General features: G+C 40.8%; 8 protein-coding genes across 10 annotated transcripts; 4 read left to right on the top strand and 4 right to left on the bottom strand.

Annotated features, from left to right (window-relative positions):
- Window positions 1–4,394: 4,394 nt before the first annotated feature.
- On the bottom strand, window positions 4,395–7,193 carry LOC146652393 (cysteine-rich venom protein kaouthin-1-like). The gene is made up of 7 exons (XM_085382719.1): window positions 7,159–7,193; window positions 6,849–6,941; window positions 6,594–6,684; window positions 5,887–6,029; window positions 5,699–5,793; window positions 5,237–5,319; window positions 4,395–4,570 (listed from the first exon to the last, which is right to left on the bottom strand). The coding sequence occupies exons 2-7, from the start codon at window positions 6,858–6,860 to the stop codon at window positions 4,443–4,445; spliced, it is 552 nt and encodes a 183-aa protein (XP_085238845.1). The 5' UTR covers window positions 6,861–6,941; window positions 7,159–7,193; the 3' UTR covers window positions 4,395–4,442.
- Window positions 7,194–17,992: 10,799 nt separating this feature from the next.
- LOC146652392 (macoilin-1) lies at window positions 17,993–31,819 on the top strand. The gene is made up of 11 exons (XM_085382749.1): window positions 17,993–18,199; window positions 19,780–19,921; window positions 20,110–20,236; window positions 20,362–20,485; window positions 20,690–20,868; window positions 22,332–22,815; window positions 22,887–23,045; window positions 23,899–24,069; window positions 25,584–25,710; window positions 26,421–26,595; window positions 29,016–31,819. The coding sequence occupies exons 1-11, from the start codon at window positions 18,123–18,125 to the stop codon at window positions 29,204–29,206; spliced, it is 1,956 nt and encodes a 651-aa protein (XP_085238875.1). The 5' UTR covers window positions 17,993–18,122; the 3' UTR covers window positions 29,207–31,819.
- A 2,067-nt stretch (window positions 31,820–33,886) lies between these two features.
- On the bottom strand, window positions 33,887–42,360 carry nrbp1 (nuclear receptor binding protein 1). Its single transcript, XM_085382269.1, has 19 exons — window positions 42,085–42,360; window positions 41,794–41,980; window positions 41,289–41,547; window positions 41,069–41,191; window positions 39,449–39,550; window positions 39,249–39,338; window positions 39,103–39,143; window positions 38,856–38,950; window positions 38,690–38,773; window positions 38,544–38,602; window positions 38,228–38,326; window positions 38,018–38,150; window positions 37,423–37,513; window positions 37,203–37,253; window positions 36,851–36,986; window positions 36,622–36,675; window positions 36,449–36,512; window positions 35,693–35,748; window positions 33,887–35,605 (listed from the first exon to the last, which is right to left on the bottom strand). The coding sequence occupies exons 3-19, from the start codon at window positions 41,517–41,519 to the stop codon at window positions 35,510–35,512; spliced, it is 1,605 nt and encodes a 534-aa protein (XP_085238395.1). The 5' UTR covers window positions 41,520–41,547; window positions 41,794–41,980; window positions 42,085–42,360; the 3' UTR covers window positions 33,887–35,509.
- A 2,770-nt stretch (window positions 42,361–45,130) lies between these two features.
- capn3b (calpain 3b) lies at window positions 45,131–61,551 on the top strand. Its single transcript, XM_085382598.1, has 23 exons — window positions 45,131–45,652; window positions 49,339–49,408; window positions 49,966–50,084; window positions 51,694–51,827; window positions 52,249–52,417; window positions 52,786–52,869; window positions 52,955–53,046; window positions 53,197–53,274; window positions 53,851–54,011; window positions 54,135–54,304; window positions 54,400–54,411; window positions 54,564–54,772; window positions 54,874–54,910; window positions 56,850–56,873; window positions 57,066–57,152; window positions 59,140–59,214; window positions 59,296–59,353; window positions 59,432–59,496; window positions 59,682–59,750; window positions 59,830–59,908; window positions 60,070–60,186; window positions 60,398–60,456; window positions 60,769–61,551. Exons 1-23 carry the CDS (start codon window positions 45,335–45,337, stop codon window positions 60,793–60,795), a joined length of 2,313 nt encoding a protein of 770 aa, XP_085238724.1. The 5' UTR covers window positions 45,131–45,334; the 3' UTR covers window positions 60,796–61,551.
- Window positions 61,552–61,631: 80 nt separating this feature from the next.
- On the bottom strand, window positions 61,632–71,476 carry znf106b (zinc finger protein 106b). The gene is made up of 21 exons (XM_085382596.1): window positions 71,386–71,476; window positions 70,962–71,166; window positions 70,792–70,853; window positions 70,335–70,538; window positions 69,125–70,234; window positions 68,663–69,020; window positions 68,516–68,576; window positions 67,962–68,116; window positions 67,822–67,882; window positions 66,986–67,727; window positions 66,854–66,903; window positions 66,573–66,706; window positions 65,412–65,546; window positions 65,101–65,217; window positions 64,797–64,988; window positions 64,479–64,541; window positions 63,617–63,736; window positions 63,145–63,216; window positions 62,930–63,001; window positions 62,686–62,832; window positions 61,632–62,579 (listed from the first exon to the last, which is right to left on the bottom strand). Exons 2-21 carry the CDS (start codon window positions 71,085–71,087, stop codon window positions 62,523–62,525), a joined length of 4,038 nt encoding a protein of 1,345 aa, XP_085238722.1. The 5' UTR covers window positions 71,088–71,166; window positions 71,386–71,476; the 3' UTR covers window positions 61,632–62,522.
- A 115-nt stretch (window positions 71,477–71,591) lies between these two features.
- On the top strand, window positions 71,592–73,721 carry churc1 (churchill domain containing 1). The gene is made up of 4 exons (XM_085382599.1): window positions 71,592–71,777; window positions 71,968–72,103; window positions 73,204–73,274; window positions 73,359–73,721. The coding sequence occupies exons 1-4, from the start codon at window positions 71,739–71,741 to the stop codon at window positions 73,449–73,451; spliced, it is 339 nt and encodes a 112-aa protein (XP_085238725.1). The 5' UTR covers window positions 71,592–71,738; the 3' UTR covers window positions 73,452–73,721.
- A 1,041-nt stretch (window positions 73,722–74,762) lies between these two features.
- ttbk2b (tau tubulin kinase 2b) lies at window positions 74,763–88,586 on the bottom strand. The gene is made up of 15 exons (XM_085382597.1): window positions 88,003–88,586; window positions 87,476–87,598; window positions 87,234–87,381; window positions 83,195–83,268; window positions 82,973–83,113; window positions 82,781–82,885; window positions 82,173–82,238; window positions 81,501–81,593; window positions 81,290–81,415; window positions 81,029–81,186; window positions 80,645–80,834; window positions 80,053–80,267; window positions 79,502–79,964; window positions 76,846–77,519; window positions 74,763–75,932 (listed from the first exon to the last, which is right to left on the bottom strand). Exons 2-15 carry the CDS (start codon window positions 87,542–87,544, stop codon window positions 75,590–75,592), a joined length of 2,865 nt encoding a protein of 954 aa, XP_085238723.1. The 5' UTR covers window positions 87,545–87,598; window positions 88,003–88,586; the 3' UTR covers window positions 74,763–75,589.
- A 2,870-nt stretch (window positions 88,587–91,456) lies between these two features.
- mideasa (mitotic deacetylase associated SANT domain protein a) lies at window positions 91,457–104,532 on the top strand. 3 transcript variants are annotated; one of them, XM_085382041.1, is made up of 13 exons: window positions 91,457–92,039; window positions 92,466–94,192; window positions 96,873–97,088; window positions 98,913–99,255; window positions 99,357–99,423; window positions 99,508–99,650; window positions 99,748–99,851; window positions 99,962–100,037; window positions 100,169–100,257; window positions 100,741–100,884; window positions 102,797–102,925; window positions 103,085–103,251; window positions 103,521–104,532. In XM_085382041.1, the coding sequence occupies exons 2-13, from the start codon at window positions 92,690–92,692 to the stop codon at window positions 103,795–103,797; spliced, it is 3,258 nt and encodes a 1,085-aa protein (XP_085238167.1). In that variant the 5' UTR covers window positions 91,457–92,039; window positions 92,466–92,689; the 3' UTR covers window positions 103,798–104,532. The 3 variants fall into 3 exon arrangements, with proteins under 3 accessions (XP_085238167.1, XP_085238166.1, XP_085238165.1); XM_085382040.1 differs by having other exon boundaries at window positions 91,457–92,050; XM_085382039.1 differs by having other exon boundaries at window positions 91,457–92,054.
- Window positions 104,533–125,975: the final 21,443 nt, after the last annotated feature.

Below are 125,975 nucleotides of genomic sequence, written 5' to 3'. Positions count from 1 at the left end.
GCACTGAGTTCCTTCAGCCAAGCACCTGACATCACAGCTCAGACAAAGATGCCTGTCCCAGAAGTTCAGTTAATGCATTAACTGCATTTTTAATGCTACTAATACTGCTACAAGTGATGCATAATACTAAAGTACACTTTAAATGTCCAATTCTTGAAATGAAAACTTTTCATTTACTGGAGATGTTTAATTTTCAGCCCAATTTGAGATAAACTCAAGGAACATACTGGGGAAAAAACCTTTTATTTCATATATTTTTGTCTTTTTAAACAACATGAATAACGAACATGAACAATAACCACTTCATGGTTTCGACAGTAATGACAGACACGCAGTAAAGCGTTTAACTTTTGGATGTTACTTTCTCTCTGCATGCACTCAAAGAATATGATCATATTGTGTAAATTTTCCAAGTCACTTTGCTACACAAGTACAGAGAAAAATGTTAAATTTGGTCAAACGTTCAGTTTATAGCAAGCATATTTTCCTCACTGATTAAGTATTGAAATGAATAAACCTTTAATTTGAAATATTTCATTTTCATTTTAATAATATTATTGCTTCATGTCTGTGAGGGAAAAGTATTAATTTTTTGTGTGTGTATTGTTTAATCTTAGTTTTCAAGTAAGTTGGAGGAATGCAATACTAATTTGTTGCACTGAATCTCGAGATCTTTTGTCAGGTTCAGATGCACTCGGTTCTTTTTTAGGCATCCTGTTTCTAATCCAAAGGGACTGTATTTGATGTGGCGAGATAAGGGCTGGACAGTCTCTGGACAGACTGATGTATGTGTCTTCCTGCCTATTAAAATGTCTCTTCTGTGCTTCCGTCAACTTATTCCCCTCCCATCACTGGTTTATTAAAAGAAATAACAAGGGAAATGTAACCTTTCTTGTTTGCTACACATGCAGCAAAGCTGTCTGTTGGAGCAGATGTAGCAAGCTATTTTAGCTGTGTTAACATAAGCTGTCTGATTTTAACTCAGCCCATGCAAGTTTAGATAAAATGACTATAGAGAATGAATTTATCTTATGCAGCAAAATCCACCATGGCTAATTATAGATATGAATAAACTCAACAACAAACATGCTTTAACAAACATGTAATTATTTCTGTTTTACACAATCTACATTTCAGGAAGACAAACCGACGCCAAAGCTGTAAACATTTTCTGGCTGTGGGACTAACTGTTGAGACTCGCTGCTGCAGCTGATAAGCCCCACAGGATGGCAAGACAGGGCTTATCGAGTCCGACCAAACCAGAAGACCTCTGCTATCGTTGCACCCGCTGGCAGAGGAAAAACTCATCCCCTTATCACCCCTCTGCTGGGGGAATAGAAACTCCTTGCAGCTCCCCCGTTTGCTCACTTCAGGTAGTTCACTCATCTGTCTTACAGCTTTTGGTTTGAATCCCATATGCTGTGATGTGAGCAGAGAGGACTTTTTGGCTTACGCTCAGTGTTATAAAAGTGCAGTCCAATTGTTTATTTTCAATGAAAGAAGTTTGTTATTGCATGGAAAGGGAACTAATTTCCAAACAATGGCAGTCCGTGCGACAAGGCAGCAATAGGAAATCTAATGTGTAAGTTGGATTGGACTATTTTATGAGCTGGAATAAACACACCCGCCACTTAGTGAAAAGTGGAAACTCAAGGCAAGAAAAAAAGGATCCAGTTGGGATGAATTCCAACCAGACGAGCCTGTAGATCTATCTGTGCTCCTCATTGGTAGACTGCATGAGCCTGCCTCACACAGACACAACCTTATGTGAACCAGGAACCTGCTGTGTAGCTGGGACATGTGGAGTTGACCCCTGAGGAGAAGCACTCTCTCTCAGCCTTGCATGTGGGAAAGTAAGAGCATTTCTTTTTCAAATGAGCAGTTAAAGTAAAAGCATGCAATCTGAAAGAAAATGATGGTATCCAACTGGTCATGGAGGGATAAGTCTGTATTGACAATTTAATCCCGCCTTCTCTGGATGTGATGCTATTTTCAGGGCCAATACAGCGGGGAAGTTGTCATTTAAAACTAAGCTATACCTATATCTTGCTAATGATGAACATGTGTATGCTTTCATAATTCAGAGCCAGATAGACTTCTGTTGCTTTAGACTAGATCAGCCACAACAAACACAGAGACGCATCAGAGCCAAAGTAGCACTTTTTTCAAAATACATTTTAGCTCATTTGCCTGAAGGATGTCATCTGTTGTCCATCCATCCACAATTCACAGGAATCCCCACTTCTCCCAGAGTAGTGGTCAACTTTTATTAAAACTTGCACACAATGATCACCCAAATGGTCTTTAAATAAACTATGCTTGAGGTCAAGGTCATATCTGTTGTTTTGCGCTACTCCTGAATATGCCAGTTTGGATTATTATGTTTAGAAAATGAGTGTTTGTGTGCTCCTTTCTGCCATCTATACGTAAGTTGGATTACAGCATAATTATGTCTTAAGCTAGGTTAGGTCTGGTCAAAAGCTAGTACCATGGCACTGGGTCTTGATTGGCAATGACAGGCCAGAAATCCGGTTCACCAACATGATCAGCATAACATTCTGTATTTATGAGTGAAAAACCTGAAGGATGCTTTTCAACATTCACAATCCTATATCTGCTATTCCCACCCTGTTGATATATTTTTGACGAGTCTCTTCTTTTCAATGATAATTCTAGATGGAAGCTACAAGCCAATAAAATAATGCTCGGTGTCAATCGGATAACATCAAGAAATGCTTTGGTGGCATATCATGAAGGTTTTGGTTCTAAAGATGCTTAGTGGCCGACAGCATCTTTTGTTATGTGCTAAAATGGAAACTTAGAATTGAAAGAAACCCGGCCCGCTCTCACATCATTCTCTCTCTTTAATTCTTACAAAGACTCCAGCCCTACCACCTGCTAGATGGTGATGATTATTATTTTGCTGGTCTTGATCATGGACAAAGTGGTACTTTTGGGATGATATGGATGAGGTCTTCCTTTTGCCATTATGCTAATACCAGTAAGATAATTGACATGGCTGTGGTTAGTACTCAGTCTTTATCCATGCTCCTGAATTTAAACACTTTAATTTGGTGGTGAATGAGACCTTTTTCTGTACTCCTCAAAGAAAAATGTGTGATAGATTGTAAGCTGTATGAGCTATTACATCATTAGCGTACTATTTTATTGATTATATCAGTTGGGCGACCTTTAAAACTTTTAAAGTCATATGTAAATGCACAATACTGTCACAGTCTGTCAGTAATGGAGTTTTAGACCCAAAATGCGAAAAAGGGGAAAAAGGCGAGCTGTAACAAAAAGTGACGAGTTTATTTTGGCTGTTAAAAAAATGTCCAGAGAAAATAACATAAAGGGCAAGGGAGAAATGTGAAACAAAGTTTGAAAGGAAAAAGTAAACTACGTACAAAGTTAAAGGACCACACGAAATCAGGAAACACTGAGTGCATGCAAACAAAAGCTCTGACAAACGACTAATGGGAGGACAGCACTATTTATCTGTACCCACACAGAAGAGCAAGCAGGGAGGTGGAGACAAAAGGGGAAAGCAAGACACAGCTGAACTAAATCATGGCGGATGAGAAAAGGGAAGTAAGACCAAGAGCAAGACTCAAGGGACGACTAACTATCACAATAAAGTGGGACGTGAGAAGAGATAACTAAACAGGGAAACACAGACACATGGATGACCCTAATACAGAAGTACTGGGACAAGAGGAAGGAACAATAACCTCTAATGCAACCAGGAACTCAGAAGAACACTCAAGAATCAAAAAGAATAATTAAAACCACAAAAACAAAACTTGAAAGTCAAAAATACTTGAAAGATCCTGCGACAAATGGCCCATTATTTTGTATTTGATAAATACAAAATAATCTAATTATAATCTAACCACTTAAATCAAGGCACTTAAATATAAAAGAAAAAAATCTAAAATTCTACTTGTGGTGTATATCATAATTAATCACTGCTATCAGATGCGGTCTCAAACTGTGGATGTTTCTTGGCTCAAGTTTGTGTTGGTTTTTTTTTGTATTTCCTCCTAACCTCTGCCAAATCCACCCTGCTCCTCTTCCTCTCTGTGAGTTTACACCTCACGTAAAGTCAAAGGGCATCTGCTCCTGCCGGCAGTGTTTTTCCTCAGAAATAGTGTGCCAAAGTAAATTTCCTTTTTAATCTTTGCTAATTACTGACCCAGTCAAACAGACCATTTATTCACTAACAGCATATGGTGGTTAGATAGGTAAGAAGAACTGGAATTTATGACAGTATGTTTGCACTGAAGCACCGCAGCAATTTCCTAATGTTGTAAACCTGCTCAACATTTGGCAATAAAACCCTTTCTGATTTCTGATTCTGAATGCACATCACAAACGCAGGTTTTTGTTATGCATATCTTTATTGAAGCTGACCAATCAGTACACATTTGGACATGGGGCATTTAGATAATCTGATTGGTGCATTTACAGGAGGCGGGGCACCAAGAGGCAACAGTTGGGTTGTTGCAGCCCCACTGCTGCTTCAGCTGGGGACAGTTACTGTACTTATCAGAGAAGGGACAGGGGTTGGCTGCGAGAGAGAGAAAAGCATAAAGAACATAATAAGCATTAAGTTGGTGAGGAGACAACAGTTTTAGGTTAGCTTTGTTTATCAGCTAAAATAAATTTAGCTATAAGATGATCCATTAAATTTGGTGCTTAGTTCAGATAAAATAATTGTTGTGGATGATTTTAACATCCATTTAGATACCCGAAAATGACAGCTCCAACACTACATTCACTCCAATATTAGACTCAATTTGCTTTTCTCAGAATGTAAAAGATTACTTTAATCACACTCTGGATCTTGTTCTCACATAAAAAGCATAAGAGCTGAACATTTAACACTAATCCCTGAAAACCCTCTTCTGTCTGATCATTTATTGATAACATTGGTTAATACATTTAATTAAAGTGGATGCCATTCTGAAAGTGCTGTAACAAAATTTATGCATATAATCCCCACTGTATTATTGTAGTGTCTTTAACCTACAATATAAAGTGCCTTAAGCTGACTGTTGTTGCGTGCAACTTTATTGTATGTGGTGCACACAGAACCAATGTAACTTCATCTTTACACAATATATTACTTTATCAAAGGCTTACATTGAAATGTCCCTAAAGGTCTGCAAAACAGAAACATGTATATCTCACCTTGTTTACAACTATTATATTCCTATAGGATATTTCTACTTACTGCACAGGTTGTTTTCACAGGCGTTGGGACAGTCACCGCAGGAGGGTCCTTTCTTGTAGGGTTGGGTTAACTGGTAGTTTCCACTGTAATTGTAGGTCAGACCATCAAATATTAAAAATCACAGCAAACACTAACGCTGGATGTCATCCCAAACATGTCACAGTTATCCTATGAGAACTCAAAGCAACTCTGAAATACAATTTAATGACAAATTATATGCAAATTTCTGTGCATTAAATGAATGACAAAATCCACATATTCTTCTTGAAGGAATTGCAATTCAATCACTGCTCCTAGTGATCATTTCATCATTGTATATTAGAATCACTAATGACTTAGCTTATGAGGGTCTAAAATGTACAAATAATACTGATACAGGTTGCAGACAAAAGAGGACGTTCAAAAGATTAAAATATGCCATTTTATACAACACATCATTATGGTAAGATGCTATATACGTACGGTGGGCAGTAATGGCAGACGTAGAAGTACTTGTAAGCAGAGTTGGGACAGTAGGCCATAGCACAGCCGATCTGATTAGACCTGTACCAAACAACCTGCACAGAGAGACAAAATACAAATGTTTTTAAAGCCAGGGTTTGGGCTTAAGAATCACTTTTAGTTAAGTGCATGTATATGTATCACTGTACCTGTGTGTAGTGTCCCACCACTCCTCCATTGATAGATCCCACGCCATAGCTGAAGTCCTTCACCTCGTCATACCAGGACTGGATTGCGTTGCTCCAGGTGTTCTGAAAGCTGGACATGTACAGATTTTCCCCACAGCCGCTGGCTAAGAGGAGGAGTGAGATAGTTTAATCAGGTTGGTGAGACTTTTTAAATCCCAAAACAAATGAATGCTCAGTTCGAGATCACTCATCAAAGAAAATTCATCATCATCATCATCTTGTGAAATCAAAGGACTTGAGAAAAGCATCTTTGCAAAATATTGCCCAATAAATGAAAGATGATGATGGCAGTTCAGAAAAATAACACTTTCTAAAACTTAGAGAAACAAACAGAAAAGAATTACAAAATGTTAACAAACCAAACTGTTAAGATAGTGATTCATAATGTGCTGTTATATGCATCTTTCCCTGTTTTTCCGTATTGCACTGCCGTGCCACTCTCAATCTGACATTTCTTACCTTCGGGACAAAAGCAAACACAAATACAACTGAGTTAATTAAACCGCGCTGCCATAAATATATCTAAAATGTACTTCCACATCACTTTATAAACTTAAAAGTAAAAAAACAAAACAGTTAAACATGTAAAAAACAAACACAAAAGTGCTTTTTTTTCTGTGCTTTTGTGGTGTTTTTTTGTAAGGCGCGAGGAGTAATGAGGAACTTACTGCTGATCACTCTGTCGCTGGCAGGACTATGCTTCATGGAGCAGGTGTTAGCCCATCTCTGAGCAGTGGCTTCAGCCTCATTGTTCCAGTTCTGCAGGGAGCAGAGGACAAGACGGCCCGTTAAATCAGAACATGTAGATAAAAACAAATGTGTACACAAAAAAGTGCTGTGTGCTTTCATTATTAAGCTGAACATGACACAACAGTATAATGTTAGTTGTGCAAAGCATTAACATTATAACTTCTGAGTTTTACCATCTTCAACATGTTGCTCGCAGTAGGCTGAACATTCCCCCTCAGAGTATTGTGCTTGTTCACAATCTCATTCTTCTCAGTCGTAGTGGTCACTAAATGAAAGCATTAAAAGCAAATTAACACCTTGAATGAGAGATTAAATATAGTTCATATCAGTCAAGATTTATGTATGAATAACTGCCACACTCACCCTGCTTCAGATGTGATTTTCAGAGATGAGAGAAAAAATAATGGTAAAAAAATTATTGCTCAAAAACGAAGAAATAACCAAATGAAAACAACTTTAAAGAGGATATATGACTTTACTTACCCCCAAGGTGCCAGGCACCTGAAGGACTGCAGTGAGGCCCAGAGCGCACAGCAGAAGAAAAGTGTAAAACGTCATTGTTTAATCTAAGACTGTCAATGACTGCAAGAGCCCGCAGGTCTCATTTATAGAGCCAGTACCACTCAGACATGTGTGAACCAGTAACACGTCACAACAATGACATTAAGCAATAATAAGGCATTAGTAAATGCTTAATCCATCATTGGTAAAGCATTACTCATCCTTAGTACATAATATGTGGCGAGGGAAATACATGTTTCTTTTTCATTAATGAGCTCATAAATAATGTGTTCATGTTCATTATTTATAAAGAAAGTGATTAGCAAAGTGTTTAAATGCACATTTATTTATATATTTAATCATTAACTCATTGTGAGTGTGTTAGCGGAGGTTTTATAAAAACTTATTTGATATCGTAATTTATGGTTTATTCAGCCAGTTATTATTTTAAACAAGTTTTTTTTTTTTAAATATAGAAGGCTAATTAGAAATACTAGTACTGGTCAAACTATGAATTTTTCTTATTGAATTCTTTTTGTGATCACTCTTAAGAAATGCACCCTATTGGGTCTGCTCCTCTTACTCTCTGCAAGTTTAACCCTGCTATAAAGTTAAATGCTAACGGCCCTTGGGCTAACAGCAGTGCTTGTCCTCAGAGTTGACCACCAAAGTAAGTTTCTTCTTTAATCTCTGCTAATTACACATCAAGCAAACAATTTACTCTCCTAGAGCATAAAAATTTTACATTTTTCATATGGCGGTTTAAGGGAACAAAGCTGGGAAGACACAACACGAATGCATGTTTTTAATAAGCATATGTTTGTTGAAGCTGGCCAGTCAGCACGTTTGTGGGATTTAGATAATCTGATTGGCGCACTTGCAAGAAGTGGGAAACCACAAAGTCACAGTTGGGTAGTTGGAGCTCCACTGTTGCTTCAGTTTGGGACAGTTACTGTGATAAAGAAGCATAAAACAAAAGCATAAAAATATTTTTTTATCCAAAAAAACAAGGGGTTTAGAGATAAAGTTGGACATGTGCAGGGGAAGGATACAAGGTATACTGGACAAAGGGTTTTGAAGATGGAGCTGCCTGACAGGAGGAAAAGAGGAAGACCTCAGAGAAAGTTCATGGGTGTAGTGAAGAAGGAAGAAGGGTTGGTGTGACAGAAGAGGATGGAATTGATAGGACGAGATGGAGGCAGATGATCTACTGTGGCGACTCCTAAAGGGAGCAGCCCAGAGAAGAAGGTGGAGAAGAACCTGTGTTTAGTGTCCCACCACTCCTCCATTGATAGATCCCACTCCATAGCTGAAGTCCTTCACCTCGTCGTTCTAAGTCTGGATTACGTTGCTCCAGGTGTTCTGAAAGCTGGACCTGTACGATAGTTTAATCAGTGTGGTGACACTTTTTAAATCCCAAAACAAATGAATGCTCAGTTCGAGATCACTCATCAAAGAAAATTCATCTTCATCGTCTTCGTGAAGTCAAGTGTGAGTGCTCACATTAAGAACTCGAAGGAAATTTGCTGTCTTGCCTCGTGAAATCTAGGAAAGTGATGACGACGAAGGGCCCCTTCATAAAACAATAAAGGAAACATGATTACATCGGTACAGAAAAAAGACAAACATAAAATACCAGTTAAACCTAGACCAAGAAAACGAGAAATAAGGATTTTTTTTTTCTGTCCAACATGTAAGGATTCATTATGTGCTGCTATTTGCATGCTTCTGTGTTTTTTCCATGCATGGTTGTACTACTGATTCAAAATGACTCATTCCTTGTGGTTACTGGATTAAAGCAGTCAAAGAAACAGGAACTTACTGCTGATCGTTCCGTTACTGGCAGGACTGTGACTCATGGAGCAGGTATTGGCCCATTTCTCAGCATTTGCCTGTTTTACCATCTTCTACATGTTGCAGGAGCTTCCATGTGGTACTGAGGCAGGTTATTGGCCAGTCGTTAGATGGTGAGGGTCTCTTCTGGGGATCCTTAGGGATCTGGACAGTCCAACCTTCAGTTAGCCATTCTGCCATACACTCAAGGAGTGCAGTCAGCTTCTTCAACCAGTAGGCATGAATCATGGCGGGACCTGGTGCTGTCCAACTCTTCATACCGGAGACCTTTCCTGGGATGTTTGTCAATGTGATGGTTACTGGACCCTGTTAGGGAGATTCCTGTGTTCTGCTCTTACATCCACTAGCCACTGAGCATCGCGATTATGGATTGTGTCCTTCTCCTATATGCTATTTCAGTTTTGCTCCATCTCCAACATTGGTGAGGCTGTTCTCATATTGTTCTCCTGCTACTGGGAGTACACCTTAGATGGTTCTGTGGGGTAGAGCTGGTTTGTTCTTCTGGGCTCTATCTCTCTGGTATACCTCTTCAAGCGCCTGGGTGTGAGTCTTTGTTTGGCAGTTTCCAAGGCCTCGGGTACCAAGGCACCTTCTTCATTGCACCTTTCTGCAACTGTGATAGTTGGTTAACTTCCCTCTGTGCTACCTTGATCTTGGCCTCTAGTCTCCTTCTCCATGGAGGGTACTGCTCCTTGTGGCTGTTCATCTTGTAGCCAAGCATCTCACGGATCACTGTTACTGTGGTGTAGATCAGCTGACTAGTTTCTGTGCAGTAGGGTTTGTCCTTAGTGCTGTATTCACATCTTCTAGTAGACCTTCAGAGGGTACTTCACGTAATATTGGTAGCCGGTTGCGGAGGGTCCAGATTGAAACCTTCGCCATGATCCTATCTTTTAGGTTAGTTACTCTCCCACTTAATGTTGTTTCTTCCATCGTACTTGGGCCGTGTTACCCAATGTTGGGTGGGGGTGATCATATCTGCCCATGACCTGTCGTCCTGACTCCCCCTTGCGGTAACATTTGTGTGGTACCTCATTGATCTCAAGCTATGAAAACAGTTACTTCTACCAAATGTTGGAACACTGAGCTACTAGTTGTTTTGCCATCCATCTGGATGATGGGTATCGAAGATCATATTAAACTCCTCATTAAGTGCATACTTACTGCTTCCACTAGAAGTAAGAGGATAATTAGCTAGGTGCTGCTAATCAAATACAGTCTAAGTCAACTTTAACAAACGTGACCAACCATATAAAAGCAGAGGTTTTGTCAGTTTATATTTTTTCTCTATTGTTTTTCTCCAATCAGGAACTGTCACGGCTGGGCAACCGCTGAGTTTAAGGTACGGACCCAAAAAGCAGACACGGGAGAACTGAACTGAAGTTAAACAAGAAGCGAACCTTTATTTGGGCTGTGACAAGAATCAAAACCAAAATCAAGAGGAGGACTACACAAACATGAACCTCATGAATAAAGAAAAACTAAACCCGACAAGTAAGACAAGACTATAACTTTGACTATGACTTTGACTATGACTAACATGGGGAAATATAGGCAGACAACCTGACAATGAACAGTAAGAGACAAAAGACTTAAATACACACATGAGGTGATCAGGGGAAGTGGAGACATATGAGGAAACAGCTGACTAGAATGAACATTATGACGCCACAGGGGAAGTGAGCCAAAACACAATGAACATGGAAGCAAGACTTTCAAAATAAACAGTAAACATGACGAGATGCAGACATGACAACATAAAGGGCAAGGGAGACCAAAACACAAGGGTGAAGACACAAGGGGAATCTACCAAACAACGAACAATAACAGCAACCTAGGCATAATAAATATTAACTAAATAAGCTAAAATGAAACTAGAACATGAATGAATAATAAAATACAGTGAAACTCAAAACACTGTGTCCCATGACCCAGGACCATGACAAGGAACATCATTCTCACCACTCTCAATGCAGTTCTCGAAACAGTAAAGGCTGTTCTCATAACGCAAACTCACCTGTGCAAAAGATGCTCAGATCACCGTTTTCAAAATATGCCAAATCAGTCAATCACTTCAGCTCTGTGATTCACAAATGGAAACTCTTTCACCTACTTTTTAAGACTTAGACATCAAATTGATTTCTATCAAAACCTTAGTGACTTTGAAAAGAGCTCTGCAAAAATGTTGGTCTAATGTAGAGTAACAGTGGAGAGGCAGGGCAAGCAGGTGAGTAACTGGTGTTTTTTCAGTAGCAGTAGGGCGGCTGGAGGATACAAGTGGAGATGTTAAACCATAGTTCAAATCGTTCCCAAAAGGTTGATTTTGTTCATCTGGACGTGACATTTTCAGTGGGAGAAGTGTTTCGTCACTCATCCAAGTGACTTCTTCAGTCTTAGCTGACTGCAGGTTTCCCCAGCCCTGCAGTTCATTGATCATTATTAATGATCAATGAACTGACCTTCAGGCCCATTATTCATTCAGTGGTGCTAGTTTCAATCATTGTGCAATGTACTGTTTATAAGGTTGGGGATGAGCATAGAGGCTTTTTTTGGCATGCGCTCAAGGTTACAGAAATGTGGTCCAAGTGTTTATTTTCAATAAAACAAGTTTGTTATCGTATGGAAAGGGAACTAATTTTCACACAATGGCAGTCCGTGCGACAATGCGGGCAATAGGAAATCTAATGTTTAAGTTGGAATGGAAAGTTTGATGGGCTGAAACGAAAACACCCGCCACTTAGTGAAAAGTGGAAACTCAAGGCAAGAAAAAAAGGATCCAGTTGGGATGAATTCCAACCATATGAGTCTGTAGCTCTATCTGTGCTCCTCATTGGTAGACTGCATGAGCCTGCCTCACACAGACACAACCTTATGTGAACCAGGAACCCGCTGTGTAGCTGGGACATGTGGGGTTGACCCCTGAGGAGAAGCACTCTCAGCCTCAGATGCAGAAAAGTAGGAGCATAGACCAAAGTAAATTTCCTCTTCAATCTCTGCTAATTACTGAACACATCAAATAGACAATTTACTCTATAAAAGCATAACAAGTTGACTTTTTTGTATGTAGCAATTTTAGGTGACCAAGCTAAGAGACACAACACAAATGCAAGTTTTTAATAAGCATATCTTTATTGAAGCTGACCAATCAGCAGATATTTGGCATTTAGATGATCTGATTGGTGCACTCGCAAGAAGCGGGAAACCACAAAGTCACAGTTGGGTGATTGTAGCGCCACTGTTGCTTCACTTCGCAACAGTCAATGTACTCATCAGACTGATACAGAAGCATTAAACAGTAGCATAAACCATATAATATATTTTGTAACCTTCCTCACCATTTAAGAATATTTATTTTGTCATTGTTTAGCAACTGCTCAAAGTAGAGCTAATCTGTGATCATGAATAAATTGTACAAATTATATTCTGATTGGATGCTACTTACTGCATAGTTTGTTTTTACAGCCGTTGGGGCAGTCACCGCAGGAAGGTCCCTTCTTCTAGGGACCTTGTAGGTCAGACCATCAAATACTAAACATTACAGCAAACACTTGATATCAGCCCAAAGTTGTCACTATTTTCCTCAAGCCGTGTTTGAAGTAGATGCAAGTTGCTCGCATTTCACCCATCACCTTTGCTTCTAATGATAATTTCATTATTGTGTGTATAAGAGAGCACTCAGTAGAGTAGCTGAACAGGTTTCACAATACAAAGATAATAACGAAAGAGAAAATGAATGCATTCAGGGTAAAATAAAGGAAATTATATTTTACTTTTGCTTCCAAATTCATTTTGTATTGCATGATGCTCCAAAGCATTTGGATCCATTTACTGCAAATTACTCTTCAACAATCATTTGAAGTGAATAAAATTTTAAGAAACATCATCACTACAGGAAGCTTTATACTCATGGTGGGCAGCATTGGCAGACATAGAAGTACTTGTATTTGGAGTTGGGACAGCAGGCCATAGCACAGCTGATCTGATTGGACTTGTGCCAAACCACCTGTGGAAGGACACATATATCCAGTGGCATTACCTCAAGTAAGGGTGCCTGAGTTATACTATATATACTATATGTCTCTATATTTATATAAAACAGTACCTGTGGAGGATAGTAGCAAGACTAAAAAAGAAATTTTACAAGTTGGTAGTGAGACCTGATACGATGTATGGTTTAGTGATGGTGGCTTGGACAAAAAGACAGGAGGTGTTAAGATTTTCATTTGGAGTGACCAGGATGGACATGATTAGAAATCAATGCATCAGGGGGATATGTCTGTTTCAGGGTTTTAGAGATAAAGTTAGAGAGGTGAGACTGAGATGACTTGGACATGTGCAGGGGAAGGATGCAGGATATACTTGACAAAGGGTTTTGAAGATGGAGCTGCCTGACAGGAAGAAAAGAGGAAGACCTCAGAGAAAGTTCATGGGTGTAGTGAAGAAGGAAGAAGGGTTGGTGTGACAGAAGAGGATGGAATTGATAGGACGAGATGGAGGCAGATGATCTACTGTGGCGATTCCTAAAGGGAGCAGCCCAAAGAAGAAGGTGGAGAAGAACCTGTGTTTAGTGTCCCATCACTCCTCCATTGATAGATCCCACTCCATAGCTGAAGTCCTTCACCTCGTCGTTCTAAGTCTGGATTACGTTGCTCCAGGTGTTCTGAAAGCTGGACATGTACAGATTTTCCCCACAGCCGCTGGCTAAGAGGAGGAGTGAGATAGTTTAATCAGTGTGGTGACACTTTTTAAATCCCAAAATGAATGAGTGCTCACATTAAGAACCCAAAGGAAATTTGCTGTCTTGCCTTGTGAAATCTAAGAAATTGATGACGACGACACGCCCCTTCAGAAAACGGTCAAATAAATGAAACATGATTACAGTACAGAAAAAAAGACTAAATGAAATAACACTAAAACTTAGGCCAACAAAATGTCACAAGAAACAAGGTTAATTTTTTTTTTTTATTTGTCCAACTATAAGGATTTTATAATGTGCTGCTATTTGCATGCTTCTGTGATTTTCTGTATGTGCCCTTCGACTACTTAAAAAAATGACTGATTCCTAGTTACTACATTAAAACAGTCAAAGAAACAGGAACTTACTGGCTGGCCTGTGACTAATGGATCAAGTATCGTCCTATTTCTCAGCACTGGCCCCAGCCTTGTTCCATCTCTTTGGAGAGCAGAGCAGAAGAATGGCCATTTAATCTTTAATGTTTAAATAACACATTGTTGTCTGCAAAACTCTTTTGTTTATGCTTATTGCAAGCTCTGTTAAAGCTGTAATAAGCAGGTTTTTCAGAGGAAACGTTATTAACTCATGTCAATCGCATATTTGAAATTATTACACGAATACTCCAGAGCGCACAGCAGGGTAGAGCTGTACATCATCGCGGTTACCTGTCACCCTCCAAGACCCCCACATGTGTGATTTATACAGGCAGGACCACTTAGACATGAGTGAAACAAACAGACAAATTCAAGGACTAATGAGAGAATAACCACACCTGCTTCGATTCGCACATGGGACAAGTCCTTGGTCATGTGGGGCGATCGTGGCGCAAGAGTTGGCAGTTTGTCTTGTAATCAGAAAGTTGCTGGTTCAAGCCCCGGCTCCGACAGTCTCGGTTGTTGTGTCCTTGGGCAAGACACTTCACCTGGTTGCCTACTGGTGGTGGTCAGAGGGCCCGGTAGCGCCAGTGTCCGGCAGCCTCGCCTCTGTCAGGGTGGCTGTGGCTACAATGTGGCTGCCATCACCAGTGTGTGAATGGGTGGATGACTGAATGTAGTGTAAAGCTCTTTGGGGTCCTTAGGGACTAAGTAAAGCGCTATACAAATACAGGCCATTTACCATGTCTGTGGATCGCATGTGTGTGTTTTCACTGCACCCCTGTGTTTATTTTCTTTTTCTATGCATAGTTTCCTTTTGCTGTAATTTTGAATATCAAACAGAAGATTGCATTAAAGTCCTCTTTAAGTGCATCCTTACTGCTTCCACGGGAAATAAAAGGATAATTAGCCAGGTGCTGCTAATCAAATGAATTCTAACTGAACTTTAACAAATGTGACCATCCATGTAAAAGCAGAGGTTTTGGCAGTTTGTCTAGTCTGAAACATGCAGCTCTGTGTTAGAATTTTTCTCCATATGTTTCGATGCTTTGAAAAAGACTTTTTTCATAGCGCAATCTCATCCGCGCAAAAGACACTCATATCACCTTTTTCAAAACAGTCAATCACTTCACATCTGTGAGTCACAAATAAAAACCCTTTCACCATAATTTTAAACCTTAGACGCCAAATTGTTTGACTTTTATCGAAACCTTACTGACTTTGGAAAGAGCTCTGAAAAAATTGGGGACATGTGACAGGACAGTGATCTCAATCACAGCAGCAAATCTACAACAGAACAGCTGGACAAGAAAACAATCAATGTGATGTGATGGTTTAGTCAAAGTCCAAATGCTGTGGTGGGACCTAAAGAGAGCTATGCATAAATCAATGTCTCCAAATGTCAATGAAGCAAATCATAATTATCAACATTATCAAAGGCCAAAATTCCTCTGCAATGATGTAACTGATAAAGTCATACAGGAAACTATTGCTCCAATTTACTGCTGTAAAATACTGAATCATGGTATCTATTTAGTTTTCCACAGAACTGCATGAAATCCCGTGAAGACCTTTTTAACATGACTATAAATGGTATTACAAAATTCAAATGCGATTAAGAGCATTGATAATATTTCTCCTCTCTATATCCTTGTCAGCTTATGGAGAACTGGTCAGATCCGCAAACTTCTCCTTTGAAGCAAAAACACACAATTCATACAATAAAATATGAAGAAATTGTAATAACAATACTGCAAGCTAATGATATATCAAACACAGGGTGTTGGTCAAAGTATGGCAAATTACATCTGTGGTATATCCAGTCATCATGATTCAATTCACAACCATTTAGGGGGAGTCTTTCTCTTTTATTTCCTCTACTTTCTGCATTTCTTTCCACAAAAGTAATCTTATCTTACTTGAAAAAACAGGTTTATTTCTGTTGAGGAAAAATAAATCTACTCCCTTGCAGTGTAAACACTTGTTTCATAACATTTCAGTGGAGCACAAAATGTGTTCCTGTATTCAGACTTATGAATAAAAACTAGCTGTAAAGACCATTCACTACAAAACATGCTCTACATGGTCAGATTTTCTACTGTTTAAATGGTTTCTGTGTCATTTATTTGCATCTCCCTGTTTTGTTTGTGTATTGTATTTTTTTTTAATTACAAAATCTCCAAACATTACATTTAAATGAAGTTAAAGTATTTCTTTCTCACAGAGGCAACAAGAAAGAAAACTTCCCAAAGCAGAAATGGTTTAGCAGTCACTTTACTCCATTTCCCTGCTGACAGATTGCTGACCATTCCTAGCACCAGGTCAACCGGATAGCATGGCAAAGTGTGTAATAAACATGCAGGTCCACTGTGTCCATTTCACAGTTTGCCTCTACAGTGCACTTGTTGTCACTTTCATTCACATCCACGCAGGTGAAACAAATTCACATTGTTTTATATTTCCTTACTAGACTGAGTGATTTCCTGAAGTTTAACTGACTTGATGTTCACGTTTTCAGATCAGTCGAGGAGTGTATTTAAGTTACTTAGTCTAAGGAGTTTTGAAAGAAAAGCGTCTGGACTTCTTTAAGTTGCTTGAAGATGTTTCACCTCTCATCCGAGAAGCTTCTTCAGTTTTAAAGGTCAAATGGTGGAGAGTCCCAGATTTAAACCCAGTGGGAGTATCCCCCCAAAGAGGGACAAAGGACCCCTTGATGATCCTCTACCTAATCACATTAGGTAGAGGATCAGACAGGCAGACAGATACAAACACACCCTATCGTGTGATAGGGTGTGTTTGTATCTGTCTGCCATCTATAATCCAGTTTTGAGATCCCTTCCCAGACGCCTTAACGCCCACTCACACCCTGGGCCATCTGACCTCAGGAAATCACACGATAGGGTGGGTCCAGGTTTCACAATGAGCTCTGTGAGAACCTTCACAGACATTTAAGTTACTTGCGTTTAACTTAATGTTGCTATAACAAATTAACGTCTCACCTGTCAACTCATTTAACATCAGTTTTATATTAAGTAGACCAGACCAGTGAAAACAGCAAAAATCAGTGTAGACTCCACATTTAATCCTTCAGATATTTTAATATAAAAAGGTAATGCAGTCTCAACCGTATTTTCTACATGACAAAGACATGCTGCTGTAGTAAATGAAAATCATCTTCCAGCACAACTTTTGGAGCTTTCATTGTAAGATACTGTATACAATTACAAAAAAAGTTGTAATAGCTTATTGCCCAGCCTGTCCTGTAGCTAATTAAAAAACGGAAGTTTTTGTTAATTGGCAGAAAATCTCGTGCTTTTATTTCAATAAGGTCCCGTTCCCCCCCCCCCCCCCCCCCACCCAAAATAAAAAAAACAACAAAAACAAAACAAAACAAACTAAACAAAAAAGCAATTTCTATAGTAGACGGTGTTTATCTCTCACTTAATTACTGCAGGGGGAGTTCCTGAAAGCTATAATACAGTTAGAAGTCCCTCCATCACATTTTCCCAAACTGTCCAGTGGGCTGCACAGGAGTCTTTGCCGGGTCCCCGGACCTGATGTTTGACACGCTTTGGATTGAAACAGTAAAGTTATGCAGTTTAAAGCCAAATCAAGGAACTGAAAGAGACTAAAAAACTGAGAGTTGAATGATAATCACCTTTATTATCGAACTTATAATGAGCCCGGTTAGTATTTTTGTGCAGTGTGTGTCATAATTAACAGAACACATGTGTACAGTGTGTTGATTTGCTCCCCTTCTGCGATAAACGCTTGTAGGTACAACCTCCACTGAGCATGCGCAGAAGTGTCGGTCCTCTACATTTGCTCGCAGACATCATCACAGGTTGAAGTGAGCATCCTCATCCACAAAGAGGGAGCCGGGCTGTTTTGTCTTTCCTCTCGGCTCTGTCGTTTATCCCCCGTCGCTGTCGCCTCTGCTGCAGTGTGTCCAACGTCAGCACGCGGGGAGCAGAAGCCATAAGATGAAGAAACGTTATGTGGACGCGAACAGGCTACGGAAGATGAAAAAGCTGAAAATCACGGAGAAGCTGTCTGAAAGGTAGCGAGCCGCGGCGCCCGGCGGCTGCTTTTGTTGTGGTGGCCGTCTTTGTGTAGATTTCAGCCGTCGTCATCCCGCTCACCTGTCTGACTCGCATCCCATCACCTCCATCCGCCCCTCACATCCTAAATGAGCCAGCGTGGCGCTTTGATTAGCCTCAGTGCGGCGGAATTAAGGCGCAAATGTTGCACCGGGTTACTTCAGCCCGCCTTGTTTACAGAATAAAAACAGAAGCTGTGCAAGTTGACGTCGGCCTACTTTCGTCTCATCTGCGTTCTCACTGCCTGCTCTATCCCCCACTCTTAATCGCGCGTGAAATTAACACGGCCACATTGCGTTTTGTTTATTTATTTCCATTCGTCCTTTGGAAAAATAGAAACAAACGCGCATTCCTCTTTGGCTTATTTGGCACACAAAATCTGGAAGCGTCTAGACTGAGTCCAGACAAGAAAAGACACGCAAATAAGAACGGAACACCACTTTTTCTGTTCATTGTGCACCTTTCTTTCTTTCTTTCTTTCTTTCTTTCTTTCTTTCTTTCTTTCTTTCTTTCTTTCTTTCTTTCTTTCTTTCTTTCTTTCTTTCCACAAAAAACAACACATGCAAGAGATTGTGTTTATTTTTGAGATTTAGACGTCCTATTTTATTTTGTGTGCCAGTCACATATTAAATTTCTTGCTCTTTGTGTGCAGTGATTTCACACAAACACATATAATTGAATTACACTACTGGAAATACTACAAAGCAGATAAGAACTTGATTGGAGAATTAAAGACGCTGTGGTGATTCCTTTACACTTCACTAGCTTGTTTGGTAATTATATTTAGTGATAGTGCTAAATACAATAAAGGGCGCTATTTCAATAACATCATATAGAGAACTAAAGTTACATCAGCTCTGCTTGGGAGTTTTATTAGGCCAATTAAGCATGCTACTCAAGGAGAATAAGATAATAAAAAAGACTATATTGGGCTTCTAGGATGGATTTAATATGCTGTTTAAAAGCCCTCTCCCAGCTGATTCTAATTTATTTTTTAATTTTTTGTAGAACAACCTGCACAGTTAGCAGTTAGTTATAATATAAATACAAGTGAGATTAATTGAAATGCATTCTTTATAAGTAAAATTAAAAGGCTGTTGTCGACTTGCAGAAGGATGCTGTGGTGCTCCCTCTCTCCTCCAGATGAAATATTGCCATGGTTACCAAACAAAGAAGGGGTGATGTGATAGCAGCCTATGGATGAGCAGAACAAAGGAGGAAAACCACAGCTTCTGTTTGGCTTGCGGCTGCCTAATAAAATGAGGGAACAGTCATTGTTCTTGTTATAGTGGCCCTGCTTAAAAGGAAGGACTGTATTTTTAAGACACAGCTGGCTCAATTAGAGGTTAATGCCGTTTTTGCAGTTTGGTCTCATACTGGGCTGTGTGTGAGTATCTGGTGCTTTATCTGACAGCCTTTATTTACTGGATTCAGAGGAAGAGGCACGTTTGTTTGCCATGAGCTCAAAGTGAAATAATAATAATGAAGGAGGATTGATTTTTTCCTTCTTCTTTTTAATAATGTCTGCATGTCTTTATAGCGCGTACACCTTCCTGAAGTTTATGGTGATGTGGACACTGGTGCTGCTGGCAGACTTCATCCTTGAATTCAGACTGGAGTACCTGTGGCCGTGCTGGCTCTTCTTTGGGAGCGTGTACACCACTTTCCACTGCCATGGGCTGGTGAGGACTCCTGCTGTGTGTGATTTCATATTCTGTGCACTGGCCCTGATGATGATAAGCCAGCCAGTGATGCGTAGTAGGCTTCACGCAGTGAACAAGAACATGGCTTTTCTTCTATTTTCAGTGAATTACTCACATTTTACTTTCCTGTTGTTGTTGTTTTTCTTTCTTTCCCTTTTTGTTTGCAGGTTATTTGTGTTGTTTTTGTTTGCGCTGCCTTCACTCTGGACATCTTTTGTTTAATTTTTGTTCCTTTGCACTGGCTGTTCTTTGTGGCGAGCACCTATGTGTTATTCAATTACATATGGCACACAGGTGAGTATGACAATTATCATCCACTTGGCAAAATCTGCCCAACTTTCTTCATCTCATAAAATAAAAAATATTCTCTTATTTAAATTTATTAGTAATTTTCTTCTCATCTGATTATTTTTCCTCAGAGAAGGGCATCTGTATATCAACTGTGTCTCTGTGGATCCTGCTCGTGTACACAGAGGCTTCACTTCGACTCAAAGACCTTAAAACCTCACATGCCAACCTGTCCCATCTTTTTGCCGCTCACTGGTATGTTTATTTGATACAAAATGTATAAAGTTTAGATTTAGTATTTAATATTTCATCACTGAAATATTATATACTGACTACTTTCTAATATTTATAATTTATTCCGGCACAGTTAATGTGGAGCACCCACAATTTCCTTGTACATGTACAATGACAATAAAGGGCTGTTCTATTCTATTCTAACTGCCTTGTATTCACTTTCAGTATTGGATATCCTGTAGTTTATCTGGGGTTTGATGCCACCTGCTACTTCACCAACATCTTTAAGCTGCGCATACAGAAAGCAGTGCAGAGTGAGAATGACTTCCACATGCACCTCCTTCAGCACTCGCTCCCCCCAGGCCTGCAGGTTTATCCCAAGACAGGCACAGATGGCAGCAGCAGTGAGTCTGTGCACCTGCACCATCTACCTACCATTCTTACTATCTGGAGGGTTTTTCACTCTTCTTTTGGTTTCGGTCGTTCTTGTTTTCAAGCTGACAGTTTATTACAATCTCCACTTATGGAGCCACTCAGTCAGGTGATTACAACATACATTTGTGAGTCAGTTCGCTGAGAAGACGGAGACAGTAAAAGTCCCAAGCTGAAACTGTATTTAATAACCTCCTAGAACATGATGTGTTGCTGCTGGCACAACAAAGTAAGCAATCTTCTTGTTACTGCAACTGTTTGACGCTTTGTGCTATCAAAATATTTCAGAGTGCTTCTGAAAATAGATAAGTGCTGCATACCGATGTATAAATGTATCGTTTAATATGGTAATTACATGATAGGGGGAGAAACTAACATGGACAGAGATGAAGGGAAAGGAATAAGAAGCAAAGGTGCAAAAATTGACATTTTTAAAACAATTTTGACAAAAAAATTTTTCAATACGTGCATTATAAAAAAATACATTTGACATTTTAAGTTGTAGATTTTGTTTGCTTTTTTTTTTTTTTTTAAACAGTCATGTCTCCCCATGTTTTCATTTTCTGGCTATTTTACTAATTACAAACTCGGCACACATTACTAGTCAGTACTGGTGAGATTTGGACTGTATATAAAAGATGCAAGTCGAAACCACTGTGGTTCAAAATCCTGTGGTGGCCAAAGTAAGTCTAAATAAGAATCTTAATTTATAACCCCACACTTTACAGAGCAAATTATTTCTTTCGTGTCTTACTGAAAACAACATAATGCTAATATGAAAAAATGTGGTCCCCGTCATAAATCCACCCATTTTCTCAACCAGCTTATGCTGGACTTTTAAAAAGTTTTACAGCTTTTCCTATGGATAAAGACCTCCCCCACTGGCATTCATTAGAATGATTTCTGTAATTTCACACATGTTTTTCTTACAATTTAAGCTCAAAGAGTTGTCAAGTGACTTTTTTTCACTATAGCAACATTTCTTTATCATATAGAAGAACTGAGATTTTCTTAATATAAGAAAAACACAGTTTTTCTTATATTAAGGTATCTGAGGGATTAAATGTGTATTTAAACTTCTTTACACTGACAGAAAGGGGTGTTTCGGGTGCACTTAAGATCAAAGTGGGCTGTGTGTGCCCCATGATGTAAAATGGATTTGACACATCCCTGGTGTAAACTGTGCAAAGCAGTGGAGAACCTATTTATCACTCCATAGGATCAGTGAAAGGACTGCAGGCAAATATTTTGGTTGGGTTAAGTCAGTGAGAATTCATTGTGATTAATAAGTAATTCTAGTGACTGATGCTGGCCCTGTTTAAAGTTTTAAATGTTAGTTCATACCAAAGTGAGGATAGCCATAAATGTTTACTCATCCTAGATGTTTCTGAGCTCCATAGTAGACTCCTAAAACTGACCTGTTTTGATTTTACAGCCTCCAAATGGAAAGTCAAGCCTGAGTCGAGTCAGTATCAGTGTCAGAACGGTGCTGTGCTGGCCCAAGATGAGGCACACACCGTGGACTGCCTCCAGATCCGCAGTGAGGAGAGAGCAACAGAGAAAGGGTCACAGGAGGTGAGGTCAGCCGAACCAAACCGCCGGCCACCATCGTCATCGTCGTCATCATCCAAACCCAGTGTGGGTGAGTCCAAAGATCTGCTGCACAGCAGCACAGGAGGACCGGAATCATCAACAACTCCAGAAAATCTACCTCAAGAGGAGCATGGCAGCAAAGCAACGCGAGCAGCTAAGAACTCCTCACCAAAAGTCAGAAGAAGCAGCTCAAATACTCCTTCACCTCCTGCGGGAAGGACTGAGAAGAAACACAGGTCTAGCTCCAAAACAGTCAGCCCCAACAGGGATGCAGCAGAAAAGAGTGCCACAGCAGCTCAGAGTTACCACACTGAACAGACAAGCAAGTAAGTATTTAGCTAAGCTTGACTCGGGTGATGCTTACAGCAGTGCTAAAATGTTGTTTTTTATCTTGAAGGCTGGAGCAGGAGCTGAGGAGGCTGAAGAGTGAGCTGCAGTCGAGCAGGCAGACCGAACAGGAGCTTCGAAGTCACATCTGCAACCTGACCAACAGCGAGAGGAGCCTTAGACCAGAGGTTTCCCTGCTCAGACAGTCCAACATGCTTCTCCAGAGCAAGTGAGTGTCCAGTTGTTATCACACAAAACCGGATTTTATAGTACTTAAAATACTGTAGCTACTGTCAGTAAATATGAAAAAATGTTTATCCCATCTTATCCAAACCTAAAGTGACAATGAAATTGTTTCTTCTGTCCATGAAACAAAGCAAAAGATTTGAACTTAACTGTCACTATAGAATTAAAAACCTGCACAAGAAAAAGAAAAGGTTTGTGTGTAAAGCTACAATATCAGATCAGGTGAATGTGCTGTATGAATGAAGTATAGTATATCACTATATAAAAGAGAATATGATGAGATCACTGACTTTGCTGATCAGCTGCACTGCTGCAGACCTGCTTTGTCACACAAACCATTTTTATTACCTGTACGTTGCCACAGTATCTACTTTTTTATGTTTTTTTATGCAAATTATGTTTCCACTCCTCCTTTTCCTCCAATATGTGACTCAGATTATCACTCTAAGCACATTTAGAGCTAAAAAAAAATGGGGGGAGGGAGGCTCAGTTAGTTATTTTATCCCACTACAGAGGTACTCCTAACACATTTACCACATCAAAGCCACGTCCAGCAGCCAAAGGCTATAAAATCGCATTTGAGAAGAGCATGTTATGCAGTTTTGATCAGCACCACCAGCTTTGATAAGCCATGCTCCAGTTTTTTTAAAGGAAGGTGCTCTCCAGTGACTACAACAACTACAAGGATGATAAGAAACCTGTTTAACATTTATGTCTGTTTTTGAAGTATGCTTGACGCTGATCTCAAACGAGTCCATTTGCATGTGGCAGTAACCCACATATTGCTGCTCTTTTTCTGCAACTTATTTAAAACCACTTTAATGTCATCCCTTCAGGATTCTGTGCCTAACTAAAAACAAGCAGAGGGACAAGCAGACTTGTGTGATGCTGGAGAAGAAGACCAGAGCAGAGGCAGAGGCCAGACTCTCTGCTGAGAAGCAGTTGGCTGAGCTTCAGGCTCAAAAACTGGAGGAGGCGGCGAGCACAGCACGGAGTCTAACAAACAGGTAACCCACACTTTTAAATTCCCTCTTATATTTCCTGAAACATGCTCTGAGTTAAATGTTGCTGTAAGCATGCGGCCAAACATTTGGTTTAAATGATGTTTACTTGCTTTCTTGTTGAGAGTTAGATGAGGAGATTAACATTATTTTGAGTAGCCTTCCTTAGCCAGTTAGCCTTGCGTTGTTCAGAGGTTAAGAAGGCTGCCAGTCATCACTTAGACCTTAAGCCTCAGTCACGCAGGCCCAGAGACCAGCCGGTGGCCCTCTGGCAACCAGCACTTGCTAAGTAAAAATGTGTATTCCTTAACTGCTCAGCATGAAGTTGCTGGGAGTCGGTCAGTGAAATCGGTTGCAAAGAGAGTGCTACAAAGAAAACTACCTTGCAGCTGCTTTGGTTGCTCACAGATTGCCACGGTCATCCTTACAGCAAGAATTATGATTCAGCAGGACGTCTGTGCCATAGGTATGTCGTAACTGCAACCTCCACTGAAATCTTATACTGCAGCCTATGGTGTAACCTCCCTAGAAACATAAATACATGTTGGGTCAACACATGTTGTTACAACATTTTCTTAGAAAGTCACTGAACTCCATTTCTGGGTTATGTCGCAGTTTTTGAAGTTCCACTACAGCACAGTAAATAGTTATCCAGCATTTGCAGGCAAGTCAGCGACTTCCATGTAAACTAGGGGCGACCATGGCAACCTGCTAGTAATCAAAGCAATTGAAAGAGGTTTTCAGTGCAGCATCCTTTGTGAACAGCTTTACAACCACTCACCAACTGGTTGGGAATACATTTACCAGTCTTGAAACCTGTGGGACCAAAACCATGCTAACCGACACTTTACCGTTTAATTTGGCATTCTTTCGCTAAAGGTTAGCCAAGAAATAGTCCAATACAGGGTTGACACGTTTTATAAAACAAGTGCCACTGACTGGATATTTTCTCTTCTTGATATTCTCTGTAAACCCTAGAGATGGTTGTGTGGGAAAATTCCAGTAGATCATCACTTTCTGAAATACAGGCACCATTCGCTGTGCTATAAACAAAGTGACTTTGATTGCTTTTATTCTTCATTCTGATCTCTTTGAATGTATCTGCCAGCTTGAATGAACTGAGTTGCTTCCATGTGATTGGCTGATGAGATATTTGCGCTAATGAGCTGTTGAACAGGCGTACTTGAGTGGCCAAAGAGCGTATGCTATCTTCGAACAAAGCCGAGCTAGCTGCTTTTCCCGCGTTCCTGTCTTAGCTCTAAGCTAACCAAGAGTGACATTGATCTTTTCCTCTAATTCTCTGCAAGAAAACAGATGATTCTTTAATCGACCATAAGCAGTTACTTCTTTTAAAGAAATCTCTCGTGTGTGTGTGTTCAAAATAATTGAAAGAGAAAACAGCAGTGTTTATAATGCAAATCAAATGTTCTGTTTCTTTCTGTGGAAACTGGTCTTCAGTTCCCGCCAAAGCCTCTCTGTCACTGCTCAAACGCTCTCATTTTCTCCGTTTCCCACACCAGGCAGGAACACTGTGAAACCCAAATGTTAAGGAAAAAGGTTAAAGAGCTAGAGACAGAGTACAAACAACTACAACTGGAGTATCAAGTGAAAGACAGTCGTGTGGTAGATCTAGAGAGTGATGTTGAGGTATCTTTTTACTCTATTTGGGAATGAACTTGTGCATTTAAGTGTCTGTGAGTCTCAAGTGATCCAGTGCTCGGTTGTCCTCAGTTTGGTCATGAAGTCCTTCTTTTGCCGTTTGATTTGCTGTTTCTGATTTTTGTGTGTTTAACTCCCTAAGAAAACAGAATGGTTTTCATTGAGGAACTTGAGCATTTTTTTTGTAATCCATTTTATTTTGGCCTGCAGTCACCATAATGCACTCTGTCATCACATCAGTATGCAGCATTACTGTATGGGTGTTTTTGTGTGACATTAGGTGTGTAAATTGTGGTTCTGTGTGGTATTTGATGTCATTTTAGTGGCATACTTTCCATGGAGCATGCTGTACTAGAAGCCAGGTCTTTCATAAAAACATTACACTTTTTTATCACCTTTCACAAAAGGCAAATTGTTAACCTAGAAAGAGTCATCTTTCAAAATATCTTAATGATAATGTGCTGCAGATTTTATGTTTTTTGAATGGCTGGCTGGCCGTCATCACTGTTTGGAAGTAATTATGTGTGCGGTGCATTGGTTTTCTGAGCGTAAACTGTGCCTGTCTGAAATACAAAAAAAAGAAAAAGATACTCAGGAAACCAAAGCACCAACTCCCACAGGTGGTCGCTGCAGGAATTACTACTGGCATTTTGATGTTTTGCACTTATTCTTACCGCTAATGTGTTCTCTGGACTCAGGCTTTGGGAAAGTACCGCTGTGTGGAAAAAGAGACAGATATGCTGCTGTCCACTTTGTCAGCCATGCAGGAAAAGGCTCAACATCTGGAGTACAACCTGAGCGCTGAGACTCGCATCAAACTGGACCTCTTCTCTGCGCTGGGAGATGCCCGCAGACAGCTAGAAATCGCCCAAGGTTGATATACTTATTTCTGATATTAATTTAGATCAGGGGTGTCAAACCCACCTGACAGCTTTGGAAAATGTGAAGGATACTATGACATAAATTTGGGACTTTTATTGTATTTTCAGAGGTTTTACAGGTTTTTCATATAGATAAAGACCTCCCCCACTGGCATTCATACGACACCAAAGTACTTAAGTGATAGATAAACTATTAAATGACAGAAAGGGGTCCACATTAATGTAAAACCAAAAGAAAATATATTTTCTGTGACTTAGCAAAACCTATTTTATAATTACAGGACAGTCTGGACAGTGACTAACCAGAATTTCTTCTGTAATTTTATACATTTATTTCTTACAGTTTATGCTCAAAGAGTCGTCAGATGACTTTCAGCAATTTCTTTATCATGTAGAAGATCTACCGTTTTTCTTATATTAAGATCTCTGAGGGATTCGGTGTCTAGTTAAAATTATTCACACTTAATCCGTTAAATCCTGAACCATGACATAAATGCCAGAAAATTCAATTTGTTTGAAAATGAAGTGTTTAGTCAACCCTCTGGGGAAAAATGTTATATATTAATTAGTTAAAAATCATACTGATGATGTAAAAGTCTCAAAAACGCATGTATCAAATATGATATGCTTTAAACGGACTGTAAAATCAGTTTGACATCCCTGATTTACATCACTGTGTTTTTTCCCCTTCTTCAGTTTGATCTGCAAACTGCCATTAGATTAGAAATTACTGTCAAGGAAAAGTAAACTATGATATGTGGGGCAAATTGTGAGTCGGATTGAACAGCACCACCGTGTGACTGCTGGGATTTTTAAAAATTGTTTATTTAATGTTTTTCTTTTAGCATTGTCGTGGTTCCCTCAAAAAAAAAAAAAAAAGAAGCCAAATTGATTACTTTTGGGTTATCACTAAATACAGAAAAACATATTTGGAAACAAATTCTTCACAAATTGATGCCAGTTATGATAAATTACATAGACAATAGTATTGGGCCACACCTCATAATCTTTGAGTTCAGTTTTTGTTCAGTGACATTGCCTTTACAAGCAATTGTAAAAGAAAGAATGAGCTGTTCTAAAGAGCTTAGTGATAGTGGGAGCTTCATGGCATGGGTTTCCATTGCTGAGCAGTTCCTGTAGGTGTAGTGTGTAGTTGCTCCAGTACTTTTGTTTATATGTTGTATTTTGGAAGCTTGAATCCAATTGGCAGTAGTAAAAAGCTAATGTTAAGTAATATACAAACTACTAGACCATGCTTACATGGCTTCATCAGTGCCACTGCGTATGATTAGGATAATACGATGAGGCGTATTATCCCCAAGAACTTCTGTAATCTTCCTTTAAGCCACTTGTCAGTAGCATAGAAAGTATAAAAGATGGATGCAGCCATGATGTTACCGATTGGTTAATGAAGTCCCGATTTGAAGCAGTTTTGGCATTTCAGCTTTTTACCCATCAGTCGTAAAAGGCTGATGGGGTATTGTTGTCAGCATAGACGTCCAAGATACAGTAGGTGTTCAAATCCCTGTTACCTTAACCTCAAGGTTGATCTGCCTGAAAAACTGAGGGTACCAGATGGTCAAGCCTCTGAGCGTACCATGGATGATGCTGCTGTCTGACTCTAACATGGACCTTTATTTACAAAGTGAACTTCTTGTTTCATCAGTACGACCTGAAACTATCAGTTGAGACTGCATATACATCAGAAAGTGTGTGCTGAGGTGACAGAGCGAGGCTGCTGAGAGCTGTTCACCGTGCATTCCCCTCCTGGCCATTAGAAAGAAAAAGTTTTGCACTAGCTTAATTTTTTCCTTTGTATTGTCTTTGGCAAATGCTTTTAATGGTTAGTGAGAGACTATGAAAGTGGCTCTGTGGTGTAGTGGTTAACACATTCACTTAACATGTGAAATGTTCCCAGTTTGAGAGCAGGTGGAGACATAACCCTAGCCTCTAGAGGTGACAGGCTACTGTAATCCTACTGCCAGTCTCAGGGCTGGAGAAATGTCAGAGCTGTGCTAAACTGCAGATCTGATTTCAGGCATTCGACCAAAAATCCATTAAATTAAACCCAGTGATTTTGTGGTTTAATAGAGGGTGTTTTAACATTTCAGTTGTCAGACCTCACACGACCACTTCTCCTCCTTGTGGGGAATTTCAGCCAAATGTAGATAACACCCTTGATACCACAAATCTTAGCGATGAGTTTAGACTACTTCTGCTCAGATAAAGTCTTCTTTGAATAATCCATCTAGCTTATTACCTCGATTTGAGTTTAAGGTTAAGATTAAGGGGATTTTGCACGGACAGAGAAAATCTTGCTCAGCTTACATTCGAGTGCAGAAATAACAGAAATCCTATGCGTTGCAGCTCATTCAGTATCTATCTCCTTACATCTACACCTTCCTCTGACAGATAAGGTGATGAAGCAGGACAGGGAGATAAGTGAGATGAAGAAGAAGATTGCCGAGGTGATGGCGGTGAGCCCCGGCATGTCCTACATGGCGCCCCGGCCCCACGTGCCACAGAATCTCACCAAGTTGCTCAACTCCGAGCGCTACGTGTTGAATCCACGAGCATTGATGTACCAGTGTTTGAAGAAATAGGGGACGTCCCAGAGCTTTCACACCTCATCAGAACTCGTCAGATCCGGACGAGTTTATCACAGAGCTAAACAACACCGCGAAGTCCTCTACTTCCAGCCATGAGTGGAACCAGGCCAAGCCTCCACGAGTCGAATGCCTTTTGCTGCACTGGTGGTGCTAACTTGATATTATTCTGTATATTTCCTGTTTTCTGCCACATCACAGGTCGAAGAGTTTCACTCCAAAATGAGGTATCTAATATGCAGAGCTGGTCATTTTTTTGAAGGAAAACAAAAAAGGTTTACTTATCCCGATTAAATACAAATACAGGTGTCAGCAGAGATACAAACCAAGTAGATTTATCTGAATGAAGACCTGGTGCCCGATGTGGACATGCCCAGAGGAAGATGGCACTGACAGGTTCTCTGCTGCAGCTGTAAAATATTTAATTAAACCGCTCTTTACAGTTTAACTCCTGGCATGAAAGTAAAACTAACCGAACAACATTATTTAAGTCCGTTCATGTGTTAAACTTACAGATGTGTAAGAATTCAGAGTTTTCTTGATCTGCTGCAATACTGACAAGAAGATTCAAAGTAATATCTTTTTTAAGCCCTATTTGTCAGTATTTATTAGAACAAAATGATCACTGAGGTCCAGCAGTACAGGTACTGATCATAAAATTAAGAAAACAGTGGCTGACTTCTGTTCCGGTGTCTCAGTCAGTCGTGACAGTCAAACCACGTGACTCTGAAACTGGAAATCAGCCATCACGCTTTTTTCATCGTCTCGGCTTTTCTTTGAAAAAGAGGCCATATTTTAGACTTAAATCTTTAACGGATTTTGGGCAAATATTGGAGTTGTGAACATTATTTACATTCATGTCTAAACATGATTATAGAAAGATGAGAAATTCGTATACAGACTTTTGTCAAAGCCTCAGTGGTTATGATAATGAACTTGTTTCTCTAAATGTCTCTATTGGAGAAAAAAATTTTGAATAATAAATTTGGTATATATGCACACATTTATATAACCTGGTCAGCTACATCATTAAAACCACCAGCTGAATAATGTGCACGACCCTCTTGAGCCATGAAAACCTTCACGGATCTGCCCTGCTGCAGGTCCTCGGATTGCTGCATGTTTTCTGTAGGTTTTGAGTTGGGCTCGATTTGGATTGAGAGTTCGGATTGAGACCCTTTAAGAGGAGGGACTACTCTTCTATGGTCTCTTCAGGTGTCTGTTGTCCCAAACTGAGTACCGTTGGTTGTTTTCTGCGCTTCTTCATATGCTTATGAGCACTTTTTGTGGGAGAACGCGGCCATCGGGAAACGCCATTACCATGTAGCGGGTCAGAGCTTCCTGGAATTGCTAGAAGCTCTGACCCGGACCCGAAAACAGATGAGTGGGTGGGTTTCAAAGTAAATTTAAAATCTTCCTGCTGAAAATTATAACAAGATGATCAATGTTGTTCACTTCACCTGTCTGGTTTTAATGTTGTGGCCGATCCTCGTACCATTCTATCAAAGTGTAAATGTGACTATTTAATATACCCCAAATGTTTAAAACAAGTATGCACCAAGATGTTCTTGTGTGTGCCTGTAAATAGAGATTTAGGAGTATCTTAATTGTGCTGAAATTCAGACAAAATATGTGCGTTCAACACAGAGCTTTGGAATGAAACCCTTCAGAGTTGGAATATTCCTGCATAACAGGCGGCATCTTTGTATGAATATTCCTGGTTGCCATCCGGGAGACTCTTGAGAATAGTTAAGTGATGTTTTATTGTCTTACTGACCTGATAATTTTTTTAAAAGAAAGCTCACTTCAGCTGCGACTGAGAGCCCGCTATTTTTTTGATGTTTGGCAGCTCGTGGCTCCACAGTGGCATCTGGAAAAGAGAGACCGCGACCTTGTCCGAGAAGTAAAGCAGAGCCGGGAAGGACAAGGGGGACGGTGTTGACGAAACATGGCTCACGGATGAAATTACTGTGCCTATATACTTTCAAACTCGGAAGTAAAACACAAATTTTAATGTGAAAGAGTAATGTGTTTAAATTGAAGTGCTATGTACTGTTTTTGTAGTTTTTGCTTCATTTCTTTCTTAATTTTTTTTTTTTACTCAGTGTACAGAATTGAAAAATTACCCACGCAGCTGAAAAACACTCATGAACTGGATGTCGCCATTTTGGTAGCTTTTTATTTAGAGCGTGTTTCTAGGGTGTTTTATATCAAAAAATTTTTTTAGTCTTGCTGTTCTTCTTATACTGCTGTCATTTTGTACGGCACTGTGTTTGTCAGCATGAAATGTGTTTTATTCAACCGTTATTTGAGCACACATTGTGACTTTATGTACCTGGATGTACTTGTACAAGGGCTACAGTTTCTTAACGTTTTTGGACGAACAATTGTTAATTCAAACGATGATGCTCTGAGGCTGGAGATCACACTCCTGATACACCAGGACCCCGTTTTGTATAAATTATTTGAGTTATCAAATGAGTCTAATTTGTGCAGACATGTGCATGTTCCTTCACTCAGGAGCCATTTATGGTGTCATTTTCTGACTTTGAAGGTAAAACGAGCAAAATTGACTTCTTCTGCAAATGGAAGTGCTTTCTGAAAACTTTAGTGTAATGGCTAATAAAGATCATCTTCATAAACATTTTGGCCTCACAACAGATCAACAAGAGACACTGAGATTATTTAAGATGATCTCCTTTTCTGATCTGTAGATTCATGCTGAACTAAGTTACAGAGTGCCTTTGGGGCATGGGTTTGAAGACATTTTGAACTCGGTTACTTACTCGTTACTTTCAGAGTAACTAGTTACTAGGGAAAGTAACTTTGGTTTTACTCAGAATTCTCTTATTAATGTGTTGCTCGACTAACTGAATACCCAGCAAGGATGCCAGCTTGCTTACATGTTAGCACTATCCTGCCACAAGTGCACTGTGCCACCCAATGGCCTGAACCTAAAATGGCAGTGTAGTAGTGTGAGTGCAAGTTAATGATGAAAGGAATGAAACTAAATTAGAAATGAACAATGTTTGTTTTATGTGTCACTTTTTATCGTTCTCTTTTAATCTATTTCTATTGTTTCAAACGTCTATAAATGCAAACACATCATTTTGGGGTTGATGCAGCAGTACTATCATCGTACGTAGTATCACTAGGAAGCAGCAGTGGATCGCAAAACACGACATACAGTGTGTTGAAACTTTTGAAAGGTATATTTATTTTTGCCATTGAAATGGGTAGAAAGTATACTTTTAGCAGTGCCAACATTAAACTATGCCTCAGACCATTTACGAGCTGTAAGTATCAAAATAGTGCAAAAATGGTTCAACATAAACACAGTTAGTCACACAGTTTGTCCATTCTTTGTAAACTTAACTGAAAACAGCTGAACTGCATCAACTGTGCAAGTTTGCCCGTCAGTTCAGTACTGACGGGCAAACTTAAAAGGATTTTCAGCCTCACAAAGAGAAATAAAATAAATAACAAGTATTTTCAGCCTCACAAATAGTCAATATTTAACCAAAATAATATTTCCTCCAGTCGGGCCATGTAGATAAGTAAAATATGATGGTAGATTAAGTGCTTCAGTGGTCTAAGATTCTAGCCTACGTCATAGCGTCACGTGCGCTTTTTACGTCCAACACGGAAACTGCAGTCGTGGTGCTTTCGATTGTGCTCTGAACTCGGAAATTCTGCCTTCCGACTAGGAAGATGTAGGTAAATCCAGACTGCAGATGAGCTGAATATGTGTTTAGTAGTAATTTGTTTTTGTAGAGGGCTAGAAAAACAACCGTTTTCGAAGGCGTCGCCATATTGAAATCCCGGCTTCTCTGACGAGACTAACCAGAACGCCGTTTACTCGAGTGTGACATCATTCCCAGGTTCGTATTCCGATTTCCGAGGTAAAACGAACGCAACACACGAATAACGACCCTATATCCCAGTAACGATAAACGCGTTATTGATTTTGGCATAATAACTAGTTATCGTGCTCGTTACCACAATAATAACGTAGTTACTGTAGTTACTTAATAACGCGTCTCTACACTGCTGGAGACAAACCTGACAAGCAGAGACGCACAAACAAGCAGCAACCGAAGGTGGCTGCAGTAAAGGCCTGGGAAGGACGGGGAAACAGCTTTCGGTGAGGGTTTTTTTTTTTTTTAATTATTATTATTATCATTTAAATCATCTCTGTTGTGTACATGCTTAAAGTTGATCACAGAATAAAAATCTTTTTAAAAAGACAAGCAAAAAAAAACCCTACTGGACTGGAGATTGTGACCCTTGGAGTGGTTGTAAAATTGATTCAGTGGGAGTTTTTAAACAGAGCTGATTTTTAGTTCTCTGGGAATGTAGAAGTAATGAGAGTTCAAAAATGCAGAAAAAAACCAAGGCGATTTATAAAGTATTACATTCCATCCATCTATCATATACTTCAAGGGCCTGTAACTTGGAATAGTGTGATAGGACTTCATGAGATATGCCAAAATTATGCAAATAAACCAGATTTTAAGGAGGTTGGGTAGGAAGCACTGTTGAGTCCCCATGGAAAGACCAAGGCAGATAACTTTAACTCTGGTCTGAGCACAAATAAGAATGATGATTTTTCTATTATTTGCTTATTAGTTGATCTGTTTGTTATTGATAAAAAGAAGATGCCACACAACAATATCATTAAGTGCTGACAGTGTAATTTTTTTTATTTCAGGAAGTGAAAAAAGAGGGTAATGCAGAGACAGAGCAGTGTCCAGCATACAGTGCACAAGATGTTTACAAGCATGCCAGGCAGCGCCACACTCGTCTCTCACAGTAACAGGCCCTGTCACAGCATGGAGACACCGAGACTGGATCACCGACTGAATTTCAATCTCTAAATCTTAACTTCCGGTTGGTGTACACGAGAAACAAGCCACAGGACATCTCCCAACAGGATACAGAAATGTGCAAACTAGCAGAGAGATCCCCAGACACTTAACAGATAAAGAGCGGTCTGAGCCAATTAGCTGAACTTCTCAAAAGATTTTAGCTCCGGTATCCATGAAGGAAACCTATGTCAGAGCTACTCGAGCTAAAGGTTGATAGGCCTAAGCTGACACAAGTCTCTACATGGTACATTATCAGAGTAAATCTTAAAAAAAAACCAAAAAAAAAACCTAAACAAACTCCAGAAGCAAGTCTACCGCATGCATCGGTTTCCATTTAGGCATGGAAAAGCATACATGCATTCACCAACCTCAATGATGATCATCCATCACATGCTTAAAACACTAGAGGAAGCCCACATGGAGCGAACAAACACCCTGTTTGTAAAATGTCACCTATAGACTTTTCATTAACCTAACCCCGACTCATAAGTGCTGCAATTCCCTACTTATAGTAGCTGGACCGCAGTGAAGCGGTGCCACCTTTTTGTTGTGATAAATAAGTGTGTGATTTTAAAGAAAAAGGGCAAGTAAAAGCATACATTCAAACACCCACCGGCCTTAGTGCTGGAATTGAAGTACAATACACACTGAGAAAAAGATGTAACACAAATAAATAGTTTGATCTTTTGAATATTTTTTTATCTGTAGCTCTTTCGATTGTTTTTCAGCTGCATTTCATGAATATGTTGCACAATTTCAGATCTGTAAAGTAAAACTGATACTCGCTTGATGCGATTCAGCCTTCCAGAAGTGATACAAGATACGATGATTCCTCACTCACTGCTCAGGACACAGTTTAAAGGACCAGACAACCAGATTTAACCCTACATTACCATCTCTCTCTCACACACACACACACACACACACACACACACACACACACACACACACACACACACACACACACACACACACACACACACGACAAAGTTTTTCCATACAGACAACTATTAAACAGTGTAAAGTGAAAAAATGTTTAAAATACAATTTTAACACTGACTTAAGGAAAATACTTTTACCACCCCCTTTTTTATTTTCTTGCTTACCTCTAACATTTCTTCACTACTTCAGAACTGAAAGAAATAGGCCAAACTGTGAAAACATTTGTATTTTCCATTGCAACTAGGATTTCCTCTTAATAGAGAAGCAGATGGCTGTATTTGGTGGGAAAACAAAGTGATCTAAAGCAACAACCACTTAGTGGCAGCTTTTCCCACTAGAAGATACAAGAACAGGCTGTGGGATCTGCAGTCAGACCAAGGCTTCCTCCTCTGTCCTCGCAAAGGCTTTCCTGCAACTCGGAGGTGAAGCAAAAGCTAGTCCCGCTGTAAATGGATGAGGAAGGCTGAAAGAAGGCCTGGCGACTCCTCGGCTATGAGGAAACAGTCACCGGATTGAGCGAACCATTCCGGCTGTAAAACTTAGAGAAGGCCTCTTCGAGAACAGATGCGAGTCGAGGCTGATCGCCCTGAAATGAAAAGGCAGTGAAGTCAAAGTAATCTTTCTAATTGTTCTCTGATAGCAGTATGTGGTAACTTCACGGATAAAACCTCACCTCACTGATAAACCCCAGCTGAACGAGCTCCACAGCTAGCTCCTGCACGTTCTCATCTGAACAAAAACACAATATTTAAATAGTGATAGGGTTACAAAGCATTTAGATGCCTACTTTGTCCTGTCCTATCGTTTGTAACAGTTGCATCACCTGAGAAATGATCAGTGCCAAAGTCACAGGTTACAGCACTCAAATTAGATATTTAGTTACTTTTTCAAATAAGCATTTCATCGCTTAAGAGGTACCTATGTGCAGCTTAAAATAGTCCACCTGCACTACCTACAAAGCCCACAAGGGGGCCACGGCCCACACTAAGAAGTGAATGCAGAGCAGGCCGAACAGACTGGACAACATAACCAACTTGCGCAAGCTAACTGAAAAGGGGTGTTTATTTTTAGTGGGCAACACTGTAACATATCGGATGACTTTTAATAGTGTGACGTATAAAGTTACTTTTAAAAGCAACATTACCCAGCACTGCTTATGAGTGCAATGTAAGGGTAGCAATGCAACAAATATCAGCAGCAGATCGTAGCAATATTCTTTGAGATAGTGTGTATTTAAGTATTTTTTTGGGGGGAGGGGGTTTCTAAATCGTAGTATCATTAGTATATCTTTAAGTTCTCTGCTTTGAGTTAAACCTCTACAGCAAACCTGTGCTCCCTTGAAAAAGCATTTAAAACCATTTTCTCACTTGTGAAAGGCATGCAAAAATGAAAGCATGGTGAAATATTATTCTCAAAACAAGACACTCACTTGGTAACAAATCACAGCTCAAGTGCCTGTTCAGTTTGTCCTCAAGTTTCAACAGCAAGGTCAGCTGAAAGTAGAATGAAAGCAGTCCATTCAGAGTTCTAACAAAGCACGTTCACATGTAGTACAGATGTCGTTACTTCATCACTCAGCAGGTTGGCAGAGCTGTGACTTACGTGATGTTTCGTGCCCTCGTCAACAGGCTCAATATTACACTGCATCTGAAGAACCTTCAAGGACCAAAAGGAAAACTGTTTAATGCATTGACAGGTTGGGATTAAAATGATTTCAAGTTTTTATTATTATTATTTATAAAGGAAAATGCTGATAAAGACAACAGCCGTGCATTATCATTTTATTTTTATGGTATTAAAATCTATGTAGAGTAGTGCTTTCTGCTCTTACCTTCCTTGTCTCAAGCTCTGCGGGTTCAGGGGTCGGGGTTTTGACCGATGGGGGAACTATGGGTGACTTCACAGCCTCCTGCTGGGGTTGCTGAGGACAGGGGACCCCAAATGCAGTCAGAGGGTAGATTCCATTCCTGTTAAATCAACGTCAAATGTAAGCCACCACAGCTTTAGTTAAAATGTGGCAGTTGCACATTGCTCAATGCATTGATTTCAGTGCAGCGGAAACAACTCTCATTTCACTTTCCTTAGCCGATTTTGCCAACTGATCCAAGCTTTAAAGTGAGAAAATTTATAACCAACTGCAAATGTGTTAAAAACTGCATTTGCATTTCCAGCTGTTCTCTTACCTTACATCTTCCAGAAATTTGTCCAGCTCAAGAGCAGGAAACTGGGAAAGCCTGGAGCAAAAGAAAGACTATTATTTCCACTCCAGTAATTAAACAGTCAGAAAACTTTAGACATAGTAGGACTTAATGAAAGGCAATGATGATAAACTAAAGATGATCAAATCACAGAAATCATCAAATCTCCACAATTTACATTTCCTACATTTACACTCAGACTTACTTCATCTGAATCCCCTCTTTGCCCTCAACGATAACCAGGTTAGGGTCCATGTTCTTTGTCATCTCTTCTAAAGCATTTTCAGGAATCATGTCTGAGGTAAACAGAGAAGATCACTATTAAAGAAAAACACCGATCAATGATAGTTAGTTTTCCAAAATAAGAACAACATTACAGGCAATTTGTGTGACTGTGCTTAAGTCTTCAAGTCTTTGTGCCTGCAGATTGCATAACAAAGTATTTTGGCATACGATGGAAGAGTCATAATGACTGTAACTGCTAACCTGTTCCATCTCACTTATTTATGGTTTTAAAAAATATTGACTATTTGTCCTTTAAAAGCTGCGGACATTATTTCAAACTGCTTATGTTACTGCAATAAAGTCTAAGTATAGATATTTGGTAGGTGTGTTAGTGTTTTATTGGGGCTCTGCTGAGCAGAATGCCCAGTCGATGCTGCCAAAACAGCAAGCTTGAAGAACAGGGAATCAAGTGCATTATTAAAGTGAAAGTATGTGTTTATAAAGGATCAGATTTTCCGTCCGTCCGTCCGTCCGTCCGTGCGTGCGTGCGTGTGTGTGCGCGTGCTTTGACTCACGCTGGTGGCTGACAATGCAGTGTGCAGCCAGCAGCTTCAGTAAGGGCACCTCAAACAAGGCCTGGTGAAACAGCAGCTCCTTGGCTGTGGGTCGCTTACTGGGGTCGACCTCCAGACACTTCTGGATAAACTCCTGAAACACACGCAGGTTATAAATCTCTCTTCCAAACAGCCACGAGAACTTTAGATGCTTGCTTGCTCCTCGCTCACCCGTTGCAGCGGGTCCTCTAAGGACTGAATGGCACTGTTTATGGCTTCTTGGGACACATAGGACGAATCTCCGTTACTTTGGATTTCCAACACAGCCATCTGAGCAAGTGAATGGACAAAGGAGAGATTCATGAAATAAACAGGAGCCTTCAGTCAACAACAGTCGCTGTTATGGTACAAAAGAAGGATTTTTAAGACAGAAATAACAGGTTGAGCATTCACTGCTTTTGGTCTTCAGGCAAACTGCGCTCATATTACCACAGTAACAACAGAGCAGGTGACTAACAGCTAGGAGCAGAAAAAGGCATCGCCTCACCTCTAAGGCGCACATTCCAAAGGAATAGATATCCACAGCTGTGGTAACATTGGCAACAGCTGAAAGCAGACAGAAGCCTAATCAGTATCACAGAAACACAACTGCACACCTCAGCAGCATAAAACGATACACCCGGAGGACCTCACCTCCATATTCTGGAGCAAAAAAGTGAAGGCTCTTCTGCTCTTCTCGGCAGGTTTTCACATGGTTATTGATAGTGTCAGGAGCAACTGAAGAAAAAAAGAAAATAACAGTGAACATCTTCAACACAGAAACCAAACCAAACTGCTTTAAACGATCCGTGGAACCCACCTGAGCCAATTTTGATGAGGCCATTGTGCTGGATGAAGATGGTGTCACAGGTGAGGTTGCCATGAATGATGGGAGGTTCACATGAGTGCAGGTAACTGGAGAATAGCAAACAGTGGTCAAAAATAAAAACCAGGACCTTTGTACCATAGCTAACCTAATAAAGCTGTAATAAATGTATCTCATATTAGTGTAGCAGTGAATCATGTCAGTGCCACACCACACAAATACTGTGACAGAGAACACCAACCTGAGAGCAGAGAGGATCTGTGTGCACCAGCGCTTCCAGGCCTGTCAGATAAGAACAACAAACAGAGAAGTTAATATCTTTAAACATGATTTTTAATTAACTGTGTTTGATCTCTCAAATGTATCAACATTTCAAAATCCACCCACCTTTTCATTCATTGTCTTGTGGTTCTTTTTTGTCTTCTTCAAAAACTGTTTGAGGCTTCCTGAGGACATGTATTCAGTGATGAAAATAACCTGCAGACAAAAGACAATGTTGAATTCAAATAAGAATCCAGGCCATTGTGCCTGTGTTTATATCATTTGATGAAATGATCAAAGAATAAAACGATGAAACAAACTCCTACCCTCGCTCTGTTTTCTTTGACATCTGCCCAGTACTTATGGAACTTCACAATGTTCAAATGCTCCAGCTGGATCAAATTGTCAAACACGGCTTTGACTTTTTCCTTTGGTAAAAACAAGAAAAAAAATGAAACACTTTACTCATAAATGAAAAATCCCATATGTTCTTGTTTTACTGCAGACAAGTTAAAGAGTCAAACAGAGTCTAAACAATATTAAGATCCAAATCTTCTTAGCATGTTTGGACAGTATGCCTATTAACCAAAAGGTTAATATGCAAATTCCACAGTGTTAATTATCTTGGACTAAATCCACCCCTGGAGACAAAATTAGAATGAGAGAATCTAAAAATCTTGTTCCTCAAGGTATTTTAAAAAAACATAAACAAACGCTTTGAATCAGATGGATCATTGCGACAAATATTGCAGAGGCGAGATTGTCTGCTAAAATGTGATTTCAAATATGTTGAACTGCATTTTATGAAGGAGTTAGATATAAAATAAAGAAATGACATGTTTGGTGAGTATCCTAACGTGCTGTACCTACATTATAATCAATCTACTCCTTTTTTGGCCCTTAAAATATCTTTATAGAACTTTGATGTTATATTTGTTACAATTTCCACTGCCCTCTCGGCCAAATGTCTCTTGAAAAAGACATTTATATAACAGTCACTTTGCCAAAAAAACCCAAAAACGATTGCAGCATCTACCTTGTAATAGCAATGCTCTTTGTGGCTCAAAATGACTTAATATCACTCATGAGAGGTATGTTTGAGATAGTTTTGCCACAATCCTTTTTTGGGAATTACCATAAATCACTTTTTGGCACAACAGGAAGGAGAATCCAAAGTAGGCTGGAAGAAGACGGCCTGCACTTCTTCACTTTTCCAGAAAGGTAACCAAATCAATCAATCATAGCTCCTCATATCACGATGGACAAAGTCCGAATTCTTTCTGACTTTTTTAGTTAAACAAGAATTTGATTTGCTGCCCATAATTTTGTGACCTGTAGCATAAAACTGTCATTGCTGTTTCCACCACTGACTCCAGGTGTCGCCAAATCAACCAGCACTGAAATCTTTTTAGACAGCAAGTTTGAATCAGATTGTACTGTTCTGTTCTTGTAGTCCACACACTCCCTCCCTTCCAAATTTCTGATTTGTTTCTGCAACTACACGGGTACAGCGTGAACTCTGCTATGGGTTCTGGTCACAATGAGTCCAACAACTTGCCTAAGGAGCTTAAAACCAAAGAGGAAAAAAGCAGCAGTATTACAGAAAAGAGAGCAACAAATCCCATTAAAAAAAAGCCTTAAAACCATTGTTAGGCTGTTTTGTTGCTTCCAAGTATGCTGTTAGTTCCAACAATCATATAACTGACCAAAACTGTGGTTTTTCCTGCATATACAAAAGAGGTTTTGGCCATCAATCAAGTTTAAATATCAGTTTTGTTTATGAGATTGCCAAAAAGCAGTACAGAAAGCAGAAAAATGCACAGGCTTCTGTCGAGTAAGGTGACAGAGACCTGCACCATCACTACATATAGGTCAATCGTGGTTACATGCACAGTCACCCTGTGCTTTAGCTGTATTTTACCACACCGGCCTCGCTCTGCACCCACCTCTTGCAGTTTGAAATTCTTTCTTTCCGAGAACATGACCTCATTCCACACCACCTCGACTCCTTCTTCTGTGTCCATGGCCAAGTAAGCATTATCAATCCCAGGCACATTGCGCTGATTCACCTTTAGGGGAGTAAAAATAAATACATAAATAATGCACCAGGTGTTTATCCAAGTTAAGTTTGTGGAGAAAAAAAAAAAAACTGCCCCCCCTCCCTACCTCTTCTCTGCGTTTCTGCCAGCGTCCACAGGGGCTCTCCTCCAAAATCTCTGACTCATCCTCACTCTCCTCTTCCTCATCCTCCGTGGCAGCAGTAGCAGGAGGCTGGGTCACCATGGACACCGGCGGAGACACGGATGACACACCTTGACCTGTGGGTGCAGCGGCCGCGGACTCCGGCTTCACTTCCTGGACAGTGTCCGGGGCCTGCTTGCTCTCCCCCTCAGACATCTTCCCGGTTGTGAGGCCCAGCAGCCCGCTGCAGGACACACAAAATGACCCACCGGAATATAAACGCCACACTACATGTCATTTCTCATCTGCTGGGGCTGTACGACTGTTATTAGAAAGCTAGCAAGGCAACAACATGTAACTACGTGGTGGCTGTAGCCGGCTAATCTAGCTGCAGGTGAAGAGTCACCGTGGAGACTTTGCAAAAGGAAGTTAGCTCCAACGGGAAAGGCCACAATAAGTCACAATTATGAGCACAAACACATGGACATACATGTTATAGATGGGAGATGAGACGATGCCAGCTCCAGTTTAACAGACTCCCGTCGCCGAAGAGCAATCCGGGCCGGAGGTTTAGCTCTGTCAGCTGCGAATCTTCAATGTTTCTCGGCGGAGTTGCAGCTAGCTTTGCGGAGCTACGTTGCGAACTTCAACGACAGCAGACACAGCTAACGAAGAGTCTACGAGACACCCAGAACCTTTACTTTACTAACTCTGACATTAAACGTCTGTCGCTGTTTGTACTTGCTAGACCTCGTCAGTCGGAGCAGTCCTCCGCCCTTACCTCTTCTCAAGACTCTTGCTAATGTGAGCTCTGACAACAGCCGCTGGTAGTGCGAGTAAACGTCACAGCACCACAGTCCTAAGTGTTGATTAAAGCATCACGACCATCACAGGAGCTCAGCACAGGAAGCACGGGCAGGCTAACCGTACCATTATCGTTATATCCTCGAACACAGTGGCTAACTGACTTGAGAGCTAGGTTAACATTTAGCCAGATATGATGGCGACAACTTCCAGATGCACACTGCACTACGAGCTCGGGCACGTCAAAGCCGTTGTGGGTTGCCAGATACAATGCTTTGAATCCCCCTTCTCGGGAGTTCAGATCGTTCCCACGTAACTTACACGGTGTTGCCTTCTTCTTGTACATTTATCCCACTTCACTGTTAAAAAATCAAGCTGATTTTAATAGCAGACAAAATTACACAAAAAAGGGGAAAACATAGTCTTTTAAGTGATGATTTACTAAAGGAAAAACAAAAACGGGACGTGTGAAAAATGAATTTCCCCCTAAACATATTTTTTTTGTGTCACACTTGGTACAGTACAGCTTTTGGGCTGATTAGCAATAAGTCTTTATCATTATCATCAAGTTAAAATTGAGCATCAGAATGGGGAGAAGGGGATTTAAGAGACTGTTTAAGTGAGTGTTTTCAGGATCTGCTGGGATTTTCCAAATCAGCTACCTCTGGGGTTTACAGAGAATGGTCAGAAAATATCCAGCAAGAAGTTAAGTATTTGTATCCAAAAGTCAAAATGATAAATAAGTCAAATTTGCAATATTTGATTTGGTAGGCCATCATTTTACCTGATAATTTTAAGACAGTTAAACATAATCAGTTTGATTTATTCATGTAAAGGGAGCCACAAATGAAGAAGAAGATTTAGAAGGCATGAATGTCATAATGCTTCGTTATCTTGTGCAATACTTTTTGTAAATAGTTACCTTGTGCAATACTTTTTGTAAATAGTCAACAGTGCAATAGACTCAATACTTGAAATGTGCAATTCACTTGTATTTTTTATTTTTATTCCTATTTATTCTATTTATCCCCTTTGTATATTTTATTTATATTTGTCTCTGTATTTATATGTGTGTGTGTGTGTGTGTGTGTGTGTGTGTGTGTGTGTGTGTGTGTGTGTGTGTGTGTGTGTGTGTGTGTGTGTGTATATATATAACAGTTCTGTAACTGTAACTTTGGTCGTTGCTGTGCTTTTTTTGGAAGTCGAATTTCCCAGAGGAACCCACCCGAGGGATTAATAAAGTTCTATCTTATCTCTTATCTTATCTTATTAAAGGACTGGGGGGGAAAGCGTGTTTCTCTCAGACCTGGCAACCAGTGTTTAACGGCCTTCCTTTTTGTATTTGTTATGGGCATTGACTGACAGACATGTAGGCCAACTGAATAGTGAATGCCGGTGAATGGTTGTCTTTGTCAGCCAAATAAAACCATTCACAAGGAAGTCAGTGTTATTGCGTTTGTTTTACCGCTAGGTGTCTTTTCAGTCTACACGACTAATGTTGAATTAAACTGGGTTTAAATTGAGTCCAAATTCAAGCAGAACACACCACTTAATTTGTTTTTTAATTGAAAATGTTTACCTCCTGACTTTTGACTTTGTGTTGTACATAATTAGGTTTGTGTAAAGGTATTAAATCCAAAATATTGTAGAGTCTGCATTAAATATTTATTTATAGATAGTATAACAGCCTTTTCTGTCGATATGTAGATATTTGTGTAGTATTATGCTGCATTTTTAATATTTTGTGGTTTCAAGGTAAGATAAAGTTACAAAAAATGTGAACTCTAAATTCACAGAAATATTCCAGAATAATTCTTCCTCACTGCCCATTGGCTGGATGTATGTAAATTTAATTACACTCACTGGCCACTTTGTTAGGTACACCTGTGTAACTAACTGATTTACCATGCTGACAATGACCTGCTGAAGTTCAAACTCAGCATCAGAATGGGAAATGATTTAAGTGACTCTGATTGTGGCCTGGTTGTTGGTGTCATCGCTGTCGTTTACAAAGAATGGTCTGGAAAAGAGAAAATATCCAGTGAGCAACGTTTTTTGGGTAAAAATGCCTCATTGATGTCAGAGGTCAGAAAGAGTATTCCCAGAGCGCTTTGAGGTGTCAGATAACCACAAATAACCAGTCACTGCATCCAAGATATAGAGAAGAACATCATTGAAGAACACAAAACATACAACGTTGAAGCAGATCAGATTTGTTCACGTTCACCAAAATTGGACAATAGAAGACTGGAAAAACAATGTAGCACCCACTGAGCATCATTTCAACACCACAGCCTACCTTAGTATTGTTACTGACCACGTCCCCCCCTTTATGATGACAGTGTTCCCATCTACCTGGCTACTTCCGGGAGGATAACTCATCATGTCACAAAGCTCAAATGATCTCAAACTGTTTTCTTGAACATGACAATAAGTTCACTGCACTATAATAGCCTCCACAGTCACCAGATTTCAATGCAATATAGCACCTTTGGGATGTGGTGGAAGAGGAGATTCACATCTCTCCTCACATTGCAACTGTGTGATGTTATCATGTAAATATGGACTAAAGTCTCTGAGGAATGTTTCCAGCACCATGTCTCATCTATGCCATGAAGAATTAATGCAGCTCTGATGGCAAAAGAGGGTCCAACCAGGTACTTGCAAGGCGTACCTAACAAATTGGCCAGTGAGTGTATCTTTGACTGTTGTATGAAAGTAGTAATTATCAAGCTGTACATTATAAAAAGGACTAACCAACAATTCAATTAATATTTTTTAGGAAGTGGCATGAGGACTATAGTAGCAGCTTATTTTCTAGTCTCATCTTGACCCACATTGCAGATTTTCTTGTCAAAAGTTTAAAAAAAATTGATTAAGCTCTTTTAGAATATGGACCACCCTTTTTAACCTCTCACTGTGACTTGGAAATGTTAGGACAGGGTCAGAGTTTCCCTCTGAGAAGCCCCCGCCCCTCTTTTAAAAGGTCTATAATTAGGTTCAATGAGCTCCAGGGACACAACAGTGAGTGCTGGTGTGAGAGCAAGACTGGTGGCTGCCCATGACCCATGACAGCACTTTTTATTAAATAAAGGAACTAAAAGTGAGCACTGGAATCAGGGAGGTTACAAGAACGTTTTTGGGGCTATTTCGAAGCTTCTTGTGCAACAGAGTTCCCGTTTTGCACTTGAGAGAGCCGAGGAAAGGCCAAGGAGTTCACTAACAAGATGGGAGATGAGAAACAAGACGGCAAAGTGCTTCTCGTTGAAGAAACAAAGGTGAAAGTGCTTTATGAAACTGAGACATCTCTCCAGCTGGATACCAAAGCTGAGTACCCAAATGCAGGGTCAAACTCCATCTACTCAGCAATTCTCAGCAGGAATGAAGCTGTCAAAGATGCCAAGCGTCTTAAGACCTTTCTGGAGCTGCGAGACAAATATGTGGAGAAGAATGTTATGTTTGAAGACCCTCTGTTCCCTGCAGATGACTCCTCACTTTTCTACAGTAGGAAACCTTCAATGAAGATTGAATGGAAACGTCCGTCGGTGAGTGCCAGTCTTCAGGGATCGTGTCGTTTGGGCCAAGTTGCACATAATGCGAATGAGTCTCTTACATGTTTACATAGGTGCTTCTCTTAAATCTGTGTACCTTATCACTTCCTCCACACCACATGGCTGGAGTGTCAGGTTCAGACGGTTGCATGGTGGCTCACGCATTGCGCTCGGTTATCACCTTCTACAATCACAGACAGCTGTGACTCTCACGCAGAGGGTCGCACTCAGCTGGTGCTGGGATTCAAACTAGCAACTCAGCATTGACCTCGGGGGTTCATATTTTTATGATGCACACTCCCAAAAGGGTTTGATACTTTTCCAGGGCGTTTGCCTTTGGCGATAAATGAGTCAGATTGGCAGTCGTTAAAGTGGCATTTGGCAAAAGGTATTCAGACATGTTCGCGTTACATGCAAACACACTGAGAAAGACATTAACACCAAGAGGCAGAAGCAGCGATGAGAAAAGTCCTGCCTGTTACACAAAACTTATGAATCAATGCCAGAATGTAAAATGCTCTTTTTGAATTATTCCAAATATTAGCTCACAAATGTAAGCTGACCACCTGGATCTTTACATAGTAAATAAATCAGTGGATTCAACTGGACGCCTTGCTAATCAGCTGTTTTTGCTTTAGCATATTTAATGTTTCCGTCATAATATAAATGCTTTATGAGCTACAGTGTCCATATTTCTTACCCTGCATAGCATGTACAGGCTGGAAATATGCACAAAAAACCACATTGTGGTATGTGTCATGGATTTAAGAGCTTTAAACTGTTACACTTCGTGACACACCTAGTTCTTGTCAATTGTGGGCGGACAGATTTGTGGACAGTTGATGCCTCGCCATGACATCAGCTCATCGATCCTTTGGCTGGATGAGCGAACAAAAAGAAGAAAAAAATTGAAATCTGTAGTGTAATATAGGATATCAGATAAAGGAAGTGGAGTTAAAACCACAACAAAGTGGAAGTATTACATTTTTTTTCCTATTCAACGCTTTTTAGTGTTGTACAAAGGCATTCGATTCCATTACACAAAATTGACGGAAGTATGATAAAAATGAAAAGAAAATCAAAAGTTAGGATAAAAAGTTGTTTAAAAACCCGGGTGCAAGATTATAAAAGGTGTTAAATAGAAATAAATAAATACATATATGTATTGCATCATCACTGACCTGTATGAACAGCATACATATGGCTCTGTCTATTCCTTTCAGCATGATGGTATGATATATTTTTTACATTTTCATTAAATCATAAGAAAATAATTTTCAACCCAACATTATTCGCTAATCTCATTCTTAAATGCCTGCTTTGTAAATTCAGTATAACACTAACACGAAGGCTGATTGCTGCTTCAAGTTTCACCAATGAAGCGTGAGACACTCAGCTGAGATCAGTGATACTTGAATGCCACACAGGGGTCAGCTGTGGAGGGTGCTTTAAATCAGGAACATGAAACTGCATTTTTATATTTTATGATGTAAAATGGGGAAAAATAGTTTGTTTTTCTTCAAAATTACTATGAAATTGCACACTACTAAAAATTGCTTACATTATATTCTGTGTACCAAATCTAAATATTTTGTAATTTCAAATAAAATACATTTTCCATTTTAATTCAGGGGAATTACGGCCTTAGTCACAGGCTGTATTATACAATGGAGATGTATGACCCACAGCATAATTCATACTTAAGTCAAATGCTGAAATCATGTATGTATATGTGTGTGAATATTCATTATAGTAGACAGTCTGGACAACAACGCCTTGTTTTACAAATACATTTGTAATCAGGAGTTATGAGGTGAGGTCTTTTATACCAGAGGGCCTCTAACAGGAGCTTTCATGTAAATATGAAGTGAATGCAGAGGGCGTCTCATGGTTCCAAAACCTGACCTGGCAGAAGGCATTACATCACTTGCTTTCAGTTGTAAATCCAGATTTTAGTTTTCCATCAACAGAAATATAAGCTTTTATATTTTATATATTTTATATTGCAAATAAATTGAGTGTTGGGGAAGCGGTAATCTGAAATCTAACCATGAGAAGTTTGGTAAAAACAGAAAGCAAACCAGGGCAGCATGTCAGGATGGACAAATCCCCTTTATCATTTCACAAGCTTCAAATCTTTGAAACTCCTCAACTAAAGACCTTAATCCGTCCCAAAAGAGGTGAGGAAATGACACGAGGAGAGAAGAGTTGAGGAGACGGATATTTACAAACCCAATTCTGAAAAGGTTCAGCACAGGGACTTTTCTTTTACGAAGCTGTGCTTTTTAATAGACACAATATGTGGTTTACCATTGTGTTTCTGGAATAAGTAAGGCTCTCTCTGAATAGACGTTAGGAGCACATGTCACTCTAAAACCCGTATATACCTTTCAGCACTGATAGTGCCTTTTCAGATGCACAGGCTGAGTTCAGAGACGATCGTAGATTCAGAGATGAACAGTTTTTCAGTTTGTTTCAGTCGTTTTTAAATGAGATTTCTAGATGTGATCATGTTCATACATGGCTTCTTCTTTGCATCACAAAGCATTTGCGGATTGCAGAATGAACTGTGTCCACATTCAAAGATTTTTGGAAGTGATTCCCATGCCAGAATCGTGCAGTGCTGCCTCAGTTCCCAAAGATTATGACCATCCAATACTGATTTTCAGCCTTTCTGATACACAGAGTTCTCCAGAGTTTCTGAACCTTGTGATGATATTATTCACTTTAAATGATGAAATATTCCAAGTTGTCACAATTTTACATTTTGGAGTATTATTCTAAAATTGTGCCACAATTCGTGAATTCAGTTTTCTTTGCAGATTGGTGAAGCTTTGCCCTTTACTCTGGAGAAACTTTGCCTCTAAGAAGTTATTTTTAAACCAGTCATATTACTAACCTGTTGCCAAATAAACTATTTAATTGCAAAATGTTTCCCCAGCTGTTTCTTTTTAGTACCACTTATTTTTCCAAGCTTTTGCCACCCTCTCCCTAAGCTTTTAAATAACAGGTTTGAAAATCATTACAGATTTATACATGTATAAAATATATCGTATATTTAAACATACATAACAAAACTCTGGGATCAAAATAATTTGATGTCAAAAAATAATTTTGTGATACAAATTACTGAATAAACATAAATCTGATGTTTGAAAGCAGATATTAAAGTTGTATGAACACAAACAGCCGTACAGAACCTTTGTCTGGTATCCGTTACATTATAATCAGGAGCTTAATCTGTACAAATAACTTGGAACCAAAGTTTCTGGTTTTATATACAAAGCCAACTTTTTCCATGCAGTTTGATACCAAAGGAAAAGTGGCGCAAAGAAAGAAAGTCCTGGGTTTTCTCTTGGTGCTCAGGTTTCTCACGGGGTAACTGTCTGTCAGGACGCAGGAAGTGTTGCAAAAGAGATTTTTAATCTCAAGAGTTTCACTTCCTGGATGAAGAAAATATAACAATTGAGATTCTATACCGATTCTCCACGGAAAGAACAATTATTCTGCCTTTTAGTCATTTTCGTCATCTGCTGACACATAACAAATGCATTATGTCATGGAGAACATCCTTTGGTTAAATGAAAAAGTACATCATTACTTTCATAATGTGAAACGACTGAGATTTCATAACATATTTTTTTTTAAAAATTCCCTTCCTGACGTTTTTTGTCTTCCAGGAAATTTGTGAAAACCCCCAGTTCATCATAGATGGAGCCAACAGAACAGACATCTGTCAGGGAGAATTAGGTAACATCTGAACTGTCTGCGCTTTCAAAAAAGTGATTTTACCCACATTTCACTCTTTTGAAAAGACATTACAGTGGTTTTTTTAAGCCTGTATGTTAAGTTAGCACTGTCGCCTCATAGCAAGAAGCTCCAGCTGGGGCCTTTCTGTGTGGAGTTTGCATGTTTTCCTCATGTTTGTGCGGATTCTTTCCGGGTACTCAGTCCAAAAACATGCATGGTTTTAATTAATAGGTTAATTAGTGATTCTAAATTGGCAGTGCAAATAGTTTACTATCAATAGCCCTGCCTCTAACTAATTTTTATAAAAGGGATGACATCAAACAAAACAGCTACCAGAGCCTGAAAGCATTAAGTCGAGCAGTGTAAGTGTCAGTTTCATCTGCATCTGATTTTATATTGGTTATGGGGCAAGTGAGCATGCTGAACAATTACTGACCTCGAGCCTGAGTTCGAGTTCGAATTCTGACACTTGCAGCAATTTGGTGTGTGACAACTCTGTTACCCTGTGAGGTAATTTGTTTGGATGAAATCACAGCTCATCAATCTGTTGTCGACAGGTGACTGCTGGCTGCTGGCTGCCATCGCCTGTCTCACGCTGAACGAGAAGCTGCTGTACAGAGTTATTCCCCCGGACCAGAGCTTCACCGAAAACTACGCCGGCATCTTCCACTTCCAGGTTGAAATGTGACATTTTGGGCATCGTGCTGTTAACAGAAAACCATTTTATGTGTGTCAAATTTATAGTAAAAGGAAAACCAAGTAAAACATATGTCAAAGAGTATTTCAGATTTCGATATATTAGTTTTTTACTATGATCGTTTGGTCAGTGGGAGAGTAATTTTTTATAAATACATTTTTATGTTCTTGGATAAAGTGTAAAAATGCGCCTTGGTTTGGTTTTGTTGAGTGTATTTAGTGTTAATAACCTGATTGTGAATATGTTCACTCATAGCTCAGTCTTTAAAATGAATACAATGGGGTAAAACGTTTAATGTTTGCCTCAAAAACATATTTGAATAAACACAGTGTTATAAAGTGTTATAAAATTTTAAAGACGTAACTCAAAATCACATTTGAGTAGATGACAATAAAACCTTTTTTAAAAAGTCCAAATATCTCAACATGGAATTATACTATAGTATCTATTAATGTGAAACATGATATGATGAAGGATATACAGATATTTCTGTCAAATGAAAAATGTTGATGCCTTTTTTCAGACAGAATTTTTGCTTCATGTTTATTCAGTTCAATTCAATTTTATCACAACAACAGTCGCCTCAAGGCGCTTTATATCGTAAGGTAGACCCTATAATAACACATACAGAGAAAAACCCAACAATCATATGACGCCCTATGAGCAAGCACTTTGGCGACAGTGGGAAGGAAAAACTCCCTTTTAACAGGAAGAAACCTCGGTCAGAAACAGGCTCAGGGAGGGGCGGGGCCATCTACCGTGACCAGTTAGGGTGAGAGAAGGAAAACAGGATAAAAGACAAGCTGTGGAAGAGAGACAGAGATTAATCACAAGTATGATTTAATGCAGAGAGGTCTGTTAACACATAGTGAGTGAGAAAGGTGACTGAAAAGAAAAAACTTAATGCATCATGGGAGTCCCCCAGCAGCCTACACCAATTGCAGCATAACTAAGAGAGGATTCAGGGTCACCTGATCCAGCCCTAACTATATGCAATTGTTGGAAAGTCTTAAGCTTAATCTTAAAATAGAGATAGTGTCTGTCTCCCGAATACAAACTGGAAGCTGACTCCATAGAAGAGGGGCCTGAAAACTCTATGAACAACAAGTGCAAAGTGCTCTAATGGGGTGATATGGTGCTAAAAGGTCATTAAGATAAGCTGGGGCCTGTTAATTTAAGACCTTGTATGTGAGGAGCAGGATTTTGAATTCAATTCTGGATTTAAAAGGGAGCCAATGAAGGGAAGCCAATACAGGAGAAATATGCTCTCTTTATAGTCCCTATATGTCAGTTATATGTCAGTACTCAGTCTGGAGCATTTTGGGTTAACTGAAAGCTTTTCAGGGAGATTTTTGGACCTCCTGAAAACAATGAATTGCAGTAGTCCAGGGCATAGAACACATTTTGAGCTGATGATAAAAGTTTAAAAGATGTTTTTCACATGTCACATGAAAAGTTATCAGTTGTTTCGCCTTACTTAAAATTGATAAATAAATCAATCATGTTGTGGATGGCGAGCTATTTTCCTTGTATGGTAAAAATACTTTGCCATGTCATCAATGATTTTCTCTGTCGTTTCCACACTCAGTTCTGGCGTTATGGCGAGTGGATTGATGTCGTCGTGGACGACCGCATTCCCACCTGCAACAACCAGCTGGTTTTCACAAAGTCTTTCAGAAAGAACGAGTTCTGGAGCGCTCTTTTGGAAAAAGCTTATGCCAAGTAAGCAGAGCCTATTAATGTCCCATGCAGTCAAGCAGTCATGCACACCGTCATCTGACATGCGTTGCTGTTCAGCGTGGTTCAGATTTCCAGTCCATACACCGAACGACAGTTCTTGTTTCTTCTTATTGAAAAAAAGTCTGGCATTGAACTGTTTCAGGTGTTTTTAACGCAAATTGAGGTTTTTCAATAAAAGTTTTAGTCTGAACAACAAATCTCAGTCTTAAACTGCGATTTAGCAACCAATTATGAACTGTGTTACTGAGCCGTATGTACTTTTGCAGTGTACTCTCACACTGATTTGTGACACACCTCGAGCGTCCTCATATTTCCCGAATTGACAGCCAGCTGTGTGAAAAGTATCAGCCCCGGAGAATACACATGTCAGCACACTGACCAGAATGATCGACCTCTCTCTCAGGTTGCACGGGTCTTATGAGGCACTGAAAGGAGGGAACACTTTGGAAGCCATGGAGGATTTCACAGGTGGAGTTACCGAGTACTTTGAATTGTCTGATGATCCCACAGAGCTCTACAAGATCATGAAGAATGCACTGGAGAGAGGCTCACTGATGGGCTGCTCCATAGATGTATGTGTTTGAGGTTAAAGCATCACTCTTTGTCATGTTTCTTTCATTTCATTTTAAGTGTTAGCAAGTAAAATGCACAGATTTCACACAAAGTTTTCTACATTTTTTTCCCTCCCCTCAGCTCTGTCAAAGAGAGCAGATATCTGTCATATGTAACTCTCAGGCACGCAGCCCCACCCACCTGCTGTTTTGCTGTTATTGGCTTAAAATGGCTTAGAGTTAAAATGACTTATTTCGGACAGGGAATAAACTGAGTGTCCACAACAATACCAAGTATAGGATAAACAAGGATTATTTTGAACTGTGAATCAGTCAAAGCTACTATGGAGTCTAATAATAAAACATATGATGTATGCTTTGTCTGTCAGGTTTCTTCAGAGAGTGAATTGGAGAGTCGGACTGAGCAGGGGCTGGTCAGGGGTCATGCCTATTCCATCATAAGCCTGGAGGAGGTAGAGTGAGACATCCATGTAAATGCACATCGTCTGGTGGACAAGGCATTTTTTTGGTTATTTTTTTTTCCTGCTTCTTTGCAAGTGTGATGAGGTTTCAAAGGACACAAGAATTCGCCTGATTCGTTTGCGCAATCCCTGGGGTTTTGTGCTCTGGAAAGGACCCTGGAGTGCAAAGTTTGTATATTTTTACTCTTAAATAACGCAGCATATCACCCTTAAGTAAGACATGGTGGTAGTGGAGGTCTCACCACTTGCCAGCATAATTAAAAAAATAGTGTCTCCTATTTGCTTAGTTTGTATTTAGGAAATTTGATCTTTCCACAGTTCAAAGGAGTGGTCGACAATTTCCGCTGCAGACAGAGAAAACCTGAAAAAACAGACCATAGAGGCAAGTGAGTTCTGGTGAGTGAAACACCTTCCCACACACCTTTTTGTCTATAATGACTTAACTTTTTTTTTTTTGAAATCTTTCATCCACAGTTTTGTGAGAAGTTCCTACTACAGTATAATATAGCTACCATCACTGTTAGTGTTCAGCTCAAATCACAGCTTAGCGTCAAACACCTTATGGTGACTTTGAGATATCAGTGTACATAGAATGACTTTTCAACTGCCACCGTGCATGGCCTCTTTGTTGCCCCACTACTGATAAAAACCTATAAATAGCAAAACCCATCCACCAAGCAGTTTTGTTCACTACAAAATGAACCTGCAAAGAGATACAAATTCTAACTTTTTACAGTATAATACTACAGTCAAATTTCAAAAGCCAATAAAACCTAGGTGAATGCTAAATGTATTTAACTGTACTCAAATATCTGTAAAACTCTTTGGAGTTGTTCTGCCACTGTTTACTTAACATTTTCCTACTTGAGAACCATTTGTTTGCATTGCATTGTGAGGGAATGATGAACCTAGTGACTGTATTTACTCAGCAAGCACCTTTTTTATTTTTACTTCTTTTGTGTTTCACTTCAGGATGTCCTTTGCTGATTTCAAGAAGAATTTCAGCAAGCTGGAGATGTGCAACCTGACCCCCGACACGCTGCAGGGGGATGAAAGAAACACCTGGACAGTGTCGGTCCACGAGGGTCGCTGGGTGAGAGGAAGCTCTGCTGGTGGCTGTAGGAACTTCCCAGGTAGGCTTTGTTCTTTTTGGATCAGCTTTCATACTTTTAAAAGACAATATTGTAAAAACTCTCACTTACATAATTCGTGTTTATATGAATCTGTGCTGCATATTTACTTTGTGTATTTTACAGACACGTTTTGGACAAACCCTCAGTATCGTCTGCAGCTGTATGAGGAGGACGATGACCCGGATGACGAGCAGGTGGCCTGCACTGTTGTCGTGGCACTGATGCAGAAAGGTCGAAGGATGCAGCGCCATCAAGGGGCCAAATTTCTCACCATAGGCTTTTCCATCTACGAGGTAGTGATCACACCTCATTTTTTCTTCAGAAAGTACACACGTGTCCAGGATTTGAGAAGTTAACCTGATATTTAACTTCTTTTGTGTCTCTGCAGGTGCCGAAGGAGGTATAATGATCTTGCATCTTTCACTTTATTTGCTTGTATCCCCAAGAGAGGTTTCACTTGTATAAAAAGGGGGGAAAGAAAAGTTACAATACATTATAATATTTCTTATTGCTATCATTAACAAGTCACCATTTCTACAACCCTGTTCACAGATGTGTGGGCAGAATCAACATCTGCAGAAGGACTTCTTCCTCTACACAGCCTCCAAGGCAAAATGCAAGAGTTACATTAACCTGCGGGAGGTAACGGAGCGTTTCTGTCTGCCTCCCGGTGAGTACGTCATCATCCCCACAATCTTTAAACCCCACGAAGAAGGAGAGTTCATCCTCAGGGTCTTCTCTGAGAAGCAGAGCACATCAGAGTAAGGGTTACTATCGTGTTTTTCTTGAGAGCCAAATTGCTTTTAAAATTACAAGATGTAGAAAGGCAGCATTGCTGAGGTATGTTTGCTTTTCTCCACAGGGAGGCAGAGACTACGATTGGATCAGATCAAACGCAGGTTTGCAGCGTAATGTTAGAAGCAGTGGGGTTAAAATATGTTCTTGCTTTTATTGCAGTGGACTGTAAACTGAAAGGCTGGTTTATCTTTCCTGTTTAGAAACCTGTGTTTTAATCACACACACTCACCGGTCATTTCATTAGGTATACCTTCATAGTACTAGGTTGTACCCTTTTTGCTCTGCAGATTTGTCAGCTGCACACGTGATAGGACTCTCCCGTTCCACCACATCCCAAAGGTACTCTATTGGATTGAGATCATGGGACCGTGGAGGCTATTTGAGTGCAGTGAACTTATTGTCATGTTCAAGAAACGAGTTTGAGATTATCTGAGTTTAATAATGTAATAAGGCAGCGCCTGGGGAGCAGTGTGTAGGGACGGTACCTTGCTCAGGGGTACCTCGGGGTAACCGTTCAGTGGAGTCGAACCCCCGACCTTCCGATCATGGGGCCACCACTCTACCTACTGAGCTATAACTGCCCCTGTTTTGTGACATGGCATGTTACTGTGCTGGAAACAGCCATCAGAAGATGGATACACTGTGGTCAGAAAGTAATAGACATGGTCACCAACAATACTCAGGTAGGCTCTGGCAGTTAAATGTTTTTGGTACTAAGGAGACCAAAAGGTGCCCGCACCATTATTCCACCACCAGCAGGCTGAATTGTTGATACAAGGCATGATGGATCTGTGCCTACATGTTGGTTACACCAAATTCTGACCCAACCATCCATAATTGAGACTCAGACCACCCAAAATTTTTTCCAATCTCCTGTTGTCCAATTTTGGTGAGCTTATGCAAACTGTAGCCTCGGTTTCCTGTTCTTCTGCTGCTGTTGAAGAAATGTACACGATGACTGGCTGATTTGTGTTAACAAACAGTTGAATGGGTGTACCTAATAAAGTGGCTGGTGAGTGTATTTCAGAAACATCTATTCAATTTTGTTTATTTATTTATACAGTGCCAAATTTGCTAGTTGGGGTTGCATCACATCCTTACTGTAGCACTCAACTCCCTCATCATACTTGCACTCAGTTAATGAAGATACTGGACTTTCTCAGCTGTGACAGTGTATTGACTGTTTGGGGAAGTGTAAACCATACTATATCTTCTTTAATTGTTTCTTTTGTACAAAATGGAAATGGAGATCACCTCTTTTCCTTTTTATGGGAGTTTTAATATAACTGAAGGACTCTGATGAAGGACACAAAGACGGGGTTGTTAATCCATACATACAAATATGCAGGTTCAGTTCCTTACACCAAAGCACTAGAGATGAAAAGTAGAAAAGATAAAGAATATTGGGGGGAAAATCCCGCTTCAAGAAGGATGAAAATACTAAATTCATCTTTCCATGGAGTGCAGCAGACAGTCATTAGATGCCACATTTAACTTTAACACTATGCTCACATACAACTCTGTATTCTTGGACTCAACTTAAGTAGCTTTGCATATATTTGGTTCAAAATAACCCTCATGTATCCTAGGTGCACCCCCTTCAGTTAATCCACTGTATGAAACAAGCTCCCTTCCACTTAACCTCACTCGCTCCTAATTGGCTGCTCCAACAAAAAGTGGCAGGGCCCCGCCCACCCTCTTATTCATACATACATATATCTGGCTGAATATGACACTAATATGACCTGTTTAAAGTCTGCATTAAAAAAAATAAATAAATTAAAAAAAATAAAGTCTGCATTAAAATGCCTTTCAGATCAGCATGTCCTACAGATCACTGCAATGTCGGTTAGAATTTGATTTCAAAGCCCAGCTTTGTGTCTTACATATTCATTAACTTTACTCTTGAACTTTCCCTAGCTTGTTCTGATGCATATGTTCTGTACTCAGACCAACTAATAGACTTGAACTTCCAAGTGTTTCCTCCTCCATTTCATCTCATTTCATCTTTTTGTCTCTCCTTGTCTTATTGGTCACCAGCAAGAAAAGAAACAGAAAGAAAAGGTAATGAATGTCTGTAGCAGTTGGATTGTTAGGCTGCTTTTTTGCTGAGCTCTTTCTTCACTGCTCCTTTCCAACACGTGTCAGCTATTAGAAGCGTTTGCCGACACAATATTAAATGTAGAGTTTATGACCAGTGGGATTACTGCAAACTGACTCTTTTTTTAAATTCTTTTTGTCTTTTCTACATGTCAGCCTATTGTATTTGTGTCAGATAGAGCACTGGCCAGCAAAGAAATCGAGCACGACACGATTCGGGGGGAGAAGAAGAAGAAACCAAAGGTAAATGTCCTTGGTGTGGCGAGTCTTCTGTCACATGGCAAACAGCTCATGTCTGTCATATTTTCCTGGTGACTGATGACTCCAAAATGCAATCTTTACTGGATCAGATAACATGACTGGGAATAAAACAACTGAGTCTGAAGCCAGTAGAGCTCAAGTAACTCAGCTGCACCTGTTTTCCTGTAGAGACACTCTAATGTTAGCTGTCCGCAGTCTTGTTTTTCCCATATGCTGCTCTCCTCTGGTATCATAGAGAAACACATCCAATCATTTAATGATTAAATAGACTGATAAAAGCCATGAAAACCCCTTTCTAATGTTACACCTTATATATATATACACCTGCTTTCCCTTTATAATGCCTATAAAGACCAGTTAGTATGGTAATTAAATAACTTTGTGACTTGCTCACAAGAACAACAATAACAAAGCAAAACACTCTGTCGATATATTTTAGTGTAACACTACCTTTAAATATGACTTTATTAATTTATATGAAATTTGATTTACACTTTTACAACAATGTCAGCAGCAACTGATTATTATGAGTGCTATACATGCATCCTATGATAGAGAAGATGTATTGGACTACATGATACTGCACAGTAGTACCAAATAGAGACTGACTGAGTGTACAGCGTTCTGTATGAAATTAAAGTGAAATCTTCAAGTGAAAACCTTTTGAAAATGACCCAACTTTGTTGCTTCGAACATCAGGAAAAATCGTTGTCTGGCAGGAAGAAGATTATCCACAATTATTTCCCCACAAAGCCAAACACAGACTCAGTAGTGGAGTCCGGTCTGGGCTCTGGCTGGGCCGTTCCAGTACTTTAATCTTCTGGTGAAACCAGTCTTTGTTGATTTGGACGCATGCATTGGGTCATGAATTGATGAAAGGGGGAATTCCTCAAAGGTGCCACTTTGATCGCTTATATGTCTATATAAACTTAAGTTTTAAAACTTATATCCATAACTCGTGTAAAAAAGTTTTCTTTGCAGTCCTCTCAGAAACGACGTATACTGTTAGTGCTTTTAGGTGCTTGTAATCAAATGCACTTGATTAATTGATCATCAGAAAGTGGGAGCACCTCTTTAAATCAGAGGTTTTGACTGTTTACTGATGAGAAAAATTCTGTTGTGTGTCAATACGATGCAACAATCTTCCCAGGAGTGGATGTATCACCAAGTTCACCCCAAGGTAATGCTCAGAGAAACTGAACTGGAAGAGTTGTCAGGAAGAAGCCTCTATTCTCTAAAACAAACATGGCAGCAGAGCTTTGGCTCAGAAAGTTGAATCTGAATAAACCACAAGACTTCTGGAAGAGTGTCCTTTAGACAGACGAGACCAAAGTGAAGGTGCACGACATCACGTTTAGTGAAAACCAAACACAACATATCAACACAAAAACCTCATACCAACTGCCAAGCATGCTGAGGGAGGGGTGATGATGTGGGCTTGTTTGGCAGCCACAGGACCTGGACACCTTGCTGTCATTGAGTCAACCATAAACTCCTGTGTATACCAAAGTATTCTAGATCCAAATGTGAGGCCATCCGTCAACAGCTGCCGAAAGCTGAAACTGGGTCGTGCAACAACAAATCTACAACAGAATGACTGAAAAAGAAAAGAATCGAGGTCCTGTGCACAAATGTCCCCAATGAACTGACCCAACATTGTAAAGACTCATAAAGTCATACAGAAAATGATTACTTCAGGTTATTGTGCAGTTCTACAAGTGACTGAATCAGCCATGCTTTAGTTTTTCATGGGACTGCACAGATTCCTGTGAAAACTTTCTTCTTCCACAACTACAGGTGTTGGACTCTTTGAGTTAGAAGCATTCGAACTTTGAAACCTTATTTCTAATCTTTAGTTACTGCTGCACAGCAAAGTTCATCAGTGTTTCTTTCCTTCACGTTTCTAAGTCTTCGCAGTTTCTTTTTGTGAACCTGTCTTTGTAAATAATTTCTTTCCTCTCTCCTTCAGCGGAAACTTCTCCAACCTGAGGAAACCGACGAGGAAAAGCAGTTCAGGGCTATTTACCAACAGATTGCTGGTGATGTGAGTATTGCACAGTTAGTTTGAGGACAACACTATAAAGACTCTCATCGGCTAATATGAAACAAATCATCGCTCCCTCAGGACATGCAGATCTGTGCCAATGAACTCAAAACGATCTTAAAAAACGTGCTTTCCAAACGTGAGTACGCAGAAAAGATTGCGATTACAGCTGCCGCCAGCGTGCTCGGCATTCACACTGAGCTGTGCTTTTCCACAGATAATAACATAAAGTCAGAAGGTTTCAGCCTCGAGACGTGTCGGAGTATGATCGCCTTAATGGACGTATCCTTTCAACTGATTTCAATTAGAGGATTGCGTGCACATAACTCTACTGTTTGCCCAGTTTCCCAGTAACAGAACAGAACATTGCACCTTATGTAAATACTTTATTCTGGAAAGTCAAAGTAAAACAGTTGGGTTGAACAGTACGTAGCAGGTGTTTCCATGACTGATGCTTTTGTGCTCAGACTGATGGGACAGGAAAGCTGAATCTGCAGGAGTTCAAACACTTGTGGAAAAAGATCAAGGACTGGCAGGTAGGATAGCTTTAACCACAGCTGATGTCTGCTCATGCTTGATATGTTTTTATCTGATTGTCCGACTTTGGGTCTGCAGCTCATCTTCAAACGTTACGACAAAGATAAAACCTGGTCTATCAGTAGTTTCGAGATGAGGAATGCTGTTAATGATGCAGGTGAGCAGAAAAAACAGATTTTTCATTTGTAGCACAATAATTATTATTTCTTTTTAGAATTAACATATTTTGCCAATGCACTCCTTGCCTGTGCGTTCCAGTTTAATGTGAGAATGATGTAATTTACATATTTAAATATATATTTTTTATCTCCATATCAGGGTTTCAACTCAACAAACAACTGTATGACATCATAGCCATGCGCTATGCAGATGAACGCCTGAACATTGATTTTGATAGTTACATCTGCTGCTTTGTGAGGCTAGAAGGCATGTTCAGTAAGTACAGACCACACACATCTGGTGCCAAAAACACTTGCATAGGACTGATTATTAGCCTATTTGACAGATTTAAGACATTGTTATGATGATATAGTGATATTAAATTTACTTTACTGAATCTAATTATCTTACAGAATGAATTAATGTATTTTTAAAGCTCTGAGTGGTTGAAAAGTTACCCAGCTCCATAATCTGTTGTCTCTTATAGGAGCATTCAGTGCCTTTGACAAAGATGGAGATGGAATAATCAAGCTCAACGTGCTGGAGGTAAGACACTCTTATTTTTGCCGTTCTGTGCCTCGTTCCATAACTTAATCTGGTCCTATTTAGGTCATTTGTGACCTTGTAAAGAATAAAACTTAAAGTAGGAATAAAATGAGGGGGGAAAAGCCTGGAACTACAGAAATCGAGAAGTGTACTATGTACAGAGTAAAAACTACATTTCCCTGAAGGGTGTTTCTAATATCTTTTTTGCTGACTTGAGTCACACAGTAAAAACCAAAACACAGAAATGGTATCATCAATGTGGCTTTTGCTGTGCTACAGTAAATGACAATAATTCTTTTATTCTCTTTACAGTGGCTTCAGCTGACGATGTACTCATAGATCATGTCCATGTCAGTTGGCGACTCATCACGTGAGATTGGAATAAACTTCACCACGACGTAGCTCGTCATTGCTCCAATTTCCTCTAGATTCAGATTTAATGGTCAGGTTTATTCCTGTAATCTTTTAAATATTAAAACAGATAAGAAGTAGGTTTTCTGAGCTCTGATAACCAGGTTACACCAGATGTTAATGTGAAATGTAAACAGACACGCACAGATGCAGAATTTCCCTTTGTTGTTAAGTCGTAAAGAATATGTGGCTATCAATGCTTTTATTTTAAAGTGGAAGCAAACACTGTGATTATTTGTTGTAATTTTATTGATGTACACATACAGTAGGTATTAAACAAAATAAAATACATACTGTACTAAAATTAAGGCGTGACTTTTATTATACAAGATTGCTGGAGAGTCTTTGGACAGCCTGGTTTCAAATATGTGATGTAGAACAAAGTTAAACAGGGAAACAGAACATTTCCAAGAGTTACAGTCAGAAATGTGAAAATGACCAAAAGTCAGCTAACAAAATAAAGGAATAATAAGCAGGAGAATTGAGGCTTTACATGAATAAAATCATGGCGGTTCAGCTATGTGTCAAAGAAATACAGTATCTCTGCTTCTGCTGCATCATCTTTGATCTCTCCCGTCTGTCTGGGGAGTCGAGGAGTCTCCTAGAAAACTCATGGGTATCATACGGAATCTCAATTCTGCCACTGGAAAAATATAAATAAATAAGTTTTTAAAAATCGCCAGACAAAGTTGAAACTTTGAGTTGCGCATCTCAAAATTTTGGCTTACTAAATACCCCAAAATTTTAAGGTGCTTCTGAGTAAGTTGAAATTTCAAGATATACAACTTGAAATGTTGATTTATGGAGAGCAAACTTTTTTTTTTCACGAGCTTCCATAACATCATCAGCTGGTGGAGTTCACCGTATAGTCTACTTCACAGTTATTCTGACACGTTTCTCAATTTGCTGCATGTTTATTAGCTTCACATACAAATGAATGATATTCATGACAGCTCGACGTCTTCACAGGAAGAAAAAAAAAAAAAAAAAAAAAAAAAAAAAAGCAGGAAACAATTTTCATTAACAAATAAATCCAAATTACAAAGTATGAAATGATCTAATGGATTAGTGGCACTTCAAGAAAATACCAGTTATAAACGTCCAAGGAAAAGAAGTTCAATTTTGTGGGATTAAAGTGGTAAATATAGGAGAAAAATGCAGAATATTTTAAGAGGAAAAAAGCCGAATATTATTATTAACTCACAAAGCGGTGAGAAAATACAAATCGCCTGAGATTAATTGACACATTTATGAGAGGAAGAAACAAAGCAAGTGGCTTAACTCTGCATAGATATGCTGATCAGGTTCATGCATGAGTTATCGCATTATGCTTTATTTTATAACCATCAGTAGCACACTAGTGATTTTTAGCACTGTGTGTTTACAGGAGAAAGCAACAGAGTGATTTAGATGATTTAGAAGCTCATGTTTTCCAGCTCAAGCTATCACCCGCTGCTCATTCTCACTGAAACACAATCTGTGTCGTGTATTTCTCTCAATTTTCTAACTTTAATCTCAGAGAATTTCTGAATTTTACTTGCAGTTTGATGACTTTGAAATCTCAGAATACCACCAAAATGACAAGCTGGAAACAAAAACGTGAGAGCGTGTGAGACTCCACCCTGGCTTGCTGCATCACTTTACCACCATTCCCATCAGGGCTGCACGTTACTGTCGTTCTCCACGTGAGTCTGCATGTGTTCAGAAAGCTCCTGCGGCAAAATGCAAACAAAGCTGACAAACTGGTCTCTCTGAATGAACCACAAGAAGAAAACACATAGCCTAGCTAATGAGGTACGCTAACAAACTGTTCACTACCTGTCTGACTGAATGCTGCGTGGCAAAAAAAGTGTCGCAGCCTCTCCAGCGACACTTGACCGTCTGCAGATTTTGGTTGCTGTGATCTTTAGTAAGGTGCTGTAGCAAGTGATCCTGCATGCCAAAGATCAGAGAGCAATTCTGCCACTGGAAAGAGAGCAAATACAACAAAAAATCTTCAAGAAAAAGGCACTGTGTGAACGTGGAGGAGTCACTGTTCCAGTTTATAACATCAGGTTCTTACCCAGCAGCGGTAGTTTTTCATCAAGTTGAGCTTTACAGCTTGAACGCTGCCATCGTAACAGCCTGTGTAGATCTGCGTGTGGAGCAATCGACCACAGAGAAACAAGTCAGCAGTGTTTATTCATCCCTTTCCTGTATGAACCGCTGCCAAGCAAGTTTATATTTAAAAAGCAAAAAAAAAAAAAATACAGCTGGACCAGCTTTAATTGCACTTACCACACTTTTATGTACAGCCATGCACATCACCATGTCACTGTGACCGCCATATACCTGCAGCCGGTCATGAGACTAAACACAAAGTAAAACACACACACACACACACACACACACACACACACACACACACACACACACACACACACACACACACACACACACACACACACACACACACACACACACACACACACACGACAACAGATAACTGTAACTAAAAACAGATTACAAAGGTTTTTATAAAAAAAATTTTTTTTTTAAATACCCAAAAAGGTGAAAAAAGAAAAATCAAAGTTCCTCAAATTGTGTAGTTACATGCACAGGGACAAATATGTAGCATCAACCAAAGCCGCACAGCATTTAAAGTCTAAATGGATTTGCAACAGTCATTTACAAAAGAAAAAAAATTGTAACCTAATCATTTGTTGCGTTCTTTTCTGTTCTACTTTGGAAGAAAATAGAGTCATAATACCTGTAGCTCATAAACTCGAACCAGTTTATCCAAACAGGCTGTTACCATCACTTTCCCCAAGATGACAATTGATGTGACAGCATGACCGTGACCCTTGTAGATGCGAACCAACTCGCCCGTCTGCAGACAGGAAAACATGGCAACAAAACTAAACGATAAAAAACACACATCACTTACCAAAAGCACAAGGCTCGCACACATTACTAAAGTTACACTAAAAATACCGGCAGCCAACAGTAATAGCCCTCAGCTTCTTAGTAGAAGCACCTATGTTATAAATCCAAAAATCCTCAGTGATTTTCACAAAAGTTGGCCTCTGACCTTGAGATCAAGGTTATCAGGATTAGAAGTTGTCAGACACTTTTAGTAGTGCCTCTACGGTAGCAGTTCAAAAATCTTCAGTGACATCTTTCTCGATTTATTCTGTTCACGTTTAAAAAAAATATACCTCTGACCTTGATCTTGAGGTCGAGCTCCCTGAGATTCAAATTCTTTTGAGATGTTTAGTAGATGCACCAATTGTGTTAATTTCAAAATCCTTCACCAGCTTGTTCTTGAGTTATTGCATTTTCAAACTTGAGTTTTTACGCGGCTGCCGGACAAAAATGAGCCGTTTATGGTTGACTGCTAACCAGGCTTAAAAAAAAAACAAAAAAAACAACTCATGCTAGCAGAAATGATTTGGTGTCTGCATCTTTCATGTGATAAAACATCAATATTTTATGACTAAAAACACCCAAACTAAAAAACTAAAACAAAACATTAAAACAGAATTCAACTTTTTTTAAATAACACTAATAACTCTGAAAATTCTCGCTAGCATAATTTCATTGATCTTTTTTAAGTAAGTCAAGTCACTTACATGGATGTTGTGGGCATGTACAGATGTGTCACTGGAACCACTGAAAACCAGGTCATTCACTACCTGAAAACAACAACAACCAAAGTCAACAAGATGCAAGAAGTGTTGCCTGCAGGTCATAAACCAAACACCAGCCAACCATTTCCTCCCACACATACAGAAAACAAAACATTTTCACTGCTGTCATTTTATGACTATCAAGTTTTACCACATGCTGAATGTTGACTCTGATGTCAACACAGACTTGATGTTGATTATGAAAACTTTAATAACCGTTTTCAGCAAAACAGACTGTTAAAGGATGTAGAATTTCCCCACCTTCATACAAAGTACAGTCTTGGTGTGACCTTCCAGTGACCGCAGCAGCAAGCCGCTCTTGGCATCGCGCACGCTGATAGTGCTGTCATACGATCCGACCAGAAGCAGCCGGCGAGCGCCCTCCTGAGCTGTGCCCAGGCAGCTCACGCCTCGTGGGCCGTGGCACTCGAACACATCCAGCTGTTTCAGAGTCTAAAAAGATCAAAGTTGTTGGAAAGAAGAGAAGGGATATATATATATATATTTATTTATTTTTTTTAAATGAACACTATGGCATGTACAGTAATTATCCAATTTCACTGACCTTTACATCATAGCTAGCAACTGATCCGCTGGCAGTCCCAGCATACAGAATATTCCAGGCTATGTGCAAATACAGCACTCTGTCAGGAAGGGCAAGCTGCTCCAGACACTTCTTAGACTGCAGAAAACAGTTGATTATAAGACAAAATCAATAAATGCTCAACAAAACACACGTTTACTTCAACAAACACATTCTGACTGAGTTTCACACTAAAATCCAGCCAGTGGGCAACTTTGTGACAGCAGCACTTTATTACTTCCAAAAACACGTCCAACACCAACCACATTAAGTCCTATCAAGACATTATATACCTTTATGCTGTAACAGCGGATAGTTTGATCGCTGGATCCTGTGTAGAGGCGTGTCGGCATATTTGGGATGGATGACACCAGTAGACAGTTGATTTTATTTGTGTGACCGTCAAATATTGTTAAGCACTCCTTGGTCTGGATACATAAGACAAAATATAGATGTTAATAATAGAGGAAAGAGACATACATTTCTTTAAAGACAAAACAGTGACATTCAGTCGCTTTTGTCTGATTAAAATCCCTCTCAAAGAGGGTGCTGTACCAAAAACCTCATTGTGATCGATTTGGTCGCTAGCACATGGCCCTCAGTTTCCATCCATTTGCATGAAAAATGCTTGTCTGCAAACACTGGCTAACTAACCACAGAGTGGCAGTAAAACTTGTAAAAGTGCAATGCAGATCAGAAACAGAGCACATTTACCTTCCAAAGAAAGGTGTGGCTTGGACCTGAAACCACCACATTAAATGGCACAACTGCAAGTTTACGACCAATTTCTCCAATCAACTGCCAGCAACCTCTTATTCCCATTTACAATCTGCTATGCTGTCCATAGTCAGGGCTAAAGTGGACCAGAAAGGTTTGGAAAGACGGCATTCAGCTAATGAGCAACTAAATCTGGCAGTCAGGCTAGTGCATATTGATATGAGTTCACACGCTGCAGCCCGGCGTTGCTTCTGGTGATGGCCTGGAGATACTTCAGTGATAAGAAAATAACGTCCCACGGCTCATTTACACCTTGAACACACCCTGTCTCACCCCTGTGATGCATTCATGGTGCACACGTAAAGCTGAGGTTGCTGTAGTTAAGCTTATAGCTGCCTACTAAAGAGGAGCATGTCTGCAAGGTTTCTGCACAGTTTCACAGGTGGGAACTGCAAGTGAAATTTTAGCAAATAGGAACTGGAAATTAGACAAATATCTTACATAATATCTGCTTACATCTTACTGAATTCAGCTGGTACCGTTAGTAATTCTACACCCAGCGTGTATCAATGCCAAATCCCACTTTAACCCCTGCTCGTGGTTAACTGTCAGCTCATTTCATTAAAAACTGCACCAATGCCACAAAGATACTTGAGAAGTCCAGTTCAGAGACTCAAATTGAAAAAAAATGCACTAGAGATAAAACTGGACAAAATTTTGAAGTGCCAAGAACATACCACTAGACTGTAGGCCCGAGCCGTGTTGTCCCCCGAGCACGTGTACAGGACGCCATTGTGGACTTGAAGGCTGTTCACGGGGCCGCTGTGATTTAGAAACTCTCCCAAGGATGGCTCCTCATCATCAACGGATGCTGAAATAACAGCGACTAGGTTTATTTCTTTCTTTTTTTTAAGAATCTAAAAAAATAATAATACATATTTGAAATTTTCATGGTACATTTTAGCTCAAAAAAGGCAGTATGTTTTATCATTGCTGACAAACAGCAGAGATTACTCACCTGCAGGCGTGTTGGCATCTTTCCCTTCCAAAGCTGATGGCTTAATTTCACTGAAGGGATGAGAGAAATGGATCAGTTTTCCTGTAAAGTTCAGGATTGGAACCCTGAAACGATCCAAAGCGTGAACCTCACCTGTTGTCCTGACTTTGTTGAGACGTTTGTGTGCTTGCAGAGCTGAACTCAGCATTCACAGAGTGAAGCGGCTCCTGTGGCTGCGCCGGAACCTTTAAATCTTTTCCAAATGAGTCCTCACAGTCCGATTCATCGACGGCTATGACCTCCATGTTGGAGCGATCGATCATTTCAACAGAATCGTCGCTCTCGTTCCCCTTGTCATCTGCCACAGGTTGCCGTTTTTCTCTTTCGGGATTACCACTGGCTGGCTCTGGTTCTTTGGCCACCATCTTTGTCATTGCACAGTCCTGTAATCCCACTCTTGTTTCTTGCTGCTGCTGCTGCTGCCTGGCAGATGATTCAAGAGAAAGAAGTATATTTGCAGATGTGGAGCACTCTGCGTTGGACTGATTGGCAGAGATGGCAGCAGCAGCAGTTAAGGGAGCTGCTAAGTGTGTTTGTGGGAGCAGCAGGGAGGGAAACAAAGATACGGGTTGGTTCAGAGGGACCTGAGCAGCATCGGTTTTACTGGGCACTGCTGTGGACAAGTGGCTGGCTTGTCCAACTGTGGACCGATGGCACATTTCTTGCTTCACTGTTAAAACGAGCGGAGCTGGAAGAGGTGGGGTGATGGATAATGCTGGAGCTGTGGAAGCCGATTGCTGAGTTGTTGAGGAGCCAGGTAACAGGCTCGAAGGAGGAATGGAGGGAGATCGAACACTGGCAGCTCCCGCCGATGACGATGTTCCTGAGTACCCTTCTGGAAGAGATTAAGAAAGACGAGAGAAAGGCATTTGTTGCCCACGGAACCATTCTGAGTTCAAGTTTTCACTGCCAGTGTACATCTACCGTACCTTGCATTCCCTGCAGGATCTCAATGCGCTTGGCTCTTAGGCTGTTGACCTCAGAAGTGAACTAAAACAGCAGAAAGACCCAAACTTATGAATGGCTCCTTTGAGGTCAAACATTTATTTATTGGACATTTCTTCATTACCTGCTGTCTCAGTAGCAAAAGTCTCTGGACTTCTGCATACGCAGTTTGCAGGGCATTACGGGCCTGGACCAGAGACTTGTCCAAATTCTGCAATGAGTGGCTCAACTCTTCCTCACGCAGTGACACCGCCAACAGCTGGTCCATTTGTTCCTGATCTGCAAGTGGAGGGAAAAAAAAGTGGGAATGACTGACGAATGTTTGACCCCCCCCCCTCAAAAAACTGCTACATTATCTTAAGCTGCCTCAGAATTTAAGCATAGTTTTAAGGATAAAAGACAGTTTATGAACGTTTGAAAGCAGATTGAGGTAGAAGGTTAACGTGATATTTAGAATCCCCATATATCATTCCCAATATAATGTCAATACAAACCATGGCAGCAAGAAACATCGTTTTAAATATAGCATGATTGTCACTTTGACCTTAAGCTTAATCAATTGGCCTTGACGGAGAGGTCAGAGGTCAAATGTGACAATGTTTGTTCCAGTTTCTTATATTTCATTGCATATAAAAAGGTTTGTTACCTAAAAAAAATCTTACTAATCATCAGAATCACCTTTGTTTGACTTTGTTTTCTTCTTTTTCCCACTTGGCTCCTTGTCAGAATGACCGTCAACCTGCAAAAACATATCAATTCCACCACTGAAATGCATCTGCAAACTGGATGTTTCGGAAATGCGTCACAGCATGCAGTACTAATCACCGTCACCGTGGTGTGTTTCCTCTTGCTGGCACTAGTGCTGCCCCTTAAATCTGAATTAAAATCCTCAAAGTTTGGCTCCACTTTCATCTGTATTTGTGCAGCTGTCTGGCTGCTGCCAGGATCCTGAGCTGCAGCCGGCTGCCCTGAAGCTTCCTGAACCTGAGAGTCTGACTGTGTCCCTGTGTCACGCTCAGTATCAGCAGTGTCTCGGAATGGAGGGGGTGCAGTCGAGTGTGGCACCGAAACAGAGTCTGGAAACGACTCCCAGTGGAAGCCTTCGGACAGCGGCATGTCAAAGTCCTGCGGACGCACTGAGCTGCCTTGGTGAGTCGGACGATTCGACAACTCAATTCCAAACCTGAAAGTTTAAACAGTGACAACAAATAGCATAAAGAAATATCAACTCCAAACTGGGAAAGCACAAATACAACGAAACACCTTATTGGATGGCGATTTCCTCACCTCTGCGTGCCTTTTGCCTTCCTTTTCACCTCCTCATGCCCCGCTGTCCAGTTCTGATTACTCCTGGCCCCCGAAAAGCTAAGCAACGTGTTTGTAGTTGATTTACATCCAGCCTCCTTCTCCCCATGAGCTTGGCCTGCTTTGTGAGCAATTCGAACCTTAGGTTTGTTTGAGTCCGGCTCAGATGAAGCGGTCTTTTCAGTACATCTTTTAGGTGAAGTCAGGCCGTTGGTGGCCACCTGAGATGCATTATTCCTGTTGTTTGGCAGTCTGTCTGCACCTCCTGAGCTCTTTTCATGGTCCTGAGCTTTTTCAGTCAGAGCGGAGGTGCCTGCTGGCTGCTCTGCCTCAGTTCTGCTTTGTTGTGAGGTCACGGGATCAGCCACCTGGACGCCGGCCTCACTCTTCTGTCTCCGGGCTTCTCGGTCTGCTCTGCATGGCTCCCTCACACCCAGCGCTCTTCTGATTTGCTTCAGCATGGCAGTGACATCAACTTCTCGTATAGGAGCTGCGCTGTTGGCCGGTGCAGGTTGAGCTGAGCGGCGTACACTTTCCTGCCCTGTAGTCGCAGCTTGGCTCCGATCAAAGATGATGGCTCCATTATCAGGGAGCTGGTCGCTGGTGAAGACTGTGTTTGTTGCACCATTATACTTCCTGCTGCGATAGTTGTACTGGCTCACAGAAGGTCCTGCCATCTGGTGCCAGAGGTCGGTGGCACCCCCTTGAGTCTCGACAAATCTTTCCATTTGGGAGGTCACAAGTTTGACTCGGCAGGGCTGATTGTTGACAGAAGCGTTATGCCAGCTTCGACCTTCGGGCTCTCCAGACATAGGAGCCAGTCTCCTGCTTTGACAATGAAGGCTTGATTCTGCATTGTGAGGAGGTCTTTGCTTACTGGATACTTTGTTCTCCTTGTTCTGGACGACACCATTGCTCCTGCCTTTGTGCTCATCATTCTGCCTTTGCTCCAGCTGCACCTGTTTTGACTGTCTATGCTTTTCCACTTTGGATGCACCAGTCTTTGTTTTGGTGGTTCCCTTTGACAAATGAGCACGCCTCTGACCAGCCACCTGCTTCAGTTTCTTTTTCTTTTTTTTTGTTACTTTCTTCCTACGGCGGGAGAAAAAAAAAAGGCAGTCGTTTCCATCAACAACATATTATAACATGGAGAGATTCCAATCGTTTTATTAAAAACAGGTGAAAAACTTACTTCTCTCTTTTCAGTGCCTTGTTTCTCTCCTTGATCTGGGTTATAGACTCTGTGCTGAGAGTCTTAAACAGAGACAGGGGCTTCACATTTTTGGACATCAAGCTCTTCAACTTGGCTTTGTGCTGAACGGTCGAGATGTGCTGGGCATACTCATTTAAACCCATGGAGGAAGCTTTGCATGCCTGACAGTCATGAAAGGAATCTCTGTTCAAGAAAGGGTACAACATATACTGTCAGAATTAAAAATACGGTTATATGTCAGTGAAACTTTGTCATTTTCAATATTGTTCAAGGCTACTTGAAAAACTGCAAAAGGTTTTGGCTTCTCCGAGGCAGCGTATAAAGAAAAGAGAGGTGGTTCAAGACTCTTGCACTGCACTGTATGTCTGACTGAATGAAAAGTGTTTGTCATCAGCAGTGATAAACACACATTTCTCAAATTAGACACAGTACTCACTTGCCCAACACTGACTCCAGCTCTCTGTGATGCAGCATGCTGTGCATATGCTCGTGTGCTTCCTGTAGTTAGAGACATATTATCAAGATTACAAATTATCTATAAAGAAACTGCAGGTTATTCATCTCTACTGAGAATCCAGATGCTTCGGTGAATTAAGAGCCACTTACATGCCTCAAATACCAGCTGCGACACAAAATGCAGTAGCTGCTTTTAGACGTCTGGGAGGTTTGTGGAGGATTCTGCTCCACATGGGATTTGACCACCTTCTCGTGTGGCGTTTGGACGTTTGCCATTTCTGATGACGTGAGACTAGAACCCCAAACTGTTCAGTGTCTCAACATGTCATTGCTGATGGCAGCATTTATATTGAACCTGAGCAGTAGAAAAGAAGCACAGCCATTGAAACACATTGAAAATTAGCTCAACGTGGTCTTCAACTCAGAACTAGCCACTCGTTTGAAACGGTTTTAACACTTTTTTGAGCATTAACGACATTACGATTCGCCAAAGCCGCTGGGAAAAGTTAATCGCATCAAAGTGACGCCTATTTGGGTTCCACGCAACAAAATCTTAGCTGCAGATAATATTTACCTCGTAAATTTCACAAGGCAACAAGCATTCACTGCTCTAATGCCGCCATGTTTGCCTGCGTAAATCACGTCACGTCAAAGTCCACCAATCGCGTTCCGGAGACCGGAAGCTTGTGAGAGGAAAGGAGATGTCGTAGATCTACAAAAGGTATGATGGGGCAAGTAGAAGGATTTCGAGCAATGTCCGCCGTTCAGGATGTTTTACAGCTCTGGTTGGGCTACAGAGACCGCCGTCCCGTGCGGAAGAGGCGGTTTTTCTACATATTTGTTAGCTGGGTGTTACTGTATGTGTGGCGTTTTTTCTTCTTTAATAATTATAATTATTTTAATTAGTTAAATTTTTATTTGGTTAAAATGTGCAACGGCTGTGTGCAGAAAGAGTATCCGGACCGGGTAAGTTGATGATACCGAGTGACTAAACTTAAAGTACCCCGTCCAGCTAACGCTACACTTAGCTATGAGTGACGTTTGTCTCACTTCCGTTTGGTAAACAATCCAAAACAAACAGTGATGCTCTGATAAAATACTTAAGAATCACGTTAAGGAGCCAAAATATGTTTGCAATGCTTTATTCCCCGCACAGGGTAACACTTGTCTGGAGAACGGCTCCTACTTGATGAACTACCTGGGCTGTGCCAACTGCCATCACAGGGACTTCGTGATGATCAGCAACAAGGCCACCGAGGACGATGATGGAGAAGAGATCGTCACATATGACCGTTAGTCTCTCCCAACAGTGCTCCAACTAGAAGAGAAAACCTGAAGATAATAGCAGTGCCACCAGATAAAAATGCACTTCAATGGGGCGGTAGTATGTGGCCCACACCCCACCTACTGTTATGTATTCCCAGGCAGTCTGTTAGGTTTGGAGAAGGACCTGTATGGCTGCACTGACATCTTATAGAAAACTGTCCTTGCAATTTTTTATTTCCCTTTCCACGTAGTGGGTTCCATGGAAAATCCCATAACCTCTGGACGATACATAAGTGCTCTTGTAGATGGATAAGAGCCAAATTCCAAAAGCTTGTGGAAAGTCTTTAAAGACGACTCCTTACTCTCATGTACAGCTCTGTAACTGTATGCAATCTACTAGAGTAGCTTTGATTTCATTCACATTCATCTTAAGCTGGGCCTGGGTGCGCCCTCATCTACTGCATGAAATGAGTGGATGACACAAAACAGACTCTCCCTTTTTAGGCCAAGCTTCTTCTGATTGGGGATGTCTGAGGTGACCATATTATGGATATCCACTCTCACTGGCAACATACAGATCCAAGATTAGGGAAAGAAAATGCCTGAAATGGAGGGTTTTCAGGCAGTCTGAAGCCTGAATTTTGGGCTAAAAGAGATTACTTGCATTTTTTTCTAAAGAAACGTGCAGTCAGGTGAGACTAAAGAAGTCACTTGGATGAGTGATGAAACGTTTCTCCCACCGAAAACATGACGTCCTTAATTTAGTTTTAATCTTAATTTAGAATTCAAAAGTATGTTAAGTATTTTAATTTAGATGTGTAAAATCAATCACGTAGCCTCGCAGTCTGCCTTTACAAACATTTGTGAGCGAATGGGTCGTTCTAAAGAGCTCACCGAATCAGAGCGTGGCACTGTAATAGGATGCAACAAGTTTCTTTCCTCCTTTCTTTTCCTCCTAGATATAGTGTTGTTATTATTATTAAATCAAAATGGTCATACACAGTAGTTTATAGTGAATCTGTCTTTCTTTTTTTTTTTGCTGTCGTTTTATTTTCCTTCCAGACTGTGGGAAAACCCATCCAGAAGCAAGTTTAAAAATAATGCCGTCATCTGTTTGTCTTTCCAGATGTTTGTAAAAACTGTGACCACGTCATCGCCAGGCACGAATACACATTCTCTGTTGTCGATGAATATCAGGCAAGTAGCGCTGTCGTCACCAAACCGGTCGAGATTCACACTGTGGATTCTGTTACTTTACGGGTCTTTTTCTGTGTTGTCCAGGAGTACACTATGCTCTGCATGCTGTGTGGAAAGGCGGAGGACTCCATCAGCGTTTTACCAGACGACCCCAGACAGTCTGCGCCGCTCTTCTAGACCTCAAAAGAAACCTGTGGTTTTTAGGTTTCGTGTGGTGCTGGCTTCTCATTTAGGGTTCCAACCATTTTTGTCATCCGCTCAAAGTTTTGTCCTTCTATAATTAAGCATGTCATACATTTGGTGCAGTTCCTGGCTGTTTATGAACTACTGTATGCTAATTGGAGGAGAGCAGAATATATGTATGCATAACTTTTAAAGACCTTTCATTATGACATAAAAACTGTCAGCTTACCTTATATTGTAAATAAACATATTTTATACTATAAAGCTTTTTCGTACACTTTCCTGCATGTTGGATGATGCTATGAATCCAGAACACTTATTTTACTTTAAATCTAAAAAATAAAATAAAATAAAAAATTAGCATTTAAATGTTAAGACATTTTCACTAATGGAACTGTTGAAGTTGTACACTGGTGCCAGCAAATTTCCATTTTGGTTCACTTGAATTTATATTGCCACCTTTCATTTACCAAACAAACATGCAATCCACTAAAATATGGAGCCAACAAATACCCTACAATATTTGAGAGAAAATCCCAATAATCACACAATCCCCTAAGAGGAAACACTTGGCAACAGTGGAAAAGAAGAACTCTCTTTTAACAGGAAGAGACCAGAACCAAACTTAGGGAGGGGTGGTTTTCTGCTATAAACAACTGGGGGAGATGAGGGAAAAGGAAAGAAAAGAACATAGAAAGATGACAATAAAACACAAACTGGGGTTGAGTAGACAAACATCACATCATGGCACATCAATGGAATTGTAGTGTTCAGTGCATCACCGGAAGTCCTGTTGCAGCACAACTAAGTAGAGGACTGTGATAGCTGAAGTCTGTCTTCCATTCTACTTTTAGGACAACAAGTAAGCCTCCACTCAAAGAGAAAAGTACTGTATTAAGCTGATAACGTGATCATCACAGTATCATGAACTACTGTATGCAGGTAATCAGGTCTCATCATATCTTAAAGACCACACAGTGTGATGTATAGTTAATCTACCTTTATCTAAATATTAGATGTTGTCTGACCTCACTTTTTCACTTGAGCGTGCTCAGTCGAGGTTCATCTGTGCATTCTTTCCCCCTTATCTGATAACTGGCTGATTCTAACAGAAACTGCATAAATTCTGTTAATTATCAAGAAGCAGAGACGTAAAGGGGTGGAAAACCTTTTGTGGGGGAGCTGTCATTTGTTTACTTACTTATAGTGTAAACTATATTAAAACTGTCTTTAAGATAAGCATGAAGCACAACAACAAGATACAATTTAAAACTCATGAGAAGGAATAGTCCAAGTCATTGCTGGTCTATGTCATGGATGTATTTTGATCAGAAGCAGCTCAATAAAAATGCAGATGCTTCAGCCAATTGTACAAATAAAAAAAACAAAAAAACAACCCAGAAATCATTTGCAATGACACTCATGCACGATTACAATACTAAAGTATGAGTGCACTTAAACATGTACATTCTAATATGCTGATGCCTTCTGCATGTTAAATACTTTATAGCAAAGTAAGAGCACACTATTACACTCTGATATGCCAAAATGAGCAATTCATTGTTACATACTATAATTAATCTAGCAGTTTTACAGGAGTGAGGTCAATATGGGACTGCATGCCCTGCTTCTATACATGAATGCTGATGTCTGTGTGCTGCTTGTGGTGTTGTTTACTACTGTAGTGTTCTAAATGTGAGTACATGGTCTCTATTAGTGTATACCATTTTCCTAATGGTACATATCTACAATTAGCATTACTTTATTTTAGATTTCTTTACATCCCTCAAGTATTAAACATAACCTTTTTGGTCTCATAGTAGGCCTATATGGAGTGTTAAGAGAGTGTAGTGATATGAGAGGTAAAAGTTGGCAATCTCAAGATTTTCTCACTATTTGTGTTTCTGCTGCAGGTATCAAGCCACCAAAGTCAAGTATTCTGAGAGACACATCCAAGGAATGAATGAATAAATAAATAAATACAATTTATCATACACTTTACATTACATACAGTACATTCCCTTGAGTAAATACCATATTTACACATGCTATCTGGGTGACTGGATGTGAGGCAGCCTCTCGCTACAAGTTGCACGATACGGATCAGTCATTTGTGTGGAAACACGGCCACATCAAGTCACTTTGCCGGAGCCTTTACCCTCGTAGATCGAACCCCTTCCTCTGGAGCCGTGGCTCCACTGACCCAGCCCGCCAGACCTGTCCGGAGGGTGAGCGTGCCGAGGAGGGGAGCCAGATAAGCTAGACGGAGAGCGGCTACGGCCCTGCAGTGCCCCGCCGTCGCGGAGCTCCCGGGACGGGGAGGAGCTGAGCGAACGCTGTAGGGAGGAAGATGAGCTGCGAGGGCAAGGAGGCGGGCTGAAGAGCATCCCGCTGCGGTCCTGCATCAGCTGGGTCAGGCTCGCCAGGAAGTCTGCGTCGCTGGTGCTGCTGGCACGCACCCTTAACCGCCGCCGTCTGCAAAAAAAACAAAAAAACAAAACTAATTCTCAGCAGCTATTTGAATTACTGTGTATTAGTATTAGCTGCTATCATTAGGATTATTACATATTTATTTATCGTTCTAATTTATTATAGCAAAGAACCTACTTTTTATTATTCTGTTATTTTAATAGTATGATTGTTTATGTTTGTCTGTATACACAAAGTTCAGCAGTGCTTCCAGTTTCATTGTATGCTTATCCTATTGGCAGTGTCCATCCTTTTGTTGTTGTTTGTTTTCAAACAGACTTAATATGACGGATGGATGCTTTGATTTTTGTGCAGTCAAAGAAAAAAAAGATTATTATTTGCCCTATTTTCACTTTTTTTAAAACTCATTGTACCCAAACAGAATCATATAGTTGATTTTTTTAATGTAAGGCTGTAGTTTAATTTCTTTTGTCACTTTTGTTGACAACATAAATTTGTTTTGTCTCTGCTGTGTTAGATATACAGTTATGTATTGCCCAGATGTCCCAGTTTTACACTGGGAGTTGACTACTGCGTACATTCATGGATCTGTCCGAAGCCAGCAGCATGAAATTAGTCTCAAATCTCCACGTGCGCATGCATCGTAAAATCGTATGCATTTGTAAATTAATTTTATGTTTGGTCAAATTGCTTCGTACTTGTGTGTGGATTAGAGCGGGCATTCATGAGTCCTCAAAAGTTACACACAAATCACATCAGACATTTGCACATTTTACTGCTTACTGGTTCAGAGTTTAGAGTTAACTGGTTAGCAGAAGCTGAACATTCAGAACAGGAATGAGTGGATTATTATTAGTAGTACATCAATTATAGATCATTTCACTTTCTTGGGCAGGTGAGAAAAAAAACTACTGGGAAACAATGATTGTATCACATTTCCCCAGTTTGGACCACATACCTGTTGTCTACACATGGGCGGATGGGCGGTTTCCCAGGAGGTGGCCGGGGCAGAAACCTGCTAGTGAGTTGCTCCGGCACAAACGTGGCACTCACAGGACGTGGGATTTTACTTTTACTGCATGATGACAAGGACAGCGAGAGAGGGTCTTCTCCTGCACAGTCGGATCTGGAGCCTCGGTCTGAGGAGAGCCTGTCTCTGGGCAGGGCGGAGGGGAGGTTGTCACAGGACAGAGATGGAGAGGGTGAGTGGGTGGGGGAGCCAGGGATGGGACTGCTCCAGCGGTTACGCTTCTCTATGTTCAAGTCCCTGCTCGGAGAGTCCAGGGGGTTGCTGGGATCTCGGACAGGGATTCGACTCAACCTTGGCGATGAGGGAGAGTCCCTTCGTTTGAGCAGAGCAGGAGGCGGCGAGGAGGACACGGTGACTGTGCTCTCCACAGCACCGCCCACGGTATCGGCTTGAGGCTGCTGATTCGGCTCCGATGAGCGATCGGGCAGACCAGAATCGCTCTCTGGGTCTCTGTCGTTGGCCAGATGAGCTGTGGGGCCTTTGGCAAGGCTTGGGACAGGAGCCAAGTCCAACTTCCCTTCCTCAGATTTAGCACATGGTGCCTCTAGAGGTATTGCATCACTCCTCTCCTGTACAGGTGATTGTGGCGCACAGCTGGAGGACTGAAGGGAATTAGATGATTATTAGATGGGAATAACATTTAAGATTAAAGACAATAGCTAACTGATATAATATTAACCTTGCATGTAATAACCAGAGGTGTGGACTCGAGTCACATGACTTGGACTCGAGTCAGACTCGAGTCATTAATTTTATGACTTTAGACTTGACTTGAAAAAATGTTCTAAGACTTGTGACTTGACTTGGACTTTTACACCAATGACTTGGGACTTGAATTGGACTTGAACCGGTTTACTTGAAAAGACTTGATATTTTACCCCAAATATAAAATTTAACATGCATATTATATAGAGATTGAAAATGTGACGTCATTCACGGGTAGAACCGCAAAGGATTCTGGGAACTCGTGGCAAGCGGTACTAGCGCACGCAGGCTTTCAATTGAAATCAGTTACACAGCGATAAAAAGAAACACAAAAATGTCAAGAAGCTGTTGTATTATTAACTGCAATAGCCGGTCGCATGACAGCCACGGGAAGCCGACGGGTAAAGAGATTGGTTGTTATCGGATTACGTCGTTGAAGAGAAATTGTTCGAGCCATGTTTCCGAAGTAACAAAGACGCGACGGATGGTCTGGATTGCAGCCATTCAAAGATCAAATATAACGTCCCAGAACACTCCAGCTCACAGGTTAGTCTGCTCCAAGCATTTACACGAAGGTCAGTCTGCTGTTGTAGTTAATGCGTCATTTTCATAACATAATTGGTGATATAGGTTACAAGCAAGTCTGGCGCTGAACAGAAATTGTCGCGCTATGCTCCTTTGTTTATTGTGCATAAATAGTGAATTGTCCTGACACAATATTGCGTTTCGCTTCTGTTATTATGGTACATTGACAAAAACATATACTTTTATTCACAGGATAAAACAGGTTTTTTGTATCACTAATTGTCCAGTACGATTACAGCATACAATATTGTTGTCACTGCTACATTTCTGTGATGCTACCAGAAATTATTTCCACTACTAATTAATTACCGTTGAGCTCAAAGGTCCTATTAATAAACGGTTAAGGAATGTGTATTTATGACGACGATTTGTGAGAGTGGTAAACTTATGATACGTACGATGGTCTTTCGTTCTACACGGTGCATTTCAAGGTCCTGTACCCATCCGTCGGTAAACTGTACCTGGGCTTGTTGCAGTGACCTGAAGTTACTAAACTTCATGAGTGTATGCACTCACTCCAAGAGCCGTATGATTATAAATATGCATATAAATATGCTACGATGAGATAGCTGACTTCATCTAACTAGCAAATGTTGGCCAGGCTACGTTGGTGATGCAGTTTTTTTTAATATGTATGATATTTTTGTCATGCGATTTTAAAGCTGGTCCTACAACCGCATCCAAGAATGACATGCAGCTTATCTCAGAACTGTCGGTGAAAATTATTCTTGGAGCTAGGTTTAATTGAGCTGCATTTTAAAGAGGTACAATTTCACAATTTGTGTATATTTTCTAAGTTCACTATTTTGTCATGTGTTGAGAAAAACACAGATTTAAAAATTACATGGTCTAATATTTACATTTAGCATAACTGCAACATTATTTTTTCGTTTTTTTTTTTTTTTTAAAGACTCGAAAGGACTTGAAATTCAAAGTTTCAGACTTGTGACTTGACTCGGACTTTTACACCAGTGACTTGAGACTCGACTCTGACTTGCCTGACATTACTTGAGACTTGACTTGAGACTTGAGGATAAAGACTTGAGACTTACTTGAGACTTGCAAAACAATGACTTGGTCCCACCTCTGGTAATAACTGGATATTTCTTTTCTGTTGTACGCTGTTAAATTTTATTCTTAAAATTATCCATCCAACATTCAAATTGCATCTACATTTGCATAGCAACTGTGGAAACTCTTTGTGAAGTCAGCCTTAAGTTGAACCTGTTTAGTCGAATTCATCTCCCCTGTGTTGATCTCAGTTAATGTACAACAAGATTATTGTTATTCCTACCTGCTCCATCTGGGACCTTCCCATAATGACTGAAGGCATTTGTCCCAGCATGCCCGGCAGCCTTCTGTGTCCCAGTAACCACGTGCCAGGCATGGCCATCTGTGACAGCACAGGGCTGCTGGGCACACCGGTGGACTGGCCATCCTGCCGCTCGGACGAGTGGTTCTCCGTGTCAGCAGCAATGTGAGACCCAGGCTTGCCCTCGTGTGATGCTTCTGCTGCTGGCTTGCTTCCTCCAGATCCTTGCTCTAGCTCCAGCATCACCCACTCCTGAGAGTCTCCCTCTTGAGGCACAGGACTAAAGTTTACAGCAACAAAGCCGCTGCTTGCTGCGGCTTCCTCTGGGTCGGGGGTTGCTGTGCCAGAGCGCTCTTCATTGCAGGAAGACATCTGCTGCTCAGGGCCTTTTTCAGGAATTGACTTTTCTCCAACGTGAGAAAGGACAGGCCGCTGTTTGCCCAGGCTGAAATGACACATTGTAAGCATTAAGGTAAGAATGTGTCTGCTTAAAGGCTGAAGCTTTTGTTTAATTGCAATTTTTAATTACTGACTAGGCCTCAAGGAATCGCTCAATGGTGGGCTTGGGTTCTGGTCCGAGCCTCTTTTCAAAAGCCAAGCTCTGGCTGTGTCTCATCCTCCGGAGCAACGGTGCAGCCCGTTCCAAAAACATTGTCTCTGAACGCACCCGTCTAGGTGAGCTCTGCATGGAGCCGGTGTTTGGACTTTGGTTTCCCTGGTTCTGACTGTGTTCATCCTCACTCACAACCTGGGGAAAAAAAGAAAGAGGAAGAAGGAGTTTCAGAAACTGTAGCAAGACACTTTAAAAAGAGGGGAAGGCAGCCCAAGTTGTTTCTTCTTTACCAATTCGTCAAGAAGACAGTGAGCAATTTCAACCAAAGTTTAGCAGAGGAAGATGTAGGAGCAGAGGTCAGAGAGAGCTTTTCTCATTGAAAAATAAATGTATTCTTAAATCATATTTATGGGAAACACTCTGTGATGATGTGTGATGACTGGGGGGCATGAGCAGCCAGCGTAGTGTTGCAAAATGATCCACCCGACAGCACAAAAGAGCAGCATTACTGTATGAGTATTACATCCCGAGCTAAGAGCATCATACTTTACATTAAAGTACATTCCACTGACCTTCCTGATCATTGGCTGAGCGTGTTTATGGTTTTTGTTACGGTCCATCTCTTCCCATACGTCTGCACCAGGGGTGGTCGGCGTGGGTATCGGGGGGCAGTTGTCAGCGTCACTGAGGCGCTCCCCTTGCAGGACATCCTCAGTGTTCTCCCTCTGCAGCTCGCCTGGCAGCACTGAAGCATTGGCCATGCTGTGGAAGAGACCGGAAGGTCACCTTGCAACTCGTTCCCATAACATAATTTAGAGCAGTGATTTCTCAGGGATATCTGACTGTGCAGATTTCGAGTCTAAAAAAAGCTGCAGCTATATAACTGAGCGCATACCCAACCGAGTGTGAAGGAAGTGTGAGTTAAACGATGGACCTACGGCATTTCAAACACGTACCCTAAGTATGCTGGCGTGAGGCGGGTGAGCTGCTGAGCAGTGGTTGCTGCGGCAGTGATGGTCAGCATATCCTCTGAATCACATTTCTCCCAGTCATAGGGGTCATTCTCCAGCACGTTGTGGCTCTTCATGGCATTCTCGAACACAGACATCAGGAGCTGTCACGGAGAATAAAAAGAAAACACATGCATCAGCATTTTACAGTTGCAGAAGAAAAAACAGCACATGCAAAATAAGCCAAACAAGGGAGTGAATGCCAACCTGATAGTCAGGCTTAGTGTAATAGTCCAAGGTCATGATGTGCTCCAAGAAGGTACTAAACTCTGAGGGAAGGTGCTTCAGCATGAGTCGATGATCGTATGTCTCTTTTAGATTTCCTACTTGCTCCTGGGAAGACAGGAGGGAAAAGAGTGAGAGGATGACCTTACAGTGTATTGCTAAAATGTAGTAATGAACTCACTGAGGCACATACTTTGTCCTTAATTTTTCTCCAGGGAAGCTGACCAACCATAAATTCTACCAGCATGTAGAAGAGCGACCACAGGTCATCGTGACGACCCATTTCCTGCAAATTTGGACACAAGAAAAGGGGCACGGGGGTTAAAGGGTAAAATTGGACCTAATGCCAGCAGGGATTTTGACTTTCCTGCCATGTCTATGACAAACACATATGCTCCCAAAACTAGACGTATATACTCAGGAATAGTGTTTCCTCACTGCCACTGTGATATCACCATATGATTAGTGAAGTTCTGTTATGAAGCCCCAATTTGAGCAATTTTCACCATATTCACCTACTGGATTCTTAAAACTGGATCTGAGACATGATTTGAGCATATTCCAGACAACCCTCTTTTCTGACTCTTAGACTGACAAACTTCATGTTTTATTCATTATGATCTGAAACCAGCCACTGGGTCATTAACTCGTTAGGGAAGATAAGACGAGGTCACAGAGCGAAGGAGGCAAGGTCTGTTTTCCCATAGACTTCTATACAACCCAAACTATTTTGTAACAACAGGAGTCGCCCCCTGCTGGCCATTAAAGAGAAGCTAAGTTTAAGGCACTTCACTTTTCAGACTCAGGGGCTACATCCAACTTCCATATAATCGATGTGCTCAATACATCTACAGTGCAAGCTCACCTTATTCTTGTGAGCATTGATTGAAGCGTATCGCACAGTTCCTCTGAAGCCTGCCACGGGACGAGGCTGAAAGAAAAGAGAGATTTGGCAGAGTGATAGTGATAAACGGGTGTAAATGTAAAGCAAGCACAAAGCTAAAACCACATTTAAAACTCATAAGTAACACACTTTAGCTCTGAGTGTGGAGTCCCAGGCTCACGTCACATGATGACATGCTGAGTTAAAGCAGCAGTTGTGTGTGAACTCTAATGTATACCTCTGACTCTGTAATCCCTGGATTACACCTGGATCACGCTCTGGCGCTCTAGAGCAATATTTTTTTGTTTAACATCAAGTTAGGATTTTAAACTGCACAACATTACACAGGGAGTCTACGTGTGTACATACATACTGGCACTTTTATATACAGAACATGGGTGATGCATTTCTAACTTCTTTTTGATTTATTTTGGGCACTATTTAAAATCAATTTCCAAAAAAAAAAAGAAATTTAACAGCTGGCAGACTATGCTATAAAACCATTTCTCAGCATATTATTTTATGTATATAAGTACCTTTATGATTAAAAGCCCAACTATGCTCTAGTATAATCGGCACAGAGTACTTACTGGACGGACTTCCTGGCTGGAGTTGGTGAACTGACGGGCCAAACCAAAATCGAGCATGTAGCAGCACCTGCAGGTGCTGGCTAGTCTTCCCATCGCAAAGTTTGACTACAATTTTAACAGAAACAAACAAGTTTAAAAGTTTCTTTTTGTGATATTCAAATAAAACAAGATCTAACCCAACGGTCGACTTACTGGTTTAATGTCACGGTGCAAGAAGCCGACAGAATGGATGCTTTCAATGGCCTCTAAAATCTGCTTGCCAAGTCTTAAAGTTGTGGAGACGGAAAAGGTGCCGCGGGTCATCGTTCTGCGCAAATCTGCAAGGTTCCTTCCCTTCAGAGAGAAAGTCAACACCGTCAAATTCAAGAAGTAGAACAGATTAAATAAACTACTGCTGATTTGCAAGGCTCTTACCTGGAGTTCCATCACCACATAGTTGAAGCGATCATTCCTACCACAGCCCACAAAGCGACACACGTGGTCCTTGCCTGTGAAAGAAAGATTTATACAGTTTGAGCTTTGCCCATCTTCATGTTCAAACCCCTATTTGGTGTTGAAAAACTACCATCAGGATTTACTAATAAGGTTCAGAGTCAGTGCTACTTTTGCTCCAGAAAATTTGGGGGGCAGAGAACAGAGATGGGCAGTAACGCCTTACTGTAATCCGATTACTTTTTTCAAGTAACGAGTAAAGTAAGGGATTACTATTGCAAACACGGTAATTAGATTACCATTACTTTCCTGTAAGCACGCTGCGTTACTAAAACCGTGATTTTTTTGCGAGAATGTCTCATGACAGTGACGTAGGCGAGTGCGACGTTCGTGACAACAGCTGTGTGCAGATCAACAATGGATAATATATCGAGTGCGGGAGAGAGTATGAGCATGCAGCATTTAAAGCGTGGAAGTATTGACCTTACTTTGAGTTTGATTCCATAAAAAGTGACAAAAACATTAGCGTCCGTTGTGCGTGGGAAGAAAACTTCTTTTTACAGCAAAAAAAACCCCCCTAAACTTCCGAGCAAGCACCAAGTGCGCTACCACGTAATGGGAAACTGACCGCTGCGGCACACCTGCACCAGGGCAAACATCTGCCTACCCCACTCCTGCTTTACAGGTGAAAATAGAGCAACAGGACCGCTAGTGTTTGATTTTATTTATTTTCTGCTGTGTTTTACTTGCATCTATTTGAAAGACTGAGTGTAAGTGTGAGTTTATGTGCTGGAATGTGCAGAAAAAAGGTTTAAATGTTAAACAAATTTCTTCCAGTCAGAGAATGTTGCATATAATTACATTTTTGCTTGATGCATAAAGATTAAAACTAATAAAACAAGTTTTAAAAAGAGATTTGATTACATTTTGTATGATGGATTATGCAGAAAAAGTAGAATTGGGCTGTAAGATCTATTGCTTTATCACCTATTCAGGTTGTAAATCGTGTTTTTTAAAAAGTAACTAAGTAACTAATTACTTTTGAAAATAATTAATCAGTAAAGTAACAGGATTACTTTTGGGGGGAAGTAATCAGTAATTAGTTACTGATTACTTTTTTTAAGTAACTTGACCAACACTGGCAGAGAGTAATTTAAGCTATTAATGCGATTTATGGCTGGAAAGTTACTGCAAATTGTGCTAAATTTAACACAGAAAAAAGCGTGTTTTATACCATGTCTGTGATTGTGATTGTTGCTTCTGCGAATCTGAATTTATTCGAATGACAGGGAATGTGTTACGAGAACAAGCGCACACCTAGCAAGGGTGGATGACTCAAATCTGTGTGTGCCTTGCAGCTCTTTACCTAGTCTCACGCTGAACATGTTTAGAGCCAAGCCCATCAAAGGATTAGATCCCTATACAAGATATACAGTGCTGTGCAAAAGTCTTGAGCCACCACTCATTTCTTTATTTTTTGCTTCAAATGAGTCAGGCTTTCTTGTATTTTTTAGAGCAATAGTTCTCCAGGATTTTTGAAGTTCTTTCAAAATTCATCTTTGGACATTGGTTGCTTTTCCACTCATTTTCCATCTAGACTTTTTACCAGCCCATTATCAAAGGAATGATTTTTATTTTTGTTTGCATATAAAAAAAGCACCTAACTCGATGAACCAGAGCTGTCTCCACATAACAGAAAAGTCAGCAAAGAACCAGTTCTTAAAATGCATCTTTAGGCATTTTGATACTAGCAGCCTTTTGCAAAAAACATGACTCATTCCAATGTTTTTAGCTGACTCAAGGAAAAACATCAAAGATAACATAGTTTGATAAACATCAACACGGTGATTCCCAAAGAACTGTTAGCTGATAATTTGGCACATTTGCACGGTGTTAAGCGTGTCCTTAGAAAAATCTAAGGAAACTGGACAAGTGGAGAACAAAAGAAGGCAGGCTAAAAAGAAATACCAGCCCAAATCAACACGTCTGGTAACTGGTCTTATGGAGTGATTAATCCAATTATCATCAATATGTATAGAGAAGAGCAGGAAAGAGGTTTTGATCCATCATCTGGGAAGTATTTGATTGGCAATGACTTTATTTGTTACCACGACAATGATGTCAAACACACTGCTATTGCAGTGAAAGCATACCCATTTCCCTACCAAAATATAAAGGAATTAGAGGTGGCTCATCACTGTACAAGGTTGTGTCGTGTATTGGGTATAACAGACAGCCAACTTACTTTATACAGTCAGCAATGTGTTTACAGTGTTTCGGGTTTTTAATTCATATTTCAACACACAGATGAGTGTGTCTGCATACAGCGCTCTGCTCCATTACAAATCGACTCCAATGTAGTTTTTTATTTTGCTCCCCAGTAACAGATCTACGACACGCAATATTAAAATGTCAGAGAAAATGAAGCAATTAACAGGACGCATCTGAAATGTGTTGGATTCCCGTCTGACTCCTACGCCATGCAATACTGACTGTAGCCTCACGTGGCAGGCAGAAAAAAAAACGCAGAGAGCACATTAACAGTAAGAATCAACAGTAAGTTCAATATGTGTATGGGTCAGGATGTGACAGCAAATAAAGTTTTCTGCTCCTCTACATGTCGTACAGGTCAGCTGTTACTGACAGATTTCAGCTTCACACAGAGATCGAGAAAAAGTTCTGCACCACTTGAGCTGTCAGACGTATCCAGAGCACAGCTGTCTCAACCTCTATGATAGATGAGAAGAGTTAGCCATTATATCAGAAACAAGATGATTCTCCTTCAGCTGCCTATCATTGGTCTAAATTTCTATGATATAAAGAAAATGTGTAAAACTGTGTTACACTGTATCATTTTTGTTAGTAGAGTACTCGCTCCCTCATGTATGAGCTGCTAATTTGCAGTGCTGTTGGAAGATTGCTGGTCATTACTTAAATGAGCTGAAAATGAATTTACTGCATTGTTAGTAGACCACCCGAAGAATTTTACACCCTTCCATCATCTGCGCATTTTAATGCCTGCAGCCTGTCTTAGTAAATCTGAACGAAGATATCAATTTTTTATTATTATTTATTAGAATTATACTGTATACGGTATATATTTTTATAAAAGCAAATAAATATATATAGTATATAAAATATATATACACATTTCTTTCAGTAATACATATTTTCCAGCACCGATTATTTGTAATAATAATTGTAATGTACAAAAGCCAATGTACAAAACAAGAATTTGCTCTTCTTCTTTTTGTATAGTTTGCATTTCTGTTACATATTCTATTTTGCACAAGGGGAAAAGAAGAATTATCTCAGCTTTGTATCACACCCTTTATAAAGACTGCAAAAACGACAGGAGACCACAGAAAAAAAGCCAGTGCCATTTCTGAATGTCATGTCATTTACCAATGAACCAACTGCAGTCAACCAGGCAAATATCGATGAAGTGGTACAATCCTAGACATTTCCTTAGAGATAATACACAAGTCATCCATTACTTTCCTGTTTGAACAAGCTACAAAGCATGATTCTGATACACCACATTTTTTGCAGTGTTGTGTGCTCTAGATGACCCACATTTACATGAAATAACAACTTTAATTGAATTAAAGAAATTCTATTTTTAAGAAGAAATGGTAGAAAAGGCATTTTACATACTATTTTTCCCCCAAACAGGGTTTTTCAAACTGAGCCTGTGGGGAGTGACTTTGCACTTAATCTTGAATGGTCTACATTTAGTTAAGACAAAGAGTCTGCGTTACCTGACAACACAAGACTGCATCTCCCTGTCGTTTTTTTGTCATTTCATGAACACAAATGTAGTCTAACCTGGAATAAATTCACCTCCACAAACAAATATGCCTCAAAAATTGCAGTCCTAGTGAATTTCCTTTGTTTCTTTATGTTTTGGTGGAAGCCCAAAAACTCTCTGATGGGTGCCAAATGCATTTAAGCGCAGAAAACACCCTGCCCAAGAATTACTTCAGCTACTCTGCCAGTGATTTGGCACAGTATAACTCACCTTGAAGCTTCTTCAGCACAGCCACTTCCATCTTCAGCACTTGCTTGGGCTGCTGAGCAGACTCAACCTTCAATGCCACTGTGGCCTGGCTCAGCTGATCCAGAACCTCATAGATTTCCCCAAACCCACCTCCACCTATCTTCCTGGCCTGAAAAGGAAGGCAAGTCTCATTGTCGGAACAAGTGTATTATAGTGAAGAAATGAACCAGCGTGATTTTTCTTCCTTCTAAAGTGGGACTTACCACTTTCCATCTGTCTCTGACCACGTCTCCCACCGACAGGATGTCTGTGTGCTCTCCAGCCCCACTCATCCTGAGTGCTCTCAGCTACAGCCTACAGCTAGCATCAGTGTCGCAAGCACTTCACTGCAAAGAGGGGACAGCTTTTAGAGACCAGGTCAGTTTCCTCTTTCAAAACACTGCAAACTTCGTGATGCTGAATCCACAGAACATACAGGTCATCTTACTGTGCTCTGACGGGAGCATGTGGCTCATATGTGAATGGTAGCTCACGTCTCTCAAAGGAGCATTTAAAACCCAAACCTTCTCTAGCTGATTTTTTTTAAAGACAGAACCTACTATAGTGTAGTTAGTTGGAATCACAGCTAAAGCATAACACAGATAGCACAGAATATTCAGTTGACGTTAGATAAGATAAGCCATTTAGAGGGTACCCTCGCCAGCACACAGTGTTCACTGCAGTGGTCCTGTAAACAAGCTAACTAGCACATTTACCAATGGATAACGGTTAGGTAGCAAGCCTCTCTCACCTCGCTCCTGTGCGCTATCGCGATTTCGGCTAGAGTGTAAATTCCAAGCGGTCCCCATGCTCCCGGCGTACTCCGAGCTATGCGAGCGGTTCCAATGAGTTGTTTATTTTAGAAACGAGACAATGGTGGTGGACCATAGCTGACGTTAGCCGCAGTTAGCCAGCTAGCCTGCTGCTGATGCCCCGAACGCTCTCTCTCAGCAGCGGTGACGTCAGAGAACTCGAGTCCACTGATTGCTCCACAAAGTCCCGCATCCGCGAGACGCTGACGGAGACCGCTCCAGAGGAAAGGAGTCTTAGTGCTGAATACAGCGGCTGAGAAACGAAGTGGGAGCCGCAGCTTTGTGCCCTTGAAAAAAAACATACAGATAAGCCTTCACTTCGCGACACACACTGTCTCCAGGGACGATTACGTTTCTTTCTTTACAAAATAAAAATTAAAAGAAATATGGCAACATGAGGGCCCAAAAGCCAATCGGGCCGCGAAAAATGCCAAAGTATTACTTTAAGTGGAATTCAGATATACTTTATCCCAAAGTCCTGACATTCATTTGTTATGAGCAAGATAGTGGTGAGGTATGCGCAGGAGTGGCAGAAGGAAGAGATGGGCGGGCCGATCGAAATATCGATAGCATCGATACCAATGCTGATATCACTATCAGATCGATACTAGGTTGATAGGATCGATACTTTGTTTCTAGCCTCAGTTCAGTGTATGTTGCCATGGAAAGTAAAACATCACAGTGTTTTAGTGGTCATTTCATAAGTGATGACACACTGCTCTCCCCTATATTGTCTGCCTTTGGTATATTAAAAGTGTCAGTATCAGTATTGGTATAACCCTGTATTTACTTATTATTGGCTCTATACCAACATTTGCTGTATTGCACAGCACCAGAGGGGTTCAACCTGGGCATGGGATTACATCAGGGATGGTCCTGAGCCTTTCTTCTTTGCTATTGTGATGAAGAGGTTAAAGGACAATGTCAGGCTGGAGTTTCCATGGATTGTGATGATTGCAGACCACATTGTCAACTATGGTGAGATTAGGAAGCAGATGGAGGAGAGTGTAAGGAGGCGGCGGTAGTCTCAACATGCACAGAGCAGGGATGGTGGAATGTTGAAGATGAAGCTAACAGGCAGGAGGAAAAGCGGAAGGCCACTAAGGCGGTTCATGGAAGCAATGAAGGAAGACATGCAGAGATTGCAGCTTAAATCTACTGTTCTGTGCAAATGTTGTGATAATGCATCATTTATTAGCTTATTTATTCTAAGCATTTATGATCTAAATCAACAAAACAATGTCAACCTGAAGTGGAGAACAAAGTCCAGCATTTGTCTCCAAAATACTCCAAAAGGGGTAAAAACACAGACTGTGAGGGACTCAGCTGGTTAGGCATGAGGGTAAAGTAACTACAACACAAAACCAGACTGAAAATATAACTGAGCTATCAGACACAAAAGAAAAGGGAACTTAAATACTGGCTGATCACACCAAAGACGCCCAACGGGGGAACTACAACAAAGAAGTTATCTTATAAGAAGTAAATAAAACAGCAACTAGTTTGTCAGTTAGTTTAACTTATCAATAATCTAATGCAAAAAACAAAAACAACTGAATACCAAACTCAAATGTCACGTAAAATAAACAACCTATTTAAAGTAAACATTTCTTGGCCTCCCCTGCGATGACGTGACACTTGGTACATTCCAGTTCCTGCATTTGAAAGAGGTGCATTTTGAAGGCCCATCTTTTCCTCATTTGGGTAGAGCTCAGCAGCCAAGTGACCACATTTGTGTGTCTAATATTAAGCTTGACTATTATTTTATTTTTGTGTTCTCTTCTATGAATTTAGTTGATATTTGTATTATGTTTACGTCTTTGTGATTGCTGACTGTATGTGCATGCGATAATACAGGGCCCCACTAACAATGGGGATACAAAAACAAAGATAAAGAGCTGAACATGCAAAAGTTGACTATACATGTGTGCTACAAACAGAGGCATGTGTGTTTGAAACACATGCAAAATAAACACACATCTGTTTCATGAAATCATGACGTGTTCTCATTTATGTGTTTAAATGCAATGAGTATCAAAAACTAAGATAAATAAAGTGTGTTGCATGAGGTCAACAACTGATTATAAAAGTTGTCATCATTATTTGGAATTTCTAGCAGTGGCAGCCCCTCTAAAAAAAAAAAGAACTCTAAGTATACTTGACTTCTCGGATTTCTGACCTTAGCAAACATTTTATTGATGAGTTCTGTTTTACTTGTGAGTCTAAAGTCACGATGATGTCAATATTTAGAATAATGTTGCTATTAAATATAGAGAAGCAAGAAAACATTTACTGCAAGTCGGCTACTATATGAGCATGCAGTGGCTTTAGATTTTCAATCAGAGCCACCTGTCGCTCCTCAAGTTTGTTTTAACAAAAACAAGCAGGTGAAGAACAAAATGTTTGAGTCAAAGCCCCAGAGCCCCGTTCCACATAAACTATATGGGCAAAAGCACTGGGCCGCTTACACATTGCACCTCCAGAAGCTGCTCAGTTGTGGAAACCACAAAGCTCCTAGTGCACAGCTTTTGTCTTGATGCTAATGCCAGAGGAGGTTTGGGGCTCTGTATTTATATTTAATTTATTTTATTTAACCAACAGAGACACACTCTCAGTTCAGCCCCTGGCTTACCCAGTCTGTATGTCTAAGTATCCTTGGGCAAGAGACTGAACTCTCCCGATGCATCCCTTGTAATATGAGTGAGTCTGTGGGAATGTGAGGAAGAACTTAAGGCTTAAAGGGAAAAAAAAGACCCTGCATAAATGTGCACGCGACTGGGTGAACAATAATATTAAGTACAGTCCATTAAACAACCCATTTAAATAGAGAAGATGAAAACTATCTGTCATTGACTTTTCTTCCACCATTCTGATGCGCTGTTTATTCAGTAGGTCATGTTGACAATGTTTGCATGCCAAAATGTAGCTGAGCAGGTGTACCACCAAAGTGGCTGGTGGGTGTAGGTGGGTCTTCTGCATGTGAAAAATGAGGCACAAAATGGTTTGTGCATGCACCCCAGATAATCAGTGTGGTGCCTGCTCGTAAATAACACTGTGGACAGATGCAGATGACGGGAAATGTATTCGTCTCTGGCAGGAAACAGAGAAGCTGCTTAAAATAGGTTTCTTGTTAAAAACATAAACATGGATGAAATGATAAAAGTGAGTAGCTGGGCTTTAAATAACGCGTAATAAGCCCGCTTTAATGAATAAAACGATGAATAAATTCTAATAGAAGAGCTGGGGTTTGTTGAACCAGATGAATTATCCAAACGTAAACCCGGTTGGAGGCCTGATTTTAACCAACAACAAACTGCGTCCGTGTGACGAGCCTCCGATTTCCGGGGAAGCCGCCACTGAGAAACAAACGCACACGGATGCGGCGATGGGAGTGGCCAAACAATCGGATTGGATAACAGGATGTGACTTGAGCTGTTTTGGGGTGAGGCGGTGCGTTTGGAGGTGCACAACTTTCTGCGTGTTTTGCGCAGTTTCGCAGCCTTTTTTTCTTTTTCCGCGCACCTCGGACAAACCGAAACGGCGGCTTTAAACACTCGGAGCTTTCCTCTCAGCGAAAGCACACTGATCTGAGGAAGTGCCCGAGCGGGCCGCTGCACGTTCAGCGTCTCGCGTGTGGGTTTACTTACGTTGCGTGCAGGAGGGGAGGAGGTGGAGGGGGGGGGAAAGTTGTGGACATGTTTTCCTGGAAGTGTACGGTTTTGCGGATACAGTGTGCAACATTGTAACTACGGCGTTACTGAGCCTGCCCCGGGCCCTGGCCGGACTTTGGAGCGTATTTCCGCGGGGCTGCTCGCTCGCCTGCTCGCCATATTGCGCGCTGTGAAACTCGAGGGAAAGTTGTCAAGAGTTATGACATTTGCTGCGCACGATCCCTTCATGGAGCTGCGCGCAGTTGATCGAAACCAAAGTGACTCCGTGGAGTTGGACACGGGCGACTCTTTGCACCATTGATAAGGTGATCACACGGTGTGTAAGTAATGCTTTTTAATCTGCTGGATTGCCTAAGAGCTCTTCGCTCCTCAGACGCTTCCTTATTGCTCTTTTTTTCTCCTCTCACACAAACATCACTGGCTATCGCTCGGGTGATTGCACGAGCCCCTTCGTTTCCTGTATTTCTTGTTGTGCCAAATGGCAGCTACACTGTAAGCGCCGCCGTGTTGAGGTCTGTCTGTCCCTTCGAAACTTGCAATGCCCTATCTGCGCGCACTCTTTCTCTCTGCTCAATCTGCGTGCAATCCTGTATATTTTCACTTTACTCTAACGGGGCTATCTGCTGGCGTAGGCCTCAATTTCCTCATTGCCAAAGACGACTGAGAGTCGAGTGAAAACTCTGTGTCTTCTAAGAAAACAAAAGTGTCTGACTTCTTCTTTCTATCGTAAGGTCTTGCACCCCCTAAAGAGGATGGACAGCGAGCCTCAGATTTGATTCTTGAAGGAGGACTGCGTGTTCTCCACCCTGTGCTTTCCTTTGGGATTTATATTTCCTCCCAGATACCTCTGTATACACAGTTAAAGAATTTCTTCACCACAAGCAGTGAAAGCGCACTACAGAGGCACCAACTTGCTTTTGCACGCTCACAGATCGGGACTGAAAGCTCTATTACTATGAGTCTTCCTGCTCAAGTAAATACTGACAAGAGTGGTAAGCACCGTGCTGCAGCCATGAAAGAGGCTGTGCAGCACCCAGGGGAGGTTTATTATGGTATGGGACCGCCAGCTTTAGAGTCAAGCCACAGTGACTCTGCCAGCAGCTCTGGTGTTTATAATCAAGAGAAAGGGCCCCAGAGTTTACCGCACTATCAACAGGGTGCTCCAGTAAAATGGATGCACCAGGACTCCTTACAGGCCCCTGGCTGGTCCCAGGAAGTTCCTGTGTCGACCTGGGGACAGAATTTTGGCCCCTACATGAGCGGAGTGAATGTCAGGAATCAGATGACGTTCCACAAGGGAGTCCACGAAGGTGTAGCTCTGCCGATGGGAGGGGAAAATCAGCTGTCCGGACCTGTGGAGGTTTATAGAGATGCCACACAGGCTCCGGCTCAAGGCAGGGGGATCGAGTGGGAACAGCATGCTGCAGCGGCGGCAATGCACCAGGCTCAGCTGCAAGCCTATCAACATGGCCACAAAGGCGTGGAGCTCCAAGGCCAGTCACATGTGCCACCTCATGGTTTGCAGGGGTCCATGCTGCAGCCCTTCCAGGCAACATTTAGACCCAGCAAGCAACAGTTCTCATCTGGCTATTACTCGGTTTTTCCAGCAAACAAGGCAATTCCGAACCTGCCCTACAGTGAGCAGCCCAAAACTCAGCAGCAGCTTCTACACCAGATGCAGCAGCAGCAGCAGCAACAACAACAACAGCAACAAATTCATCATCACCATCATCACCAACAACAACAGCAGCAGCAGCAACAACAGTTGCATCAACAGCATCAGATTCAGTTGCAGCAGCAGCAGCAACAACAGCAACATTTGCAGCAACAGCAGCACCAAATCCAGCAACATCAAATCCAACAGCTGCAGCAACAAATGCAGCAACAGTATCAGCAGCAGCTCCAGGAGAGACAGCAACAAATCCAGCAAATGCAACAACAGCAGCAGCTACAGCAGCAAAATGTGTCACAGCAAGACACGACACAGCCACAGGTGCAACCAAAACAGCAGCAGACCCAAAACTTCGTCGCTTATCAGCCTGCCGAGCCGCCTCCATCTGAAACTGGGTCCAAAGAAGATGTTCAGTCGACGGAGCCGCAGCAGGAAGCAGAGGCTCAAAGCTGTGACGCGTCAGCCGTTCCTGATCAATGCCCCGAAAAGGCCGGCGCAAATCCCACAGAGCCCGCAAACGCGGCTGCTCCTCGGCGCTCGCGTCGCCTTTCCAGGGAGGGGCAGTCGCCACTGGATCCCCCTTCCACAAACATTTGGTCTCAAGCCAAAGAGCCTCCACCGCCCCAAAACGGAGTAGCGGGTGCGCAGGTTGCGAAAGCAGGGGAAAGCCAAGTGACAACAGGAGGGGTCATCCGTAGGAGAAGGAGAGCATCCAAGGAGATCAACTTGGAAACCCTGGCACAGAAGGCGTCAGAGATGGAGTCCCTGCCTGCAAAAATTGTAAAGGTAAAAGAGAAATGGCTCATTACACTGCTGCTGTAGGGAATATATCAATCATTTATGAGAGTAATATGATTTAAAAAAAAAAAGAAATAAAATACTCTTAGGCTCAGGTTGCTTGAGAGGGAACGGGGCAGGCAGCTCATTTGTGCAAGTGAGAGCAGATTTTCTCATCTGGCAAAGTTGGCAAGCAGCTGTACAAAGAGGAAGGACTCTGTTTCTATGCAGAACTTCCCTATGGTTTACAAAATCCTTTTCTTGGGCTTGTTTACTCGACTCGTGCAGCTGTTGAGCCTCAGCCATTGCGGGCTGTTTTAACAAGTTGCACATCGATACTGCAGACAACGTATCTGGTGAAACCTGAATGTCTGCCGTTCACTGAAGATTCGCCTTTTTGATCTGCTCTCCTCATTTTACTGCTGTATGAAAGATGATACGCTCTGTCGTTTTATTCAGGATATATAATATTTACTTTAATCGTGGCACACCCACTGGGGCCTGCTTCTTTAAGGTTTCTTTAGCAGTTTTTATTTTGTTGTTGTTTTTTTTACATAAACACAAGTCGCAGAAATGAGTAAAACTCAGTCTGAGTCCATTTTAACGCAAGCAAACGGACAGGTAGTCCTCTTCCCTCAGGGGGTTACGAAGCTTATCGAAGGCTTTCTTGCACCGCGCGCACGTTGGAGCAGCTGCATGTCTGCACACCTCCACATTCCTCAGGCCTTTTCCCAGTCATTCAGCAGAGCTAGGGAGGGGCAGCACTGTCAACCTGTATAGCTACACTCCTTTTCTCCCCACTACACGCCAAACAGGTTTAAGGTGGCGATTCACAACCCAGAGCTGTTTCGTTGTGGTTAGTTAAACTGCACTTTGTTTTCTAGGTCAGGAGACGAGACGAGTGTCTTTACTTTTGTTCTTAACTTTTACTAATTATAAATCACAAAACTGATTCATGCTTTAACCCCCACCACTAGAAGCCAGGATTACTCATTTTGCTAGTTTTTCTTTGAGTTAGAATGAGCAGAAATACCAGGCAGGCATGTGGACGTCTCCGAAAGCCTGCCAAAGTATGTGCTTGTAAAGCCCTATGATGAAATTTTATATATTTCTATTTTTATTTTACAGGTGGAATGCACATGTTTTGAAAGAGACTTTAATTTTTCTGCTCTGTGGTGTTTATTTTAAATTTTCATTTTTAATTGATCTCTTAATTATGGCGTTTCAAGCTGATATGTGGTTTATTGGTTGAGGAATTAATTTTGAGGAAAATAATAAGTTACTACTTTATCATTTAGGTGCTTTTAAATCTTAAAAGTAAACTCATCTGCCACTTTATTGGGTACATGTTCCCCTCTATTCTTTAATCCTCTGTGGCATTGATTAAATGAGTTGTCTCAGAGAAATTTGTCCAGATTGACGTGATAGTATCATGTTTTTGTTGTCATTGCTACTTTTTATTCGAATAATATATTTTTGAACTTTATTTGCATTTTTTTTGTGCTTTCTATGTTCACTGGACACTTTATTAGGTACAACTAGATCTGCTAGTGTATGCATAACTAAAGCAAGGTGCTGGAAACATTCCTCAGAGATTTTGATGCATATTGATGTCATGACATAACACTGCAGATTTATCAGCTGCACGTCCATTGCATGAATCTCCAGTTCTGCCACATCCCAAAAGTGCTCAGCCAGATTGAGATCTGGTGGCTGCGAAGGCCACTGAGCTCACTGGGATGTTCAAGAACAGTTTGAGAGGATGGTGCGCTATCCTGTTGTTTACACTAAATTCTGACCTACCACCTGGATGTCGGTGCAGAAACTGAGACTCAACAGACCGGGTAACATTTTTCATCTGTTGTGCAACCGTTGAGCCTGTTTGAGTTGTTGCCTCCGTTTCCTGTCTTAGCTGCCAGGAGTGGCACCCAGTGTGGTCTTCTGCTGCTGTAGCTCATGTTGTGAGTTAAGAGATGCTCTTCTGCGTACCTTGATTGTTATTATTGAAGATACTGTTGCCTATTTAACAGCTCAAAGTAGTCTGGGCATTCTCCCCTGATCTTTGGCATCAACGAGGCAATTTTCCCAGAGAACTGCTGCTCGCAGGATATTTTCTCTTTTTCTGATCATTCTCTGTAAACCCTAGAGATGCTTGTGTGGGAAAATCCCAGTAGATCAGCAGTTTCTGAAATACTCAGACAAGCTCATCTGGCACCAACAATGCCACATTTAAAGTCACTTAAATCGCATTTCTTCCAAGTGGTTGATTTGCACTTCAGCGGATCATCTTAACTGTGTCTATTTGCACCGGGTTGCTGCCATGTGATTAACTGATTGGATATTTGTACTGATGAGCAGTTAAAGCAGCTGTACCTAATAAAGTGGCTGGTGAATGTAAGAAATGTATGTCTGTTGTATCTTGGGGACTTTTTAGTGATTCAAATGTTACAAAAAACAACGAAAGAATAGATATTTCTGTTCAGAAACAGTAATTCTGATTCTTTCTTTTTTTTTTTTTTTCTTTTTTTTTTTTTAAATTGGAGCCGAATGCAAAAAAAGCTCATGTGACCACTTGGACTTCTTCCTCTTTTTATATCTCAATCCCTTTTCCTTTATTTTCCTGCTACTTCCTCAACTCTCTTCTGCCTTTTCTAATCTTCCTGCCTCTTTCCTTATTGTGCCTCAACAGGAAGACGGTGCTTCAAGCAGGCAAGCCACAATGGTGCCCCTGGTCATCCCAGTATCTGTGCCAGTCCACAGAGGTCAAACAGATCCTCAGGGTGGCTGGGCTCAGGGGCGGCCCGGTCAGGGCGAGCGGCCTGCTGCACCATCCGATCGCAAACCTTCTGTCATTGTGGCTCGCCGGCGATCGCTGAGAAGCACCATGACTGAGAGTTTTGCTCAGGTTAGTTCCCTAAGGACGAGAGATTTGAATTGTTTTCCTTTCAGTCACTTTAAAGGGACATTTTTCTTTTTTTGCATACCACGATGAAACATTTACAGCCGTCGTGTTTGTAGATGTTTATTCAGGCTTAGACCACATTGCATAACTACCTTGATACCCCCCTTTAAAATGCAAGTTTGAGCAGTATTGTTAGCAAAGACAATGTCATCCCACCTAGTTACACAAACAACCTCAAAGTTCAACTTCTCATGGGTCGGCTCAGACCTCGCAGTGGTTAAACATTGAGACTTTGAGTCTTTCAGACATCTGCTGAGGAGTAACAGAGATGTGCAACTGAAACTTGGACCAACCCACAATTTATGGACTGAATTAGATGATGTGACTCATTAATTCCAAAATCCTGAACCACATGAACATCATTACAGACTGTAGGTTCACAGTGAAGTCAGATTCAGGAAGTACACTCATCACTGGGCCAGATGATTAAATCTATTTTATGTGTGTAATGCAAAAAAATCAATGTAGGGAGAAGACAAACTCCGAATTGAGCTTAGATATTTTTATCTGGTCGAGTAGGTTTGGTGAAGAGAGGTCTGCTTATTCTTACTGTAAAGCGACACCATGACCCGTTTAGGGCTAAACGTGCCAAAAATACATTTGCAAAATTCAGCTTCATTGTCTTTTTCAGAATGACTTTATTCATACATTTTCATAACCACATAACCCAGACAGGTCATGAATCTGTCACAGGGCTTGTACAAAAAAAAATGGGTGATCATTCACACATTCAGTTTAGAATCGCAAATTAAGCTAGCATGCATGTCGTTGCATGTGGTTGTGACAGTGGGGTGAGAAGTAAACATTAATGATAGTATTAGGTAGGAGTATTAGTGCAACAACATAAATGTCATTGTTCATTTTGAGAAAACAGTCAAAATACAGAGATTAAAGTTGGCGTTTCAATTACTCATCTATACCCGGCATTTTGTAGAGAGTATAGCAGCCGTGGGAGTTGTTTGACTTCAAACTACAACTTTAATCTCCAAATTTAAAATGAAATGAACAACAATGTACTTTTCCTTAATGTGGTCCTAGTACTTCTTCAGAGGGGATTTTAGCTTGTGCCAGCTCTGATTCTGTTTCTCCGTTTACTGGAGAAACTGGGCGCTGGGATTTCTGGAGTTGCAGCTGAGTTTTATTTATTTTTTGCAAAGTCATAAAATTAAGGCAAGTCCCAGCTGAATGCACAGGCAATTCCTCCAAAGCTGGGCGTTTGACACCAACAGAGAAATGGCACTACAGGCCTGAGAAAATGTTCAGTTGTTCTGTGTGGGACTGTTCCTTTAATTTCCAACAAGGTCCTCAAATGTTGGACATAGAGGTACAAAACTTTATCACATAAGTCTCAAAACACTAGCATAATTTGAATATCAGAAACGGTTTAGTCCAAAAGGATGTTTTAATACAGTTAACGATCTGGACCTGAGATTTAATAATAAATCGGTGAACTTTAAAAACGCCTTTCTAACCTGACTTGTTGTGTAAAATCCATTTACACCCCAGCTGATGAGGCGTTGTCGTCTGTGTGTGGCTTTTCCCTTCTCACAGAGAAACTTAGATTGCGTCACAATAAACCACGTGAGAACGTTCAGTCAGCTTTATGGCCGGTTGTGTCTGATCCAGGAGCAATAAAGGTTAATACAGGAGGAAAGTGGAGGATAGCAGGGAGAATTTATTCCTTGAATTTGATCAGTCAGGCGTGAAACCTGCTCATGATTGTTATAAAAAATATAGGTTTGTGTTAACTCTGCTTCTTCCATCCAGGATGAGGAAAGCGATACAGGACTTGATGAGGACGGAAAAGCTAAACTGAAGCGCAGGCCACGTCCCGAACCTCTCATCATCCCTCCCCCCAAACCATCCACCTTCATCGCACCATCCGTCTACTCCAGCATCACTTCCTTTCAGAGCAACCTCCGTTCTCCGGTGCGCCTGATGGACAACCCTCTTACCTTTCCCCCATACACGCCACCACCCATCCTGTCTCCTGTGCGGGAGGGCTCCGGACTCTACTTCTCCACCTTCCTCACTAACATAGCTGTAACCAACCAAATCCTGCCGCCCCCGCCTACGCCCAAGTCTGCAGCTCGGAGCCTTCTGCGTTCCAGTGAGTCTCGTTTGCTTCAGTTCTTTTGCAGTGATATATGTGAGTTACTTGTTTGAATAAATTACTTAACAAGCAAGAGCTTTTTCATTCGCCTCTTCCAGCGAGTTCAGACGTTACGCCGCCTAGCTTCACCTTGAACGCCGAGGCTACACCTGTGAGCCTCGAACCGTGAGTAGCACTTAAACATCCAAACAACCTACTATTGTTTCTAACTGACGGCTTCATAACTCAGCCCTCTGTGTTGGCATTCAGACGGATCAACATTGGGCAAAAGTACCAGGCAGAAATTCCTGATTTGCAAGATGAAGCTTCTTCCCAGTCCGCCCAGCACAAAGCGGACTTGGTTTGGGTTCCTATTGATGACGCCGCCTTCAAACATGGTGACAAAGAGACCAGTAAGTGTCCATCATAACATGTGACCTACCGACCTCGCTTTTTATTCATACTTTGAGCTTTTTGTCACCATCGACACTCCTCACGTTCTCTTTGTAGTGGAGGATTTGATGAACATGGCATGTTCGAGCGTTTTGAGAGGAGGAGGAACCAATCAGGAGCTGGCTTTGCACTGTTTTCATGAATGTGGAGGAGATTTCCTTGTGAGTAAAGTGACGTACAGATATTACATTATTTACACTACTACTTGTAAGTGTTTCATAGCTTTCAAATGAGGGACATGCCTTTGCTCACGGTGATGCCAACTTTTAAGGAAACACTGGGACGTTTGATGCATCAGGATCCAATTTTCCCCAAAGGCCATCAATTGATAGGTTATCACTACTCAGGTAACAACAACAAAAAGAAGCTTTTTATGCTAATTGCTTCAATCAGCTGTCACGTGCTTTCTCTTTGCCTTTCTCTGCAATTTATGCTCTTGCTCACTCGCCTATTTTTACTGCATTTGTTTTCCCCTCAGGCTCTGACAGCTGGACAGCAGAGGAGAAGCGGTTTTTCAATAAGGGGATCTCTGCCTACAGGAAGGACTTCTTTCTGGTGCAGAAACTGGTATGTTCGTTAATTTGACCCTGCAGCAAGAACAACTGTGAATCAGTGGGGGGGAAGAAAGCAACCAAACAAACAGTTGCATACGATTAAATGCACTCTGTGTAGCGTCAATAAATCCTTTGTGCACTCCTCGAGGCATTCACGTAATTGCTTTAATCAAACAAGACAATAATAGTTAAGACGTTCGGTCTTTGCTGCATGATGCCAGATTTAGATGTAATGGAAAATGAGTAAACAGGAAGAGGACGCTCACCTCTCAACACAAAGACGAGCTGCATCTTTAAAAAGGTTCAAAAAGTCATTCAGACTGAAAAATTCACATCCTCTTTGCGACAGGAAATGACTATTTTTATAGGAAATGTGGGCTTTAAAAAAAAAAGCGGTAAAATAAGCTGAGACAGAGTGACTTCTCAAGGATTATCTTACGTATTCTTATTATTCAATAAAGCTTTACATGTGCACGCTTCTCTGACTGTTTTAAAGGTGCGGACTAAGACCGTGGCTCAGTGTGTGGAGTTCTACTACACATACAAGAAGCAGGTGAAAGTTGGTCGCAATGGGATTTTAATGTTCGGCCCTCCTGATTCACCTGTGGAAAAACACGCAGAGGCAGTCGTGGACGTCAAGGTAAGCGCGGTTAAATCTGACCTTTATTTTAAAGAGTCAATATGCAGTCATGGTAATAAAAAGCACATCCTGAATTCTAAGGTGAAGTAATCTGGTCCTTTAATTTGTTGTTTATCAAACAAAAGTTAAACCAAAATGCAGAAGCACTGTGTGAACAATTACAGCCTCAAGAGGCTACGTGGCAGCCAGGTGCTGCTAATCAAATGCATTTGATTGATTTTGTTAACCTTTATTGAGATAGGGCAGTGGAGAGGAATCGGGAAAGCTGGGTAAGAGAGCAGGAGGAAGACGTGCAATAAATGACTTCAGTGTGGCTTGAAACCAAGGCCTCTTCAACAGCCTCATGGCCATAATTAATAGCGCCACATCTGCTGAAACTCCTCTCATACAAACACACATTAGAGCACAAGCGCCTGATACCAACTGTCAGGCACGTTGGTGGAGGAGTGAGGATTTGGGCTTGGTTTTGCAGTCAAAGTCAACCATGTGAGGCCACTTGTCCAACAGCTTAAGCTTAGAGTTATAAAACAGGAGAACGACCCCAAACCCAGCAGTAAATCTGCAACATCATTTCTGGGTGTTATAATTGTCCAATTAAAAACCCGACGTCAACCTGACTGAAATGTTTTTGCAGGAGCTTGGAGAGCTGTGCATAAACAAATGCCTGCAAACTTTAGTGAACTGAAGCAACACTGTAAAGAAGGGTGGGACAAAATTCCTCCACAATGATGTGAGAGACTGATTAAGTCACAGAAAACAGTTACTTCACATTAGTGCTTCTAAAGGTGGTTAAATAAGCTCTTGAATTATGGGATGCACTCAGCTTTTCAAACACTGCTTCTTAATTTTTGGCAAAATTGTTGTTAAATAAATAATAACACTTTGTAATATGTTGTATTGTTGCTCACCTGAGGTTGTATTTACCTAGCATTAAGTACACCAGGTGTGCTTTAGATTATGTGCTTGTACATAAAACCTTTGAATTGATTGGTGTACTGTTTACCATGACCGTATATGTCAACATTTTTCAACTAATCAAATGGAACTTGAGTGTTTTTAAGAAGGGGTTTCATTGTGTGTGAATACAGATGTCTGCACATGGAGAAATATGCTTTGTGCCACGTCTTTTTGCTGCTATGTTATTTTAAATACACGGCAGCAAAAAGAAACAGACACCCTTCAGCCAGTGGCTTTCTTCAGCATTTCTGATACATGTATTTGTGTGACCCTAAATAAAGCAACCCCTGGACCTATTCTCTGGTTGACAGCAGTTATTTACAAAAGTACCAAAATAAGGATGTGCTCTGGCCACGCAAAATGTTAAGACCACTGGAATCAAGAACGATGAGTTGGTGGTTGTGAGAAAAGAAGGGTTGCACATTAGCTGGTCTAAAAATGTAGAGTAATAATCATATTTGTATATGATTATTACTCTATATAAAGATGTCTAGATCCAATTTTTAATCTAATCCTATCCTTCCCCGTATATAGAGCCTGTTAGTTTGAAACAAGATACCCACTTTACTTCTGATTGGCTGCCCCTCATCTGGGTTCCTTGAATAGAGTAATACATTTTGTGTATCCACTGTTAATGTGCTTTCTTTTTTTTTAGGAAGGGGGGGGGGGTCTGGCAACTAAGAAAGCATTTTGAGGAAATCTTGAGAAAGCTGAGTCAAGTGTACCAGGGAGTGGAGGCTGCAAAACTCTCAACAGCTGCGACTTTATTAAGGAAAACCTCTGTTTTTGTTTGTTTGGGTTTTTTTGGGGGGGGGACAATTAAGAAGAAAGACTAGGGTAAAAAAATAAATAACGGGTCCCCTTTAATGAAGAAACAAGGATCTTATTGTCTTGAAGTAATGTTTAAGATTCTGGGTCATAGTCTGCCTAATTTCCCTGGTGGGATTCCTTACAGAGTTCACAGCAGCCGAAGATGACTCAAGGTGAAGCGGATGAGGATGACAAGAAGAATATGTCTTTAGAGCAAATCAATGAGAGAAAACAGCAGGCGAGGGTCGCTCAGTCACTACAGGTTCATGACTATGTAAGTTTCATTTCATAGTTCTTTGATACACATCCTTATCAGTTAATATATTTAAAATAAGGAAAAAACAATATATTTATTTATTTGAAAAAATCTAAATTTTATGAACCATTGGTCTCAACTGTGCTAAAACGCAACCTTCTGTTTCTGCCTCTTCAGGCAGGAACAGTGCTGGTGCTCAAAGAGCCAGATACTGTTCATAAAGAGGCTCATCAGTCTCCAGCACTTCCCAGATCTCGGGCCGAGCCTGCTGCAAAGAAGCCCCGGGTGCCACTGAAGCCCTCGCAGGAACCTGAGCAGATTTTTCCTTGCAAGAAATGCAACAGGTACGACAAAAGCCATCACAGAGATTGGCGTTAATTCCTGACCTGTTAGCATTGTGTTATGAATGTTTGCTCATTCATTATAAGAGTCCAAATAATGCTGGTGATTTTTGGTTCATCTCAGTGTGCTGATCTCTGTGGGGCACAGTGTGTTTAGAAGTTTCCGTGAATTCCGTGATATATTTATTTATTTATTTATTTTTTCAATAGCGCCGCTTTATTCCAAACAGTTGCTATCAAGCATAACGCTGCACCCTTTTCCTCCCTTACAGAGTGTTTTATAAAGTGAAGAGTCGAAGCGCTCACATGAAGAGTCATGCCGAGCAGGAGAAGAAGGCTGCAGCGCTGCGTCAGAAGGAGGAGGAGGAGCAGGCAGCAGCTCAAGCTCAAGCCAGGAAGGCGGTGGCAGCAGCAGCAGCGGCGGCAGCTGTGTCTGCTGCAGAGACCCAGCGGGGAGGTAATGGGAATGGAGCGTCAGAGCAGGCTGAGGCCAGCAGCCAAGAGGACTCATCAGAGGGGGAGGATGACGACGATGAAGACTGGCAGTGAGACCGATATAAAGACGAACATTAATGGGATGGATTGACGTGTAAATAGAGGGGAGATGGTGAACAAATCAGGGAGGGAGGTGTTTAAAAACATGTGCTCCCCTATGAGGAGCAGAATAAGCACAAGATGCTTTTAAAGTCTTCCTGTTGATCTTTTCACTTGTTTCCTGACCTGAACTGTTTGTCTTTGACTGTAATTCAGATTCACACCGTCAGCGTGTAAGCCACACTCCACATTTTCACATTTGTACCTTTGAAATAATCAGTTTGTTTTTTTTGTTGTTTTTTTTTTTTTTTTTTGTGTGTAAAATGTCCGTGTGCTATGCTTCTGCTTTTGCTAATAGGGCCTTTTTAAATCTTATTTAATTGAACATATGTTAAGATCTTCAATGGTTGTTTGATGAATCAGGATATCTTTCTAGCAATAAAATGAGATCAAGGCAATCATTACTTTATAGTTGCTTCCCTTTAAAGACAGAAGCCATTCTGTTTCAAATACTTCTTACAGGAAAAAAAACAGCGCTGAATTTAGCAGATTTCTATCAGATTTTTAGGTGGGTTGTACACTTATTTTTAAACTAAGGGACCTTTGAAATGAATATGTACAAAAAATATATATATGAGACTGTCATATATTTATGATACTGCATTTTTTTTTTTCAGTGATTTTGATAATATAAAAAGTAATCATGTCGGCTGTAATGTGACTGGTGAATTGAGAAATGTATTAAAGAAATATATTCTTCTGAGGAGTGGATGGGGTTTTTTGTTTAACCAGCAGATGGTGGCAGAGGTTCAGTGTGATCTGAGAATTTCCCTTCATGGTTACCTGTAGGTGAATGGAAATATTGCTGTTGTCTGATTGGCCTAAGATAAACGTGGCTTAAATTCTATGTAGACCAAGTCAAGATTTATGTCATTTTATATTCCTAAATCATAACATCCTTATACATCTAGTGGGCAAAGAGAGATTTACTTCTAATGCTGTGCTCATAGGTCTTATATGCCAGACAGGCTCCAAAGGCCTATAATTTTAAGATTAAGGGCTGGAAAGCCAACTTGTCTTGAGACGCTAGGGAGTGGTGAAATTTTGCATTGATCTTTGGTGGCATAATTCAGCCATTTAGGAGTGTGAGCCATAAAGGGAAATGATGCTCTCGGGAGATGAGATGCGAGGGATATTGCGCTGAGATTATTGAAGACAAAGTGGCTCTGTTTCTGTCTCCAGCCCATCAGTGACTGAGTGGCCTTCATTTACTTTCCTCCTGCTGCAAAAATCTAGCAGCAGACATTGCTTTAAACACATAATCTGACTTTGGATGAGTGTAAGAAAAAAAAAATCCACATTTGTTTCATGTGATCCTTTGATTTAAAGTGGACCTACTATGATTTTCTTTACATGCCAAAAGCTCAGGCTACAGACTGCCTGAAACACTTGGTTTTACACATTTTTTTGCACGCTCTAGAAGTTTTAAATGAGAAGAGCTTTTTTATTTATTTATTTTTGTTTCTTTAACGGGAAAAATATATACTCATAACTATGTCCTGTCTTCTTCCCCTCACCTGGTCGCAACAGACGGCAGCCCTCCCTGAGCCTGGTTCTGCTAAAGGTTTCTTCCTGCTAAAAGGCAGTTTTTTCTTTCCCACTGTCTCCAAAATGCTTGCTCATAGGGATTATCTGATTGTTGTTGTTTGGTTTTGGGTTTTTTTCTGTTTTCCTTCTATGGGTCTTTACATTACAGTACAAAGACAATTAAAGCAACTAACTGTTGGTGTGATTTGGAACTATATAAATAAAACTGAATTTAATTTAAAAATTGAATTGAATTGAATAAATAGAAATTGAGTAGTGTGTCTGGTCAGATAAAAACTAGCCAGCTAAATAATAACAGGAGCTAGTTTTAAGCTAACATTATACCTAATATAAAATGTCCTAAAAAAAAATAAAATCACAGTTTTCCTCTGATTTAATTTTGATCATTTGATTACATGCTCACATCATAAGAGAGTTTATTCGGCAAGTGTCCAAGTTCAACAATGTTGTTCTATTTAAAGAAAGATTCACTAATGCAAGCTAAAAACAGCTAAGCGAAGCTAATCTGTTAGCTGAGGCTAATAGCGGCTAACCCAAATTAATGCTTTGCTGAGCTTTAATGTATTTGTGTTTTATTTTACTGTTTCCATCTTATACTACCTTTTCCTTTTACTCCACTGTATGCTGGATAATCAAGTTTAACATTAGTTATTAGTTAAATAACAAATTGAATTCATGTTTTTTATACCTGAATTTAAACCATCACATTAGACTTCTCTGAGAAATCAGAAATTAATCAAATATTTAACCACTAAAAGCTTCTCTCTGTAAAAAAACAAAACAAAAAAACAAAAAACACTAAAACTAATTTCTCTGTTCAGAAATGGAAGTAAATAGCTGTAATATGGCATCTTAATTGAAAAATAATCAAATGCTTTAAGATCATGTTTTTGCTTTTTTGTAAAACAATAAATATAATTCCAGCTAAAGCGCTTCCACATACCGGTGGATTAAATATTACAGAAACATTTCAGGCAGCTGTGACATAAACCTTACATTTCTGGTCTCATTCATGTGTTGTAGCCCCCCTCACTGTGTTCCCATGCTGTGTTCTTGCCACTCCTGGTCCACCCCATTTAAAAAAAATCCTGCTAATGCTTCTACTGCAGAAGGTGTAGAAATCAAAATGCTGACTTGCAGTTTGCACTATATAATTTTTCATTACTGATGGCCCTCTCAACACCACCCTGCCACAAAACCAGGCCAAATGTAATGACTTTACAACGAAAATGAAAAAGATGAGGGTTGCACATGACAAACTCATTGGGCACTTCAAGAAGATGAATAAGAACACCTCTACACATGCTTAATCATGTGATTACTGCACGATGCAGTTGTAAAGCAGCATAGGGCATGGGGCAAGGCAGTATGTAAGATAAAATACTGGAGATGGAGGCCAGGAACTATGACACATCAGTAAGGGCAGGATTTCTGAAACGGACCTTCTGAGATATTCACCACAAAACAAAACAAAAAAAACATTGTTGATGATAAAGCTGAACAGCCAACCTGATTTGGAGCTAAAGAAAATGGGTATGGTAACTAAAGATCACCAGTCTCATAACTGAAATTAGCCAAAAAGCACAACGAAGAATATATCCAACACATAGGCTGATGAGTTACAACAGCATAAGACCACAAACAAATCTGCCCTGTCCTTTCTCAAAAGTCCAGGCTGTTTCTTTTGCATTTGTTTGAGGAATATTAATGGCAATCAATAAAATTTCAAACGCCACAGCCTTTGAAGAATGTCGGCAACTGTCACAAGTTGTTGTTACATCATCAGTGAAATTCAAGCCTCATTCACACTTCTCTGTTTTATCTCACAGTGTGACAGAAGTTGAATAAACCAGTCTGCTTGCCATGCAGGCCCACATGGCATTAGACATTTGCACATGATGGCTCCTCTGTGGGTTTCTGCTATATTTGGTTACCCATAACTTCTTCCTAGGTGTTGCTGAAAAGTCTCTGTATATTTGGAAAAGGATAATCCTTGTGTTATAATATATCATCTAAAAGGTTTTTTTAAAAGCTCTGCTTAGATCCAATAAACAAAAAGAGAAGGTTCAAAAGAATTTGAGATACAACACACATTCCCTCTTTGTAATATAAAGTTAATCCTGATATATTCATCTTGCAGATTACTAGCTGATGTGAGAAAGTGAGTCAAAAAATGATAAACCACCACATGACATTAAAGCTATCTGTAACTACCCGGCCCTTTTCTAACAGTTGAACAAAGCAAGAGGCACTTTCATTGCTTTATTGTCTTAGCTGATTACTGGGAGCTAAACATGCTTGGTAAAGCATGTTTACGATTGCGCAAATCCACACGGGCAGATTTGAAATCAGGATCTGTGTAAAGATGGTGCCGAAAACTACCTTGGGAATTCGGATTTAGGTTACACAAAAGTAAAGAAATAGCTCACTGGAGAATGTCAACTGTATCCCAGATGGAATTGCTTTATTGGATGAAAACAGACTGCGTGACCAGTGCAGTGACAGATTACCGGTGTATCCTCGCAGGAGAAATTTCTCATTACAAATTGGGAGAATTTTTTAATAAATCAGTTTTATCTCATGCAGATTTATGCAGAAAGATGCTCTAAAATCTAATCACATCATCTGCTCCATGTGGATCACCTGTGGCATAAGCATAAATTTTGCACTGTGATGATGGGACATAAAAAGTAAGCAGTTAATTTCTTGTAGATGAATAATTTCTGAGACCACTTTGGATTCTGAAAGACAGACAAAATATGAAACATGAAGGATACACTAAGTAACATATTTCCTTATAAAACACTAAAACGTTTCTTCTTAAGATCATTAAGCTTTTTAAAGTGTGCAACTTAGGAAACATTAACAGTTTAAAAAGTGTGGCTATGTGTGTGTGTGTGTGTATATGCAATGAAATGCAGCTGACAGTGTGGTGTACTCACTGTCCTGAGGACTTGTTTTGCCGTGCAAGTGACAGAGTATTACTGGGTTTACAGTGAGGATCAAATGTCTTCCCTGAGCACAGGGCCTGCTAATAAAGCCCCATTAGAAACCCAGTTATATGGATGCAATAAAATAGATTGGGGCGTAGAAGATGAAGATATTACAATTCAGACTGGAGTGGCACAGTGGAGACAAAGGCTAAATGCTAAATCAATGTCATTAAATGTCTGGAAGACGAATGCGGGGATCTGTGGCTCTCAACCAGCAGGGCCAAGGTTAAATCTGATGCAAAGCAGAGAGATTATTAATGTTCAGCCAGTGAGCAAGAAAATATTTTCACGGTTTGACCTGTGCGGCTGCAGGTCAGTTTCATTCTTGTGGTAGCTATATGGAAGGAAACCAAGGCCAAAGTGTATAGCATGCTCAAAAAGAAACTCCTTATAGATGACGCACCATGCAGCAGGCAGTATTTCAAATTGTGGTTCCTTAACAGGCAAAAGCATTCAATATTCATGATATGATTTTTCATCATTAAAAGACATCAAATCTTGTTTGCTGTCTGTGATAACAGTGCTCATTATGACAAATATTTAATCAGCCACTTAAAAAGCACTGAACTATGAAACAAATGGACTACAGCAGCAGAAGACCACACCTGCAGCCTCAACTAAGAACAGGAAGCTGAGGTGATAATTCACACAAGTTCACCAAAATTTGACGTTTTTCTAAAAGATTATTGGAAAAATGTTACCTCGTCTGACGAGTCAGAGTTTCTGCTCTCACATTTAGAGGGTAAGGTCAAAATCTGGCTTAAAAAAAATGAAAGTATGGATCCATCCTGTCTTGTATCAAAGGTGTATCAAAGCTTAGGCACCTTACTATCAACCGAGCTTTATTTAAAGTGAAACTGGTTTCTCGGATGTGACACTGAGTTCACTGTACTCAAATGACCTCCACAGTCACCAGATCTGAGTCCAGTAGACAGACCCGTTTGGGATGTGGTGGAATAGGAGATTTGCATTATGGATGTGCGGCTAACAAATCTGCAGCAACTGTGTGATGCTGTCATGGCGATATGGACCGAAGTCTCTGAGGAATGCTTGCAGCACTTTATTGAATCTATGCCATGAAGATTCGTGTCAGCTCTGACTGCAAAAGTGGGCCCAATTTAATAGTGACCAGCGAATATATAAAGTGAAAATAATGCAAATAAAGTTATGAAAGTAAATATATTAGTTGACAAAGATGGGTAACAATGAGGAGGGTAAGATAGGTATGAAAAATAAAAGTACAGGCTCCACTTCCCTCACTGTCACTCTGATCAATCAATGAAAGGACAGATGAATGACTGACAGCTTTTGTGTTCCTGTCTGTCTGTTTCTGAGTTTCGTTATTGTGAAACTCAGAATCTCTGGCTGTCTGAGAATTTCTGTCCATAAAAATGGAGGAGAATCACATGTTCCAAGGTGACAGTCCATGCAAATGGTTTTAAATATATATGCACAGCAAAAGCGAACTGAAGCATCCTCCCTTTGAGGGGTTAAGGTACCTGACACGAACCCCACTCTCCCTGGATTGTGTCTTCCTCGGCACATTTGTAGAACAGGGGACACGATGTCTACTGTTTCTCTGTTCTCTACTGCTCCTTTTAAATGAAGGCAAAAAGGTAAAAAGAAAAGATAATCTGTACGTGCAAAATTTTGGCTACACATTTAAAACCTGTTCCCTCAAAAAAATCAGCATTCAGTTTCAATGCATTGTTGAAGACAAGTTATTCGGATTATCGTGATTATGTTTTACCTAAAAAGCCAAGCCGTTGGTTAGTGTTAACAGACTTTATAAAATTACAGTTTGCTTCAAAACTTTCCAAACCAGAATCCAATTTATCTCTTGCGCGTTTCAATAGCACATGCATGCGTCAGTTTTCTTCTGCTTATTCGATTCAGGGTTGTCTGGGGCTGGAGCCTATCGCACAGATAGGGTCACAGAGATTTTAGGACTTAACGTTGTTGTTGTGTAGATTGTAGTTATTTCAGTTGGATAGAAATAATTGCAAATGATCAGTGGTTTCCTTGCAGCAGCCCCTGCCCATTACCAACCTAAGTTCAAGTAATTTTGTAGTTATTTTTGCAGCGCATGGTCAGAAAGGACGGTGGTTCTTTGGTGGGGAACTCCAGGTCTCAAGGGCCGGTGTCCTGCAGGGTTTAGATATCACCCTGGGTCAACACACCTGAATCAAATGTTCATTACCATTAGTTCATTACTAGGACTCTGGAGAACTTCAAGACAAGTTGAGGATGAAATTCAGCCATTTAAATCAGCTGTGTTGGATTAATGATGCATCTAAAACCTAAAGGTTTGCTCTACTAAAGATTCATAAGCATACTAATGTCAGCTAATCACCATTAATTAGTGTATTTTGCAGGTGTGTGGTCACACTGATGGATATTATTCAGAGCCTACTAATGGAAAAGTTCAAGTTGCTTAAATGATTTATGACTCAATTCATTAGTTACAACTTACACATTTGGTAAACAGAGCATCTCATCAGAAAATGGACCAAAAAAAGTTAAGTTGGAAGTGCATGTTATTAAGCAGAAAGCTGTAGACTACATTGATTTATTGTATTTTGCTTGAAAACACCCCGAAAAATTCCATTAAATAATTTGAAGCATTTATAAATCAGCTTGTTCATGATGATGGAGCGTGTGCCTCCAGCTTCCTCTGAAGCTATGATCTATGTACTACACATAATCTCTGCAGCATTGCTTACATCCAGCTGCCCTTGATGCTGAAACGAAATCGCTTCATTTAATGACCGTATTGACCATATAACTGACAAACCACTCGGCTGAAATTTGGTCAGTGGCCTTGAGAGATGTAATCTGCTTAGCTGACCTCCTGCCACGTGTCATCTCTTACTTTGATTGCCTGCACCCGTGTCATCTCCACCTAAAGCTCGGCTTCGTTTTACAGTCTAGAGCCTAGATCAGCTGCTACTCTACTCTCACACAGTAGCTCACTTAATGGAATTAAACCCATCTGTCTGTATTTTAGCAAGAGTCAGCAGCATTACTCACTCGGTTATGTAAATGGTCTTTGACTGGACTCCATTCGTCTCCAGTGCAACTGAGATCTGGTGCATTAAAGCTATGAGGTGTCTGTGACTGATTAATAGAAAAGATAGACTGTACCTTCAAACAGCATCGTGTGTTGTTGCTTCTGTTGCTCGAGGCCTTTCTTATTTTCATATTTTTACATTTTAATCCTTATATTTCATGCTTATATCTATAACAAAAAGCTCTGTATTTGTAAATATGTGAATTTACTTTCTTGTGAGAAGTTAGATGGAAAGATTGGAAACACCAGCCATAAATAAAGAGAAGGAAATGGTAAGGCTTGGTGTTCTGAGAGTATACTAACCACATTAAACCTTCTAGACTTTCACAAGCGTACTAATACACTCTATAAATATCTATAAATAGTGAGTTCTCAAGGTTCTGATGGAGTAATTCTTAACCTTGTGGCAGAGCCAGGCTAGCTATTTATACTATGATTTCACTCATTATGCTAAGCAAAATAAATAAATTTAAAAAAATTGATTCCCAGTCAGAAAGCTCCACCTTCTCTCTAGAGAATAGCCACAGTGCTGATTGTCAGCTGGCTGCTCTCCCCTGAACTCCCTCTGTCTAAGACTTTGGCAGCTTGTGTTCATGTTAAATACACACAAAGACCCAACAGGACGCTGTCATGCAATATTTGACAAGTTAGTATTTAATGACGATATGTGCTCTATCCCCCCAGTCAAGCCAAAGCAGCTTACTTTACCCCAAGTGCAGGCGGGCTTTAAACCGCCAGTATAAACTAGTGCAAACCATAGACTGTATATGAAAGATGGGCAAAGCTATTATAATGCCACAAACAAACTAACTAACATAAAGTTACACCATAAGTAAGAAAGTAATTTTTACTTCTTATTATAGTTGGATTTTATCTATGATGAAGAGATTCAAGTAAAGTATTACAAATTCAAATCAAATCTTTTAAAAATCTTAAAAAAAATCAGGGGGTCAGCAACCTTTAACACCCAAAGAGCCATTTGGACCCGGTTTTCACGCAAAAGAAAACACTGGGAGCCGCAAATACTTTTTGACATCTAAAATGAAGATAACACTGTACATATTGTTTTTTACCTTTATGCTTTGTGTGAACAACTAAGGTGTGTTGCTTGTGAAATCCATGAAGTGCTACAGAGAAAATTACATTTATGTAATGAACACATTTTAAACTCTTAAAGAAATATAACCAAAGGTACGGAGCCCCGCAGGGGACATGGGAGAAAAAAAATTAAGACGGACTTTTGCGAGATCTCGCAAAACGTTTAGCCACATTCTTCGGACGCCGGCTCGAAGCCGACCGGGAGGTCGAGGCACGATGTGCCGGGAAAGCGGTGTTCCTCCCGGCTGTAGTAGGTCTCGACCTCCCGTTAGCTTCGAGCTAACGGGAAGAATGCGGCTAAAACTTTTGTGAGATCTTTTGCCAGCATTCTTCCCGTTAGCTTCGAGCTAACGGGAAGAATGCGGCTAAAACTTTTGTGAGATCTTTTGCGAGCAAAACTTTTGCGAGATCTCGCAAAAGTTTTGGTCGAGACCTCCCGTTAGCAAAACTTTTGCGAGATCTCGCAAAAGTTTTGCGAGATCCCGAGATAGTTTTGCGAGATCTCGCAAAAGTCCGTCTTAATTTTTTTTCCTCCCATGTCCCCTGCAGGGCTCCGTACAAAGGAACGATACCCAGCTGGACTAAAATGATCAATGTAGCAAACAAAAACTATTGTGAGCCGCCACCCTTATATCGGCTTTGGGCTTTTGGAGCCTTGACCTGACTTTTAAAAGATAATTGGAAAAAAAAGCACTATGCTGCTGAAAAATTAAAAAGACATATTTGCAAAATTCTGCCTAAACATGTATTTTACCTGGTTAATGTGTGTGGCGGGGCGTGGTCTGTAGGGGAGGCGGACGCACCTGAGTGGCACCCACAATCACACCTCGCCACCCTAACGTCTGTGCTATATATGCTATTGTGTTGTTGTTGGTATGTGTCGGGCTGTGAGCTGCAAAGCTACAGCCAGCTTTATGCGTCAGCAACCGTGTGTGAAAAGTGGTCAATAAAGAGATGCTGAAAAGCATGTTCATGTGAACATCGTGGGGTCTGCAGTGGTATGTTTACAATGGGACTTCTGCTCCTGAACCTCTGCGCATAGCGTCTGCAAATCGGGGCTGTATGAAGTCACTGTCATCTTTATGCAGCACTGTAAGCTGTCATCTGTGAGGCGTGAGCGGTGTTTGTTTTTAACATAGTTCACGGTGGAGAACAGCTGCTGACATAATGTGGATCCGAAGATCCATAATTGACCTACCTGGGGTTGAAAGTCTCGATAAATGCACGGCGTTTCGGCGGGTACACCGGCTTCCGCGAGTATGACGCTTATTTTGAGCGATGAAAAAATAATAAAATATAATTTTTTTTTAAATATTTCAATATCACAATAATCTTCCAATTTAGAACTACAAGTTAAAAAAGAACTAACATAAATAAATTACACTTCAGCTAAATACTTCTAATTTATTTTCCCAAACCACGCAGAGCCGCACTATAAGGACTAAAGAGCCGCATGCGGCTCCAAAGCGCAGGTTGCCGACCCCTGGGTTAAACAAATGGAGTAAACAGATGTAGATGTAGAGGAGCACATGTACTTACTGTAAGTGTAGCATGACAGTCTCTCTGGAGATTTTCTTTTCCCCAGACTTTAAACACGTTTAATAGTTCATAAATACACTAAGACATATTTACAAAGTAGTTCCTTGTCTTTCTAAGAGCCTTGATGCTTTCTGAAACCCTGTGCAGTAACCTACTGTATGCAGTCATTGCAGCCTGCAGGTATAGATGCTGGCAACAGTTCAGGCTGCATCATAAGCTCTACAAACATTGACTGTAGAAATAAATGAACCATAAATCATCATAGGTGCCAATCGTAACCTTACTCCTGCCCCGACCCTCTATTCTGGAGAAGGCCAAATCAGAATTTTTTGCACATCAAATATTCTTTGATGTGTGTGAGTGAAAATGATGATTTTCTTTGTTCCCTAATTGCCAAGACTTGATAGAACAGTTTAATGAAAGCAAAAATTACACCCTCGCTTAGGGTTAATAATAATGCAAGTGATGACTGAGGATTAAAACAGGATTTTAAAAGCAATTTTAGGGCACTGTAGACTTACTCCTTTATTCTTGTTCTAAAAGGGACCATAAGGTTTTAGCCCAGCAACTAGAACATAAACTACTTATGACAACAGTTACTAAGGTCATAGATTAGGTGAACAGCCTTTTAAATTCTTGTACATCACCTTCACTTTTAAGGTCTAGAAGCTAAATGCATCTTTTATACTGTCTCTATAAACCAGTCAGTGACATCACACCTTGTTATGTCCATCTTTATCTATGTGCTAAGCTTAACTACCCCATCGCTATTAAAGTGGCATCAATTTCCTGACCTACCTCTTTGGGATAAAAAAGGAAATAGGGCTGTTTTATAAAAATGTCAGAATAATCCATTAAATATGACATCGCTGAGGTAGACAGTGGCAATAAAAGGTGAAGATATGCAGATCTTACAGGGAAATGGAAATTTAATCTAGCCTGAATAGTGGGGCACATTTAAAAAGGAGTGATTTGCTATAAATTGCTGCTGTAATAATACGAAGAAGGGGCTGCCTTTTTGCGCTGTACTCTTCAATAAAGCCATTTCTTGTTTATTACTGAGTCTTCCATCAGCCTGACTCTGCAAAAAGGATCAGCTTGGGAGGCCACCTTGCTGAAATTTGAAATGATCTGTGAGTAAAGTGGCAGCTGTAGTCCTGCCAAATTCACTCGCTCAGTGTAAGTGCTCTTGATTCAGTCCTCATTTCCCGACTCCTGCCAGTCTCCCCATGAGAGAACAAGAGGTTTTGGCCCATCCTCAGAAAGTCCAGGCTTTAACAATGACAGCCTTTTAGGGCGCTATTTATCGCTCATGCTGCAATAAAACACCATTACTTCTCTTGAAATGAGTAAAAAAATACCAATAATCCCATAAAGTATAGTGACCTTGCAGTATATTTTGTTATAGTGCTTTGAGCTGCTTAAGGTAGAGAATCTTTCTAATAAGGAAATCCCAAAAACTCAGATGTGACTTTATATGTGACACAAAAAAGGAACTGTATTTCCTTAAGAAATTGTAACTGGAGGGGTGATTTAGATTTGTTTATGAAATACATTGAAAGAAATAGGCTTTCTTGTCATCTTAATCTTCCTCCCACTGATGATTACTGATGGATCACCACTGTGATGCCATAAAAACATTCTCCTTGAAGCTACTGTTAAATTGCTAATAAAACTCTGGAAGCCTGAAAATTGAAATGCTGGTTGGGCAGAATTCAGGTGGTTTATGTGTTGTCAAAATTTAATGTATGGCGAATGAACCTCTGCTTCCAGGGGCGTTTACGTCCTATTCTATTTTAAAGATGTTTGTCAAATGAGAAATATGTAAAAAAAAAAAAAATCCTCCAAGAAAGCCCAATGCTCCACTGAACTCACAGTTAATATGCGCAAACCGCATCAGCATGTTTTCCTTCTGCATGGCGACGTTTCCCTCAAACCCCTGAGCTGACAGTTTTAGTGTGGCCAACGACCTGTTCAGTCTGGCTGTGATCCATCATCGGATCCGATGGCTCCTGAATCAGTCATCCATCAGAAAGTCATCAACATTCAGCCTTCTCCTCTCACAGCGGAGGTGATGTAGTAGCCAAGATGTTCAGATTTATGTCAGTGACGCATGCATTGCGTGATTCCCTGTCCTGTCCATCTCGCCTGCACCTGTCCTGCACCACCCCCACCCCACAGCAACCATGATTAAGCAGTCCTTCTGCATCCTGAGTGCTGGAGTGTCAGCAGGACATAAACTGGAGGATGGGTCCCGATTTGTCGAAATCAGGACATCTTCAGCATTGCGGTCTTGTGATCGATCAAGGCATCCAGCCAAAGCTCCATTAGTGGGCATGCTGTACTAAGAGCTACATGATGGGATTTAAATCAGGCACCACTGCTGTTTCAGAGGGACTTTCCTCAATTTGACAATAACGTCTGCATCATTGTTTATATAAGTATAAGCACAGTACAGTATTCTACTGTAGCATTATGCCTTTATTAAATTATATATGGGCTTTTCCTGTTTTATTAAAAGGTAAAAATTCCAATAGGATAGTACATGCATTTATAAAATCTAGCCACAGCATTAAGTAGCTGCATTAATATTGCATAGATCTGCCTTGTTTCACTGAAACTGCTCTGACCTTTTGAAGGATGAACTCAAAGGGGTGGTGCAGGATACCTGCAGACTGGTATACCTGCAGGCCCTCCATGAATCAAACTTGTTTTTCAGTGACAGCCCACAAATGCTTGACAGACAATTTTAAGGGCAATGTACCCTTTGTTGTGTTTTCTGAAACTGTTGCTGGAAACTTATGCTGAACTAATTTCTCATGACAGGGCTGGAAAGGTTTACAACACTGCAGCACAGAGTTGTCAGTTTGTAGCTTCACTAAGGTAAAAAGAAGAGCTGCACTGGATGAAAAATCAATAAACACCCCAAGTAACGGATAACATTTTGACAGGAGTTTACTGATTGCCCACCATTCCACTCATAAGCACTGTTGATCTCTTTATTTTTGCCACATTTGCATGCAGAAATGAAGAAAACATCACATAAATCTTCTTTTGGTTGCACTTTATTGTGCAATCGATCAATAGGAACATTCTCTCTGGTGTCTGGGAACGATCTAAATCAGACTTATCGTCTCTTAATGACTCTGCATAAGGCTGTTATTTCACTCTCTGGTTGGTGGCTACATTTTGCACCCTGTGTGTTATTAAACAAGACAATTGCTTCGGCCAAGACTGCTTTCTCTGTTTACATATTCAGGTAAATACACTGTCGCTGTCCATTACACACAGAGATTGTTCTTCAGCTCCTTGGGCACTTATTTAAATTGAACTGACAACTCCGGTAACGTCCACATCTGCTCGCCAACATAAACAATGATGCTCCTTCTCCGCAGCTATCACAGATTTGTGCTTGTATCTTTGTATAGATTTCTGCAAACATGTTATGTAACACGCTATTAATGCTGTGAGGATGACATGAAGCGATCTGCACAATTCCAGCAACATCTTTAACTGTCTTCATGATTAAATGCCTGACACATTTCATTATAATAAACAACAGTAAGAGGCTGTCTACTATAGGAAGTTCTTGAAGATATGGTAAACTCAAATTTTATGGGGTAAAAAGTTCATTCTTGTTCATTTCAGTTACACTTTCCTCAAATCTGGCTGTAAGTTTTTTATTGGAAACTTTTATAAATTGATCAGATTACCCAAGAAGATGCGGGCTAGATGCTTTAAATTTCAGGCTCTATCTTTAAAAAAAATGCAGGACCTCTCTGATTAATCACTCGGGCAAGATCTCCCAAAATAATTTAATGGATCATCAGGCCAGAAAAGGAGTCTACGAAGCCCATGCTTTGGTTTAAATGACATTGCTGTTTTCATTACCTTAGGCTAGAAGATTAAATCTACTAAAAAAAAAAAAAAAATTACAAATATCTTTAAAGTGCACAAAAGTAAAGAGAGCTACATTTAAAAGAGACAATTTCTCACCAGCATTAAGATGAACTTTCTACTTTGTAAGACAATTAATATTTGCATTAATCTTTCTACAATAAGTAAATCAATTATCCACAGGGTCATCTTCGGCTAATCAGAGCAATCACTTGGGCACAATTCTGCTTGGCAATGCAGCAGCCAATTATTCGCTGAATAATGTCTTCCGTGTTTGGTAAGTGCTTTGGGTCTCACAGCACGGCACAATCGATTTCCATTTTAATGCCAAATTGACAACGCAAAGATACTGATACTACTGACACACCGAAACCTGAAACGAGCAAAGGGCTGTGTGGTAACAATCAGCACAAAAGGAAGCGAGAGGAAAGGAGATTGTAATTCAGAGGCTAATCTGATTCTAAACTTTTTGGAAATGATGGGACATTTCACCCCCATTCACCCTTTTTTTTAATGTGGTAAGTGCATGGGGCGATGCAGCAGATGTATCATATAGTTTGTCACCATTAAAATGGTCAGGTAAATGAACTTTTGCATTGGTGCTGTGTAATTTGTAGGGTGTTTTTTTCATTGTGCAACATTTATCATTCAGTAACAGTAGAGCTGTGTTTTTCCATGGAATAAACTTACCGTACACTTGTCAGCCACTTTTTTCTTTTTTAGCTATGCCTTGCTATTACTGCCTTAATTCTTCATGGACTGACTAAAAAGGCTTCTGGAAACATTCGTCAGGGTGTTGGTCCATATTCACATGATAGCATCACAGAGTTCCTGCACATTTGATGGATGCAAATCTCCTGTTACACCAACTCCCAAAGGTATTTATTGGATTGAGATCTAGTGACTGTAGGGCCATTTAGGCACAGTAAACTCATTGTCACATTCAAGAAACTTGAGCTTTGTGATATGATGTTTTTCAGAAGATGAATACACTGTGGTTATAAAGGGATGGACATGGTCAGCAACAATACTCGTGTAGGCTCAGGCAATTGAATAATGCTCAGCTGGTACTTAAAGGCCCTCAGTGTGCCAAGAAAATATCCCCCACACCATTACACCACCACCGGCAACCTGAGTCATTGATACAAGGCAGGATGGATCCATGTTTTTATGTTCTTCACATCAAATTACTCTACCATCCAAATGTGGCAGCAAGAATGAAGCCCCATCAGACGAGGCAACATTTTCACAGCGTTCTGTTGTCTAATTTGGTGAGTTTGTGTGACTTATAGCCTCAGTTTCCTGTTCTTAGCTAACAGGAGTCGCAACCTGTGTGGTCTTCTGCTCCTGCAGCCCATCTGCTTCAAGGCTGGAAGTAATTTGTGTGTTCAGAGATGCTCCTCCGCATGTCTTGGTTGTAACAAGAGGTTATTTGAGTTTCTGTTAAAGGTATTTAAGGCCAGAGAAAGGTGAGCTCTAGTGCCAGAGAGCCATGTTGGTAACATGTTACTTTCCCTCATCTCCTGGACCCTTTCAGGGGAACGTAACCAGTGGGGGCTTGTCCGGGATGATTGAGAAGGGAGTTTGGAATTAGTGGCGTTTGTTTTGGGTTTTTTTTGCTTTTCTGTAGCGGTCATGTTCCCTTTTGAGAAGAAAGGAAATACACCTTCCCAGCTAAGTTAGGTGAGTGTCCATCTGAGCTTTTTAAGTTCTTCCTTCAGGCACCCGTTTATTATTTTGCCTTTCTTGTTTTTGGAGTAATCCTGGATGGGGATTAGTGAAGAATATAGACAATATTTTGTCTTCTTCATTCTCTGTAAATGCTAAATATAAGAAAATCAGAGTACATGAGCAGTTTCTGAAATACTCAGACCAACCCATTGGCACCAACTGCCATATCTTAAACTTCACCAGGTCATCTCGGCCACTTCAACATGCCTAAATGCACAGACATCCTGCTATGTGATTGGCTGATCAGATACTTGCATTAACAAGAAACTGAACAGATATGTATAATTTAACTTTGCCTCCATTCAAAACTAATCTTTTAGATTTTCTTTTCAGTGAGGGCAGTTGCTAAGTACTAAAAGTTAATAGGCTAAATGTTAAAATCCATCAGGTTAACTGCCTTTATTAAAAAGTTAAAGAATTGTTAAGACTTTGTTTGGAAGCTGTAACAGCTGTACAACTGCCAAAAAGGTTCCAAAGACATTTGCCAAGGATGCTGCTGCAATACAGACAAATACAAATGCAAATATAGAGCTCAATAAATAACACAGGTGATTAGAAAGAGATTAAACTTAACTCTAAACTCAGCAAAAGCTACAATAGAATTCTATTAAGGTATAGGTTTCCATTGATTTTTAATTTTCAGACATTTATTGATGTGCTGAAAGGCTGAGTAGACATAATTATATAGCACTTGCATTGTATAAGTCCAGGCAGCTGGCTTCAACAGTCATGGGAAAGAATATCACACTGCAGTAACTTTCAGCCTCAGTCCTGAGAGATTTTAGTAGTGCATCGTTGCGTTTTATGATTATGGGCTACAAGTAATAAAATTATAAATTCATGTGTGGGCAGATTCCTCAGTACTTTAGCTGGATTTATTTTTATATCATGTGAAATTGGTACTGTGGATTTTCTGTGTTTTAAATGCTGTTTATATGTATTTGTTCAGAAAATCTGAGCAAAGTTTCACAGCTGGAACTTAAATTTATCAAGTTGGGTGAATATGCATAAAACTAAAACAAAGCACTAAACTGTAAACGCATTGCCGTACCGGTTGCATACAATTAATACTGAGGAAGAAATTGTAGTGTAGACTTTAATGAATCGGGTGTCCTTGCAGAAATAGTCACTGTGATATGCAATGGGATACAAGAATGGGAATGCAAGGGACACAGACTTGGAGCATTTCAGCCTCCCCATCTAGCTGTACATGTTTCTACAGTAGTAGTATATTTCTTTCATTGAGTAATGAGTCAAACACTGGGAACCAAAGATCAGCAACAAAATGAAAGAACAAATCATTTCCTGTGTGGACACACAGCTGGAAAACAGTTTAAACAGGTAAGTTTTGTACAAATATACAAACTCTGGCTTTTTGTACCAGATTGTAGTAGACTGAGGATCAGTTCATCTCTGCAGAACTTGCTTTCATGTCTTTCATCACATGAAACTAAAAGTTCTGGGTATTTCGGGTGAAAATGCTGCTCTTCTCTCCCTCTCTCTTCCACTGATTCATTACCACAACTCTCACCTGCTTTCTTTTACTGCCTCCAATAAATCCTCACTCTCCTCATTGCAGCTCTCCACCGATCGCGAGTGGATCACTTCATCATCCAGGCAAAGCGCTGCAGCCACGTTGTTGACATTTTCATCCTCACTTTATCTTTGCTGGGGCCTGGCCCAGCTCGTCCCGGCTCGGCTCTCTGTCGCGCTGGAGCGCATAAATGGAATGTAAATTTAATTCTTATAATGCTCGTGAGCCCGTGATTAACAGCACAAGAAATACACTATGTCCTAAACTCATAAGTACGCCCGTTTTTCCTGCAGTAGAAGAAAATCAGAGAAAGAAATATTTGTTTAAAAGGGCACTTTTTTTTTTTTACTAGAGTAATTAATGAAGTTAGACCACTGGTAATAGTGCCCATTAAAAACAAATTCAGGAGTAATTGTGCATTGTTGCAGAGCTAGTTTCAACTGCTGTGAGTGATTAGCGGTGGGACATTCATGAGCACACCGACCAGTCGTTTAAACCCTAAGCAGAAGCAAGGCAGAGTAGCTGATTGGGAGGATGACAAAATGCAAAGCACAGTGAGAGTAAAACTGCATTTTAGATGAGTAACAATTTTCTCAACTCGATTTTGGCTAAAAAAAAACTTAGTATAATAATCAGCATTACAACCTTATGCTGTGCGGACAAACCTTTATCAGTCACATGAGGTCAAGTGTTGGTCTAAAATATTGTGCTCTGTTATAATTATATTCTCTTATCAAAGGACCTAAACAAGCCAAATGCAGAATAAATGTATTACATTGGCAGACAATGTGGAACAAGATTACTTGAACAGTCTTGAAATCTCAAAAGTTGAAATAAAAAAGGGAAATCTGCAACCTATGGTTAGATTGAAATTGCAATCTGTTCTGTGCATCTGAGCATCACGGTGATTCAAGCTATGGAGCAACCCTGCAGCGTTTAGGTTTTGACCTCAGGTAACTCGTCTAAACAAACAGAAATTGTATCTGCGTGCAAAGGCAAATACCACAGGTCCTGGAGGAGCAAATACTGTCACTGCGAGGGCTAAACTGGAGCTGAGGACTGAGGTCAGGCCCCTCTGAGACGAACAGCAGGCTGCACATGGGACTCTGGATTATCTGCTTATCTCTGCATTCGTAATTACTGAGGGTTTCCTGGGTATGAGTGAAAGGGTAGAGAAGTCGAGGCATGACCAAAAAGGCTTACTGAAATGCTTCAGTCTCCTCGACCTCTAAATAGGATAAGTCACACTGCAGTGATTGAGATGAGGTGAAGGGGAGTTTGGCTGTGGCTAAGAATCCATATATTTTTTTAATGATTAAATTCAGTTCAGTCATGACACAGGAAGATAATATCTTAGTCACTTGTTTTATATTTAACTCAATATTCTTCTTATTGATATTAGGTCATGCTGAGTGCAATAATAAAAGTTCTGTTTTGTGATACAAAATGCTACAGATGCTTCTGTTTGCATACAAGTTACAAGTCTGCTGGTGTGTAAAAGCTCTATATTGAGTGATTTTCCTCCAAAGCTCAGCCAATATCAAAGTATTGTAAGTTTAAAAAATCTATATTAGAAAATGAGGAAACAACACATTAGGTTTTGGATAGATTTGCCATCCACAATGTAAAAAAGAAACAGGAAAAAGTAGTGAACAGAGTGGGAAAAGCATCCTAATGATAGTGTAGAACCCAAATGTAGAACACAGGAAACAAGTATAACAGACAAAGCAAGCCTACATTGGATATACTATATTTTAATAAGGATAAATTACTTGGAAGAATTGAAAATTACTTATTGAGATACAGAAATCCATGTATTTGGCAATTAGTGTCATGGTCCTGGGTCGTTGACCCAGCGTTTTGTGTTTTGTGATTATTTCCCTCTGTCTAGTTATTCTGTGTCCTCCCCCCTTGTGTCCGGTTCTGGTTCTAGATTTCCTGTTTTGTTCTGAAAGTCTGTGTCTGTTGTCATTGTGTTCAGCTTGTGTCCTCCAGTCATCATGTGTATTCAGATCAGCTGTTCTTCCCTCCTGTGTGCGATTACCTGATTACCTTGTGTGTGTGTGTATATTTAGTGGGTGTCGGTCTGTGTTTGTCGTCGGCTCGTCTGCGTTCATCCATGTATCACTGCGTTAATCTACATTCATCTGCGTTCTATGGTGTTCCTGTCTCTGCGTCTCTCTGCCCCGCACCCCTTTTGTATGGTCTCAGGTTTGTCATTTAGTTCTCCCAGTTTAGGTTTCTTCAGTTGTTTTGTCATGCCTCACTGCCTGTTTCTGCCATTGTCACTTTGTAAATAAACATCACTCGTATCATCAGTCACTGCTGCATTTTGGGTCCTCCCTTTCCTCCACACCACACGGCTCACTCCGCCAGCCGTGACAATTAGACTCCAGGCATTTTTTAAGATTTAGGACAGGACACCCCGGAGTCTAAAAGCTGGTGGTGGTGAAGGTAAAGATTGAAGCTTGGATGGAGCTCTAACTGAGGTGTCTGCAAGGTTGAGTTTCACGAATGAGTATTTGAAATGGAGAATGTCAGCAAGCACAGATTTAAACCACACAAAGTGGAGGCTTTTTGGCTCAAAGAAGGGGTGCAGGAAGATTATTGGACTAGAGTAACGATGACAGCATTGAGATTGACAGCGTGGGAAAGTGGTAGTGATGTAAAGAACAGAATAGCAACCTAACACCCAGGAAAGCAGGCAGATGGCTGATTGCAGATTTTCCTTATTGAACGTTCGTATATAAAACATAAATCAATAAAATGGGACAGGAGCCCAAAATAAGCATGAATTGATCTGAAGTGGTATATTACATCAAGAGCAGGTTATGTTCCGAATTTTGCTTTAAAATAATCAACCATAAAAAACATCAAATGAATGCTGTAAAGTTACAGCAGCACAAACTATGCGCACATTGTCACAGGAATGTACTCAAATGGTCTGTAAAATAAAAGTTTTTGTTCGGTTCCCTTCTTCTGCCAAACACCCTGTTTTTATATGACTGCAATTGCAGCTACTGGATTGGATTAAACACTTAATCAGTGACAGTACGAGCCGACCAAACATGGACCCAGCAGCTTTGTCTGGAGAGAGCGACCTCGCACGCACCCGACGCCTGATGGACTGGGTAACCCACACCACCAACGCAAGGGCACAAGTGGTGGGGTTAAAAGCCATCGAAGCAATCCTGGAAGAAAATCCCTACCTCTGCCAGCTTAAGGGAGTTTCAGGTTTAATTTGCAACCTGCATAAAGCCCGGGGGGTGGTGCGAGCTCGGGAATCCACAGACTTTGTCCAGCAGCAGCGGATTACGGCCGCCCCGGAACAGCCACGTCAGCTTCTCCCGCCGGAGGTTTTGCCCGGCCCGCCGGAGGTTTTGCCCGGGAGGAAGCGACGATCGCGCCGTCGGCGCGTCACCCCACAGCCGGATATTGGAACTTCAGAACTGCCGGCCGTGGTGAGTGAGAAGGACCCTTTTTCTGTCTTGGACTGTGGAACAGTTTATCCAGGGACTTTGTTTGGTGCAGCAGACGACAAGGAGAACGGTGTGTTGCTTGCTCATTCTCCTGCTGAGCTGTCTTTACCTCGTTTAGCTGCACAGCCGCAAGCAACTCGTATCTCCGCTAGCCCAGTCATTCATGCCGTCTCCGTCTTCACAGACTCCCTCTGTACGGGAGGCTGCGTCCGTGCCTCCCATTTTTGACTCTTTTTCTAGTACGTATTATTTGCAGAGAGACAAACACTTTAAAAATGCAATCGTTCCTCAACAGCTGGCTAGTTTAGAGACTGTTACTTGCTCCAGGGCCTCCCCAGAGGCTGGGTTCCAGCCCCCAGCCGACTCTGGACCCCTGGAGGTTAAGAAGCCAGCTGAGGACTGCACCGGACTGTCGCTGCCTGAGCTGAGTCACTGCTCAGTGCAGCTGCAGTCTGCTTTGTGTTTGCCAGAGGCCCGTGTGCCTGCTGGTTCTGTTGCGTCCCTGCCAGAGGCCCGTGTGCCTGCTGGTTCTGTTGCGTTCCTGCCAGAGGCCCGTGTGCCTGCTGGTTCTGTTCTGTGTGTGCCAGGGGCTCCAGTGCCCACTGGGTCTGAGACTGTTTTTGCTGGGGGGCCCGAGGAGCCCGTCCAGCCTTCTGCCTCGTCAGCTGGGGGGCCCGAGGAGCCCGTCCAGCCATCAGCTGCAGTCTCATCACCAGCTGCAGTCTCATCACCAGCTGCAGTCTCATCACCCTCGCCTGCTGCGGCCTCAGAGTCTTCGGCCTCGCCTGGTCCGGTTTCAGCATCTGCTTTGGCTTCATCCTCGTCGCCTGGTCCAGCGTCTGCTTTGGCTTCATCCGGTCCAGCCTCTGCATCCTCATCATCCTCGTCTGGTCCAGCCTCTGCATCCTCATCATCCTCGTCTGGTCCAGCCTCCGCTTCGCCTTGGGCTGCAGGGGCCACGCAGCCTTCAGGTCCCCTACTACCACCTTCACATCGTCGGTCATCTGCCAGGCCGCTTGTTGGGCATCTCCGCCACCGTGGACGCCCTCCAGAACGCCCTCCTGAACGCCGCCACTGCCTTCCACGTGGCCGGCCTCCGGACTTGTTTCCACGCCGCCGTTGCCGTCCGCACGGTCGGCCGCCTGACTTGTGTCATCGCCGCCGCTGCCGTCCGCACGGTCGGCCCCCTGAGCGGTTTCCCTGTTGCCGCCGCTGCCGTCCGCACGGTCGGCCCCCTGAGCGGT

The sequence above is a fragment of the Rhamphochromis longiceps genome, linkage group LG15 (assembly GCF_057381845.1).
Source record: "Rhamphochromis longiceps isolate RC_006_pf linkage group LG15, R_longiceps_female_GT1.1, whole genome shotgun sequence".
In the NCBI taxonomy this organism is placed as follows: domain Eukaryota; kingdom Metazoa; phylum Chordata; class Actinopteri; order Cichliformes; family Cichlidae; genus Rhamphochromis; species Rhamphochromis longiceps.
Note: the sequence above shows the minus strand (reverse complement) of the source record. Positions and strands in the feature narration are given on the sequence as shown.

Bases quoted from the DNA above. Each gene is read 5' to 3' on its own strand.
- capn3b (XM_085382598.1), top strand. From the start codon at position 45,335: ATGGGAGATGAGAAACAAGACGGCAAAGTGCTTCTCGTTGAAGAAACA. The intron at 59,497-59,681 runs GTATCCTTTCAA...TTTTGTGCTCAG, and splicing joins GTATGATCGCCTTAATGGAC to ACTGATGGGACAGGAAAGCT. The intron at 59,751-59,829 runs GTAGGATAGCTT...TTGGGTCTGCAG, and splicing joins AAAAGATCAAGGACTGGCAG to CTCATCTTCAAACGTTACGA.
- ttbk2b (XM_085382597.1), bottom strand. From the start codon at position 87,544: ATGAGTGGGGCTGGAGAGCACACAGACATCCTGTCGGTGGGAGACGTG. The intron at 83,269-87,233 runs GTGAGTTATACT...TTTCTTTCACAG, and splicing joins TGTGCTGAAGAAGCTTCAAG to GCAAGGACCACGTGTGTCGC. The intron at 80,268-80,644 runs GTCAGTGGAATG...TTTTTTCCCCAG, and splicing joins CTCAGCCAATGATCAGGAAG to GTTGTGAGTGAGGATGAACA.
- LOC146652392 (XM_085382749.1), top strand. From the start codon at position 18,123: ATGAAGAAACGTTATGTGGACGCGAACAGGCTACGGAAGATGAAAAAG. The intron at 19,922-20,109 runs GTGAGGACTCCT...TTTTGTTTGCAG, and splicing joins CTTTCCACTGCCATGGGCTG to GTTATTTGTGTTGTTTTTGT. The intron at 20,486-20,689 runs GTATGTTTATTT...ATTCACTTTCAG, and splicing joins CATCTTTTTGCCGCTCACTG to TATTGGATATCCTGTAGTTT.
- LOC146652393 (XM_085382719.1), bottom strand. The intron at 6,030-6,593 runs GTAAGTTCCTCA...TCCTCCTCTTAG, and splicing joins CAGCGACAGAGTGATCAGCA to CCAGCGGCTGTGGGGAAAAT. The intron at 5,320-5,698 runs GTACGTATATAG...CTACAATTACAG, and splicing joins GTCTGCCATTACTGCCCACC to TGGAAACTACCAGTTAACCC.
- mideasa (XM_085382041.1), top strand. From the start codon at position 92,690: ATGAGTCTTCCTGCTCAAGTAAATACTGACAAGAGTGGTAAGCACCGT. The intron at 99,651-99,747 runs GTAAGTGTCCAT...TTCTCTTTGTAG, and splicing joins ACATGGTGACAAAGAGACCA to TGGAGGATTTGATGAACATG. The intron at 100,038-100,168 runs GTAACAACAACA...TTTTCCCCTCAG, and splicing joins GATAGGTTATCACTACTCAG to GCTCTGACAGCTGGACAGCA.
- znf106b (XM_085382596.1), bottom strand. From the start codon at position 71,087: ATGGCAAACGTCCAAACGCCACACGAGAAGGTGGTCAAATCCCATGTG. The intron at 69,021-69,124 runs GTGAGGAAATCG...TTAAACTTTCAG, and splicing joins AAGGCAAAAGGCACGCAGAG to GTTTGGAATTGAGTTGTCGA. The intron at 65,218-65,411 runs GTATATAATGTC...TGTTTTCTGCAG, and splicing joins TCCGCTGTTACAGCATAAAG to TCTAAGAAGTGTCTGGAGCA.
- nrbp1 (XM_085382269.1), bottom strand. From the start codon at position 41,519: ATGTCTGAGGGGGAGAGCAAGCAGGCCCCGGACACTGTCCAGGAAGTG. The intron at 37,514-38,017 runs GTGAGTCAAAGC...TGTTTACCTCAG, and splicing joins CTGCATTGTCAGCCACCAGC to ACATGATTCCTGAAAATGCT. The intron at 36,513-36,621 runs GTAAGTCACAGC...TTCTACTTTCAG, and splicing joins ACGAGGGCACGAAACATCAC to CTGACCTTGCTGTTGAAACT.
- churc1 (XM_085382599.1), top strand. From the start codon at position 71,739: ATGTGCAACGGCTGTGTGCAGAAAGAGTATCCGGACCGG. The intron at 71,778-71,967 runs GTAAGTTGATGA...TTCCCCGCACAG, and splicing joins AGAAAGAGTATCCGGACCGG to GGTAACACTTGTCTGGAGAA. The intron at 72,104-73,203 runs GTTAGTCTCTCC...TTGTCTTTCCAG, and splicing joins AGAGATCGTCACATATGACC to ATGTTTGTAAAAACTGTGAC.